The sequence below is a fragment of the Mus caroli genome, unplaced genomic scaffold (genome assembly GCF_978045245.1).
Source record: "Mus caroli unplaced genomic scaffold, Mus_caroli_1 scaffold_3, whole genome shotgun sequence".
Lineage (NCBI taxonomy): Eukaryota > Metazoa > Chordata > Mammalia > Rodentia > Muridae > Mus > Mus caroli.
The window spans coordinates 53,438,362-53,580,000 of record NW_028227258.1 but is presented as its reverse complement, the minus strand read 5'-3'; the positions used below and the strand labels follow the sequence as shown (position 1 = coordinate 53,580,000).

General features: G+C 39.7%; 3 protein-coding genes and 1 long non-coding RNA gene across 12 annotated transcripts; 2 read left to right on the top strand and 2 right to left on the bottom strand.

Annotated features, from left to right (window-relative positions):
* Positions 1–25,753: 25,753 nt before the first annotated feature.
* On the bottom strand, positions 25,754–31,833 carry LOC147005477 (uncharacterized). Its single transcript, XR_015046686.1, has 3 exons — positions 31,742–31,833; positions 27,387–27,674; positions 25,754–26,683 (listed from the first exon to the last, which is right to left on the bottom strand). It is a non-coding gene; the product is annotated as an uncharacterized LOC147005477 (long non-coding RNA).
* On the top strand, positions 26,763–45,299 carry Dennd2d (DENN domain containing 2D). Of its 2 annotated transcripts, none has more exons than XM_021158265.3 (12): positions 26,763–26,957; positions 31,105–31,280; positions 32,079–32,191; positions 32,812–32,881; positions 34,662–34,739; positions 35,554–35,694; positions 36,766–36,914; positions 39,154–39,331; positions 43,080–43,121; positions 43,485–43,569; positions 43,996–44,235; positions 44,786–45,299. In XM_021158265.3, exons 1-12 carry the CDS (start codon positions 26,900–26,902, stop codon positions 44,881–44,883), a joined length of 1,428 nt encoding a protein of 475 aa, XP_021013924.1. In that variant the 5' UTR covers positions 26,763–26,899; the 3' UTR covers positions 44,884–45,299. The 2 variants fall into 2 exon arrangements, with proteins under 2 accessions (XP_021013924.1, XP_029331185.1); XM_029475325.2 differs by lacking the exon at positions 26,763–26,957 and adding an exon at positions 29,719–30,554.
* A 1,910-nt stretch (positions 45,300–47,209) lies between these two features.
* Cept1 (choline/ethanolamine phosphotransferase 1) lies at positions 47,210–92,008 on the bottom strand. Of its 4 annotated transcripts, none has more exons than XM_021158267.3 (9): positions 91,885–92,008; positions 83,089–83,502; positions 77,465–77,612; positions 75,250–75,391; positions 64,079–64,163; positions 49,903–50,034; positions 49,338–49,496; positions 48,738–48,863; positions 47,210–47,972 (listed from the first exon to the last, which is right to left on the bottom strand). In XM_021158267.3, the coding sequence occupies exons 2-9, from the start codon at positions 83,425–83,427 to the stop codon at positions 47,853–47,855; spliced, it is 1,251 nt and encodes a 416-aa protein (XP_021013926.1). In that variant the 5' UTR covers positions 83,428–83,502; positions 91,885–92,008; the 3' UTR covers positions 47,210–47,852. The 4 variants fall into 4 exon arrangements, with proteins under 4 accessions (XP_021013926.1, XP_021013928.1, XP_029331189.1 ...); XM_021158269.3 differs by lacking the exon at positions 64,079–64,163 and adding an exon at positions 56,824–56,908; XM_029475329.2 differs by lacking the exon at positions 91,885–92,008 and adding an exon at positions 91,628–91,650.
* Dram2 (DNA damage regulated autophagy modulator 2) lies at positions 91,989–119,404 on the top strand. Of its 5 annotated transcripts, none has more exons than XM_021158271.3 (9): positions 91,989–92,125; positions 96,432–96,556; positions 99,475–99,616; positions 105,996–106,063; positions 110,607–110,746; positions 115,362–115,539; positions 116,265–116,347; positions 117,539–117,631; positions 118,152–119,404. In XM_021158271.3, the coding sequence occupies exons 3-9, from the start codon at positions 99,486–99,488 to the stop codon at positions 118,260–118,262; spliced, it is 804 nt and encodes a 267-aa protein (XP_021013930.1). In that variant the 5' UTR covers positions 91,989–92,125; positions 96,432–96,556; positions 99,475–99,485; the 3' UTR covers positions 118,263–119,404. The 5 variants fall into 5 exon arrangements, with proteins under 5 accessions (XP_021013930.1, XP_021013932.1, XP_021013929.1 ...); XM_021158273.3 differs by having other exon boundaries at positions 99,472–99,616; positions 115,464–115,539; XM_021158270.3 differs by having other exon boundaries at positions 99,472–99,616.
* Positions 119,405–141,639: the final 22,235 nt, after the last annotated feature.

Sequence of the window (141,639 nt, the reverse complement as noted above, 5' to 3'; positions counted from 1 at the left end):
TATACAAAGAACTTAAGAAGTCAGACTCCAGAGAAACAAATAACAGTATTAAAAAATGGGGTACAAAATATAAAAAAAGAACTAAATAGATAGAAATAAATATTAGATATCAAAAAAAAATGACAAGCTCATGCTCTGATGCAAAGTTCCACTTTGGTGACAAATGTACCTTACTGCAACAGATAAAATTATGTTTGTCAGCATATACCTAACTTGTTACAAAATGATCTAGCTGTTGAAAAACTTATCATAACACATTCATAAACCTTTTTAAAAAAAAATGGGGTACAGAGTTAAACAAAGAATTCTCAACTGTGGAATACCAAATGAATGAAAAGCACCTAAAGAAATGTTCAACATTCTTAGTCATCAGGAAAATGCAAATCAAAAGAACCCTGAGATTCTACCTCACACCAGTCAGAATAGCTAAGATCAAAAATTCAGGTGACAGCAGATACTAGCTAGGGTGTGGTGAAAGAGGAACACTTCTCCATTGCTGGTGGGATTGCAAGCTGTTACAACCACTGTGGAAATAAGCTTGGTGTTTCCTCAGAAAATTGGACATAATACTACCTGAGGACCCACTAATACTACTCCTGGGCATATACCCTGAAGATGTTCCAACATGTATAAAGGACACATGCTCCACTATGTTCATAGCAGCCTTATTTATAATAGCCAGAAACTTGAAAGAACTCAGATGTCCCTCAACAGAGGAATGGATACAGAAAATGTGGGACATTTACACAATGGAGTACTACTCAGCTATTAAAAGGAATGAATTTATGAAATTCCTAGGCAAATGGATGGATCTGGAGGGCATCATTCTGAGTGAGGTAACATATTCACAAAGGAACTCACACAATATGTACTCACTGATAAGTGGATATTAGCCCCAAAACTTAGGATACCCAAGATATAAGATACAATTTGTTAAACGCATGAAACTCAAGAAGAACGAAGACCAAAGTGTGGACACTGTGCCCCTTCTTGGAATTGGGAACAAAACACCCATGGAAAGAGCTACAGAGATAAAGTTTGGAGCTATGAAGAAAGGATGGACCATCTAAAGACTGCCATATCCAGGGATCCATCCCATAATCAGCTTCCAAACGCTGACACCATTGCATACACTAGCAAGATTTTGCTGAAAGGACCCAGATATAGCTGTCTCTTGTGAGACAATGCCGGGGCCTAGCAAACACAGAAGTGGATGCTCACAGTCAGCTATTGGATGGATCATAGGGCCCCCAATGGAGGAGCTAGAGAAAGTACCCAAGGAGCTAAAGGGAACTGCAACCCCATAGGTGGATCATTATTATGGACTAACCAGTACCCCAGAGCTCTTGACTCTAGCTGCATTTGTATCAAAAGATGGCCTAGTAGGCCATCACTGGAAAGAGAGGCCCATTGGACTTGCCAACTTTATATGCCCCAGTACAGGGGAATGCCAGGGCCAAGGGGTGGGGGTGGATGGGTGGGGGACTGGGGGGGGGAGGGTATTGGGGACTTTTTGGATAGCATTGGAAATGTAATTGAGGAAATTACCTAATAAAAAAAATAAAATAAAATAAAACCCTCAAAAAAAAAAACAATAAAACAATGACTTCATTAAATTCTTAGGCAAATGGGTGGAACTAGAAAATATCATCCTGAGTGAGGTAACCCAATCATAAAAGAGCACACATGGTATACACTCAATGAAAAGTGGATATTAGCCCAGAAGTTCGGAATATCCAAGATACAATTCACAGACCAAATGAACCTCAAGAAGAAGGAAGACCAAAGTATGGATACTATGGTCCTTCTTACATGAGGGAACAAAATACCAATGGGAGGAGATACAGAGATAAAATATGTAACAGAGACTGAAAGAAAGACCATCCAGAGACTGGCCCACCTGGGGATCTATCCTATATACAGTCACCAAACCCAGACACTATTGTGCCTGCTGACAGAAGCCTGATATAGCTGTCTTCTGAGAGGTGCTGACAGTGCCTGTCAAATACAGAGGTACATGGTCTCAGTTATCCATTGGACTGAGCACAGGGTCCCCAATGGAGGACCTAGAGAAAGGACACCAGGAGCTGAAGGGGTTTGCAGCCCCATAGGAGGAACAACAATATGAACCAACCAGTACCCCCCCCCAGAACTCCCAGGCACTAAACCACCAACCAAAGAGTACACATGGAGGAACCCATGGCTCCAGCTGCATGTGTAGAAGAGGATGGCCTTGTCGGTCATCAGTAGGAAGAGAGGCCCTTGGTCCTGTGAAGGCTTGATGCCCCAGTCTAGGAGAATGCCAGGACCAGGAAGTGGGAGTGGGTGGGTTGGTAAGCAGGGGGAGGGGGAAGAGCGGGGGGGGGGTCTGAGGGAAAACCAGGCAAAGGGATAACATTTGAAATGTAAATAAAAAAAAATATCTTAAAAAAAAAAACAAAAAAAAAAGATTGTGGAACCAATGACATGACCAGTTGGGCATTAAAGGGTATGCTTATTCTTGACCAGCAATAGAAAGAGAAAAACTCACAAATCAACTTCACCACCCTTTGTAGTGTGAGAGGTTAGCACATGAAAGAAATGTAGAAGAAAATGTGTTGGTAAAGGAAAGGAATATTGTTTTTTGGTGGGGAGGATGGTAGAGTTGGATCAGACCTCAGGCCAGGCTTGAACTGCTGTATAGCTGAGATTAACCTTGACATCTTGCTCTCTGTGTCCCTACCAGGATGATCTCCTACCTGGCTACATTCCTGTCTTTTCTAGGAATGGGTGAATATTTTCCAGGGACTGGGACACATTCTCTTTTCATTCGTTTTATATTTTTTTCCAGACATTGTTATGTTGTCTACTGCCATGACCATGGGGGAAGAGATATCACTTAGCAGACAACTGGTATTCCAATGAAATTATAAGCTTCAGTAGCTTCTCTGGCAGCCTGTTACAGTCTCTAGTTTGTGCCAGCCAACCTGAAGAGGAATTTCTGGTTAACATGTAGAGCCAAGCTTGGTAGCACTTACTTCAGCACTTAAGAGATAGAAACAAGAGAATCAGGGATTCAGATTAAGCCTCTGAGACATAACTAATTTTGAGTCACCCTGAACTACATGAATCCTGTCTTGAAAAATATATATATATATGTATACACACACACACACACACACACACACACATATATATATAGGCATTCTGTCCTTAAAGACAAATAAGATCATGACATAAGATACAATTGTAACAAGGTTACCTGAGCAATAAAAGCCTGAGGAAGGGCAACAGAACAACTGATAGCCTTCAGAGTCATCTTATCTCAGAGTAAATCCTGAGCCTTTATAGCACCCCCACCTCATTCAGTCATCAGAAATGTGCTGGATAGTGAAGATATGGCTTTGGGCAAGGGCATCACCTGCTCCTATGACAGCTCTGAAAACTCTGGCAACAGAAGTTGTTGATAACTATATATAGCCTTTCTCTTCACAGAAAGTCCCTAGAAGACTGCTCCTAAGAAGTGATGTCTACATTGGTGAATTCCAGCCTCTTGTCAGAGCCAGACATAGAAAGACAGATAGTTACCCTTTCTTACGATCTTTCTGGAAGAATGTCATTTTCTTAAGTGATGCTGACTGCAGTATGTGCTCATAGCTAGTTTTCTCGTTGACTGTTGGTAGAGATGTAGGGCAATGAGAATCAGATGTCTAAATAGAGAGAATTAGAACATTTACAACTTGAGTACATAATGAAACAGGTGGTTTTAAGGTCTTCTGGGTGGTCTATAAACTTGGTTGTTTAAGACCCTTCCCAGTTAGCATGAATGGGGTCTAGAGAGGTACTAGCTGGAGACTTGCTGGTTGAGAACACCAAATCTTGGTAGAGGGCAGAGACTGAAGCGACAGTAACTGAAAGGATGGATGCTCACAGCAGCCAAGCTGGGGGAGGGATGGTGTGGATTAAGGGGAAGAAAAGCCTTCAGTGTAAAATACCTACAGTCTACACCTTGCTCTGAAAACTTCCCTGCTTGAATTTCACTTCCTCTACTACAAGAACTTGAGTCCCCCAAAAAGCTTCACCTATGTTAAAGATTCTGTGAACTGATTTATTGATTGGAATTCATTGTGGAGAGCTAAAATTTTGCAGACCCAAAATTGTCTTGAGCTATTTTTAGTTCTTTTAATCGCCTTTTATCACTGAGCTCTGTATCTTATTTAAGACTTCCTATCAAGAAAGACGTTTGAAATATGCTCTCAGCAGGAACTAATATTCACCAAGCCAAGAGCTAAGAATGTCATCAGATATGCTCTATGCAAGGCAGAGATTTCCCTCACTTTGCTGTAACATGTTTGTTTACCTAATATGCCTGCCAATGTATTTGGTACGTGCATTGGTCTTTGACGTCTGACTTTTATTTGTTTTGTGACTAACAAAAGCTCATGTAACCACTTACAGATTTATAAGAAAAAGAAACTGATCTACTTGTTTCTGGCCCATGATCTCTCATATTTGCTCAAAGTAAACACTTTTATTCCCTTTGAAGCAAGAATTGTGTTCTCACTGAAGACCTCATGCCAGTGTACTCTGACCTAGGTAACTAGATTAGAGGCTAAATGTTACACATATCTGATAAGTGCTTGTAGTTGCCTGTAGTCATAAAGAAAGAAGTTTTACACCATAAAACTAGGGAACTAGATAGACATGTATTGCCATTATTGTTTAGCTTTTGGTACTTGGTCCCAAAGAAGAGAATAATGAATGAGATAAGTCCTACTGCTACTTCAGCTTACTGCTAAGGTCAGTGCAAAAAAAAAAAAAAAAGGTTGAAGTAGCCATAAAGAGCATAGACATCCTAGTGAACAGAAGGAGACAAGGATTCAAGTATAAAGAGGCTGAGATGTCTGGAAATGGTACTGCAGAACACTAGAGAGAAGAAATAATATCAAAAGGGAGATTCAGCAGCCTGTACTGTGCTGCTGTGGATATTTTTTTCCCTTTGAGACATTTATTGAGAAAGGGTGTCATGAAGCCCATGATCTCCTGAAACCCAATATAAGGAAAAGGATTAGTTTGAGCTTCTCATTATCCTATCTCTTCATCCCAAATGCTGGAACTACAGGTGTGAGACACCACAAAATAGATAAAAAAGAGAATATTGCGTTTTTGTAGGTGACAGACATAGTGCCTTAGACTAGGTTAGTAGCAGCTAACAGTTAACAGTGAAAAGTTAGAGGTCATGGATGGTGAAAAAAATCTGAGATGATAAATGAAGAGAATATGTGTATGTTTTGGATTTAAAGTGAAAAGTGCTTCCTATGTCTGTATACATATCTTTCAGCTACTTCTTAGGGCCAAAACCTAGGTGCCAATTAGTACAGAATTTTATATACTGCAGAACTGCATGGGTTTATATGTCTTGTGTATCTAGTTAGACCAAGGCCTATCAGTTTCTCATCATTCAACAAGACACCTCATGAAAAGCAACTTCAGGGATGAAGGATTTGGTTTGCTCATGTTTCATGGAGATGAGTGACATCTGAGGTGCCATCAGTGGTGACAGGACCTTGCTGCTTGATGTGTACATCTCAACCTATCAGGCATCAGACATGCAGAGAGGAGCCAGAAGTGGCTTATAGCTCTCTAACCCTGAGTCTCTGTGGCCTTACATCTGAAGGCCTCGTGTCCAAAAGTTTGCACAACATCCAAAATCAGTGTCATCACTGAGTACTAAATAAGCACAAGAGTCTATGAACATTCAAACTACCTCATGACCTTTCACAAACTATCTCTTTCCCCCTTTTCCTTGTGTTTCCTAGTCTCAAGCTTGATGCTATACTTCCACATGCAATGTCAGTTCCCAAGTCAGCAGAAACAGCAAAGAGACAAAATAAGTCAAGCCAGTTAACTGTGTTCCTTTTTACCCAGAAAACAAAAAGTTTTCTGAAAGCTACAACCAGTAAAGTGCCATTATATCACACCAACAAACTCAGAAGAAAGATGTTAACATGTTTATTTGAAATTACAGTATTCTAGAAAAGGGTGGTGGTACACACATTTACTCCCAGCACTTAGCAAGCAGAGGCAGGTGGATCTCTCTGAGTTAAAAGCCAGCCTGTTCTTCATAGTGAGTTCTAGGTCAACCAAGGTTAGATAGTGATGTCCTTTCTCAAAACACACAAATATACAAATAGATAAATAAAATTACAGTATTCCATAGATTCAACTAACTACACTAGGCCCCAATAAAACAGTCTAAAAATCAAAATGGAATCACTCATAATAAAATTCCAAAGGAACCTGAGCTTTTTACCAACCTTCTAAGAAATCAGGGGGGAAAGTCATGGTGTGCAAATCCTTTAAATCATTAGCTTCCTTTTGCACAGCAATAAAGTCTCTCTGCCTTAAGCCTTACATAAAATGACAGTTGAAGTCACTAATGGTAATACAATCAGTTATATTGGTACTATTATGTCTCGTTGACTCTGTCTTGTAAGGAAAATAATACTGAAATGGCCAATTCACTTTTTTGTTCTTTTTCTGCTTTCTTATGTTTCTGCTAGCCCTTTCTGTTTAATGAAATGAAGTACTTCTGGACTCTAAACTGAAAATGAAGCCAACTAGGATCTATCCACATAAACTATCAGTAATGCTTTACAAGAAATAAGACTATTATTCTGTGCCAATATAACTGGCCCAGAAACTACCATAAAGATCAGCATTCTGTTGTAAAGGAGATGATGTAAATTGTTGAAATCACAAAGCAAAATAAAGTCATGAATGCATTTATTTACAGAATACATCAGGAGAGTCACAAGGTGGATAAACTACAATCTAAGATAATCTCTCCTATCAGAAACAGTTGTTTATAGCATTCTTAGTTTTAGGCATCATGGAATCTGGACGTCTTTCGGGCTTAGCTGTGCATTCTAAGTGTTTTTATCTAGTAGGTCAGATATAGAGGTCAAATGTAAATGGCAGTTAGAAGGAACTAAGGTATGTTTGGAGAGATTTTATGAGCCTGAGGCAGTGGACAATTACTACGAAATAGTGTTTTCCACCTACAACAGAGCAGTCCCAAAGATGAGTTCTCTGCAATTAGGATAGTATCAACAAGACCTTTGCAAATGCAAGATCAAGCAGATAATATCCCAGCATGGAGAGAGTGATTTCTATCATTGGTTAACTTCCTTGGTCTATTATAAAGTATCTCCTCCACACCACATGTTCACAGGTATGTTGATTGGATATTGACATAATGGCATCTTTGTAATTGTCCTAATGTTGTGAATTAGGTTTGCTCAACATGCCTCCTAAAGTCTACGCATGTCCCAGGGCAGCTATAAATGTAGCCCAACACATTTCAAGATGGAACATCAGGTGGCAGAGTAAAAGAAAAAAAAATCCCTGTAAAGAGACAGTCGTGACCCTCCATTTGGCTATCACATTAATGAAACAATAGACCTCAAGGAATTGGAATTTCCCCAGGAATTTTTTGGTTCAAGAAGGGAAAAACTAAAGCCCTGGTGCCAGCCAGAAAAAAAAAAAAAAAAAGAATTTGTGTTCCAGGAAAAACATTTCACATGTTTCTGCAATTTGCCAGACTACCTCTTAGGAGACTGGAGCTGAGAAACAATGAGGGGTCACTAATAGGTGGGACCAAACTTGGACCACATTTGCTTAGCTATGCATGCCTCTGGCCTTCTCTTTAAACCTAAGCTTCATTGATGACTTGGAAGAAGAGAGACAGTCATCAGACTTCTCTGTTCCCCCCTCCAATGTGTCCACAGTGACTAAATCTCCTTTTTTACTTGCAGTATTACTTACTATTCTCTTTAATTGACCCATTTAGGACAGGTGGCTGAATCTAGGTTGTGAGAGCTGCCGGGACCCAGGATCATACCCTAAAATCTCTAATAACTCTTTAAGTCTGGAAGATTTCATAAATAAGCTGATAGACCTTGAGAGGGACATAGAGAGGTATACCATTTCAAATTATAATGCAGTGGCCTATGAAAAGGTCAGTCTGCTGCCTCTACCACTCACTGATCCACGTAGAAGATGGTAGGCCAGTTTAGTCGTTCAAAGAGACAAGAAAAATATCAAGTGAATAATGTATATAGCCAGGAGGGATATGGTATGTATTTCAAAGCTGAAAGCAGTAATTGCATCCCCCCCCCACTCTGTGTGTGTGTGTGTGTGTGTGTGTGTGTGTGTGTGTGTGTGTGTGTGTGTGTGTGTGTGATTTGGGAAAACATTTGAATGGTCACTTAAATTGAAAAAGATTAGGTATCAGAATTTGATCTTTAGAAGAAAAAAAAAATAAGAAACAATCAGAATTTAAGTTTTGTTTGGAAACAGGAATACAGGAAGAAGGCTAAAGCAATCCTGGAAACTGGATTTGGCAGAAGTTAAAATGAGAATGTTATGACATCCTCACAGTCAATAGGCATCACATTCTTCTCATTTCGCAGGGAAGGAGTTTCCCAAGAAGCTTTCAAATGGCAGGCCAGGATTTAGCTTCAGCAGTTCTTTTTTGTTTTGGTTTGGTTTGATTTTTGGTTTTTGTTTTGTTTTTTTGTTTTGTTTTGTTTCTCGAGACAGGGTTTCTCTGTATAGCCCTGGCTGTCCTGGAACTCACTTTGTAGACCAGGCTGGCCTCAAACTCAGAAATCCGCCTGCCTTTGCCTCCTGAGTGCTGGGATTAAAGGTGTGTTGCCACCACGCCCGGAGCTTCTTGACCGAACAGTTTGTGTTCTATCTTCTTTTTGCAAAGCTGGCTCTCCCCTCCACCCCCCAGTCAGCATGCAGCTCAAAGGCAGCATGGGAGGCAGTTGGTTGATCATTCACAGTCCTTCTCACCTCTCCATCTCTGTCTTCAGAAAGATTCAAGTGAGGACTCACTTCTGGCACAAACTGTTCCATCAGATGCAAAGACCGGAAGTCTCAAAAAGACCTTGAGGAGCGGACAACTTCCTCTGGTTAGTGCTGTGGTGAGCATTCCACCTCCTTCTCTAAAGCAAGCTACTAAATAACCTTGGCCCCTACTTGGTGCTCAGCCTCTTGCAGCGAGTCTCTACTTTCTTGACGAAAGGAGACTGGAAACTAAGACCTCTACAAAACATAGCAATTTGCATTTGGTTTCCTCTGAGCACGGCAGACCAACACTGCACACCCACTCCCTATGCCTTTTTGTAAAAGCTGCATGTTCACAAACACCCTGGGAACTTGGTGCTCGTGTTTTCTCACACTGCCTGCAGCTTGATTGCTACTCAGATCTCACATCCTTCATGTGGTCCAACAGCTGCTGACTACTACGATATCCTGCTTCCTCTCACATGCAAGGACACTCGTGAGCTCTGTTGTGCAAACTAATATTTGTACTGGGATTATTTGGCAATAATATTAGCTCCAATAATCTTATTTAAGCCCTGCTCTTATCAACTATTTCCCTTGGCCTTTGTGATATCCGAGAGAGTCGTGTTGGGTATGAAAACCCCTTGGAGGGATGAGTTCAGACAGGTTCATATGGTTCAGCCCCCTCCACCCATCATCAAGGCACCCAGAAAATAACAAGCAGTGACATGAAGATGTCTCAGAATGAGATGTAAAGATGTAAAGATAAAATATGGGGAAGGTTGACTGTTAAAAAATCGTGGATGCTCACAGTCAGCTATTGGATGGATCACAGAGCCCCCAATGGAGGAGCTAGAGAAAGCGCCCAAGGAGCTAAAGGGATCTGCAACCCTATAGGTGGAACAACAATATCAACTAACCAGTACCCCCCCCCCCGCGCCCAGCTCGTGTCTCTAGCTGCATATGTATCAGAAGATGGCCTAGTCGGCCATCAGTGGAAAGAGAGGCCCATTGGTCGTGCAAACTTTATATGCCTCAGTACAGAGGAATGCCAGGGCCAAGAAGTGGGAGTGGGTAGTTGGGGGAGTGGGTGGGGGAGCATGTGGGGGACTTTAGGGATAGCATTGGAAATATAAATGAAATAAATACCTAATAAAAAAAATCAGGCTGGGCATGGTGGTGCACGCCTTTAATCCCAGCACTTGGGAGGCAGAGGCAGGTGGATTTATGAGTTCGAGGCCAGCCTGGTCTACAGAGTGAGTTCCAGGACAGCCAGGGCTACACAGAGAAACCCTGTATCGAAAATCGTGGAGCTGGAGAGATGGCTCAGTAGGTGAAGGTATTTATCACCAAACCTGACAGTCTTCGCTCAATCTCCAACCACTTGGTGGGAGGAAACAAAGAACTGAAAATTGTCCTCTGACCATCACATATGTACCTGTCATACATACATCCATATTCACCCATAAATAGCAATGGTAATTTTAAATTGTTAAAGTTTGTTGAGGAGGCTACAAGAGGAGATTAGGGGTAGGGAAAGGTGGAGAAGATGGTTGGGGAGAATCTGCTAAAGCACACTTTGAGAATACTAAAGTGACATCTAATATTTTGTATGCGAATTTAAAATTACATTTTAAAAGGCTGAAATAAGTTAATTTTTTAAAGTCTGATCAGAACAGCACTTAATGCTGAGGCTGTCCTTTATACATATCTTATTAGGATGTGTATTTTCAAGAGTTCAGCTTACTCAGAACGGTGTTCTCTGTCTCTGTCTCTGTCTCTGTTTCTCTCTGTCTCTGTTTCTGTTTCTCTCTGTCTCTCTGTCTCTCTCTGTCTCTCTCTCTGTCTCTCTCTCTGTCTCTCTCTGTCTCTCTCTGTCTCTCTCTCTCTCTGTCTCTCTGTCTCTGTCTCTGTCTCTCTCTCTCTCTCTCTCTCTCTCTCTCTCTCTCTCTCTCTCTCTCTCTCTCTGTCTCTCTCTCTCCCTCTCTCTCCCCTGTGTGTGTGTGCATGTGTGTCTGTGTTTAGAACAGAGGACATATTTTGGTAGTTGGTACTTATTTCCATCTTGTTGAGGGTCTTTCAAGAATTCTAGTCTCTAAGCTAGCTGGCCCTGGTTTCTGCCTCTCATCTTGCCATGTGAGTGCTACATCTTAATATTTTTTGTTTACGTGGGTTCCAGGGATCAAATTCAGGTTTTCATGTTTGTACAGCTAGAACTTTTAACTGTCTCTGGCCCCCGAGTTTGGGGACAGGTATTGGTATTGGTAGACTACCATCAATGTGCTGTGCATCCTGAGAAGAGCTCAGGCTGGTCTCAAGCTCACTATGGAGAGGGGAGTGGTGTCTGAACTCCTGACTCTTCTCTCTTTACTTCCCAAGTGTTTGAATTAGTCATGTACTACCATAGCCTGCTCTTTCTTGTTTGTTTTTATTAATATGTGCTTAGGTGTGCCTGTGTGGAGGTATGCACTCATGACTGGGGTGTCCATTGAATCAAGAAGTGGTCATCAGATCCCCTAAATCTGGAGTAACACATGGTTGAAAAGTGCCCAGTATGGTTGCTTGGAACTGAACTCAGATTCTCTTCAAGAGGAACAAACATTCCTAACCATTCCACTGAGCTCTGACCACTATTTCTTCTTTGTCAAGATAAGGTCTCATTTCATAGCCCAGGCTATCCTGGAACTCACTATCAAGAGCAGGCTAACCTCAAACTCATAACAATCCTCCTTTCTCAACCCCAAAAATGCTGGAATTACAAGTGTGAGCCACCACACCCATCACAGTCAATTGGCTTGACTTATGCTGCAGTGAAGAACTTCAGGACAAGTCACTATGAAGCAAAGTTGAAGTCTATTATGCAAAGTAAAGTGTATACTCAGAGAAATGGGCTTGACTCCAGTTGTTAAGAGAAACGCATACTGTTAGAATTTGGATGATAAGTTTTATTAACACATCTTAACATAGGGAAGGATTATTCATGTATTTGGAAAGGGTCAAGCATGAAACTCAAGACATGGGTTGATATTTTCTCAGAATAGCTCTTATCATCCCTTTCTGTCCTTAAATAGTGTTTTCTAGACATATCATAATGTCAGATGCATAATAATAGTGGGAAGTTTTGCAGGTTTGATGATATGGAGATGTCATTATAATTAATCAGGGAATAAGTAATAATCCTCTTGGTTAGACATGTTGGTCTAAGACAGTTATAGGAACTCTGTATGTTTACTGTTGTGGTGATTATATTATGACCTACTGAAACACAGCTCTGCCATAACAACAGACTTCAGCCAATATGGAGTTCACCTCTTGTTTTCCCATGCCTATTAAGCACAGCTTATTTGCTTAGGACATGCACCTAATAGACATAGGGGCACACACACCACACACACACACACACACACACACACACACACACACACACACACACACACTGTACATACTCATGTTTATCTTTTTACATTAGATGACTTTAAATTCTCAAATTAAAATGAAACAATCCTCTAAGTGACCACCAAAAGGGAAGGAAGAGAGAACAGTTTCTGAGGCCCAAACAGGTGACACAGCTGCAATCCAGTCTTGCCCTAGACCTTCACACCCAAATACCTGCCCTCAGTGACCTTTCCTCCTTCTTCCTGTGGTTACATTTCAGGGTCTTTCATCATTTCCTTGGCTTCCTCTACACTCTGTGCTCACTTAGCAACAGCTTTTTTGTATGACCCAGTTGTTCTTTCAGATACTTCTAGGGTTGGGCAGGGGCAAGAAGGTGAGAGAAAGAAAATTGCAGGAACATATCTTTAATCCTTTCTTGAGTTTTGCCCTAAGAGTGAACACAGAGATGTTGGAATCAGGTATGAATCAAATAACACAAACAAACCAATATCTGTGTTCTAGGACTGAATTGGGCATTCACTGTTCAATGCTGTTTAATTTTTCAATATGAAAAAACGGGGAAGTAAAAGGGAGTTATCTATTAGTTACTTTTCTTGCATTCAAGACAAGGGCTTATAAAAGAGAGATCTGCTAGGTTTGGGTCCTGGCAGCTTCTAGTTGCCTGTCTATGGAGAAGGCTTCAGCCCAACAAGGAGACCAGTGCTGGCAGAAGAATTATATAGAGATTTTTCTCACTCCTAAAACTGTCTATTTGACTTCCTTATGCAGTGGCAATATCAGCCTGGGACATATGTGTGACTTTGAAATTGTCTCTTTTAGTTAGATGTTCTACAAGTACAGATTCTTCCTGTTAATAAAGGGCAAGGGAATGGATTATTAATTAGGTACGTAAGGTACAGATTAATGAATAGAATGTGGAAAGCAAGTATGCAATGAAGAGATTTCATGAAAATTCAAATAGGAAAGAATTTTAATTTATGTTTGACAATTAAAATTCATAGGTAAGGGACTACAGAGATAAAACAGTGGTTAATAGTACATGCTACTCTTGCATATGACCAAATTCAGTTCCCAGTATCAGGAAGTTCACAACCACCTGTAATTCCAGCTGTATGGTGATGCATATTTATGAAAATATCTCTTACATTCAAAAAGATGAAATTTTTTGTGGGACTCACAACAAAGTTAATATGACTTGAGGTTATGTAAGACGTAAGATGGATACCCTACTGTGTATCCAGCCTCTTTGTTTAGCCTATCTTTAACAATGTAACAACCAACTGCATTTGCCTTGGGTTTCCCATGTAATTATCTTTTACAATCTAAACTAATGCATAACATCAATCTTGTTACCTTTGCATGCCGTTGGCCCAAAGAGCAAAGCATGTGTGTATATGTACATATGATATAATAGTCAGTTGTTAAATGAAACTAGTAGGTGAAAAAGAAATCTTATTAAAACAAATATTCACAATAAATGCTAAAAGCAGCATTTACATACTGTGTGATAGTAATTGTTTATTATCTGGGTCAGTTCAGGTCAGTTGAAGTCATTACAGTTTCATCCCTTGTAAAATTCTTTTAAAGATGACAGACTAAATTATCTGTCTGACTTAGGGTTACTATTGCTGTGATGAATCACCATGAGCAAAGCAACTTGTGGAAGAAAGAATTGATATGGCTTATGCTTTCAGAACATTTATCATCAAAGGAATTTAGAACAGAAACTCAAACAGGGCAGGAACCTGGAAGCAGGAGCTGATATAGAGGTCATGAAAGGATGCCTCTTACTGGCTTGCTCTCCATACCTTGCTCCACCTGCTTTCTTATAGAACTTGAGACATCATCTCAGGGATGGTAACACCCACAATGGGCTAGGATCTCCCTCATCAATCGCTAATAAGAAAATGCCTTAAGCTGGATCTTTTTGCAACGTTTTATCAATTGAGATTTCCTCCTTTCAGATGAATCTAGCTTGTATCTGTTGACACAAAACTACCCAAGACTATATCCTTCATTTTTTGACCCATGTGATGTACTCTCTGCTGTTCGATAAATACAGACAAAATCCTTTGTTAGGAACAGACACAAACACAAGGACAGGCAGGACAGTATTTAGGCAGGCACAGATTAATAGTCATCCAACTGACAAATTACAGGCAGGAGAGATGATGAAGCCACAAGAAAAAAAGAAGTAGGGAATTCAAATCTAAGCTAAATCTTGGTAAAATTACTTCAAGAGAAGGTGCTTTTGATTTCTTTTCCTTAATACATCACTGATGCATTTGGGGTACTCTGAAGTCATTATTAATATTTTTAAACCTATAAACCACTCCTGGGACCTAATGGCATCTTCCTGCCTCTACACACACACACACACACACGCATGCACACTCTAAAACATAAAATTAAAAATAATATAAATCACCTCTATAATCACATATGCTTATGTTTCAGCACATGGAAGGCTTAGGTATGAGGATTCTGAGTTCCAAGCCAGTCTGGGTTGCATGTTAGAGTGCTATAAATGAAGAAAAAGAAAGGGAAGAGAAAGAAGAGGAGGATGAAAAGAAGAAAACCTTACTAAGAGGGTTATAAAATATTGTCTTAAATATATAAAAAAAATAACTATAAAAACCTAAAAAGACTATAAATATATAAGAGGCACTACATTGTATGAAAGGGTTTAGGGTTAACAAATCTTATTACTGTATGTGTTCACTTAATTGGTTTATATTGCTTGTTCCAACGTGGGGTGTAGCTAAGTTGGTAGAAAGCATGCCTCCCATGCACAAAGTCTTAGTCCATTGATCCTCAGTTCCAATTAACCTAGGAATGTTCTGCACATCTATAATCCCAGCATTTAGGGGTTGGAGACAAGACGATAGAAGGTCAAGTTGTCCTTAGCTATATAGCAAGGTTTAAGCAGCCTGGGCTATGCAAAACTCTGTCTTAAAAGAAAAAAAAAACTTTACTGCTTGATTTGGACTATTTTAGAATTCTCGAACCTAATTTCCCTATTGCATTTCTGACCAAATCCTGAATCTTGATATTTCAGCTCCTGTAATGATGAAATTAATTGATGTTTGAGTTTCCTTTTCTCAAATGTTGAGAAATTTACAATTCTAGGAAATTGTACAACTAAGTAGAAAGTTGATAAGGTGTGTGTGTGTGTGTGTGTGTGTGTGTGTGTGTGTGTGTGTGTGTGTGTGATGTGTTTTGCTGGGTATAATAGTCTTGGCACTTAGGTGATAGGTCTAGGTATTAAGTTCTGAATTTGTCTTTGTTGGGTGGGCGTTTTGTTCCTTAAGTTTTGGTTCCTCTTTGGATTTTATGAGAGTGTAATGGTGGTGTGCTGTCTGCTTTCCTAGCCTGCTTAGCTGGTGTGTTCATAGAGAATGCATGCAGGGGTTGCAGACTGGGATACTAGGGCAAGTTGTAGGGAGAAAGGTCTGAAAAGAAGTTCTTTGTGATCCCCTTGGGATCAAGTCAATGAAGAAGGTTAGACACCAGCAGGTTTCTGGCTAGAGAAATACAGATGACATAGGGGATTGGCTCTCAGGAGCAGTAGAAGGGGTGTGGGTGTGTCTTCAGCCTACTTGTTGCTCTGAGTGGCACAGTTCTTAAGTTAGCCAGAGATGCCTACTGGAGTTGGTGTCTGAGATACAGCAATGACTGGCAGGAGGCAGGTTAGGAGGGGATAGTCTGTGTGATGTACGGAAGATGTGGGCAGGATGGAGGGAAGGCTAGAGCTCGTTTCTGTTGCAATGCTAGGGGTAAAAGTGTGGATTGGGTCTGGGATACCAAACAGATGGGAGGTCTGTGGGCAGCATGCCTGTTTTCTGACAGGCATGGAAGCATGTTTTTAATAACAGCACTCAGAAGAGTAAGGCAGGGAATTGCTGCAAATTACATGTCAGCTTGTTCTACACAGCAAGACCCTGTCCAAAAAAAACAAAAAAACAAAAAAAACAAAGAACAAAAACAAACAAAACAAAAGAAAGAAAGAAAAAAGAGATGGAAGGAAGGAAGGAAGGAAAGGAAGGAGGGGAGGGGAGGGGAGGGGAGGGGAGGGGAGGGGAGGGGAGGGGAGGGGAGGGGAGGGGAGGGGAGGAGAGGAGAGGAGAGGAGAGGAGAGGAGAGGAGAGGAGAGGAGAGGAGAGGAGAGAAGAGAAGAGAAGAGAACTGGATATCTGTCTTGTTTCTAGAGTGGCCCTCCATCTCTGAGACTTTCAGGAATTGTGATATGTGTCAAGAGGAACAAAACAACCTCTATAATTCTTGAGGAATTCTTTGGTGTTGAAATAAAAATGCGCAAGGCCAGGTTGTGGTGGTTGAATGCCTTTAATTCCAGCACTTGGGAGGCAGAGGTAGGCAGAGCTCTGAATTTCAGCCTGGCCTGGTTTACAGCATGAGTTCCAGGATAGTCAAGCCTTAAAAAAGAAACCCTATCTTGAGAAAAAAGAAAAAAGAAAAGAAAGAGTAAAAAGAGAGAATGGAAGAAAATAAGAATTGGGCAAGACAATGAGATGAGGGAGAGAGAGAGAGAGAGAGAGAGAGAGAGAGAGAGAGAGAGAGAGAGAGAGGAAGAAGAAGAAGAAGAAGAAGAAGAAGGAGGAGGAGGAGGAGGAGGAGGAGGAGGAGGAGGAGGAGGAGGAGGAGGAGGAGGAGGAGGAAGAAATGGGCAAGACAATGAGACTTGCCTACTGCCACACAGAATGTTTGTATGAGAATACTATGGCAGTGTGGAAGACTGCTCCACTAATCAACCACATGAGAATCCATCAGAAAGCTCCAAGAAACTGGAGATAAGGCTTCTATCTGATCATTGTTTTGTTTTGTTTCTCAAAGAAGGCCTTATTATGAAGCCCAGGCTGGGCCGCAATTCACTATACATCCAAGTCTGACCTTGAACTCTCAATAATTATCTTGCCTCAGTTTCTTGAGTGCTGGGATTACAGATGTGACCTATGATGCCCAGACTGGGTGTGATTTTACAGTTCACATCACATGCTACAGAAATTTGGACAAGTTTCTCAACCTTGCTGCATCTGTTTCTTCTTCTGTTGTTGGGAAAAATCGTAAATATGTGCTCAAAGGATCTTTAGCAACAGTGATTTGAGATAATATTTGTAAAATACTTAGCATAATCCTCAGAGCACATGAAGTGATTAAGCCCTGCGAACTATCTCTTCTCAAGTGAATGGTCAAGGAGATCCACCAGCTCCCTAACTTTAACAGAGATAGTAAGACTACAGTTTAATTTAAGTGTGCACTGATCATTTGCTAATGCTGGTCTCATAGTTTTGGCTTTACCTATTTCTTCAACAAATATTTACAATACTGATTCATGTAAAGGAACTTGTTTATATCTGCAAATTGCTAAAAACCTCAAATATATTCTCCAGTCCTTTCTTTATGAATTCATCCTGTATCCAGGGAGGCTTTTTAAAAGCTAAATAGATATCCCCAAGTGGAAGGAGCCAGTCTGAAAATGCTAGATACGATTGACTCGAATTCTATGACAGTTTGGAAAAGCAAACATGGAGACAGTACAAAGAGCAGTAATTGAGATGGGAAGGAATGAAAATAAGGATGGAGGAGGATTTTAGTGCAGTAGAAATAGTCTATATGACACTGTAGCTAGGAGAAAATTCATCATACATTTATCAAAACTTGTAGACTGTACTGATGAATAGTTAACACTGATGTAAGAACTTCAGTTAAAAAAAAAAAAAGTGAATCAGGATTAGACCATCATCTGAAACAAACATACCACACTAAAGCAAACTCATTACAATCCAAGTACCTCATTCCCACCAAAATGTCAGCTCTATTAGGATAAAGACAATTCTCTTCCTCCTCTTCCTCCTCTTCCTCTACCCCTCCTTTTCCTCTTCCTCATTGTTTTCTTCTGGTTCTACCTCCTCATTATTTTGCTTTGAGACAGAATTTCAGTTTGAAGTGCAGGATAGCCTAGATGTCACAACATAACAGAGACTAGCCTTGAACTTACATGAATCCTCCCCCTTCAGCCCTAGTGTTGGGATTACAGGTGTGTGTCACCACATAGAGTTGCTTCCCTGTTCATTTCTTTTCTTCTTTCTTTCTTTCTTTCTTTCTTTCTTTCTTTCTTTCTTTCTTTCTTTCTTTCTTCTTTCTTTCTTTCTTTTTTCGAGAAAAGGTTTCTCTGTATAGCCCTGGCTGTCCTGGAACTAACTTTGTAGACCAGGCTGACCTCAAACTCAGAAATCTGCCTGCCTCTGCCTCCTGAGTGCTGAGATTAAAGGCATTTGCCACCATGCCCAGCTCCCTGTTCATTTCTGCAGGATTAATTTGGTCCTCTGTGTATATATCTCAGTTACTTTAATATTACAAATGTCTTCACTCCAATCACAACAGTTAACATCACAAAAACCAACAACAGCAAATTCTGATAAGGATGTACAGAAAGAGAAATATTTATAGATGGCTGGTGATGATGCAAATTAGTATATCCACTATGGAAATCTCTATGGTAGTTCCTCAAAAAATCTATTATATGATCCAGCTATTTCACACTTGGGTATATATCCACAGAGATCTAAGTCTTTATATCATAGAGGTATTTGTACATCCATGTTTAATGATACATTATTCAAAATAACTAAGATACGGAGTCAGTCAGTCTATGTGTCCATCAATAGTTGAACAGACAAGGGAAGTATGAGAGTGAGTATTTTTGCATAGATCCCCTCATCATGGACTGTATTTACACCAAAACTGTGAAGAAAGTGGCCCAGATAGTCACTGAGAAGTGGCATGCATTCTGGATATTTGCACAAGTGTATGTGTGAACAGATGGCAGCTCTCTTCAGCAAGAAGCTCCCCAGCAAGACAGCAGGTGTGTCACACACTCATAACAAGATTTCAGGTGTATCACACATCCAGTGGAGAAGCCTATGAGTGATACACCACATTAAAATAGTAAGATCCCACTATGTAGTCTTGCTTCAACAAGCTGAAATAGGGAGGAGAAAAAGAAGGGATAATTATATTCCTGGGGTTATAGTCTAGGATCCAGTCATGGAGGTAGATCCTTTGAGAAAATACTGAAGCTTTTGCATTTCAGCAGTCTCTCAAACACATCATACATGTAGATATTCATGTGGGATAAATTTTCAAACATACTGTATAGCCATGTGAATCTATCCTGTCATGTTGTAGTATTTTCTGTAAACTTGGGAGGAGGAGGAGAAGGATGACATAGCCCTCTGGAAATGATACCAGGAAAGTCGAGAGTGATTGAATAAGCAACCTCAGGATTATGTGTGTAATAATTAAAATAGTCTTGAAAAACAATGGAAATTGTGTGATTTGGAGTTGTAACAAGAAGCTCTGGTTTAAATTGAGAGAAAAGTTGGGGTGATCATTTTGTGCACTCTGTAAAGATTTTGTATTACTCAAATGCTGATTTTTATAAGGGCAAAGATCTGATTACATGCTCTTCGGGTATTGTTATTTTTATGGCTGTATTATATTTTGTAAACACTCCCTCCAACCCCTTCTGAATGGTTTAATAAGGAGCTAATGGCCTGTAGAAAAGCAGGCTAGTCAGGACATCCAGCAGAGGTAGGAACTCTGGGAAAGAGTATGAGGCTGGAATGTTCATCAGTCAGACACAGAGGATAGAAACTCACAAGCAAAATGCTGAAGAAGTCAGATGTATAAAACTGAGACTCAGCAATAAGCCATATGACAGAACATAGATGAATATAAATGGGTTAAATTATAAAAACTATTTGGGAACAAGAGTAAGCTAAATCCTAAAGTTTTCATTAAACATATATGGATTCATGAACTGGCACCTTGGAGAATATCCAGTTATAGAAAGTCAAAGAAATCTCAGAAAAAGTCATTTAAGCAGCATATAATGACCAAATCAAGTCACACATGGTCCTATGTGCTATGTACTAGTACTCTGGAAACAGAAGGAGGTAGATCAAGAGTCCAAGGCTGGCCTTGATTATATATTGTGTTTGAAGTCAACTTTGTGCTACATGATATCCTATTTAAAAAAAAAATAATTTAAAAAAAGCAAAGTAAATAAACAGAGCAAAAAGAAAGAGGGCAATTGGGGGAATGAGGGAGGGAATGAGGGATGGAAAGAGGAAGGGAAAAGGAGAGGAAGGAAGAAAGGAAGGAAGAAGGGAAGGAAAAAAGAAAGAAAGAAAGAAATCATTTGCAGTAGAGGGAAATATGAGGAATAGATGAAGAATAGTGTAAGGAGTGACAACATGCCCCAGAATGAGACCAGGTCAGAGAATAAACAGAGAGTAAACCAATTACAGGAGATATTCATTCAAGAAGAGACTTCTCCAAAACTAGAAAGGAGCAACCTAGCAGGTATGGGGCAGATACCTTTGTCTGGGACAACAATTTGCAAAGCTGGATTCAGGTGTTCTCTGTCTCAAAGATTATCTTTGTTTAATGTGCTTAGGCAGATATGTGCTTAGGTAGAGCATGGCTCAAATTATTTGTCACAGAACAGAAGCCAAGAATTTAGAAGGCTGTTCAACTTGAACTTCTGCTTATCTCATTGGGACGAGAATATTTTAAGATGATAAGAAGTTAAGATGGTATTATTGAGCCCTGACAGGTCTATTATGGGGGTAAGGCACATTGCTTTCATGATTCTGTTTGCTTCTTTGCCAAAGGACTGGATGAGAGCCTATGTATGGAGTTGAAGGTAGAGTCCTATCTTCAACCGAGTAAACATTGCTGTGAGTCATTCTGGAATATGTGATATGTGGCACATTGGTCAGGGCATTTCCACTAGAGTAGGTCAGCTGACCCCTGCCATGTGCAACTAGGTCAAGAGGTAAGAAGGGAAGCATTCAGGAGGGGGATATCCGTGTACCCCTCAACAGCTGCAGTACTTCCTCTTTAGGTTCAGCTTTCTGCCAGGTTCTCTTATCACAAAACAGAGACTTACATTCTCAGCAAATTCTACATAAAATGTAATTGCTGTTCTCAGCTATCATGGTGTAAAATTGAAGGCAAGGTCAATGACCAAGTTAAGCAATGCGACACAGAGACAAGTAGCAGTCCATCTCAGGACAGATGTGCCAAATTGCAGGAAGAAAAATAGCTTGGATCCCTATGGATTCTTAATGACAACTTCCAGAGCTAGAATTTGGTGCTTCTTAGGGTTTCTGAGAGATGGCCAGAAACAGGAGTCTTATCCTACCTTCTGTTTTTAAACTGTATTGAGACTACAATGAGTTGAGGGTTAAAAGGTGAGTAAAGAAAAGAACCTGGATTGCATATACATTCAAGTGTGTTCTTTCTACTCTTCACAACAGCCCTGCAAGGTGGTTTTATGCTCTCAGGAAAATGAGGCCATGAGCTTGCCTAAACCAAGAATGAAGTGTGAGCAGAAGTGGGGCTAAAGTTCACATTTGTGAATATCAGATGCCTAAGTTCATTCGTTATCAGTGAATTTATCATGTTTACATCTATTTCTTTTGTTCCTTTCCAGTTCAATTTCCTTCCGATTAAAGCAGAATTTTAAACTTTGGGGATAAGATGTGCCATACCACCTCCAGTAGGATCTGTGTGACAAGTTCCACAAACTGAGATGATTGACCTCATAAGGGGGAGGGGGAGGCCTCCTGGAACAAGTTGTGAAACTCTTCGCTGGAGAAAAAATATTGAGCTTTAGTTCTCATGGCAATCTATCTGTTTTGTTTTCTCTTATTCCTTTCCTTATTTACATGTTCCTGGTAGCCTAGGCCAAGATCTTAAGCGAGAATAATGGGTAAGAAACCATCCCTGGAGATGGCCAGATGGCCACTAACATGAACTTATCCCCAAGGAAACCAACACTTTACTTTCTAAATCATTTACAAAACTATGATGATAAAAAACTTTCCCAACAATAAAATTTCATATGGCTACACATGTGTCATCGGAGGTGGATTTTGGTATATGGTAAAGAAAGCCTTAATTAGAAAGAATTTAAATAGTTTAAATTTATACATTGAAGATTATAAAAATTCAGGCACTAGATGTTAAATAATAGTTGACCATGGGGCTGGAAAGTTAGTTTATTGGTTAAGAGCACTGATCGTTAAAGATGTACTAACCTGCTCCTGGAAATATGCCACTAGCCTTGGACAACAACCCCCACAGAATACATCCTTTTAGAATTGTTATATTTTGATGATTTATAATGATGTTACCTGTTCTATTTGTCATTCACATAGTTTGTCATACATAGTTTCAGAGTTGTAATGCTTGGATGATTTTTGTGCTTTACTGTTCCAAATGATTTTTGTTGGTATCTGTGATTGTTTCATTGGATAGTTTCTAAGAGATGTAATGGTTTTTTATTTGTTTGTTTGTTTGTTTGTTTTTTGTTTTTGTTTTTTAATGTGTAAAACCTCCTGCTTGAGAGCTGCAGCATACACTCAGATTCAAACTGCCTCTGTGTTTGTTTCTGTTTGTCACTGCCGAATCCTTACCCACCTAGCTTCAAAGACTCTCATTCTAGGGACCCCCATACCTGACTGGGGTGGTCCGTGGCAAAGATGGCTGATTAGAAGCTTCGTATGTGTGATCAGTCAAGATAACAAAGCACAGACCCTATCATGGAAAAAGAGAAGAGCATAGGAGTTGATGATAACGTCCCTACAAAACATGGAGAAACAGAAAGGCTACACAGAAAAGGGAGGAAACACCTTTGCCTACAGCTCTGACTCCCTGGGAAGGGGCAATAGGACTGAATGAGTTTTGCACTATGAGACTGCCATTAGCCTCTGAGTACCTGGGGCAAAATGCTGTGCTTTGAGTCTGAAATTTTCTAAAGAGCTCATATGTTTAAACATCTGGTGCTCAACTTTATGTGGAGAGCCTGGTTAATAGAAATGGGTCACCAAGGGTGGGTCTTTAAAGATGTGTAGTTCAGATATAGCAGTGGTCTAGCTTTTGTTGGTGCTTGTCTATTATCTTTTGAGGCAGGGATTCATGTAGCCCAAGCTGGCTTCTAACTCCTTGTGTAGTTATGACTTTGAAATTCTTATCCTCCTGACTCTGCCTCCCAAGTTTTGAAATTATTGCCAGTGTTGATCACCACATCTATCTATTAGTTCTCACAAGAAGAAATATAGATCGACAAGGAATATATTTTTAAATGTTCAAACATTCTTAGTCATAAAGAAAATTCTAATCAAAATTATACTGAGATTATATCTCACTTCAGTCAAAATCATCATCAAGAAGACAAAAGTAAAGAAAGAAAAGAATGTAGGAGAAAAAACAATTCTAATAGAAATGTAAACTAGTACAACCACTATGGAAATCACAGTAGAGATCTCTCAGAAAACCAAAACTAGAATTACCACATAATTTTCTTAAGTCACTCTTGGGTGTATACCTGAAGGAGCAGAAGTCAACATATAAAAGGGATGTCAGTGGTGACAGTCCCACATTGCTACCCTCACCAGCTTCAGTTCTCCTAGACTTTCAAGTACCTCGGCTTAGGCCAAATTAGAGGTGAGGGCCTTGACATGGAAGAGAATTTTGAGACTGGTCAGTATAGTGAAGAAGAGATAAAATCTGTTAAATGATGATTTTAATATAGGCCTAAGCATTATTATGAGAATGAGAAATACTCAGAAGAAATGCTACATGCCCAGGTTGGAGTATGTGCTACCCAAGGGAGAAGAAGGGGAGGTAAGAGGCACCTATGCGCATGCTCGCCTCAAGGGAGAATAAGCAATTGTCTTACACACACACACACACACACAGAGAGAGAGAGAGAGAGAGAGAGAGAGAGAGAGAGAGAGACAGAGACAGAGACAGAGACAGAGAGAGAGACAGAGACAGACAGACAGACAGACAGACAGACAGAGACAGACAGAGACAGACAGAGAGACAGAGAGAGAAACTTGTTGACTCTTAAGCTACTTCTCAAAAGGTTACTTAGACTCCTCCTTTTTTCTCCTAGAAAATCATCAGGATTATGGCTTGGAGGGAGATGGCCTTAGGCACTTGGTACTTGGGCTGAAATTCTTGCTTGCCTACTGGCAAAAGCTTCCACAGAGTTCCCAGCTGACAGGTTTCTTCTTTTCCACTTCTCATGACATGAAGCTCTGGGGATGTCTATACACCCATGCCCATTGTTTGGCTGTATAAAATAGTCACGTTATGGAATCAGCCTAGGTACCCATCCATAGCATGAATGGATAAAAAGTGTGGTTTATACACATTGAAGTATTGTACAACCGTGAAGAAGAGAAAAATTATGACATATTCAAGAAGATAAATGCACTGGATATCACCATAATAAGTAAAATAACCGGACTTAGAAAGATAAATCAGCATTTTTTCTCACATGCAAAACCTAACTTTAAAAAATTCCATGAAAGTAGAAACAGAAATATATGGGGAGAAGTGGACTTGCTACAAGGGGGAGAGACATTCCTGAGTTCGAGGCCAGCCTGGTCTACAAAGTGAGTTCCAGGACAGCCAGGGATATACAGAGAAAGCCTGTCTCAAAAAACCAAAAAAAAAAGAGAGAGAGAGAGAGAGAGAGAGAGACATTCCTATCTGCCCACAAATGCTTTCTTGTCTTTCTCAAAGAACCCACCATGTTAAACACAAATATCCATTCACTTCTAGAACAATGAATTCTTCTGCTGTTATTCATATTTCTCAAAAATACAGGTTTTACTTCCTCATATTTCAATAATATTTCATTTCATTCTTGGCCCTTTTCCACCTCCATTTCACTGCTGTCATTAACTGTCATCCTGACATTACTCTAAGTGAAAGTCTCATACAACTATGCAAAGTTCCTAAATCTTTAGTGCAAAGAATGACCACCTAGTGAATATCCTTACCCTCAGGTTAGGCATAGACATGGTCATCCCCAAAATCCCACCAGAGGTCTCATAGTATTCACCCACCATTATTTCCTCTTCCTCCCTAAAAGATGTACTATCCTGACTGCCCATCCAGTGGGTTAACTTTGTTTTAAGCTTTATATAAACTGAAGCATATTTCTTTTGTGTCTGGTATTTCTTGCTCATACTTGTAAGTATGGACATAATACTGCATGCACTGAGGGATTATTTAATTTTGTTGCTGCATAAATACACACACGCGCGCGCATGTGTGTGTGTGTTAGTCACAATTCACCTATTTTGTATTAATGAACCTGTGAGGTTGTTTCCATATAAAGACTTGTTCAACAGTTTCCATTAATCTTCTTGTTCTTGTCTTCTTGATGCACATATATTCATAATCATCTGGTTTTTCTTTTTAAGAAAGAAAGCTCTGTTTGGGAACACTGTAAATTGGATTGGACCAATTAAGACACAAGAGCACACGAGCATCAACAAGTTAGACAAGGTTTTCTTGAGCAGCCCCTTCTCTTATGAGAGATAGAGAAGCTGCAGATCTCCTAAGACAAGGCACTTGGAGACAGCCACGTCCTTTCATGTTATTTCATGCAAGAATCCAGAGAATGGGAAACAAAACTAAGCTATATGATTAAAATTAGATGCAAGCTGCTTGCACCTAGAGTAAAGGCAACTCATAGTGGTCAGTTCAATGCAAGGGCTGCTTGCCCAGTTCCCTCTGAACTATAGAGCCGAGGACTGTGGAACCACCTGGGAATGAGGCATGGACAGGCTGAAGAGGACTGTGAATCACAGTCATCTTGTGGGATTTTGCTTTGGTTTGTGTCTCACTCCTGAAGTCAAGGTTAAGACCTTAGAAGAACATGGAGGGTTTAAGCTGGCTCTGCTTATCCCTCTCTTACAGATAACCTATCCTGCCCTGGGAGGAAGAAAGGATGTACCACAGAACCCCCAGCAGGTGCTTATCACAGTGCCATAGTTAATAACTGCAGTTTAAAATCTGAGCCTAATTAGAATTCAGTGGAGGTGGGCAGAGAACAGCTGCATTGCAGTGCTGACCATAGGAATGCTTTACATTTATATCATATAACAGTTTACAGAAAGTTTTTTTAATCCCACTCTCTGACATTGAGAAATCTTTATGGCAGCCAGGCAGATATTATCCTGGCTGGTATTATGTTCATCTGTGGACTAACAAAATCGATTGGAAGGCAGGGTCACTACCTTCATCCACTTCTTCAGTCCCTTTTCTGGCGTGCCTAAGTAGAAAAGACAAAAAGGTCTGGAAGTAGCCAGCGACTCTGCATAGTTGTGAGAGCAGGCGTGGAGGAGTTGGTTGGAAGGTCATGAGGGCTGAGAGTTCTACTCCTCCGGATAGTTTGGAAACACCGGGGAGGTGCTTCTTCCAGTCCTTGCCCTGGAGGTAGGGGTCTCTCTCTTTAGGCACCTACCAGAGTGTTTCAGAAGGTGAAGTTTCACAAAGGGTGACAGTGAGATGGTACCGCCCCTCCCGGATGGACGCGCGGGCGCCCTCTGGCACCCCGAGCCTAGAGGAGCAGAGGGGTAGGGTGAGGACCCGAGAAGAGCAGCCAGCCCAGGTGCGCCAGGGGTTGGGCAGGAGCCCGGAAGGTGCGCTGTCCCGCCCCACCCCCTCCTTGCGCCTCCCGCGTGAAAGTGAAAGTTCCAGGGCCCCAAGAAGGTCAAGGATTTGGGGGGCGGGGCTGGCGCGGACGCGGGAGCAGGCGCTGGGCACTGGAGGGGCCATGGATGGGCTCGGCCGCCGCCTCCGAGCCAGCCTGAGACTGAAACGCGGCCAGCGGGGTTAGTGCGGGCCACAGCGCGCGGGGGGAAAGAGGGCGTGGGGACCTCCGAACTATAGGCTCAGTGCGGTACTGGAGTCAGGAACGTGGATCAGTTTGGGCGGGATCTGTGAGGGCTGGGCAGGAGACAGGTGAGCTCAAGGGAACAGGTAGAGGTCAACAAGGGGTCAAATCTGCTGGGTCAAGGGGGAACCTGGTGGCCAGAAACCTACAAAGGTTGTGGGGCCCCAAGGGCCACGTGTCCTTATATCCAGGAAGCTTGTGGTGCAGCCACTTTGTGGCTAAAGAGCTTAGGCCGTCAAGCCCTCCGGGAGGCGCTTCCCTTCCTTACTTAACTGGCATTTTTTCTCAGTTCCCGAGAGCCAGCTTGTCCCTGCCTTGCAGATAACCCTGCCACAAAAACTAGTCTCTCCAAGCCCTTAGCACTGACCTCGGTAGGGCAGCCAGGTAGATCAGCTCAGCTGTTTCCTCAATCTGGATCTTGAGTTCTGACCTGTAAAATTGGAATCTTTTCCCTGTCCAGGGTGGATTATAGGGATGAAATTAGATGTGCCATCCATTTCCTTTCTCCTTATCTGGAGCACTGGGACTTGGAAGAAGGGCAGTTAGGATTCATTAATGTATCCATTCATTCAACAAACATCTGTTGCTGTTTATGTCTGGGCAGTGCTATGGCTGAGCTGTCACCCTCCGGTTTGTTCAGACAGAGCCCATGCTTCTGGAAAAAAAAAAAAAAAAACATTTTGTAAGAGTCATTCCCAGAGAGCTCGCCTCTTCCTGAATTTGCAAGTGAAGATATCAGTGGCCCCCTCTCATAAGAGGCCTCAGAGCTGAGGTCGGTACTTCCTTCTCGGAACTGCAGGGACTTGTGACTGCTCTGCTCTTTGTACCTTCTCGATTCTACCACACTCCTCCAGCATGGTCGTTATGGCATATGCCTCTTCCACCTGCATGCCAGGGAGAGGGCAGCAATGGCTGGAGCAGTATGTTGGGAGGAGATAAGTCGTCTTTTTGCTACAGAGTTCTGGCTTGGTTTTCTTGGGCTTCCTGGACCTGAGTAATCTGCTACTGAATGGCTAGGGTCTGCTTCCTGGGGCTCAGAGCACACGTTTCAGTTGTTCTCCACCTCACCCCCACAGCAACGTATGGCTAGCAATGGTACCTGGAGGACCTTCCTTGTGGTGGAGGAACAGGAAGGCAGGCAGTCTGTATGTACCTGGTCACAAGTTTAGCACCTGTCAGGTCATATGGGTGTGACTCTTTCATCTTTTTCATTGTCCTCCTGCTTCCTGGGGGATTTCCCCTTCTTGTTCACTGGCTCAGGCAGTTTTGTCTTAGAGGGGTGTGTGTGTGTGTGTGTGTGTGTGTGTGTGTGTGTGTGTAAAACACTGGTAGGGAAGACTGTTATGGTGATTCTGGATTGCTGGCAGTTCAGCAAAGAACACACAACAGCTTTTCAAATCAAGGTTCCCTATAGTCCCCTCTCTTCCTTCAGGTGGTTGTGGGAGGGGCTTCCTGTCGGAGGAACAAGTGTAACCAGACACCTGACTTCCCTAGAGGTGTGGCTCCTCCCACAAGTAAAATTGAGGATAATAATCCATTCCAGGGCATCCAGGTCAAGTGAGGTGCCTTCTACTAGAGAGGAGTTTGATGCATATTGGTCCTTCTCATGCTTTTCTGTGAGAACCTCTTTTGAAGGGGGGAGAAGGAGAAAACACTCTGCTGGATCTTGAGCCTCAGCCCAAAGGTCTAGTTCCTTTTCATAGGTCTGGGATTTCTGACATTGCTGGTCCCTTGTTTCTCCTGATAAAGCAGGAGGAAATGGAGTGAAAAGCCAGCCCCAAGGTCTGAGGAAAAGACATTTCCTGAGCTTCTGAGATGACCAGGAAGATGACTCTGGCCCTCCAAGCCATTTGCTCGCCACCCATCCCACCCCACCCACTACCTCTTCCTACCGGGAGATGTTTACTGTGTAATACACCAGAAGGCCTGAGCCTGGATTTGGAACTTTTTTTATGACGTTCACTTTGTGCAGATCCTGTTCATTTTCAATTGCCTCCGAGTGACTTAATGCCTCGGTTTTCCCTTCTGTACTAGACATGTTCTTGCTCCGTAAGGCAGCCAGTAAAGATTATGCAACATGTCTATACAGGCTACAAGCAAGACACAAGGACTCTCTGGGGTGTCTTGCTTCCCCGTTCTCAAGATCCCAACTCTCATCATCTGTACTATGATTGCCGCTTCCCCCACAAGTCAATGTTGGGTTTCTGAGTCCTGCATTTTACTGGTGCCACAGTTTCAGTGCTCTTAGGAGTAGGGTGACAGCCTTCCTTCTTACCATAGCAACACACTCCCTCCCAGAGGGCTGCTACTTCTTTGCAGGAGCGGCAGACACAGGCACCAGATCCTTTTCCTTCTTCCCTCCCCATTAAGTTACTTCTGGGCAAAGTCTCCTTCCTCTTATCCTATACATTTCCTTATTCAGGACTTTCTGTTTAATAACCCAGGTTATCAGCGACTACTTTTCTCCTCTTCCTCAATCTCTAGACACAGTACTGGGTCTGCTGTTTAGCTTGTCCTGGCCCAACCAGAGGAAAGGCTGAGCAGGGGTAGGGGAGGGGTGAAGATGCTCTGTACCCCTACAGCTGCTGATGCAACCAGGCTCCTACTTTAAGGTGGGGACGATTTCCCAGGTCATTGCTTCCTTTTAGTAAAGATGATGAGAGAAAGGATTCTTCTGGAACCCTGGAATAGTGAGAGAGGTTTATGCCTTAGATCAGGAAAGATTACCAGGGAGGAGTGGGTGAAGGAATCACCTTCACAGCTATTCTGTATATCTGGGCCTCTCCGAGGTGGGCCTCTCTTGTTACAAGTTATTAGTACATTTAGAGAATGAGTGGGCAAGTCTACTTATCTGAATCAGGGCAATCTGGCATCTTGGCTACAAGAAGTGTTCAGTCCTGGGTTCCTGGAGATCCATGATGTTTTAGATTCGCCAGTTGGCCTGGTGGGACTTTGCAGCTTCCGACGATTGCTTGAAAAGGTGATCGTGAACAGTGGAGGACGAGGGATGTAAAATACCTGTGCTGTGCCCCACGAGGCACTGGAGTCCATGGTCTGATCTTCACAGGCATCCCTCGCTGCTTGGGGTTGTAAATAAACCTACCACATGGTCTGCAAGCACTGGAATTGAAAGCCCTTGGCCCAGAAGCAGCTGTGCCTTGAGATGTTTGCTCATGACCTTTTCTGTTACCACACCCTGGGGCTCTTGGGAGGAGCCAAGAGCTGAGTTGTAGTGCCAGGATGCTGCTTCTGTCAGTGCCCACACTAAGCTGCCTCGTGGGTCCTTTCACATCCTTCTTGCTCAATTACGGAGTACACAGGATGGAAACTGCTCTCTGCCTTTGGGAGACAGCGTGTGGCTCAGCTCAATAAAGCTGTGATTGGAGAACAAGGCAGAAGGCACTTTCTCAGGCTTTCTGTGGCCAGCCTGAAGGAGAAAGAACATTCATGCCCCCAAAGCTCAGAATGATGGAAGGACAAGGGGTAGGCCGAACCCTCAGGCTGCTCCGAAATCGCTTGCCACGACTTCGAGCAGGTCAGAACTGGATTGCCTACTTCCTTTTTCGGATGATCTTTTTATGGGCTGATTCCTGCTGTAGTGATCCTCTTTTTCCTTTATATGCTCAAACCCACATGGCCCCCATGTGATCAAGCCAGGAGGATTACCTTATCAGTTTGCAGAGCTAGTCCTGTCTGTTGCAGAGGTCTTGCTATAGTTACCAAAAAATGCCCTATGGGTCTACTCTGATTATTTAGTGCAAATTTACTCAGGGCTCACAAAATACCCAGAACTGCTGCATCAGGCAGACTATACAGTGTCAGGCATCAGGCCTCCAAGAACCTCCACAGCATGGCTCCTCGGTTCTACATCAGTGTTTTCTTTTCTTCCTGTGCCACTCCACGGTTTCAAGTTTCCCAGGGCAGGTATGGAAATTGCCCCCTTGGCTCTGGTCCTGCCTGATGGTGCCTGGTCAGGCTTGGCACTGTATAGCCTTGAGGCATGGTTGTTGCCCAGATTTCTCGCTCGCACTACAGAATGGAGGAGTGGAAAGAATACTCAAGGGACCCTTGCATCTCCATTTTAGGACAATCCCAGAACAATCCTGGGGAAGCTGTCACAGATCCAGAAAGGATCCAGGAGCATTCTCCATCTAACTTTGCTGGAGGCCAGCACTTCTTTGAATACCTCCTTGTTGTTTCTTTAAAGAAAAAGAATTTAGGGGATGACTATGAACCCACGATCACTTACCAGTTTCCCAAGGTAAGGATGGAGGGAGAAGTGGGGCCTGAGGATGGAGGTGGGAGGAAGAAGGTGTGTTTAAAAGGTAATAGAGGAGTTCTATGTCTTACCACGCTGCCTGGGCTCTAGCCCTGAGCTCACTGCTCTAGTTTCCTTTGTAGCCCAGCCCTAGTTTTCTGTAATCACCCAGAGAATCTAGGTCTGACTCCTTTGTGAGGGACTGACTGAACCTCTGGAGCAGGGAAACAATGCTCTTGCCCCCGTGGGAACCTTCAGTTCTTCCAAATTCCACCTCAGTCACCTTTTCCTACAGAAAAACTCAGCTTCTGCTGGAACTACTAAGAAGGGATGGCCTTCCTGGTTGTGTGGTAGAGAATCAAGCAGGCCCCAGACTCAAGCACAGCCTAAGATCAGACTCCCAAAGTATTAGAGCTCTTCTTGCCTGATCATGCACTGGGTGAGGCGTAATGTCCCCTTCTTACCAGCCTTTCTTGTTAGCAGGTTTAGCAACTGGAAGGGTTGCTTCTTTTCTATGATGTGGTTTCTCTCTGATGCCACCCTCTCAGGAGGTTGGTCCAGCTGACCTTTCTAATCTTTTTGAATATGTAAATCCTCAGGATACTGAATTCCAACCCAAGGTTACATTGATGTGGTCCAGGACAAATTGCTTTCTCTTTGAGGTTCTTCCAGCTAGACTTAGAGTTCAGACTGTATGGTGCCAACCAAAGGCACCTTTGTACCCCATGCTGGTCAGAAAGAAGGCTGACAGGCTTCTGACCTCTGCTTCTCTGCCTAAATTCCACTGTCTTTTTCTGACAGAGGGAGAACCTGCTCCGAGGTCAGCAGGAGGAGGAGAACCGGTTGCTCCGTGCCATCCCTTTGTTCTGCTTCCCTGATGGGAATGAATGGGCACCACTCACGGAGTATCCCAGGTAACCATTCAGCCTGCAGGCAAGGGTATCAGATTTGGATAGAAGGGCAAATGTGTGGCTCTTGTCCCCTCACCTGGTATGAATGCTGAGGTTTTACCAGGGAAATATTTTGCCTGGGATCCTTTAGACAAATGATTGAAGCTGTGACTTGACTTCTCTCTGAAGACTTTAAAGAGTTTCTTACCTCTTCCGAGAAGAAGAAATAACCTTTTAAAAATGTTTTTGTTTTTATTTCTTTTTTTTCTACTCTGGACTGGAGAGAAAGACTTTGGCTTCTACAATAAGGAAATGGTTCTTGCTTGCATCATGAACACTGGAAGCAGACCAGGACTTCTGGTTGGCACAATTTTTAGATAAGAAGTAACCTCAGAGCCTTACTTACCTGGTGCTTAAAGTGGTGATAATAATTGAACCTTCTTCAAAAAGGTTCAGCTGAGTCTCAAATGAGGTGATGCATTAGAGCTTGACACCGTCAAGTGCTTAGTAAGTGACTGCTGTGATTATCCCCATGATTAATCAGCAGCTCCCCTTTGTCTTCCTCTCCCCTCCTCTGAAGCTGACTTCACTCTGGTTTTAGAATCCAGTGAGCAAATGCACACCATTGGTCTGCTCTCTCTTAGGGAGACCTTCTCATTCGTCCTGACCAATGTGGATGGGAGCAGGAAGATCGGATACTGCAGGCGCCTCCTGGTTGGTGCAATTCAGAACCGCCCCTTCCTCTCCAAGGCTGGGCTTGCCGAAGCCTCAGCTACAACAGCTTAGGCTTGGTGGGAATGGTGCATGTAGGGAGAATACACATCAGCATGTGCTGCCATGTTAGTGTCCCTTCAGGAATCCCACAAGAACAAGGACGTGCTGCCCCTCTCCTCTGCTACCACGAGGCTCTGGCCTGTGTCCTCCCAGCTCAACAATTCTACACACAGGAAGAGGCTCCAGTTGGACCCTCTTGTAGTCTTCTGCACCCAGGCCTGCTTGTCTTGTTCCATGGAGCCTCCCAGACACTCTGAGATTTGAATGATGAGGCTTAATTCTTGGCTTTCAGGACAAGGACTCTCTGGACACCTTTATAGCCCTTTCCTCTCTAGACATTTCCTCATGGCTAAGACAAACTTGGTTTTGTTCTCACTGAACTTAAGCTCATGTTGGCCATGAGTCAGTGTTTACCGTTGGGTTACTAGCCCCAGAAGGCTGCCATTATCACCTTCTTCCTGCTTCTCCTCCCCCCTCTTCTCTCTCTTCCTCCTCTTCTCAGCACATACCCATTGTATAAACAAATAGGCTTCATAGTTTGTTTGGTTTTTTTTTTTTTTTTTTTTTTTTATGTGTGATCATGTATTTTATGTGTGACCATGCCCACCACACCAGTTCCTTTTCTCTTCCCAAACACTCATCTCTCTAATTTCATGTTTTTAATCCTTTTCCTTTATTATTTTAAAAGTATATGAGTGTTTGACTGCATGTATGTAAGTGCACTGTGTGCATGCCTGTTGCCCATGGAGGACAGAATAGGGAGCTAGAGTCTCTGGAACTGAGTTAGTTACAAAAGGTGGTGAGCTGCAGTGTAGGTTCTGAGACCCAAGCTTGGGTCTTCTGCAAATGCCGCAAATGGTCTTAACCATTGAGTCATCTCTCTAACCTCTCTCTCTCTCTCTCTCTCTCTCTCTCTCTCTCTCTCTCTCTCTCTCTCTCTCTCTCTCTCTTTCTCTCTCTCTCTCTCTTGAGACAGAGTTTCTCTGTATAGCCCTGGCTGTCCTGGAACTCACTTTGTAGACCAGGATGGCCTCGAACTCAGAAATCCGCCTGCCTCTGCCTCCTGAGTGCTGGAATTAAAGGCGTGTGCCACCACCGCCCGGCCCTGTCTCTCTTTTTCTCTTTTATAAAGACTTATTTTATTTTTAATTATGTGTGTGTGTGTGTGTGTGGTATATGTGTAAATGTGTGTGCATACCTTATGAGGCCAAAGAAGGGACATCCCCTTTGCTGGAATAAAAGACTTCAGTGAGCCATCCATGTGGGTGCTGGGAGCTGAATTTGGATCCTATGGGAGAGCAATATGTGCCCATCACCACTGAGGCATATCTCCAGCCTCTCATGTCTTTTGTTTATGTCTTATTTTCCTAAAATCCAAATCCTGCATATGAGATTGAAAATACATTCTGTGCCTAGTTTCTTTTGCCAACTGTATCCACTTGTCATAATTTCATTCTTCTTATTAGCTGAATAATACTCCATTTTGTTTATACACCATCCTTTTCTTTTCACTTGTTGAAAGACACTTGGACTGGTTGCACAATGTGGCAGGTGTAAACTAACCATCATCTTTTGACTTGGGTGGCTGTTTTAACCTTTCTGCTGTTCGTTCCACCAACTAATCCCATTTGTAGCACTCTACCTTTTGTACCATTAGTCTCAAGTGGGAGAAACCCTTGTGGAGGGTGCAGCCCTAAAGGAAATTTTTGTCCCTTCCCAGCCTGCTGGTCCTGGTCCTCAACTTCCCAAAGTGTACTGCATCATCAGCTGCATCGGCTGCTTCGGCTTGTTCTCCAAGGTAGGGCTAGGACAAAATTCCTTGGAGCCTGTTAGGCAGGCCTGTTCAGCTCTCTGGCTTGCCTGGCAGCTTGCCTTGCAACTTGAGCTCTTGGTAGAGTGCCTTCCCGATAGCCCAGCCAGCATCAAGGATATTGGGTAAAACGGAGACAGGAGGAACCTGGGCTCAACCCTATTTCAAGGAAATCTAGAAGGCTGTTTCTCCTGAAGAAAGAGCTATTGTCCATCCTTCCTCTTATCTTCCTGATTGCTATGAGGCTCAGATGAGGTATAACATGTGGACATTTTTCACACAAGAGAATGAAACCTACAAGTCTGAAGGCAAATAATAGACAGTACCCTAACGCGGATGAGGTTAGAAGAGAAACCGATGATTAGTATTGCTGGGGCTATGATCAAGGCAGTCTCCCCAAATGAACTTGACCTATCTTGGTGACCAGAAGAATGCTGGGTGTGGAGAGGAACACCAGTGGCTTCGGCTTGGGTGGATCTTACTTCTGTGAATTACACTGAGGGCTGATGGTAGCCTCACCCTGATGACAGTCCAGAGGAAATGGGACAGTGATACCCAGAAAGTTAGGCCAACATGGGAAATGACTTGCTAGGCTTAGTAGTTTCATGTCGGTGTTAGGAGAGAAAGGAATATGAGAGAAAAATCAAAAGAAGTCTTTGAAAAGTTGGTTTTGTCCAGGAGATGGAAGCCAGTTAGTAGAGGGGCCTAGAAAATACTAGAGAACTGACAGGCCTAGCGTGAGAGTCTTGAGTACTCAGTAGAATCCCTCTAAGCCTTCCTTCCTGTGGTCCTTCCCCTGCAGATACTAGATGAAGTAGAGAAGAGGCATCAGATCTCCATGGCTGTCATCTACCCATTCATGCAAGGTCTCCGAGAGGCAGCCTTTCCTGCACCTGGAAAGACAGTCACCCTTAAGAGCTTCATTCCTGACTCAGGCACAGAGGTGGGTTAATAAATGTGCAGTCCTCTTCCTGGCTGGTTCCTCTCACCTTGACTCTTTTATTCATCAGGTTCAAGTATAGGGAAGCTGAGCCAGGCATTAGAATTATTGGCAGAGCTAAAAAAAAAAAAAAAATCACCCAAATGTACTGTACCTGATGCCCACCAGCAACTACTTACTTTGCAGTCTGCTAAATTTTTATCTGTGCTCACGTATGGTGCTAAGTTTGTTCCTAGTCTCCAAATGTCCAGTTGCTCCTACACTGTAACTCACTTAACTATTCTCTGTGTGTGTCCTGTAGTGCTCTCCCGTAGTTTCCGTTTTACTTCTTATCATTTATCCCCACCCCTAAGTCCACACCCATGTCATGAAGTACTGTTGGTCTAAGTCACTAAAGAGCTCAAGGCAGCAAGTAGAATTCCATTCCGAATCTCTGAGACCGGAAATTCCACATGCACCTTTGAATCTGGTCATTCCCACGGAAGAATCAGGGAGTCCCTAGGAATTGTCAGCTGCTGGAAAAATACTGAAGGAAAAATGAGTACTTATGTACTCTGTGTCAAGTTATGCATTTTCTGGGTAAAGAGTGGTAAGCAAATGGCTTCTAACCTCGTGTAGCTAAAGGTCTCATAAAGAAGGCGCACCAGGAAGTGTGGAAATGAGTAAACACACTGGTGAACACACAGTTAAAGATTAGACAGCCACCAAGAAAGGAAAAGCAGTGTACAACGAGAAAAAGATGAAGTCTGAAGATGACCAAGGTGGGCCTCTGGATCTGAGGGGTAATAATGAAGAAAGGAAGGCAATGCATGAGAGGCCTGACCCAGGCCAGGCTCTAGGCAGAAGAGCTCTGCTTTAGAGCCTGCACACAGTGAAGCCTATGGATAGGCATGTTCCCCAGGCTGGAACTCATGAGCCACAGGGAAGACTCTACCCAGCTGTCCTCAGAGCAGAAGGAAGCCACTGATGAGTGAGCTAGGATCAGATCTGTCCTGTGGAAAGAATGCGATAGGCCTGGCTTGGGTCTGTGATTTCTTTTATTACCTGGACCTTTTCTCTCTGGTTTTCCTATAGTTCATCTCACTGACACGGCCCCTAGACTCCCACCTTGAACATGTGGACTTCAGTGTTCTGCTGCACTGTCTCCATTTGGAGCAGATTATTCAGATCTTTGCCTCTGCAGTGCTGGAAAGAAAAATCATCTTTTTGGCAGAGGGTCTCAGGTAAGCTCAGCCACTGACTGGCCACACTAAGCTGCATCCCTGGGATCAAGGGAATATACTGGGACTTCGTGAAGGCAGTCAGAATCTAGGGCCCATGTGTGTACTTTCCAGTTTCCAGTTCCTAGATTGCATTTTAGGCCTAGAGAAACAGGTAGTTCAACTTGTCCATCCATCTCCAGACTTGAACTTGATTGCTGCCTGACTATCTAAGAAGGACATAGCACGTTCCTGGTATAACACAGGCTCAGCCAACCACAGTAAATGCAGACATGATTCTGTCCTTTCAAGATTAGGCTGAGCGAGGAACAAAAGACAGGAAGTTGTATAATGGCACAGAGCATATGCTAATCTATCCATTTGTAAACTCACTCAGCAAGTATTTATTGCATGTCAGCTGTTTGCCAGATGCCAAGCATTGAGGAGATAGCAAGAAGACTGTGTTTACCCGTAAGTAGATTAAGGTTTATGTATTGGTTTTCAGCATATGTATTGAAACCAGCAGAATGACTTTCAAATCTTGTTCTTCCACCTTTAGCTATGGTTCCCCTTAGATCAGCTTCTTAACTTTTCGAAGCCAAGATCACATATTTATTTATTTATTTATTTATTTATTTATTTATAGAATAGAAATGATGTGGACAGTGCCTTATAGGGTTGTGATGGGGACTAAAGTTGATAATGCACAGTGGTAGACATCCAGGACTCCAACAGATGCAGACTGGTGAGGACTAGCTACTACTCTCCACCAGTTCTCAGTTGAGCATATACCCGTGTGTAAGAGAAACAGGAAGTTGTAATGTGTTGGTTGCTGCTTTTGAGAAGATTTGAGTCTGAGAAAGGATGTGGAGAGACATGTAGCAGGCAGAGAAGAGAAATTGATAAAACCAGTAAAGGATTGACTATGAAGTCCTGGCTGGCTTGGAACTCACAGATATCTGCTTGCCAATGAGCAGATCTACCTACTGAGTGCTGGGAGGTTTGAGCAACGTCAGCAAGAAGCAATAATTTTGAGCTAAGCCCTGGTACTCAGAAACAAAAACGGAAGTTGACAAACAACAAAGGATCAAGGGAATGACATGAGTTCCCAAAGAAAGGAAGCTTGGCCAGGGTTCAGGGGTCGATGTGTTAAAGAATAATGCCATCATCAATAACCAAGAAGGAAACTATCATAGGCTAAATCTTGTAGGAAGGGGTATCATTTTTGTTTTGGAGGTGGTTCTTCTACTCTGGGGCCTGTGTGAAGGAAGTTTTTGTGGTAACTGGGACTCAGCTTTCAACTAGGTACTTCTGATCAGTATTTAGGAAGTTTCAGGAACAAACTTTCTCCGGGAAATATTACAACTTCCTACTTTCTTCCCGCACAGTTTTCAGATCCTAGAGGCTGGAGCTGGGAAGGGGACTTCCGACCAACCAAGTTTGTTAGGGAGGCACTCAGAGACTTTCTAACTCAGGAAGTGCTAGCTTGATACCAAGGTTTCCGCATCTGTGTTTTTATTGGCCTTGGGTGTGGGGTAATTTGGCTGGAGAAGAGCTTGAGAGCTAGTGGAGCATAGCAAAGCCAGAGACTGAGGCTGGGTACAGTTCGGGTAAGGAAGGCAACTGAGTTGTAACTGGGATAGTAATGACAAGAGGAATCCATGTAGCAAAGTCTTGAGGTGTCACCTCGATGGGACTTTCCAGAATCTCTGAATCTCGGTTCCTGGAACTGAGGAATTTCCCAAGCTAACTCAAGGACTAACCTGGCCGCATTCAAATGGCTTCAGAGAGGCATGGTAGGACATGGCTGTGCACGGAGACCCTGCCTCTTCACCAGAGCCTGGTGTTAAGTGGCTTGTCTCTTCACTGCATTGTGAGTTCTTCAAAGAAGGGCCAGTGTTATTCTTCTAGTTTGCCCAGTCCTTTGCAGAGCAGAGGCTCAATCATATCCCAGTTTAAATGCAGGCCTGTCTTCCTCCCTCCCCTCTTCTGAGCCACCTTTATTTTTAGCCAGTAATGACTTGAGAGAACTAGCTGGGAATAGAGATTAAAGGGGACCCCACCCTGGTTAGTGGAGGCTTGCCTATCCTGATTTCCACCCTACTCTTAGCAACAAGTAGCTGCAAGCTCTGTGATCAGTGTGGCTTCCAGACTTGAATTATTTCCAGTACAGGAGCATTGCCAATAGCTACTGTAGGTGTGGGGCTCTGAGCCAGTGGATAGGAACAGAAGCCTTGCTGATCATCTCTGTTCTGTGTTCCAGTACCCTGTCTCAGTGTATCCATGCTGCAGCAGCTCTACTTTACCCATTTAGTTGGGCACACACATACATCCCTGTGGTCCCCGAGAGCCTTCTGGCCACTGTCTGCTGCCCTACCCCCTTCATGGTTGGGGTACAGATGCGATTCCTGCAGGAGGTTATGGATAGTCCCATGGAAGAGGTAAGCTGCGTCAAAGAGAGTACATGATTTAGAGACTGGTGGGCTTGGATTTATATTCCAGCTCTGCTGTCAGTAACTGTGTGATTTGGGGCTCATTACATTTCTTTAAAGCTGAATTTCCTTTATCAGGAAAATGGAGATAAGTGTCTTCAGTTGCTAGAGATTAGGGGAAAAGACATGGCTATGCTGCTAGCTTGGCACCTGACACACATCCATGTTGAGTCAGAGTTAGCACTCTTCTCTTGAATGAACGGTCTTTGGGTTTAGAAAGCAAGTTGTTAAGTGAAGGGGAAAAGAAGAAGAAGAAGAAGAAGAAGAAGAAGAAGAAGAAGAAGAAGAAGAAGAAGAAGAAGAAGAAGAAGAAGAAGAAGGAAAGCAAGCAAGTTGTTGCTTATTCTGAGCTCACGAGATGGTCTTATTAGCCAATTATTTCTATTGAACAGTCACTTGGGTGAGCTCTCAGTTAAATGAATGACCACAGCTGGCTTGTACAATGCACACACCACTAGTATTCAAATTCCTTGGAAACGAGCCCTTTTGTAAACTGCTTAGTCTTGAAAATGAAGATATTTGCAACAAGTACCATCTTTCTGAGTAGCTTATAGCTCAGTTAAATCAGTTGTTTCTTGTTTCTTGGCAATCACCCTGACATAGAAGAGGGTTCAGTTGTGTAAATGGGCAGTAATCACATACATCTACCCCCAAAGTTGGAACAATTCGAAACATATATTCTGATCTAAGGATAGTATATCACTATAGCTGAACACAGGACAGATTGGAAAGCTCAGCCCTGGTTAACCATTGACTCACACTGCAGAAACAAGTTACTTGGTGAGGTATCTTGATGCAAGCACTAAAGCAGTGGGAGGAGTAGCCCCAGAAGGAGGATTTCCCCTTTTACAAAAGAGGTTGGTAAGTTCTAGCAAACCTTCTGCTTAGAGAAGGCCACAGTAGAACTCAGAGAAAGGCCCTTTTTTAGCTGTTGCTACTGGCCAGGAAAGAAGGATGTTTCCTTTGGTTTTTCCAGCTCTTGGGCTGAGTACACATGCCCTGTGAACAACCCTTAGCCTCGTGACTAACTAGAGCAGGGTATCAGCCCCACTTTAGCAATAAAAGGTAAAATGTCTCAACCCCAGAAGTTATGTAACTTCTCTCCTCCAGAGCTGGGGCTCCTCCCCTGATAGCCAGGCAGGAAGACAAACAGGGCCAGTAAGGCTCTGGCTCTTGCTAGTTAAGAGCTTTTTCTTTTTCTTTGCAGCTGCTCTAAGAAATGGGCAAGACTGATAAAGGAAGAAGTCCATATGGTGTGTGTGTGTTGTGGAGTGGGGGTGGGGATGCAAGGTTTTCTGATTCTCCACATGAGCTCCCTGAAAGGACAATACTCTATAGACAATATGACCAGAATTCTGAAAAGGCTTCTGGGAACAACTTCAAAAAATATTTATGCAAACATTTCTCCCCACCCCCTAACGAATAGCTTTCCTTGCATCAAAGCATTCAAACATATGGATACATGTGGCTTCAGGCCTGGACTAGTTCAGCTCTTCTCCTCTGATGATGGATAATTACAGTGCAGGCTATGTTTTGGCAAATTTTCCAGTTTCTCTTTCCTTACATTTGGAAGTAGGAACATGTAGAGATCCTTCATTCTATTATCAAGACTCAGGTTAGAAACTGAAAATAGGAACCCAAAATAGACATTAAATGCCAACACAGAATCTGGAGAACTATGGTTCCTTGGTGAGCAAATCTGTGTCTATTGGTATTCTTCTGATAGTGTCATTGTTGCTGTTTTTGAGTGTTAGTTTTAAAATTAATTCAGGGTGGTTGTGGTATCTCTTGCTTAAAATCGCAGAACTCAGGAGGTGAAAGTAGGAAGATCAGGGTTCAAAACCACCCTAGGTTACATAAGATCCTGTCTCAAAGCAGAACCAAGGAATAATGTCCAAGTTTATGAGTTTTCAGATGTCAAAATCTAATCCTACTTAAAAGATTTCAATTCAAATATTGGAAGTGGTCCAATTAGCTAACAATACTCGGAGGAATCAGCAACATGACTGTCTCCTGGTCTAAACTGCACAATTCTCAGGCTGTGTGGTGATGATCCAGGAACATAGTCTTGTGTGTCTCATTTGCAGCCTATACATGAACAGTCCCCTTGCTTCGTTTCCTGTCCTCTTCCTGTTGACACTGGGCTCATGTTCCTCCCTTGCTGAGTTTCTAGATAGAAGTTTCAAGGCTGTCAGTTGTTATTTGTATTTAGGCATGGTATGCTAAGCATGTACACTACCTCCACTCTCAGCCAATTTGAGGGAGCTTCTAATAGACCCCTAGGCAATTGTACATATGGTAGTTACAAGTGTCAAAAGATGAAAACATGACTTCCTCTGTCCTTGATCTGGCCATAGGACAGGCTGAGGACACATTGAAGGAGAGCTAGAGAGAGGAGTGTGATCCCAAAGACCACAATTTAGGCTTGGAAGCCAGTCTGCTATTTCTCAGCAGCATGGCCTCTGGGAATTGTATGCCAGAGGCACACTAAAAAAATTGCTAACATGACCGTTTCATGATATGGATAAGGTTTTTAATTATAGATATGAAAGAACTGCCAGAGGCATCTGGAAGATACTCAAGCAGAGATAGAAAGAAATAGACTGAACAGAGCCAGCAGATTGGACATGGCCAGGGCAAGAGAAGTAGGAGAGAATAGTGGAGTGAGATAGCAAGCAATAGATAATGGAGCATAGCAAGAGAGAGAACAGTAAGAATTGGGGTAGGAGAGAAGGGTGAGAATAGCAAGAGCAGAGAATGGCTGGGTTATAGGAAGGATGAGTAGATGGAAGCTTAGAGCAGAGGTGAGAAGGGCTAGTATGTTAGTGAGGACTTTGAAATGTATAACAGATACCCATGATACTGAGGGAGCCTGGAGGCCAGCAGTGGCTTTGATTTGATAGGATGGATGATAGGTACTATAGGTAGCCATATGTCCCTTCTGTGAGAAGTAATGGAAATGACTGCTTTCCAAGGATGGGAATAGGTTTCACTATTTTCTGAGGAGTGCTGGCTTTTATCTAACTACCCAAAATCCACCTATAGTCTAGGATGAACTCATGTCTGGATATTTGGACTGCCTTTTGGAGTTGGGGAATTGGAGTTTCCTTTGGATCTAAGAGGAACTTCTCTAGGTTTATCCCATCTGCAAAATGAAGTAGTGCTTGTTTTACAGAGAACCATGGCTACAATTAAGTAAAACATGCCCAGTAAATATTGTGTGTGCACCATGGGCATGCTCTGAATTAGGAAGTAATTTCTACAAATCCTATGAGTTGTGGTTTCCTGTTTTACTTATTTATTGATGATGATCATGTCTGTGTAGCGGATTCTAGGTTTGGAACTTAAGTCAATCTTCCTGTTTGCCTCAGGATCCCAGAGTACTAGGGTTCAAGGCACGCAGCATCACGGCTGGCACGCTCACTACTTTGAGTGAATGACTATACCTTCTTTATATTTACTTCCCTTTCACCTTGGGTCATTTCTCAGCTCCCTTTGCGCGCACACACACACAGACTTCCTACCTGCGGACTCCGGTTTCTAGGAAAAAAAAGGGATGAAAATGCAAGGCAGGAAATGCTAATTGTACGGGCTTATGTTGCTACTACCTGGGCTTCAGGTATAGTCATGAGCAGAAAAGGTGTTGATAGTTGAGATTTATGAAGAGATGAAGTCATTCTGTGTTTGTTTGTTTCAGGTCCTGTTAGTGAATCTTTGTGAAGGAACCTTCTTATTGTCGGTAAGTGTCTGCATTCAGGCCATCAACACAGCATTTTAAGTCACATGATGTCTCACTGATCTCAACAGACACTTTGAGAAAGTCTTGTGCTGTCTTCCCCTCATGAGGCCTCAGCAAAGATCCAGAGGCCTCTATCCTCTATGAGGCAATCAGGGACAGTGTCTTTTGAGCAAGTAATATACAGATAGTGACCTCTTTGCTCATGCTTGGGTTGAAACGGGGGTGGGGGGGTGGGGGGGACAAAGAACTGGCTTCTGTTCATCTCCGTGGAGCAGTCATTTCATACTCCTCACATTCTCCTCCTCCTCTTCCTGTCCTCATGAGCAGACGGCTTGACATTGATCTAGCTCTATTCTCTCCTAGGTTGGTGATGAGAAAGATATTCTACCACCAAAACTTCAGGATGACATCTTGGACTCTCTTGGTCAAGGGATAAATGAGTTAAAGAGTAAGTTCTAGGCTCCTCTTTTAAAGATTTTATGCTTTTCCAGGGAGCTTGAGGAAATTATTCTCAACTTGTCTAGTAGCTTGTGTGAGGGACCTAGATATTGAATATGAGATTTTGTCTTTTTAGAGACCATAGAGGATCCATACCCAGGTTCCTAGGCTCCTATTTCTCTCTCTTCTTCCCTCTTCTCTTTTTCTCTCTCCCTCCCTCCCCCACCTGCCCTGTCTGAGGGTGTCTCAGACTTGTAGCAGTCCATCAGGATTGTAGGCATGAGCCATCCCAGGCTCACATTCCTATAAAATCACTTATTTACTCTGATTGTATGCCTCTCCTAGGACAGCAATGAAAACCAAATTTAGATGTGAATCTGGGTAATTTCACCCTTCTATTGATCATTATTTTTTTTTTTTGTCTTGTCTCCTATAGCTTCAGAACAAATCAATGAGCATGTTTCAGGCCCTTTTGTACAGTTCTTTGTCAAGACTGTGGGCCACTATGCCTCCTATATAAAACGGGAGGCCAGTGGACAAGGTCATTTCCAAGAACGATCCTTCTGTAAGGCTGTTACCTCCAAGACCAAGCGCCGATTTGTGAAGAAGTTTGTGAAGACACAGCTTTTCTCCCTATTCATCCAGGAAGCAGAGAAGAGCAGGAACCCTCCTGCAGGTACACAGAGCCTCCAGAATCAAGGGCAAATGTCTCCCTTAAGAGGAGTCCCAGAAGGATATCTCTACAGTGGCAGACAGACTAGAAGGGGAGAGGGGGAGGGGCAAAACATTAAAAACATCCCTATTAAAAGTAGGTTTTACAATACCCAAGCCTACTGATGTAACAACTTCCATCAGTGAGGGTAAACAGCAATAACCTGAGGAAATGCTTTCGGGGCTGGTATTTTGTAGGGATTTCTGTTTATCGCCCAGCAGCCTGGACTCTCCTTTATTATTATTCTGGAGCTAATTACTATTTGTAGGCCCCCTTCTGACTGCTGGGAGGGCCTAGATATCCTGGAGCTCGTGGGGCCTTTCTGGTTTTTTGCTTGTTTGCTTTTTGTTTGGTTTTTTTTGAGACCAAGTCTCATTATGTAGCCTCAGATTCCTAATAGCTAGGATTATGGACATGCAATTTCACAGATTAGACTTCAGAACTGCATTCACTCTGAGCTCATAGGCATCAGTCTAACAAACAAGATCCCTCTAACACATGTTTGAACCCACAGGCTACTTCCAAAAGAAAATACTTGAGTATGAGGAACAGAAGAAACAGAAGAAATCAAGAGACTGTGAAGTCAAAGCTGTGGTGAGCAGGAGTGTTTAGAGATACAGCCAGAACCACAGGCCAATCTGGACTTTGGCCCTTCTAGTGGGGCAGAATCAGTGAGGTCTTCAGCCCTGGAATCCATGGCCTTCTTCCAACTGATAATGCAGTCTTACTTCAAAGTGGTGTCTGAATCTGGGAGCCTTGGTGTCAGGGCTTCTCAGAACTTTGAAAGCTCACATCCAAACTCAGAACTGTACTCAAAGCTGCATTTTTGGCAGAGTGGACATAGTGGGAGATAGTAGTACAGGTGTACAGCTATTGTGGGTGCTTAATTACAAGTTGCTAACACTGCTGTCTCCTATGAACCTCTGTTATAAAATCCTCAATACAGAACACTGGCCCAATGACCCATGTACAAAATAGTGGTCTGACGTGAGGATGAGAATAAAGATGAAAACTTTGTTATTTGTCAATCTAGGAGGCACTGTGTGGGAGAAGAAACTGAACTAGACATGAAGGATGACCTGGTCATGATAGGCTACGTGGAATCACAAAATCGGGGGTCAGCAGTTCCTCTTCCCATAAGAGTAAGAAATCTTGATCAGAATGGCCTCAGCAGAGAGTTTGTGTTTCTATCTGGTGTGTTTCCCAGAATTCTGAGCAGCTGGGGCCTAGGACTGTTTAATAGAATTCCTGATCAACAGAAGTCCTTGCAGGCTACTATTCCAAGACTTCCATCAACAGGTCACACTGCCCATAACCTAGCCAGGGCCAGTCCTTTAACTTCAGTTTTGGTCATCTCATCAAGTGTTTATTAAGACTTTAGATCCATTCTCTAGCTAAAGGTCGAACAATCCCTGCACTGCCAGTTTTTCACCATTATGGTATTTAGTAGTTTACCTAGGCCTTCTTTTTTCTATACCTTTGTTTAAACCCTGCAGGAGATGGCGAACATCTTTAAAAGCATCTTCTCTTTAAGAATTCTTTTTAATGTTTTGCCTATCTTTTAATGTGGCTCTTACAAGTTTCAGAATTCCAAACAAAGAATGCAGATGATATGGGGGTTGGAATAAAGTTACAAAAGGGAAGGTTACACTCTGATTTGGAGATCACAAACTCCTACTGCAGGTGGGAAATTTCCACACGCCACGCCCAACTACTACTTCTGCAACTTCTAGGAATCATTACATCTTTCTAGATGGTTTGTAGATGTGGTTGCTAAACCTACTTAGGTCTTGAAAAGTTTCAGCCTGAGGACCAGAATCCTGTTAGGGCTGTGAAAATAATGAGGTTCCAATATAATCTACCAAATTCTCTATAGAGATTGAACCTGAACATGTTGTGATGGCACAGTCTACAATCCTAACATTCAGGAGGCTAAGGCAGGGGAACTGAAAGTTCAAGGCCAGCCTGAGCTACTGTGGGACCCTGTTCAGACCACACCACACCCCCACACCCCCCAAAAAAGGCCTGGGAATATGTTTTGCAGAAATATCCACAATGTTGAATGATTCTGATACTTCATTAAGTATGTGAATTCAACAACCAGGGCCAGCTGTGTCTTTCTACAAAGAAACCATTGGCTGATGCTTGTAGTATCTTTGACCAAAACCACACAGTGCTTTTCAGATTCCCTCTGTGATGAAAACAAATCTAGAACACATGTATTTATTTCAGTTAGTCTCTAGTACCTCAGTTTATAGCTTTGGAGTGATACAGAAAACAGCTAGAATGACAGCCTAAACTCCATTCTCAAATGTAGCAATACTGTGTGACAACTGGTAGCCAATTGAGGTCTCAATTTCCACTAGGTATAAACACCTGTTAAGTCTGCTGAAATAATCAAATAAAACAATAGATATAACTGTACTAATGGAGGATTACCTCTTCTTTCCCCTGCCTTCCCCTGCTTTGTCAGAGATTATCTTTATATCCTGACCCCTCCGATTTTCTGTGTCTTATATAGCCCAGACTGGCCTACAACTCCAGTCAAGGATAACCTTGAACTTCTGCTCCTCTTCCTGCTTCTACCTCTGAGTGCTGGGATTCACTATCCTTTGTACTAAAGAAACAGAAAATATGTATACAATGAAAGCAAATGTGATTCACAGAGAAACCTGGCTCCTATCTTAAAGTGCAGTCTAAATACCAAAATGGAGAGTACAAAGTGACAACCCACCTCCACCCCATCTGAACAATTACTGAAATAATGGGGTAATAACTGCAAAATAAAGACCCATAGGTTGAAAAAATGAACACACCATGATGACACGGCTGACCATATTTCCTTAATTGTTAAAGAAGAGAAATAAAGTTTGTTTAACTTTTAAAAAACATTGAAAACTTAGTTTATAGTTCCCCTGAATAAAATTGAGAAAAAAGCTGGTTCTGAGATCATATATTTATTTAAAAAAATAAAATGGATTGACAAAGTTACCACATTATCTGCATGCTATCAAGATTTCCCAAGCCCGTGAGAAACACCATTTCTTGATTGATAATAAAATCACTTCCTCAACAATATACAGACAGGAAACCTTCCATCTAAATTTAAGGTCCTTATCACTGCTCTCACCTCACAAGCTAGTAAGATGTATGTGCCACAAGCTGAGCTCCTTACAAAAGAACATCTGAGAAGACAATAAACAAGGTGTTACGAAAAGATGATGATTTGTTAAAATCATAAAGCAACAATCTTTTGGCCTGCAAAATTTTTACATTAGATTTACCACCAGTGGGGATGTGCTCCTATGATAGTGATATTCTGAATAATCACAAACACTCGGTATTTTCCCTGCATGCTTTCTGGAGCCAAATCCTGTTTGACAACATATTCAGTTTACAGGATGGGGCCTGAAATTCCCATTCTAAACAGGAGTTAGGGAGTGTTACCAGTAACAAAGAATGAAAGTTATATGACATTGATTATTATAAATTATATTTGTTCTTATCCACCCCTGTTGTCCTTAATATGTTCGAATTCCTTCTTGCAGGAACCATGAGCTTAGTAGAACCCAGACACATCCTTAGTGATGATTAGAGTGAGCTGTAGAGGCTTTAATTCTGAAGACATGTATATGCAGGTGAGATGCAATCTGATTGCAAACACTGACACAGTAACGAATCAAATCAAAGAAAGAGAAGACCTGCAAAGAGAAGAGATTTTGGTTATTCTCAACATGTGCACAGGTCACACTCTGCTTCCTGGAAGGAAAGAAGGTGGCTTCTGACTTTCTTCTCTCCAAAGTCACCTTTCCATTTCATACAGTTGAGTAAATCAATTGCCTCCTGGTGTCTCCTTTATTAACTAAGGGTTAACAAATCCTTCCTTATAAAGACAGCAATTATGTCACGCATTTTATTATTTACTTTAGCTTTTTGAGACAGAGGCTTCTATAGTCAGTATGTAGCCAAGGAAGATCTTCAATTCCTGATCCCCTCCCTGTCTTCCACTTCCCAAGTACTGGTCTCTCAGGCATTGCCACCATGATTGACTTTAAAAACGGTGCTGGGGATCAAACATGAGGCTTCATGTGCACTAGCCAAGCACCTGACTGCTAAGTTATAAACTCAGCACGATAGTTCAAGCTTTCTGAGATGTAGTCTCTACCACAGCTGCTCAGCCCTGCCAGTGCAGCATGAAAGCAGGGGGCAGACAATTTATAAATGAGTGATGATGGCTGATCCTAGTCTGAACTTCTGTTTTACATACAACCAGAAATTTGGAATTTTTAAGTCTAGTAAGAATAACACACATGCTGGCTAACACTGATGTCAAAAAGAACTCTCAACACATTACAAATGTAGTTTCTGGCATTTCTAGTCATCATTATCATTCTATGATTTCTTAGGACTGTCTCACTCAAACAAGAAAACAAGTAGCTTACAAAATAAGAGAGTACAATACATACCAGGGCAATCCAAAGTACTATATATTCATCAATGAAGCTGTTAAAATACTGGTCCAGAAACAAAAGTGCTGGACCTATGAATGCTGTGTCATGCAAATGCATTTCACTTTTCGTCATGTGAGCAACCTGAGAGTAGAACAAAATCAATGAACTAGGCACTTCCATTCTAGAACTGCCAGCAAAGTAGTAAATCAGTATGATGCTATTATGCACAAATACCGAGTTTCAAGAATGAATTAGCAATAGCTGTTGAGTTTGTAAAATTAAAGCCATAATAATGTTAATATTATATGAGAAAGAGAATGATCATGCAAACTATGCTGGTGAAAAGACTTCTGTACAAAGAGGTTCAATGTGTGTCCTTGATGAGACCAAAGAATGTGCATAAACTGAATGACCAAATTAAAGAGTCAATAGGACACTGAAAAGATATAGTGCTTGCGCAGTATGGAGTGTCAGGAGGGTGAAAAGAGCTCCTGCATTGATATTAAGAGATTTTATTGCAAACTCTTGGACTACTTAGGAAGCCACAGAATGAAATTCGGGTTAACAAAACCAACATAAGATCAATATTAAAAGAGTAAAAACTGAGGCACTTACCACAAGCTTATTAGTGATTTTAGCCGACACAAAACCAAATGTCAGTATATAAAGACATGGATGCTTTTCAAAAAGCTGAACTGCTGATTTCTTGTAGATCATAACAGCTAATGTGATCACTGATCCAATATGCAGAAAAGGAGAAAGGACACTTGTTCCCTGTACAGAGTGGAGTTAAGAGCATTTAGTGCTGTCAGACACTACATGGATCCACGACAAAACACTTTTACCCCAATTTCCCAAAGCCTCACAGTGGCTGCTAGTGAACTGCAAATGAAAAAAAAAAAAAAAAAATCCTGCAATGAACCACTAAGACACAAAGAGTTCTGCGCTTGGCAGGTGTCACTTATTTTTACAAAGCATAACTTCTAAAGTCATGTGTGTTGTGCCCATAGACACAAAACATGTACACTTATGAGCATATAAAAGTATTCATAAATATATACTTTGAAGGCTTAATAGAAGTCCTAAGTTGATGAGTGATTACCTATATTTTAAATGAAAAACAAAGTAATGGTAAGAAGTAGTTTTGGTTAGAAATCTGTAAATCTTAAGGTATACTCACTGCTATGGTTGATCCATTTTTGCCAACACCACCTGTGAAGATTACACGGAAGTAATTTGTACAGGAAAATATGGTCCCTGCCACAGTACAAAGTGCAGGAAGAAGTTTCATTTGAATATTCAACACAGGAATCTTCAATGGGTAGAGAGAAAAGACAATTAAAATATATACACATTCAACTAAGAAAATAGCACAATCAAGTACTTATTCATACTTTCAAATATTCTCTACTCCTTATAGTTAATACTAATGTAATGACAATTTCCCTCTCTTCTCATTATGAGCAATATAACAAGTCTTAAAAGACAAGACTCACTTCTAACACAAAATCCCAATGTTATTAATTTGCACTGTAAGTTCAGTAAAGCTCTATGAATGGATCTAAGTTCTGGCAACAGTGAATGAAGAAGCTGTCTTGTGAAACTGTTCATTCTTTTCTTTCTTATCTTTTTCTTTCTCTCTCTCTCTTAGAGGAGTGCCTTTACATTCTTTTGCATATTTTCTAAATTCCACTTATAAATATGTAGTACCTTCATAGTTGTTAGACAGTATAGAGCATAAGTAATAGAGATATTTGTAAATTATACTTGTAATTAGTACAGTACAGAATGAAAAAGGAGAAAAGTTCTATGCAGAAAAATTCCAACTCTGACCTTTGGGATATAACCCACTAGTGAAAGCTGAGGGCAACTGAAGTAGCATTTACAGATAAAAGAAAAAAGTCATGTATTCCTAAACTAGTGCAGCAGCTTTGCATGTATACCTCCAACCATAATATGTAAAGCTTACTTTTCAGTAAATAATACATTGCTATATGACTGTATACTAAAAATGTGATTCACTAAAGTAAGGTGGGGGATTCAACTGAGTGAATTTATAATATATATTTAATCTTGCAATATTCATTATTTAAAATGGAAGACATATTAAATGTTTGAGGTCACCAAAGTGTTTCCTCTTTTTTATTCCTTTGCTTTTCTGGTTTCAAAATTTGTCCAAATGTAAGATGAACTAAGATATACTGAAGTAATTATAAGAATAAGATTAGAAAAGCTTGCAAGGCTTTGATAGGTAATGTGGTTTTACAATGAAAACATTTAAAGCAGGTCTATTTATACTATTTAAAACAGTTATTTGTCTATATTTTAAAACAAAATAGGATACAAGATGTTTCTCTTTGTAATATAAAACTCCAATAAAATTGGGAAAACAAATCTAAAATGTCTGGATGGGGTCCATTTCTTTAAAACTCTCAAGATCTCATTTTGTTTATACAACTCTATCCCCTCTTGTAAAACTGCAGCTCTAAAAAGAAAGTGGAAATTACAATTTGAATCTCAAGTCACACTAAGCAGGGGTTTAGTCATCTAAATGAAATAGCTCCACTTAAAATGAAGTCCAGAAATTTGTACAACACCTCAAATTCTCCTCCTCTTTGCCTAATTCCTACATTACTATTCTATAGCCCAATAAAATTCAAGCTTTTCAAGAGAGGAGATAATAAGTAGTAATGGGCTTTGAACTACTGTAGATTTTTTGTTCTAGTTCAGAAAACTAGGGACATTCCTATCTAAATCTGATGCACCTGCCTGTAACTCAATATTCTGCTCCTTTCCTACCATAGTCCAGTCTTCTGCCACCCCGCTCCGGCCCCCCTTCTCCCTCTACAGAGACAATGGGTGTTTCTGGCAAAGGAAGAAATATGACACTCGCCTATAGAGAGTAATACAGGGGGTATCCATATTAGGACAAGTGTATCAGTACCCTGTTTGTAACTGTCACTCATGACACTACTAACCTGACCAAACACCATTACTTATATTTACAACTTGGGGACACTGCTTTAGGATCATACATGTTTGTGTCCTTTTGGAAGAACAAATAAACACAAACACTAGAAGAGCCAGGACAATTAATACAAGGCTTGGATTACAGAGTAAGCCAGAAACTTAAGACTCTGGAGCAAGGTATCCAAAATACTTCAGGGCTATCATCAATTCTGTCATATTAGCTACATCCAGTAAAATGCAAGTTCAAGTGCAGGGTTTACTTTGAATTGATTTTTAAAATTATCAGTATTTATTGGGGGAAGACAGGAGTCATGTGGAAATCAGAGGATAACTTGTGGAAGTTGTTCCATCATGAGCATCGTTGAACTAGGTAATCAGCCTTTAGTGGCAAGTGTCCGTACTGTCTGAGTCATCTCTCTCACTGGTCATGGATGGTGGTATGTATTTTGGAATGAAGATTCAGATCTTGCTCCTTTCTCTGTGTGTGTTAAATTCATGTTTTGTGACAATACAAAGAACTATCTTTCTTCAACCTTAAACACATTAACATGGAAAAGGTAACGCACACAGGAAAATGTGAGGCAAAGTACAATGACGACTCAGGTGACCCCTGCAAACTGGTACCACTGGTCTACTTAAAAACAAAACAAAGCCATTTCAAGTACGTTTATGTTTACCTCACACTCAGGATCAAGGAAGGTGTGCGCATTTTGTCTGTTATAACCCTTTTTTCCTCTACCATCTCACACATCATTATCATCCCTCAAACAGTACTTACTCTATAGAAATAGCCAAGGAACTATCTGAAAACTCCCTTACCTCAAGCCTGTCTACAATCTCAGTAGTCTTCCAAACTTGGGAAAATTAAGCATTCCCTTAAGTTCTGATGTCTTTTCTATTGTCAGGGGAAAATCATCTGGCCTTGTGACAGGCAGTGCATGTATGCACTCAAATATCAATATATTACAACTGACCTTAAAAAGGTTAGAGTGGAAGAAGTTTTAAATTCTCAGCTCTTCTACCAAATACAATGTTTTCATTTTGTTAGATTTTGGAGATACACAGTAACTGAATAAGTTTTGTGAATATAAAACAATGATTTTAAGAGTAGATATTTTATGCAAAGAATGTAGAAATTATAGTAATGATTTCTAAATTTATTTTAATAATGCATGCATATGTATTGGTACATGTGAATTCAGTGCCTGTGGGGGCCAAAAGAGGGTGGCAGACCCTGAGGCTGGAATTACAGGTGGTTATCAGCCACCTGCTGTGGGTGCTGGGGACTAAATTTGGGTCCTTACAAGAGCAGCACTTGCACTTAATTACTGAACCATTTTTCTAGCCTCATTTAAATTATTTTAAGTGAATTCTATGAAAATAATTAAAAATGTTAACATAATTACAACATCCAAAATTTAAGAAAAAATACTTAAGGGTAAAGGAACTCTGTTTTAAAAGTCTCCCATTTTATGGTTGGGGTTGCAGCTCAGTGGTAGAGTACTTGGCTAGCAAACCTGAAGTACTTAATCCCCAGCATAGAGAAAAAAATGCCTTGTAGTTCAAAAAGATAAATACAATATACTACAGAAAATATTCATTCCTTCAAAAAACCTCAAATAATTTAGCTATAGCAGCATTTACCTAATTGCTTTAGATAAATTCTAAAAGGAAGAAAAATATTTAATTAATGGCTGCAGTTAAAAGAGTCAAAAGTAGGCACACCTTTAATCCCAGCACTGGGGAGGTAGAGGCAGGCAGATCTGAATTCAAGACCAGCCTAGTCCAGAAAGTGAATCCAGAGTTATACAGAGAGACCCTATCTTGAAAAACCTAGCAACAAACCAACCACCCAACCAATCAATCAAACAAACTCAACTGTAAATAACCATGAGTAAATTGCATGATTAATTTATTTACATATTCATATCCAGACCCCTACTCCTTTTCTAAGATAGTTCCAAAGGATAGATGTTTTAGGAAGAAGCAATAAACAAAACTTTATTTCTTGAAATGTGAATTAAACTTTTGTGATTTAAAGCATTCCTTTCACAACAAAACAAACCCCAGGAAATAGCAATAAAATCACGTATAACCTTTAGTTAAAAACTCCATCTCTTTGGGAAAAAAAATGTAGCAAAGAATGGGTCATGCAAATGAAGTAGCTGTCAATCACTCACCTCTGCAAAACAATGATCTTTTGTAAAATTAAACTTATGAAGACATTTGTAATGTTTTTGTTTACTTTTACAATAAATACGATAGCTAAATTTATGGTAAAATTCTTATAATTTAACAAAGATTTGGAAAATAAAGCCTATTTTATGGGCAGAGATTTTAAAAAAGGATGTAAAATTCCTATGTGAGCTCTAAATAAACACATTTTGTCCATTTTGACACAAATGATGGGATCACTACATGCAGTCACAGTTTCTGAACCAAAGATAATAATAATGAATATATATATATATGCATATGTGTATATGTGTGTGTATATGTGTGTATATATATATATATATATATATATATATATATTCATTCATTCAATAGTAAACTTTTTAGCCAAATAAAAAGAAAAATGAGTTTGGACACTACTAATCCTAAAATTAAAAAATGCTGCAAAATTCAAAACTTGATGCTTAAAATCAGATTTTGGAACATTTCTAATTTCAGATTTTCAGACTAGGAATTAAATGATGGTATATATTCACCCACAATTTGAAACACTTCTGGCCTTAAGCTTTTAGGATAAGGAATAATAATAATCTGTATAGTATTTGAGATTTTTGAGAAAAAAATAATTTCACGGTCTCCAATTATTATAAGAAGTTAGGTTCTTCCTTTTAGTTTAATGATGCAAACATCACAATATAGAGATATTAATAGATCATGAGATCTCTTTTCCTGACACATTCTAATCATAGTAACCATATTAATTTTGAATTTGGACTGCATGGTCTAGAAATCAAATTTCAAAATATACTAAGTCTGTTTCGCAACTTTAGAAAATATCTTGATAAAGGCAGGCAAGGTCCTAAACTGATCTAATTCCAGAACCTTAGAGCTGAGGCAAGGGGATCATGAGCCTGGGGAACATAAATAGTTAAGACTTAGCCTTAATAAACAATCAAACAGATGACAGTAAGAAAAATGCCACCCTCCAGTGTGATTAAAACACATTATATTATCTTAATTATAAGAAAAGATAGGATAAACATTTGATATTTTGTTGCTATTGTGAGTCTGGCCTAAAGAGCCCAGTCTGACACAGTTCACTATGTAGCTGAGGACTTTCAACTTTTGACCCATTGCCTCTACCTGACAAGTGCTATGATTCTTTGAGCTTTGGAAAAAGCTGTTTACATAACTTACTTGTACAAATTCTACTAAGGAAGGTAAAATTATATGAATTAATTTACTGCTAGGCACTCCCTAAGAAATAAAATATGAGTATAACATTTCATTTTGATATATAGACTATATTTAAAATATATGTATATGTAATATAATACCATATTTAATGTTTAGTTCTATAAGGCAGGTGTTAAAATGGTTTTCAAAACTTCAAGCAGAATTCTTATTTTATGGATATTAAAATACTTTTAAAAATTTAGGCATTTCATCTATTTTTAAGATATTCCAGAGAAAAAAAATTTAGGGTCACAAGAGAAAGTTGAGTAGAATTTAGACTTTATGATGTAGATTTAGGAAAACAAATTTACTTTTCCTTCCTAAAAGGCTAAACATTTTTTTAAAGGATGAACAAAAGCAGCTCATCTATCAAAGGACAAAGGTAGTAAAATTTCTCTGTATTTCAGTCACAAAAAAAACCAAGAGATGTCTACAGTGACATCTATGGCACACAAATGGTATTGTGTCCTGAAGAATGGTTTCAGAATTTTCTTGGCTGACTGCAAATTGTTTTTATTCCTTTATCTCTTTCTTTAAAAGCTCATTTCCTGAACAAAAGGCAATTAATGTTTGGCAATAAATACAGAGGGAAGTACCTAATTTACCATTAGGAAGTGAATTGGGTAAAGGGAAAGTCTTAGAAAATTTCTTTTATATTTTGAAATTAATCTGACTTTTAAGAATTATATTAATCTTGGATTACTAACCATTTTTAGTACAACCACATCAAGTAACTACTAAAGGGTGATAGTGAACAGCAGCTAACTGATAACTAGGGAGTACTAATTACCCTGCCCAATCTTGAACAATACTTCAACAAACTGTGAAGTGGAGGTGCTCTCCTTAATCACAGAAGTTGGGAAACTAAGGCAGAGGATAATTTATATAAGGCCAGTCTGATCCCTCTTCCCAGACAGAACAAAGCAAAGCAAAACAACCTCAAATCAAAACGAAGCTATCACACCAGGAGCATCTGCTTTCACTGGGGAGCTTTTCACCTGACTGGCACTGCACATAGGAACTCATTCATGCAGTAGGTCCTCTCATTACCCCACACTGCAGAAGAGGAAACTAAGCCGGACAGCTATCTAACTTCTAACAGGCAGAAGTTAGAGTGAGGGGCAACGGAGCCTGGATCAAACAGGCAGTCTGGTTTCAGAGCTTGTGTCTCTGGGCTTGTGTCTCTCAGAGGCTCAGGGCAGGTTAAAAGGGGTGGGGTATATATAGAGTAATATATTTCAGGGCAGGAAGAAAAGGTCCTAACATTTAAAATAATCCATAACACTGAAATAATTTGGCAATATTTATACCTTTTTTCCTGTGCCAGAGTAATTTAAAATAATAAATCCTAAATTTGTTATTCAGCATTAAGCACATGACAGAGACCTAATAAAGTCATAGAGAGGAGAAAAAAGTATTTAATTATGTCACTACTTAACTTACTTGTCACATTACCTGTTGTTTCCTTGAACGTAAAATAGGATGTCACTAAGGACTCAGAATCTCAATGGCCTTCAAAGCACCTTAGTGTACATAGAACTCCAAAGAGTATAATTCTCATGTTCTAAAAAGAAACTTCCTACTCTTTGCAGTAACTTTCATTCTCAGAATACAGTAACAATGACTTTGAACATTACCCTTTAACTGGATTACCCTAGATTAGAAACACAAGCAGAAGATTACATGCATTATGTAGGATACACGATGTGAACGGAATTACCATAGATTGCCAAAAAGGTGGTCCTCCAATCACTGCCAGCAAATGCATGATTATTATGAAGATTTGCACTTCAGTCACATCAATTCTGATTAGGTACAAAAAAGCCAAAAGAGCAGAATTACTCAAAACACAATTCCCAGTTAATTACTCCCAAGCAAAGCAGCATCCCTCTATCATGCACAACAGAAGATAAATTTCACATATGGAGCAAAGGGGGAAGAGGAGGCATCCAAATTTTGATATCAACAAAATCACATAAAATCTAGAGCCTTTTAAATTCAATTTGATAAATTTCAGAGCAATAAAAACCCCCCTCTCCAAAGCAAATTTTCTATAACTTAACCTTTTCCACCAAAAAAGAAAAGGTATATGTATGTATTAAATTTTGAGTATCAAGCAGAGAATTACATTGCATAGCTACACAGTATGAATTAAGCTCTCTTCAGTAGCAACTGAAATGGTGAATTTTAACTGAAAGAAAATAAATGTATTGCCCCCTAGATATATTCATTTACTGTTCACTGTGCTACTGGTGTGGAAAAAAAAAATTAACCAATTCTGAATCAGATTCTTACTCTCACTCGGTTAACTACCCTCACATTCAGGAAAGATGGTTGAAAGTAGCTGAGTACGAGCTTTGAGGTTATTGGAAATGACCGGATGGTCAAGAAGAGACAGTGCAAAGGGAGGTAGGTGTGGGGAGCGGGCAAGAGAAATTAGGAGCCTGAAAGTTTGAAGAAGAAAAAAATAAATAAAGGAAAAAAAAACAAAAACAACAAAAAAAACCCAACCTGGGCAAAAAGCCTGAGGAACAGCACCTGTGTGGGGACTCCTTCCCTTAAGCAGACTACAGGCCCCATAAGCTTGGGAGTGACGTTCTGTCCTTACATCATGGAATCCAAACACTTTAGGGGAAAGAATTTATTCTACGGGTACACTTTTTAGAAGATTATTCATTACAGAAGTAGGAAAAATTTAAATTCCTTAATGAATGTGTGGTTACCTAAGCTCTACAGTGTGTAGCTTTTCTGAGGTGGCACAGCCGCACCCTGAGTACTGAAATGGCAAAGTATCAAATATTAAGTGAAAAACAAGTTCCACAATGTGCACAGCCTATGTTTTGTGGAGGAAAAAAAAGACTATTATAAACTAATAGTTGATCCCTTTTGTTTTTACCAGTAATTGCACAATGTATTTCTAGAAGTACATCAGAAACTAAGGAAAGTGTTGGCTATTTGGGAAGGGCAGTGTGTGGACTGCGAGGCAACTGGGGAGTAAGGGTATTTCCCACTCTACACTTTTTTTATGGTGTTAGTTTTCTAACAAGGTGGATACTTTATTAACTATAAGAAAATAAATCTAAGAAAAGCCAAGTATCAACAGCAAGGAGGTTCAGTTTGTACAGAACAGAGCCTCACTTAAACAACTGATAGTTAAAGCAGGCCGTCCACACAACTTTAGGATATGTAAGTTCTCACACACAGAATTGGCTTGAGATCAGTTCTTTCAAAATCTACTGACCTTTATTTGCTGGTAAATGGTTTTTAAAATAAATGCATAGTTGGCAGCAAATAGTAATGTAATCATTTTGATATATACATTTATTGAAAAAAAAAAAGCTGTACTGAAGTTAGCTAAAAAGAGTCTGTAGAGCTGACCTGTGAGTGGTGACGCCAATAGGGGAATTACACTCAGTAGCAGACTCAGAGGACTAAGCAGGTAGGTGTGTCAGAGATGATCGGTTCTGTCCTGGGTGGAGGGTAGACATCTTACATTTTGCTGGATATATGAAGTTGCCTTTTGGAAGGGGAAGGGCCAGAAGTATAGAATTACAAAATTAAAATGGAGAAACCTCACACACTTAGTCTTTGTACAGTGGATGAGTTTGAGAGCAAAAGGAAACAGGAAAGCTCTTTAACATCTCAAAGTAGGGAGTCTTAAGACAAATTCTGGAAGATTTTCCAAACTATTCAGATACTGCCCCTGTATGTGGGAGAAAGGGCCAAGGAAAACTTAGGAGTTGGAAGATGGGTGTATTTTTTTCTTTTTTAATAATTGCTTACTGGATTTAGAACAAATGTGTGAACTCCCTTCATAAAAATTGTCCATCATTGCTCCTGGAAGAATTAGACACAATTCAGTGCAAAGCAATCCACAGGGTTGTGAACTACAGGAAGCAGGCTCAGATGATAGCAATAAACAACAGCTACTGATGGTGTTAAGGAGATTGCCACTTACATGGCAGCCTACTCTGCTACCTTCCCAGCAATCCTCTCAGTGTGGGCAGAGTTTACAGAAACACTCAACAGGGCGGCCTCAACTTCCTACACTGACCATGCAGGAAAGACCACTTTCTAGAAGGGGTATTTGTCTAAGTAGCAATCTGAGATCTCTGCAATCAGTTTTTGTTTGTTTTTTTAAAGATTTGTCCTATTTGTGTATATCTTTCTGTGTGATTGGGTAATGTGTGCACATCCGAAGCCAGTTGTTTGTACAAAGGTCAAAAACGGCTTTAGATTCTGTTACACACTGAGTCACAGGACTGCTTTTCCTGCCTGGGTTATCACATGGGTGCCAAGATTGAGGGGCAAGTGCTCTTAACTACTGAGTCACTGCTCTATTATTTTCAAAATGGAAACAAAACGTGGTAATGTTGCCGAATTAATGACTAGTCTTCAAAATCAAGGGACAATAACCATCACTTAAGAAAAAACATCCTTGAAGATAGTAATCTATAGTATAATTGCACCTAAAACAAAGATCTATTAATATAAAATTAAGTTTCTGTTGTATTAGTTTGCTAGAACCTGAAGCTTCAGAGGGAAAAAATAAAATTTTCTTTATCTTTGAAAATGGTTTGATATCTTTACTAAAATCAATACCTTATCTATATTTATTTAAAACAACTTATTATTTCTACCTACTTTTAACACATTGTTAAAGGACAAGAATTTTCTCAGGGACTGTGAGCAATACAAAATGTAAACTCTTGTCAGACTATATCTAAACTACTACAAACCAGAGACACAAACACTATTCAGACGGCTACCATTGAAAAAGGATGGGAAGGAAAAACAAAAAACAAAAACTATAGATTATGGAGTCTAAACTTTCCTAGACTGTGGATGCAGTGACTATGAGGGTGGCAGTCCAAGGTCAAAATCAGGTCAAAGTTCACACTAAGCCCATGGATCAATCACTTCTTCAATATTCTGCCATTATTTTATTTTGTAAGTATGGGTGTTTTGGCTGCATATATGTTTACGCTTGTGTGTGTGTGTGTGTGTGTGTGTGTGTGTGTGTGTGTGTGTGTGTGTTTGGTGTCTGCAGAAGCTAGAAGAGAGTGTTAGGTCCTCTGAAACTAGAGTTACAGACAGTCGTGGACCAAAATGCCAGTGCTGGGAACTGACCTTGGCAAGATCAGCCAGTGTTCTCAACTGCTAAGCCATAGCAAATTGTTTCTAACAACACGATTCTAAGATATAGCCAGGAGAATGAACCAAGCATGGTGGCAGTGGCCTGTACTCTGTAGGCATAAGCATTAGAACTGCAAGTTCAAAGCCAGCCAGCACGGGTTACATAGTCAGACATTGATATAAAGAGAACACAATGTCCTTAAATGAATATGAGCCATTTTAACCTCTAAAGAAGGGAACAGAGAATTCTCTAGCTGACATAAAAATCTCAGGAGCCACCAAACACTACAGGTTGACAGCTTAGAAATCTCCATATCAGGACAGTTATTACATCAGAGAAAGAAAACTGCCTTTACAAGTAATAAAGTGTAATAACCCAAGCTAAACTATGAGGAAATTTCCTGAGCTCTTCCTACAGTGCTGGGATAAATTCAGGGCCTAACACAGGGGGACAAGCACTCCACCACTAAGTGACAACCTAGTCCCTGACTATTTTCCAAGTTTCATTTGTAGTCTCATCTTCCAGAGAAATAGTAAATGCACAAATGCATTTGGTTTGAGTTCTAATTCAATTTGTAATGAGGGATCCCATTGAATCCACAAGACATGATAACAATAATCATCATCTTCTCTTAACACAGCTTTCCCCTCCCAGATAAGATAATTTCATCTATCTTTCTTTTACAGGTGTCATAAGTACTTTTAAAGATAGATAATGTTGGCAGCTAATTTGTAGGTATAACTATTTCTATTACAGGTAAATATTAAATATAACTGTTTTGTAACTTGGGCTTACTATTAGCATGTTTAACATAGAATATACAGTAGGTATAAATTCACACACAAAACAAAAACTACCTTAGTTTGTACAATCTGACTGATGAGTTTACATTAACAAAAACAAGCTTTTCCCTTAAAAATTATCAACTTGACAGACTCATATTCATATGAATCACATTCAGTGATTAGGGTATTATTAACTACAGAATTGTTTGTAAATGAATGTGGCAGTCAAATGCTATGGGTGAGATGCAGTGTTAAGGACTGAAAAGATCAGCCAAGGTAATTTACTTTCTACTCTCAAGAAGAGGCAAATGGTACATGACAAGCTTTTATTAATAGTAGCTAATGTTTACTACACTGCTCAATGATAACTAAAGTATTTTTAATTCAAACACTATATACAGAGAAAACAAATCTGTTCAGTTTTTAAATAAGGAGAAATATTAAAATCAGGATTACCTACCATAGAACTATGGATCCTCAGAATTTTTCAGAAAATTAAAAAGAGAAAGCCCACTAAAAACTATCAACAGAGACAAATATACCCCAAGTCCTCTGAAGCAGGAACCAGAGTAGGCCCAGACTTAAGGGGCAGCCTTAAAAACAGAAGCACCTAGGGTCTTCTTATTTAGCATCATCAGTATGCAGTTAAAGAATTGCTTTCTTACTGACAAAATCTGTATAGAACTGGAAGTTGCTAAGGCTTTAAAATAAAGATTCTCTCTCTATATGTCAGGTAGATTGCCATGAGTGCGTTACATGCTCTTAATACTTCTATCTTTACAGCTACCCTAGGAGGTAAAACCATCACTTTCCATAAGTTACAGAGAACATAAGTGTGAACTTGATAGGTAAAGGGAGTGCTGCTCTTATGCCATTCTGAAACCCTAATTTTTCAATCCATCAGTCAGTTGAGATAAATGTTTGTCCTATGTTTATATTCTTTAGTATCACTTCAGGGTGATGGTTCTGTAGTACAATTTTAGCAAACACTGCTAGTATACAGTACACAATAGAGTATAGTTTAAAGGTTAGTAAATTCATTTAGAAAAAAATTAATAATTTTTCTAAAGTGTTTTTCCTCCACTTTGAAAAAACTAAATGAACATACTTGGTGATTTAATTCCAGTTATTAAAATCACTGACCACTAAATGAATGATCAAGTATGACAAACTAAGGAGGAGACGAAATCTTTAAAGGTTAGTACCTATAAAAGTAAAAGCAGCATATCTGGAGAAAATAGAGCACAATTAAAAAATTTTAATCATATTTAAATGTATTAGTTTCCAAAACATTTTAGCATAGCACACAGAGCTCTGGTGCTGGGGATCAAAGTCATGGCTTTGGGTATGCTAGGCAAGTACTCAACCACTAAGTTAAATCCTGAACCAAATGTCTGTTATTTTTATTTGTATAAAAATGAAAACTACATGGAAGTAAATAATGCTGCCCCTTTTCTGATTGTTAGTCTCATTGATACTATAGGTAAAGATATGTGGTTAGCTGTAAGCAATAATAATTGAACCATCAAAAACAATTTGTCACCGGGCAGTGGTGGTGCACCCCTTTAATCCCAGCACTTGGGAGGCAGAGGCAGGCGGATTTCTGAGTTTGAGGCCAGCCTGGTCTACAGAGTGAGTTCCAGGACAGCCAGGGCTATACAGAGAAACCCTGTCTTGAAAAACCCAAAAACACCCCCCCCCAAAAAAAACGCCTCCCCCCCAATTTTCTAGACAATTATAATGGCATAAAGATAAGGTCTGTGGTGAGAAAAAGGTGAAAAGGGGTAGAGTGAGGTCTAAATAATTATGCAAACACATTGTAAACTCAAGTCAAATATGGCTTTTGTTTTGCTCCTAGAACCTACTAATATATGTTTCAGAATTCTCCATGTCCCAAGGATATTTTGTCTCCAGAGTATCCTTGCCGTTGCTGAGTAACTGGGTTTAGAATGCTGTAATGTGCTTTTCAGAAAATACTCTGCTGACAAAGTGGAAGAAAGGTAATGCAGCCTTGACAGTCAGAGTGACTTGTCAGCTTTTCATATGAACAAATGAAACATTCTTGAATGACAAAATAAGATGAATGTAAGTTCTAGTCCTGCTTGTAAACTTTCCTGTTATAGTTTAAGGGATTCTGGATTATCTGACCAGGTTAACACTTCCTAAAAGTCACAATGTCAAAACTACAATTCTAATGTGAGAGGGGGGAAAAAAACTCGTATATTAGCAGTTAGAACTTCATTAGGGAAATATACATCTATTGGAGAAAAAAGGAGAAAGTGAAGACATTCAAAGGATGGCTATAGTAACAAAAGGGCTAAGGGGAATTTCAAAAATCACAAGTAAGAGAGGAAAACGTTAGAAGAAACAGAATTGAGACTATAAGAGTCTAGCTTCTATCTGTGGAGTTATTTTGTTTGTTTTGCTTTGTTTACACTAAGATTATTGTGAATCCAAGCAGAACTACAGTAGTGAAAGGACATGCTAAGACGTTAAGAAAGTAAGCAGAATGTTTCCTAAATGGAGGTTACTCAATTATGTGAAAAACAAAACTCTGCTTGCTGTTCCCAAATAGCAATATATGTATATATAAACAATCAATCAATGCATATATACTTCTTTTATATATATGAAAGAAAAGATAAATATGATAAAAGATAAAAATGGTGGAAGGTGTTTGTTTTAAAAATATCACATAGATTCCCAACAATGTTAAGTACTACAGGTAAGTGGAGATAATATTGCTATCCACATCAGAGATAGTGTATTTTTGAAAAGTTTTGTTATATATATAATATATATACACATACATATATATGCATATATAAATATAGATATAGATAGATAGATAGATAGATAGATAGATAGATAGGGTGGATTTTTATTGCCCTATTATTTTAAAATCATTTATTTTCTAATAACACTTATCTGTAAAATAACACCAGACACATTTGAATTTTCATTTTTTCAATTATTCTGTGCATGACAAAGGTGCTGTCTTAATTGAATTCACGCCATTGTTCATTAAACTGCATTAATATTCTAGCAGTTACCGTGAAGTTCCAGAACCAAGGCCCCACGGTTCCTGAGAGAAGCTGGAATAATATAATTAGGATCTGGGACTCTGTAACATCGAATCTATGTATAAGGAAACAAACATTTCAAAATAACTTTACTCAGATATTTTTCTAATGAGCCCTATTAAAACAGGTAGCAAAAACTAGACTTCAAAGGAAGCATTCCATTTAAAAAGACATTCAGACTAAATGACACAATTTGTGTGTTCTGATATCCTTGTGCATACACAAATATTTCTTATTCAAATCACATTAGTAGTTTAAAAGATTGAACTATAACACAATAAAACAACTTGTGAGTAGGCACTTGGAAATATTAGTACTAAGGATATAGTCAATTACTGATGAGTGGCAAATGTTACTTGCTATGCAATTTAATTACATCAAAAGTCCCTCTAATAATAAAAACCATGCAGACTGTCTTGTAGACAGCTACATTCTTAGTCCCTAACTTCTGAAAGTTTCATTTTTATTTCTAAGTTGAAATAGAGATACCTAAAAAATACATTTGATTTAAATCTACTACATTATTTTATAAGATATAAAGGGATTTAAATAACAATTTGTGATATGCAAGTTATTCACCTTTCCCCAGAGTAATTTATCATGCCCAGTTTTGGGGATCAAACCAACATCCTTTCTTGTGCATGTTAGGTAGCACTTTACCATGGTACATCTTAAGTTCCTTTGCCTAGGAATTATTTCTTTATTTTAGAGCTAGAGTCTATATAGCTTATAGCAGCTTAGAAATCTCTATATACCATAGGTGACCTTGATCTACCTACCTCTACTTACCCAGTGTTGTAATGCTATGCCTATAGCACCATGGAAAACACTTTAAAAAAAGAAGAAAAACTCAAGGTCCCTATCTCAGCTGGTCTCAAAATCTGTATTTATCCAAGGAAGACTTTAACTTTTTGTTCTTCCAAGCCTTACCCTCTAGAGTGCTAAGATTATAACCAAGTCCCATTAATCCTATTTCTTTAGGTGGGAAATGCAACCCAGGTTAGAGATGGAACCCAGGTTTTTGTCAATGCTTAGGCAAGCTTTACACCAACTGAATTACATTCTACCCCACTGGCACCCAATTTTTAAAACATGTCTTTTACCTATAAGATTGGAAGATAATCTTTCTTTCTTTCTAGTGGCTGCAATGAACATTTTGAAAAGTCACAATCTTGTGCTAATTTTCCTACCTCTTCTATCTCAAACTATTAGGTGGGTCTATGTGGAGATAAGTATGATCAGAACTTCACGTCTCTGAAGAAAGAAACTATTAGGTGGGTCTATGTGGAGATAAGTATGATCAGAACTTCACGTCTCTGAAGAAAGAAACTATTAGGTGGGTCTATGTGGAGATAAGTATGATAAGAACTTCACGTCTCTGAAGAAAGAAATCGAAGAAGATCTCAGAAGATGGAAAGATCTCCCATGCTCATAGATTGGCAGGATTAATATAGTCAAAATGGCTATCCTGCTGAAAGCAATCTACAGATTCAATGAAACCCCCATAAAAATTCCAACTCAATTCTCTGAATTAGAAAGGGCAATTTGGCCGGGCGTGGTGGCGCACGCCTTTAATCCCAGCACTCGGGAGGCTGAGGCCAGCCTGGTCTACAAAGTGAGCTCCAGGACAGCCAGAGCTATACAGAGAAACCCTGTCTTGAAAAACAAAAACAAAAAACAAAACAAAAACAAAAACAAAAAAACCAACCAACCAACCAAACAAACAAACAAAAGGGCAATTTGCAAATTCTTCTGGAATAACAAAAAAACCTAGGATACCAAAAACTATTCTCAACAATAAAAGAACCTCTGGTGGAATCACCATGCCATGCCTGATCTCAAGCTGTACTACAGAGCAATTGTGATAAAAACTGCATGGTACTGGTACAGCAACAGACATGTAGACCAATGGAATAGAATTGAAGACCCAGAAATGAACCCACACACCTATGGTCACTTTATCTTTGACAAGGGAGCTAAAACCATCCAGTGGAAAAAAGACAGCAATTTCAACAAATGGTGCTGGTACAACTGGCAGCTATCATGTAGAAGAATGTGAATTGATCCATTCTTATCTCCTTGTACAAGGCTCAAGTCTAAGTGGATCAAAGAACTCCACATAAAACCAGAGACACTGAAATTTATAGAGGAGAAAGTGAGGAAAAGCCTCGAAGATATGGGCATTGGGGAAATTCCTAAACAGAACAGCAATGGCTTGTGTTGTAAGATCAAGAATTGACAAATGGGACCTCATGAAAATGCAAAGCTTCTATAAGGCAAATGACACTGTCAATAAGACAAAAAGGCCACCAACATATTTGGAAAGGAATTTTACAGATCCTAAATCTGATAGGGGACTAATATCCAATATATACAAAGAGCTCAAAAAGCTGGACTCCAGAAATTCAAATAACTCTATTAAAAAATGGGGTACAGAGCTAAACAAAGAATTCTCAAGTGAGGAATACTGAAGGGCTGAGAAAGACCTGAAAAAATGTTCAACATATTTAATCATCAGGGAAATGCAAATCAAAACAATCTTGAGATTCCACCTCACTCCAGTCAGAATGGCTAAGATCAAAAATTCAGGTGACAGCAGATGCTGGCAAGGATGTGGAGAAAGAGGAACACACCTCCATTGCTAGTTTGACTGCAAGCTTGTACAACCACTCTGGAAATCAGTCTGGTGGTTCCTCAGAAAATTGGACATAGTACTACTGGAAGATCCAGCAATATCTCTCCTGGGCATATACCCAGAAGATGTTCCAACTGGTAATAAGGACACATGCTCCACTATGTCCATAGCAGCCCTATTTATAATAGCCAGAAGCTGGAAAGAATCCAGATGTCCCTCAACAGAGGAATGGATACAGAAAATGTGGTACATTTACACAATGGAGTACTACTCAGCTATTAAAAACAATGAATTTTTGAAATTCTTGGTCAAATGGATGTATCTGGAGGATATCATCCTTATTAAGGTAACCCAATCACAAGAAAAAAAATCCCTTGATATGCACTCACTGATAAGTGGATATTAGCCCAGAAACTTATAATACCCAAGATACAATTTGCAAAACACAAGAAAATCAAGAAGAAAAAAGACCAAAGTGTAGATACTTCATTCCTCCTTAGAAAAGGGAACAAAACACCCATGGAAGGAGTTATAGAGACAAAGTTTGGGGCTAAGAGGAAAGAATGAACCAGCCAGAGACTACCCCACCCAAGGATCTATCCCATAATCAGCCATCAAACCCAGACACTATTGCATACGCCAGCAAGATTTTGCTGAAGGAACCCTGATATAGCTGTCTCGTGTGAGGCTATGCCAGTGCCTGGCAAATACAGAAGTGAATGCTCACAGTCATCTATAAGATGGAACACAGAGCCCCCAATGGAGGAGCTAGAGAAAGTACCCAAGGAGCTGAAGGGGTCTGCAACCCTATAGGTGGAACAACAATATGAACTAATCAGTACCCCCAGAGCTCTTATCTCTAGCTGTATATGTAGCAGAAGATGGCCTAGTCAGCCATCATTGGGAAGAGAGGCCCCTTGGTCTTGCAAACTTTATATGCTCCAGTACAGGGGAATGCCAGGACCAAGAAGTAGAAGTGGGTGGGTAGGGGAGCAGGACGGGGGGAGGGTATAGGGAACTTTTGGGATAGCATTTGAAATGTAAATAAAGAAAATATCTAAATTTAAAAAAAAGAAGTGAGAAACAATACTATAATGAAGACCATTTTCTCATCTATTCTGGATGGAGAAAAAAAATCAAGTAGAAAAGCTGGATCTAAGTGCCTGGCAGGTATAGGCAGGACAATCAGGAATTCTAGGCCACCTATACCTACTCAGTTTGAGATTACTGTCTCAAAAACCAAATCAAATTCGCCATCTTGTTCTACTGCCTGATAATTTCTACTCTACAATCTTCTTTTTCCACCCTTTTCTCCCCAATTCTACACCAATATCCTAATTCCCAAGAAACAAGCAGAAGTTGCCATTATCAAATAAAACAGACTTTCAACCTTATTAAGCAAGATAGGGAAGGACACTTCATATTCAAAGGAAAAATTCACCAAGAGAAAGTCTCAATTCTGAACATCTATGCCCCAAATGCAAGGACACCCACATTCATAAAAGAAACTTAACTAAAGCTCAAAACACACATTGAACCCCACACAATAATAGTGGGAGACTTCAACTCCTCACTCTCACCAATGGACAGGTCATGGAAACAGAAACTAAACAGAGACATAGTGAAACTAATAAAGATTATGAACCAAACAGATCTGACAGATATCTACAGAACATTTCACCCCAAAACAAGAGACTACTCTTTTATCTCAGCACCTCATGGAACCTTCTCCAAAATTGACTATATAATTGGTCATAAAATAAGCCTCAACAGATACAAGAAGATTGAAATAATCCCATGCATCTTATCTTATCACCATGGACTAAGGCTAGACTTTAATAATAACAAAAACAACAGAAAACTCGCATACCCTTGTAAACTAAACAATCCTACTCAATGATAACTTGGTCAGAGAAGAAATAAAGAAAGACATTAAAGACTTCTTGGAATTCAATGACAATGATGACACAGCATACCCAAACTTATAGGATGCAATGACAACAGTGCTAAGAGGATAATTCATAGCACTAAGTGCCCTGGTAAAGAAATTAGAGAGATTCTACACTAGCAACTTAGCAACACACCGGAAATCTCTAGAGCAAAAATAAGCAAACACACTCAAGAGGTGTAGAAGGTAGGAAATAGTCAAATGCTGGGCTGAAATCAACCAAAAAGAAACAAAGAGAATGATACAAATAATCACCAAAAGCAAAAACTGCTTCTGTGAGAGAATCAACAAGACAGATAAACCCCTAGCCAAACTAACTAAAGGGCAGAGATAGTATCCAGATTAACAAAATCAGAAATGAAAAGGGAGACATAACAAAAGAAACTGAGAAAAATTAAAAAAAAAAACAAAAACATCAGATCCTACTACAAACGCCTATACTCAACAAAATTGGAAAATCTAGATGAAATGGATGATTTTCTAGACAGATACCACATACCAAAGTTAAATCAAGAGCAGGTAAACTATCTAAACAGACCCATATTCCCTAAGGAACTAGAAGTCACTGAAAACCTCCCAATCAAAAAAAGCCCAGGGTCAGATGTCTTTAGTGCAGAATTCTACCAGACCTTGGTGGGGAGGACTGAAGCCCTAAGGGCCAGCAGAAAGAATGGAAACAGACAATCTCTCCTGGTAGGAAGACCCTCCAGAATGTACCAGAGACCTAGGAGGTGAGAGACTCTCAGGACTCAAAGGAAGGGACCATAGATGAAATGCCCTACAGTGGGGAGATGGAACTTGTAGAGCCCACCTCCAGCAGAAAGGCATTGAGTGAGGGATGGGGTTGCTAGCCCACAGTCAAAACTCTGACTCATAATTGTTCCTGTCTGAAAGAACCGCAGGGATGGAAATGCAGAGGAGCCTAAGGACAAGGTCCAGCAACAGGTCCAAAGTGGGATCCAGCTCAAGGGGAGGCCCCAAGGCCTGACACTATTACTGAGGCTATGGAGCACTCACAAAAAGGGACCTATTGTGAATGCCCTCTGAAAGAAACAACAAGCAGCTGAAAGAGTCAGATGCAGATATTTGCACCCAACCAATGGAGAGAAGCTACTGACCCCCGTGGTTGAATTAGGGAAAAGCTGGTAGAAGCTGAGGAGGAGAGCAACCCTATAGAAGGACCAGCAGTCTCAATTAACCTGGACCAATGAGATCTCTTAGACACTGGATCACTAACCAGGCAGCACACACCAGCTGATATGAGGCCCCCAACACATACATATACAGCAGAGGACTGCTGGGTCTGGGTTCAGTCAGAGAAGATGCATGTAATCCTCAAGAGACTGGAGGCCCCAGAGAGTTTAGAGGTCTGCTGGGGAGGGAACATCTCATGGAGTCAGGGGAACGGGGAGTAGGTATGGGATGTGGTACAGTCAGAGAGTGGATTGGGAGGGGAATAAAATCTGGAGTTTAATAAATAAATAAATAAATAAATAAATAAGAATAAAAAATAAAAAAAGAGCTAATACCAACATTCCTCAAACTACTCCAAAAAATAGAAACAAGGAACACTACAGAATTCATTCTATGAAGCCACAGTTTATTCTGATACATAAACTACACAAAGAACCAACAAAGAAAGAAAACTTCAGACCAATTTCTCTTATGAATATCAATTCAAAAATACTCAATAAACTTCTAGCAAACTGAATCCAAGAACACATAAAAATCTTTTTTTTTTTTTTTGTCAACTTGATACGTTTAGTGTCATCTGAGAATAGAGAGGCTCAATTGACAAATGCCTCCATCAGATTGGCCTGCCTAAACAAGCCTATGTAGCATTTTCTTGATTAGTGATTGATGCAGTACAGCCCACAGGTAAAGTACTGCCCCTGGCTAAGGTAGTCCTGAACTGTATAAGAAAGCAGGCTGAACAAGCCTAAGAGAGCATGTCAGTAAGAATGCTCCTTGATTGCTTCTGCTTCAGTCACTGCCTCCAGGTTCCTGTCTGGCCTTGCCTTCATAATGGACTGATCTACAAAATGAAAAAAACCCATTTTTCCACAAGTTGTTTTAGTTACGACAGCAATAGAAAAAAAAAAAAAAATCATGGCCTGAGTTCAACTTATAACCCCTCCTCATAACTTGAAAATTTTGCTTCTTTCTTTGTCCCCTCAAAAAAATTTAGCAAATGCCCCACCAAGTGTGGTAATGCAGTTCTGTAATCCCAGCACTTGGGATGCTGAAGCAGAAGGATGGCCATGAGTTTAAGGTCTGCCTATTCACAGTAAGTTCTAGGTCAGCCTGGGCTAGAAAGAGACCTTATCTCCAAACAAGAAACAAACAAACAAACAAAAGAGTTCTGCTTGTACAATGTGGGAGATATTTTAAGGTCAGTGTTTTGTATAAATATAGTTTTAATTAAAAGATAAAGACAAATTATTTATAAGCATATTTCATTTAAAAAAATGATTTTGCTGGGCATGATAGCATACATCTTTAATCCCAGCAATCAGGAAGGACAAGTGAATCTCAGATTTGAGTCCAGCCTGGTCTACACTGTGAGTTCCAGTGTAGTAAGAGCTTATCTCAATAACTAAATAAAATTATACATATATATATATATGCCTATACGATATCAATCTAAAAACACCTAGATATAGAGGATTTAAGACTTAAGAGCAGAAATAAGAACTTTCATATAATCTAAACTATAGTCATTTAAAGATGATTGATTACAATTGTGAGTTTCAAATCACAATAGTTCTCTTTTAAAAAAACAACGCTGTGGTAAATGGGAGAGGAATACAATATATCTCACAGCACATAATACTCCTTTGTTTCAGGGTACAGAATGAATTCTATTCACTTTCAGCACTTCTGTTGCATCTGGCACTACCCAACTCCAGGTCATTGGAAGGGACTTTGTATTTCTATACTTCTGTGTCAACTCCTAACATTTTTCTTCTTTCACTAGCCCAGCTTTTCTATTGAGTTCTCTGACTTTATGTCTTTCCTCAATCCTTCCTATCAAGGCCAGTAAAATGTACAGGGCTAGAGCAACACTGACTCAGTCTACCAGGATGTGAGACAAGGGTCTGCAGAGATGTCATAGTCACTACCATTTTCTGTGAAAGGAGGTTTTTAGCTCCACAGCAGCTCATAAACTTGAGAAATATGTATCCAAAGCATGTTTGTTTTCTCAAAATGCTAGATTTTAAATGGAAAGTATTTAGCCACAGATGAATTAAAATCCATTTAAAAAATGATTTATTATATTTAGAGGCCAGAAGGTGTCAGATCTCATGGAGATGAAATAAAAGGTGGCTGTGAGCTGCCAGGCAGGAGTGCTGGGAACCAAAACTTGGTCCTCTGAAAGAACAGCAGACACTTTTAACCACTGAGCCATCTCTTTAGCCTTTATGAATTAAATGTTTTCTCTATTTGTTCAAGATACTATGAACTTAAAATAGGAACTAAAAATGAGACTAAGAAGAACAAAAATGTCTTTTTCTTAATTTTTTGTTCAGTTTTTTGAAAGAGTCTCCCTATGTAGCCCAGGCTAGCTCTGATCTTCCACTATTCTTCCCTCAGCTACCAAAGCTCTGGCATGCACCACCATGTCCATCTCCCCAAGCTTCTTATTTGGAAAACATTCTACTTTATAAAGTACTGAGAACATAAACATCTGAATTTATTAGATGCAAAAGAGACATGTTAAGGATTCCTTTCACCCATGTATAAATGACACTAAAACAACTCAAAGTATTCAAAAGTAGTATTTCTCAAGTTAAGGTGGCTTTTATTTTCCCAATGAAAAACTATAAAGAAGCCATATATAAAAATGTCTTTAGTTAAACCATAGCTGAGAATTGACCTTGTTCTTTGTTAGTCAAAAAGAATATTTTCACTTTCATGTATACAAAATTGACTGAATTTAATCTATCCTATACTTAACTATATATGGTACTGAGAAAATCGTGTGAACTCCAGTAGTACTGGGGAGGGGGGATTTATGTATTTTCTATCCTCTATTATACTGTTCTGTTTTATTTTGTTCTGTTTTGATGAGTAGCTAGTTAGGTGTAAAGTACTAATGGCACTTTCCCATGCATGCTGTAGTAGCTCATTTTTACTTTAAAAAGGCATTTCATTATTACTTCAAAATATACTTGTATAGTTTTCCTTTATGGTATCTAATTTAAATTTAGGTGTTTGCTTTGGCCTTGATACTACAAGTTATTTTACTAAATTAAATTAATTATTAACAATATTAGGGATTGAACCTGGGACTTCAGGTATACTAGACAAGCTTTCTACCACTCAGTTATATATATATATATATGCCTATCCTAGAATACTTACAGCCTTACATCTCAATCTATCTTGCTCCACAAATCATTCTTATTTTCTCCGTTTCTTGGTAATTTCTAGTAATTTCTATGGAATGTGTAATTTGTGTGTGTGTCCTTTGTACTCTCCTCTATGTATTTTATGAGTAATGTGATGGAGATTGTAATGAAACATTAACTTATTTATCCTGCTACAATCTAGCCCTTACTTCACCACTACACAGAAACTACTATGGATCATTCATATTGCCAAATTCAGAATACATTTTTCTACTCTCGTTGTGAATCCTGGCAGCTCCAAGCATCATTTGTTCTTAAAGTTCATGAATCTCCTGGCTTTTCATTCCAACAAGAATCCTCCCATTTTGGTTGCTCAAAGGTTATTCACAGCCTTCTTTCCAAGCCCACTTCCTAAGTTTTCTGCCATTCTTATGTCTGCCATCCCATACAGACATTTTTTCCTGGATAGAATTTGTCACTTAAGTAGGTTTCTTCTCCTGAAGTGCCTTTCTCCACTTTCCATATAACCTCCCAATGAAGGGAAGTTGTGGAGACATCAGTGTAGTATCTGTACTTTTATTCATTCCATATAACTAGATAAATAGTGTCTAGCTCTGAAGTCTTTGACCATCAACCCCTTTCCATACAAGAACATTGCTCCTGTGTTAATATAGGCTTGGCAGCACCTCAGGTTAATTGTGCTGATGTTTACTAGGGGCTCTTTTTGCTTTTGTTACAGTTAACCCTAGTTCTATTTTTAAAAATTAGCAAAAAACATATAAACGGAGTTTGCGGTAAGCAAGTGAATTTCTAAGTAGTCTAGCCTTTTTGAGGTCTATTAAAACAATTCTTGCTGGTGCTCTAAGTAAGTAAGGAAATAAATAAGACCATTAGGGATTTAGGGACTATTAAATTTTTTTTTTTTTTTTTTTGGTTTTTCGGAACAGGGTTTCTCTGTATAGCCCTGGCTGTCCTGGAACTCACTTTGTAGACCAGGCTGTCCTCGAACTCAGAAATCCGCCTGCCTCTGCCTCCTGAGTGCTGGGATTAAAGGCGTGCGCCACCACGCCCGGCTTTATTAAAATGTTAAAATGTGTTGTAGTCAGACATTTTTATTTTGACATTTCTTGAATAAAGCCTTTTCTTTTTTAAAAAATTATATTTATTCCAAACCAAACGGAAAGAATAAATAGGTTCTATAATAATTAATTAAAAACCAGATGGTGGGGGCTGGAGAGACAGCTCACCTAGCACCCACAGATGTCTCACAACTATCTCTAACTACAGTTCCAAGGGACCTGATTTCCACTCCTGTTTCTAAAAAAAATGAATGCATGTGATACACAGATATATATGCAGGTAAAACATCCATACAAATCAAATAAAAATAAATCTAACAAAACAGAACAAATGAAAAACAAAGCCTGGATAGTGAAAAGCATCCTTAGTCACATTCTAAGACTGGGTTACATTAATCATACATCATTAATCATCATGAAAAGGACTGATCGGCAGGTGCAAGCTCTCCATTCAGGTCAAAAATGTTTATACGTATTTCATTTGTAAATTCTCAGATATTTTGCTGGCAGGAAAAAATATTGCAGTATCAAACATATTATTAGATTATTCTTTTGTAGAATTGTAAATAAAACAGTATAAAACACTAAAATGTAATTAAGCCACAGTATTTAAACTCTCCCATTTCTACAAACAAAGCCCCAAACTATTTTTAATTATGTGATGATTTAGAAAACGGGTTCAGATATGATGGAGCTGCACTTATGGGTGAGTGCTAGGAACTGAACTTAGGGTCTCTGTAAGAGCAGCCATGCTCTTAACCACTGAGCCCATCGCTCCAGTTCAGAAACTCTTTCTTGAAAATAAGTTTTATATCACAAAATAAGATATGGAATTAAGGTAAAAAGACAGTCAGATAAAAAAGTAAATTTGGAAAGACCTGTGAAGATGAGTGAGGGCCTACTGCTTTTTATTATCCTTCCAAAATGCTTACTGTATGATTCTGGCACTTCATTCCCAAAGGAATACAGAGAGGCATATGACAAAAAAAAAAAAAAAAAAAAAAGTTTTAAATAGTTTACTTTAAAAACAGGTTAGTTTAGTGATTTGATCAATTCCTAATACTTAAATCTATAAGCAATATTCTCCATATTAGAAAGCAACAAAATCACCATTAAGTATTACTTACATTCCAAATCGCAATGTTCCAGAAACATATGTTTGCCAGTGTGCACAATAGAACATGAATGTCCCAGCAAAACAACAAAAAAACATCCAGTCAGGATTTGTCCCAAGTTGCACTGCAATACAAGTTCCAAGAACCACAAAAACTGCAGAAGAAAATGAGAATGAAAACTAAAGGGCATCAATAGAGCTGAAAATTACCTTAGGTAGATACAGATAATCTCTTTTCAGTTATGTGATATTTCTTTATCTTTTACACCATAATTTCAATGACTTATTTTATTTCTTTTTTTTTTAAATGATTTTTAGATCATTTAGCTGAAGCAAAGTTTTTCAAAGCAACTAAAACACTTGAACATGTTTTGAGAATTCTCCTTACTTAGGGATAGCATTGCTAACTGAGTAGTAAAAGGTGTCAGGGTGCTTGCTGCAGGTGCTACCAAGCACATACCTATCTCAGCACTCAGGATGCTGAGGCAGGAAGAGTTCAAAGCCAGTCTTAGTTACACTGGGAGACCATGTCTCAAAAATATAAAATAAAGTACAAACAGGAACTTGAGAGATGGTTCAGTGGTCACAACGTAGCAACAGGGGTCTAATTTCCTCTCCTGGCATCTAAAAGCAGCTATACTGGGTTCTCATGCACATACACACTTGATTTAGAGAACAAAACAGGCAAAGACCACCTCCTGAGAAAAGCACAAGCCATTTAAGCAGAGAGAGTCAAAAACAAAACAAAAAATGAAAAGACTAGGGAGCTTTAACAAGCATCAAAGCGGCCTACTTGCTTCAGAGTAGAAAACTGTCTTTTCTTATTTAGCAGGTATCACTATGTCTCATATATAAGAAAATGATTTCCTATTAATTTGAAACTCAAACTACATGACTATCATTTCAATTTTTAAAAATAAGATGCTTGTCATCCTGCAGTTTCCTCATTAAACTCTAATAGTCTTTCAAGTTAACCAACTAGTTTTCACTCAATGAAAAGTTGGAGTTTTCCTTAATCTGATTTATTTGTTGTTTTTCTTCTTTTAACAAGCAAGCTACCATTAGAACACAATAAAGTAATGATTTTGATATGTAAATCTGGACCCAAGACATAAAACATGCAAGACATAAAAAATATTTTAAACGCCATGTCAACTGGTAGAACAACTGAAGAATAAAACTAAAATAAGGAGGGAAACACTTCTGTTAGAATTTCATCTAACACTAGTTAGAAATTCATTTCTTGTTTGTGATTTTGAAAGAGGATCTTATTACCTAGCCCAGGCAGGTAACGCTTGCCACACAGCTCAGGCTGACCTTGGACTTATGAAGTCTCTACTGTAGCTTCTCAGGCGATAGGACTGTTACGGGTACACGACAATACCTACCTCAATTTCATTTATAATTTTTTTTTTCTAAAAATGCACTCAAGTATTATTTGAAAAACTCACAACATACTACAAATACAGACATTTCACCTACATGTCAACTATGCTAACAAAAACCATTGTCAGCAATTTTTCTTGTAGCTTTTTTTTTTTTTAAATTTGTACAACAGGGTATTTTAATATGTGTACTGACTGTGAATAAAAAATTAATCTATGCATCACTGTTGTGGTGGAACACCTAAAATCTATCCTTAGTAAATTAGCAACACCCAACACAGTATTAATTATTAGCTATAATCGTCAGGTTGTAGGCCACTTCTCCAGGCTTGATGCCATCAGTCTTCATCCAGGCCCTTACTGCACATTTATAATTCACGCATATAATGTACTCCTAACTATCTATACTGAAGATTCACTTAAATACAAGGACATGAACTACCAGTCATCCACTATTGTACTTTTATCCAGAACTATGGGATTTGTGAAAATGACAGTTATACTCTGATATTTTAAAAAGAAAAGGTCCTGGAATGGAGATGGTAGTAAAAGTAGCAAGCTTGCCTAGCCAAGCATATGCAAGGCCCTGGGTATGAATCCCAAGTACTAGAAAATAAATAAATAAATAAAATAAATAAATAAAAATAAAACAAACCAAGTAATTAAGTTTCCCAATAATGCCAGCAATGAACAAGTACTAACCAGAACCACAAGTCTCAAAAAAACCCCACTAAAATTTAATATAAATATCATCTGCTTGAGAACTAAATTTATTTATTGCAATATTGATTATCATGTTGTTTCTATCAGTTAATAATTCTCAGCATTAAAAAGCAACAATACCTGTCGATAGTGAGTCACAGCCATGATCAAAAAGTTCTCCCAGAGGAGAGCTACTGTTAGTTCTTCTGGCCTGTTTTCCATCTATGGCATCCAGAGACTGGTAAATGAAAAGGCCACAAGCACAGGCAATGTAAGCCCACAGAGGTGCCTGCGAAAAAAGGTAACAGCAACAACATTCGGATAGTTTCATTATTAGATTTGGCCAAATGTTTCTTTAACATCAGATATTTAGTCTTCATTCCAATTACATTTACTTGGTGTGTATGAGTGTGTGCATGCTCCTATGGGCATGCACAGAAAACATGTGGAGGTCAAAGGTTCTCTTCCTCCATTATGTGAGTCCAGGAATTAACTCAGGTCTTCAGGCCAAGAGGCAACTGCTTTTACCCAATAAGCCCATCTTGCCAGCCTGATTGTCTCCTCATTCTCTATAAGTATTCTTGGTTGAAAGCTGTGGAAGAGATGACTGAAATACTAAATAACAAAGAACTTACTGATGCCTGAAGTAACTGGGATTGTTAGCAGACATAAATTCCCTGTTTTTAAGGGTGCTCAGGAAGGTCTCCTTTAAGTACAAAATATCCCCTGTGTCTCTGAGTTCCCTTATGTCTCTGGGTTCCCTAACCAGAAATATAAATTTCTAAAGTACAAAAATCTGCATCTGTACCAAATACAGACAGACATTTTTTCTTACTTTTTAAAATAATACCACACATAGCTACTTAGCAGTATGTACACTGTATTCAACATTACAAGTAATCCAGAGATTCTTTACAGAATATAGAAGGGTACACGTGGATTATATGACTACTAGACAATTTTAGAAAAACTACTTAAGTATCTGCAGACTTTGATTTCTGTGTGGAAGCTATAGAATCAACCCTTTACAAGTATCAAAGGATGACTGTACTTAGCAGGAATTTTTCAGAACTCTCATGAGAGACTACACTGTCTCCTCTAAATTTCTCCCAGCATGTAATCAGCATACTAGTCCTGCATGGTTAAGACTACTTAGAATTCTAGCATTTGGGAGGTGAAAGGAGGATCAGACATTCAAGGCCAACCTTGGCTACCCAACTATCATGGCCGGCCTGGGCTTCTTAAGTGTCTGTTTCATCTTTCTTGTTTTAAAATAGGGAATCACATAGCCTAGTCTATCCCCAAACTCTATATAGCTAAGTGTGGCCTTCAAATCCTTCTGGGTCTGCCTTCCAAATTTTGGGAATACAGACCTATAATACATGCCTAACCAAAAACTTTCTTATTTTATGAGTAAGGGTCTGAGATAGTTCAGGCTGCTAGAATCAAACCTATAGGTAGCCTAGGCTGAGGCTAGCCTAGAATTCCTGATTCTCCTGCCTATACCTCCCTCCTAAGACTTGGGATTACAGGAGTGAGTCACCACACCTGGAAATGCTGCCTAAATAATCAAAACCAACAAAACAAAACAAAACAACAAAAATCTACCTTCCTTTCATTTTATTAGGGAAGTACTAGTCTATACAGCATTAAATACATTTCTCACTTCTTCACTGCAGGACTTCTGGTGCCCAATATGGTGAATGCATTCTGAGAATGTTTGAGAATAGCCAACAATAGAAATATCTTTCCCACTTTCTATATATCAAGAAACTTGTTTTTAACATGCTTTTACAAGGGTAAAATGATGACAAATCAGGACAATAATGCTCTGGTTTACAGAGGCCATGAACATAAGTTTTCAAATATTTATTTAGATACATCATTAAAAAATACTTTGTCTTTTCTTAAAAAATAAACCCCTAATAATGATTTAAATATTATATATTTTCCTTTCTAGACTATGAATAAAATGTTATTATCACAGGATTTTCTTAGATGGTAATTTTCAAGTTTCATGATATTAATATTCAAGAGTTATAAAATATTCAGTATATGCTATGCTAGAAAGAGATTTTTTTTCTGTTAGAAATCTATTTATAACTTAGTTTTTAAACAAGAATGATCTTCCCTTAAACATTTTCTTGGTGCTCCAGACTTAACACTGAGGCTATAAAAAGGACATACCTCTCTGAAGCCAGAGTTACAAATCCTAAAGTCAATATGCTGTATATTACATGATGTAAGCAGATCGAAATGGTCAAGGAGCCCTTTGGACTAAGGAGCCTCTCTTTTGAACTGAGTTCTATTATTCTTTCTTCCTAAACGACTCAGCATCCTCTAGCTGCTATTGTCCCAACATCGTAGCCACTAGTCATGTGTAAATATTTTAGTTTAAATTAAGTAACATCAGATTTAAAAAAAATCATTTCTTTAGTTATATTTTTAAATGCTCAAATCAAATAGCTACATACTACCTTACCCATACAAAGAACACTCCCAGTACCACAAAAATGCTACTGAATTGTTCTGCTCTAGAGAGCTAAATAAAACACAGGGCCTTCTTGGGCCTACTTAGGATTTTAATGAGTGTTACTATGAAAACAGATGACTTCAACTATTAGTGTGTACACACTGTCAGGAAAAAGCAAAATAACAATTATAAGCACAAAAAATAGAGATTAAGGTTTTCTTGGTTCTATCTTTTCCTTCCTTTTGTAAATCTGTAAAAACACTTAATATTTAATTACTTTTTCCTCATTCTCATTATTTTACAACTCTCAGTTTTTGTTTTTGTTTTTAATTCTCAAAATAAACCTCCTACTCCAAGTGTGGTCTCCGCTTAGTTAAACGCCTGGCAAAGGAAGGAACACATGTATCAGTCAGGTTCTATAAACTCTGATAGGCAGGTAAGAAAGCCAATTTGCCAATCCTGTAGAAAAGCAAGGACAGTAAGGAAAGGTGTGTGTGATGGTTAATCTTCACTGTCAAAGTGACTGGATTTAGAATCATCCTAGAAACACATTCCTGGGTATATCTATGAAGCTGTTTCCAAAAAGATTAACTGCGGAGAGTAGACCAGCTCCACCCTCAGTATGGGTGGCACCATCCCAAGCACAAGGATCCTAGACTGAGAAGGGAAAATGGAAGAAGGTGATTGAGAAACAACATCCATCTCTCTCTGCTTCCTGTCTGAAGATACGACATGACCAGCTGCCTCCTGTACCTGCCACCACTGTCTTTCCTGCTACCTTACAAGCTTCCCAGAAACTGGCAACTCACTAGTGACTGGACAACTCAGTTTTAATGTTCATGTACATAAAACATGCAATACGACTGGAGAGATGGCTCAGAGGTTAAGAGCATTTGCTCCTCTTCCAGAAGACCCAATTTCCACTCCCAGCACCTACATTACAGCTCAAACTGCCTCCAGGATCTGGCACCCTTGTACAGACATGCAGAATACCAGCACACATTTGTGAAAGAAATGTTACTAAAGCTCAAAGCACACATTGAACCCCACACAATAACAGTAGGAGACTTCAACACCCCACTCTCACCAATGGACAGATCATGGAAACAGAAACTAAATAGAGACACAGTAAAAAAAAAAGACACAGTGAATTATGTGTATGTAAATGTGTCTATGTGTGGGTATATGCATGTTATACAGATGCCCATGGAAGACAGAAGACAATGTTAGATCCCCTGGAGCTGGAGTCACAGGTGGTTATAAGCCACCAGATTTGAGTCCTAAAAGCCTAACTCTGCAAGGGTATATCTTTACCACTGAGTTATCTCTCTGGACCATAAAATGTAAAACTAAATAAAAGCAATAAAACAAAAGCCTAGTAGGCATGGTAGCACATGCTTGTAATCATAGTCATAGAAGATTCTGTCTCAACAAACAACAAAACCCAAAACCAACAACAAAAAAAACAAACAAAATCTAAGCTACTAAGCTGGTAAAATTTAAATATTTTAGTAACAAACATATCAAAGGAATATTTTGGTACTCTCTTTTTAAACAAGGTCACCATTTCTATATGGAGATTTTGATTAATTTTTTTTTCAACCCATCTACCACCTTTTTTTTCCTAACAAAAACAAAGCCAGTTAAAGCCATTCAAATAATGACCATCATTTCTATTAGTATGACTGGTATCTAGATGCAGGGTTTGGAAGGAGGAAGAAAGAAAAATGATGTGATTATATATAATCTAAAAAATATTTAAAAAACCAAAAAGCTTAAAAAATCTTTAGCATAAAAATATATAGAATATTCATAACACATGCACATAGATCTTTGCCACCATTTCTGGTAAAATACAGAAAAGAATCAGATATAATGAACTGAATCTCTTTGGGGTGCTAAATTTATAGAATTTTGATTTTAAAATATGGATAAAGAAAATACAAAAAAACTCAAGGGGGACTTAGCTGTTTGTTCTACATTGTATATATCATCAATGAAATCAGGCATGGGAGGGAGCTATAGGGAAGAAGTTATATACTTAATCTCTGACCAAATTAAACAATAATCAGCTTCTATCTACTGAGTACTGTATGCTAGACATCCTGACTACATTAATTCTCATAACACAAATAAGACTTTAATAAAGGGTTAGACTTAGATATCTTACTGCCATCACAGAGATGACAGACTTACCACAGAAGAAAGCTGTAAGCTAAGTCTAACAAGTATTTCTACCATGCAGCGTTGAAGGACATTATCCCTTCCATGCAGAGCATGGAAAGAGTGCTGAAGTCATTTTTCACCTTGATGCTTCCTCATAGCAATTTTTAAAACTTCCCTGTGATCAGAGCATTTTCTACTCTGTACTCAAGTAAATCCAAATCACTTTAAAAAAACTGCAAGAAAAGTATCACAGGGAACCAGGGTTACCTAGTGCATTCTGTAGTGTTCAATAAATTATTAATGTTTTGGGTCACCCTTAAACCCTCTCTTACTCCCTGATCCTCTTTCTAGGTGTGGCTTAGGATTATTAGAATCCTTCCATTTCAATCAACCACCTCCTTGCTGCTCCCTTTTAAAAATACATAAACCTAGACCCAATCCATTGGAATCAGGAGTCCAGGCTTCAGAAAACCTCATGAGAATCGGCTCAAAGGACATGTGATGTCATTATACAACTGTATTGGTTTTTGCCATGTAAATATCCTGACTGAAGTATAGCAAGCTATTTGGGAAAATAAGCCAGACATGGTAGTGTAGTATGTTTGTAATCTCATCACAAGATTAGAAGTTATGAAATCTGAAGCCAGCCTGACGTTTAGAGAAAATTCTGTCTACAAAAAAGAAGAAACTAGAAATGTATCCACACTCTTTATCAACCATGTTTGCATACTAAAAGAGGAATTAAAAGAAAAAAGCTGTGTAAGATGTATGTGGAACAAATGATCAGGTAAGATTTGTCTTAAACTTGCTATGAGGCACCACTTGCTTCCAACACATCATCTTTCTCTCTTGGCCTCCATAGTGACACCACACCTGGCTGAGGAAGCACTTTTGAGAAGACTTGCTTATAGACATGCCATCTCAAATACCCCTTTCTTGTGTTTCTGTTAAGCAATAGTTATATATAAAGTAGGAAGGGCTTATATGCAATTCATTGAAGTCTTTATAGGATATTTAAAATAGTTAACAAATAGCTATGAGAATATTTTGTCTTACATAAAATGACCTAAGAATCCCAATTACATTGTTTCTGGACTATAAGAAACATTCATATTGTTACTCTTACCTGCTCTGTAGCTGTAGGGCAGTAGAAGACTAACAAAATAGTTGTACAGATATTTATTGATAGTCCAATGATGGTGATGAGATTTGGGGCAATCCATGAGGGTACTCTTCCAACTAGCCATTCCCAGTATCCTTGCATTAAGGGCTCGAGAAGGGACCGTCCAGCACTCTGATACCTGTGTTCTTCTAGCCGTTTTAACTGGTGTCTTGACAGTGGTGGTGTTGGTAACTGAAACAATTTATTTAATACACACCCTGTAGTACTCATATGCCCAAAGCCCACAGGGGACTCTGGGTGAGAATCTCCACATCGTTTCCTTGTTGACCGATGCCCGCTCATGGAGCTTGGTTTTCTTCTACTTGGAGACAATTATTTATCTTGTTTGGTAGCCTTCTGTGGCTGTCTACCTGGGGGCTGGAAGGAGATACATTACCAGTAAATTAAAATGAAAAAGTCAGCCTAACAGAACTAACATCAAACAGGATGCTAGTGTAGGATCTAATTTTATTCTAGCTCTTACTAAGAAATTTATAAACTTCCTTTAAGTGAAGTTATAGGACTTTAATAGTCATACACTTCCATAACACAACTTGCCTGATTCTGCAGCTCACATTTCCTCTTACACTGCTTCTAGTTAACAATGAGATCAAATGTTGGAAACAAGCTAGTCACTTTATACACAAGGGCTAACACATGTATACATGTGTATAAAAAATGAGGTGATAACTTAGTAAATTAATATTAAATGAATAACTTAGTTACAATGATCTTACATGCATCTGCACCTGTGTGTGTTTATGAGGATTAGACCCAGGGTCTTGTACTTGTAAGCAAGTGTTGTAAATACCACCAAGTTACAACATCGTCCTCTTAAACTACATTTTTCTTTGATCAATATAGATAATATTTATTAAGCACCTATAACGTGCAAACTAAGAACCCTTTATAAATTAGTTAATTTTATCCTCATAATAATTCTAGAAGTATGATGCGAGTATGTATGCTAATTATCCTAATTTTACAGAAAAAAAGGAAACTAAGGCAGAGACTAGTTACATTTTCAAATCAATAGATGTTAAGTGATTGTCAAACAAACATAAGAATTTCCATTAAAGCTAAATCCAAAGAAAAAACCTGTATTGGTGGCAAGGGCTATGGATGGTATTCCAGGTGATACTGTACACAAAAAGAAAAAGTTAGAACAGCACTACACACATGTATCAGCAGGTGACCTGATGCCGTCAAATAATAAGAAAACAAAGGGACGGAGACTGAGTGACAGCCGTAAGGACCTTGGAGTACTTATTCCCTGAAGTGCTGCACTTGAATCAGAAAAGGCTAGAGACAACATAATTATTATAATTAAGCACACAAGAAAATAATTGTGAGTCTTTTTAATATAAATAAGGACAGTTATATATTTATTAATTATAATGGACAAAATAGAAAACAATTACAAATTAGCTCATGATCTCAATGGTTTTAAGTTATGAGGTGTGGCCTCCCTTCCCCCAGCCTGGAACCTGCCTGCTCAAGGGTGGAGCTACCGGCTCATTCGTCCTGCCACGCCCACTGCTGGAACCTGCCTTTGCTGCCTGGAGTCACACACGTTTTCGTCCTGCTACTGGACCCTGAGTTACTTGGCGGGAAATTGGGTTCCCTCCCCCTTCCTTTATTAACTGAGTGTCTGGAATTAATAAAATTGAGTCTTGATCAGGATTTGTCTTGACTCCATTGTTTCTTCCGCCCCGTCTAGTTTCCTCTCTTTTCAGCCTGAACTGCCATTTTCAGTTGAACCGTTCGTGTTGTGGACCGCGGGCGGGCCGCAACAATGAGGGCTTATATTAGGAACAAAAAATGTTAGTACAAATGACAGTCAAGTCAACTAGTAATTTCTATTTAGAAGGAATAATCAACAGAAAATTCTTAGAGATTGAATGTAAGAGGTGGAAGAGAAGAAAACAGCAGCTAGACCACTTATGTCTAAAGAAGTAGCTGGGAAATTTCTAATTTGTCATCTTTTGGGGTGAGGGATGGAAGGGGAACTAGGGACAATGTTGGCAAAGGAAGGGCTACATGCAACCTTCCTTTTGGAAGTGCTGGGCACTAAACCGAGGGCCTCCTATTCCATAAACAACCTTTCCACTACTCAGAATAGGTATGCCCTTAGCCTAAGAGGTTTTGTTTTGCTTTGTTTTTTAAATGTTATTTCATTATTCTGGTGCAACAGTGGCACAAATGTTTTAGTAGTAATCAACCACTCTTACTAAATTTAAGGTCCACTCCATGAGATGCTTGCTTGACATTGCTAGGGTGGCCAAAAACCTAAGACTAGATAGGCCATAGGCACTAGGAAAAACAAAATACTATTTTTCTGATAAAGCAGTGGTTTTGGTCTATGGGTCTCAACCCCTTTGGGGTTGAATGACCCTTATACAGAGGTCACCAAAGACTATCAAAAACCACAGATATTTATTTATAATTCACAAAAGAAAAAAATTAGTTATGAAATAGCAACAAGGATAATTTTATGTTTGGGGGTCACTACAACTTGAGAAACTGTATTGAAGCATTGCAGCATCAGGAAGGTTGAGAATTACTGTGCTACAGGAACATATCAATAAACTGACTCCTAATGACATTCTGCTATACTCCTACATCAGTGCCTTGCTCAGCCATCATTGAGGAAGCTTCTTTTTGCAGTAGATGGGAACTAATACAGAAACCCACACTGGGCAACATGCAGAGGCTGAGATCATGCGGAGCACTCTGTCCTAAAGGGTCCAAGGAAAACAATGTCCTCCAAATACAACAGAACTGATGTATATATGAATTCACAGTGACCATGAAAGCACATACAGGCCTGCACAGATTCAAGGCAGATAGGGTCCACTGCTTAAAGGTGGGCATGAAGGCCATCCCTAACCAAGAAGCTATCTGTAACTGACACCCACTTGCAAAGGAAAAATTAGTTTTCTCTGATGGCATCTATCCTTCATTGGTCAAGACAAAATGAACCATATTTCTGTAGACTTTCTTTCTCGTTAAGCTTTGTTTGGACATGTTTTGTCAAACTGGCCTTTTACTTGCATATTTTGGTTTCTGATTTAGTGATTTTATGGATTTATTTATTTTTTTGTTTGTGTTTGTGAGTTTCTTGAGTTTTTGTGTTTCTTAAACAGAGAAAGAAAGGCCCGGGAGCTGGGTGAATGAAGAGGATCTGGGAGGAGTTGGGGAGGAGAAAGTGTTGTATGAAAAGTATATTGTATGAAAAAAAAATTTCAACTAAGATTGTATCTTGTTATGTTTATGTAGGTCAGTTGGTCTTGAATACTTGCACACATACTTTCTTTCCTCAGCCTCTAAAATAGCTGAGACCACAGGTGTATGCCATCATGCTCAGTTGATACATATGGTGTTTAGTGTGAGGTGCTTTCAGTGAAATCAAAAGACTAGTTCAGGAGAGAGATGTAATTTCACTTAAAGCATAGTCTGAAACTAGAAAATATAAGGTATTTAAAAGGAGTAAATATGAAGAGTAAAAGAAAAGAATAAAGACTCTCCTGAGGAAGCCATCATTACTGAATAAGAGGACTGTAACACAAGAAGATTTACAACAAAACAAAACAAAACAAAACAAAGATAATCTTGCTTGATGGAACTACAGTCACAGTGGCCACAAACCAACCATACCAAGAGGCATACTGTGGTCTTCGGGGTTAAAACTATCCGGAAAGCAATATGAAGTTCCCAGAAACAGTGTGCTATGGGGATTTATAATGTGATCTGGGATCTCGGGTATCTTAACAATCGAACTAGTCAATTGCCCTCCCCATTCCCTTTTTGTTGACAAGATCCAGTTTATTCTGCCTTGGCAGGGTAGTCCTGAGAGCAGTAGGGTCTGCCTTATAATGGGGAAATATGGCATAAAGCCTTATAATAAAGGAAGGGACTAAGGCAAAAGGTGAAAAAAGTTGAAAGAACACCTTTGCACTGAGTACAATGTTAATGTCACATATAGAGCAGGGTCTCTCTCCTCCCTCCCTCCCTCCCTCTCTCTCTCCATATATGTATATATGCATATATATACATGTAAATATATATGTGTATTATAGATTTATATATATATAATATAGATTTACATATAACAAATATTAACAATAGTTATGTTAACTGCTTGCAATTTTTTATGTGGAGTCAGGCCTATGTCTAACAATGTATGCAGAAAATCTTTCCATACTACAGAAGAAATTATATATATTACTTAATTCCAAAAATTTAATGTCATTTTTATGTCTAAAATCTCTGCCAATCATGTATCTCCATCTTTGGTTTTTAAAAAAAAAATGTTTAAATAATGTTTAAAAGCAAACAACTATGTTATCACTTTAGATTGAAAGACAGACCAACAATCACCAAAACACCTACCTGTATAGTAGTTAATTTCTTTATTCTCAGTCCAAGCTGACCTGGAACTTTCAATGCTCCAGTCTCAGCCTCCTAAGTACTAGGATTATAGTATGTGTCATCATGTATGGCTATAGTGGCCAATTTCTCTATAACTAAACTAGATGATACTTTTTTAAATATTTGACATTCTATAATCAGCTCTTATGGAATTCCTCTTGAAAGAGAAATAAAAGTTTAGCTGGTTCCATTTTTATTTTGTTGGCTCAGTCTGTTTCATTCTCACATTGTTTGTTATTTTGTTAAAGGCAATACACAGAAGGTACCAGCCTATTTTAGCTCTGAGAGCTACAAGCAACTGACCCTAATGGTTTTAAGTTTAAGTATTTGGCAGGACTAGCTGACAAACTGATACTTTCCTTTTAAGTTTTTTCCCCTCATGACCTAATTTCTCTTAACCTTTTATGGGTTCATTAGAAAAATACATTGTTGAGAATTTGTTTCTGACCTAGCCATTATGTCAACCATACATTTTAAAAAGGTAATGAGTTTTTGAACATTTCAATCTAGCAACTTTGTCTCCCTGTACAGCTTCCAGTAACAGCACTGTAAATGTGAATTCAGGCACAAGTATCCCGGGCACACTGATGACTGCTTTACTTTCAACCCATGCCAACAGTCAGAGAAGTTGCTGACACTGTTCCAGGTCATCTCCACCTTTCCTTCTTCAATCCCATGGGAGAGCACCCAGTGCTAATGGGAAAACAACTACAGACCATGGGTATCTGAATTTTACCAAACGAAAAGCTAACGCACACCAAAGGAGCAGACAGCAGCAAATGGAAGTTTAGAAGAGGAAGAATAAAGAGTGTGAGAATGGAAGTTTGGAAGACATTACAAATATTATGTGTGAAATCAGGCCTATGTCCAACAAGGTAGGCAGAAAATCTTTCCTTACTACAGAAGAAATTAAAATCATAACAAAATAAAAGTTAAAAATAACCCAGCAAAGTAAAAGTTATTGCTGATAGCCTAGAAACACACCAGTCAAGGTAGTGTTTATGAAAGGGAAGTTCTAAGTTTCAAATGTGCCTACTATACAAGACAGGCATGGTCAGGTTCCCACACCCAGCAGGTACTAAAACCCAGTAAGCAAGCAGTAACATCACACCATGGCATGACACACACTATATAGAAAATAAAGTGCTGAGACAGAAGAGAGTTGAAAGAACGCATTTTAAATAGGGGTGGAAGTCATCAAACTTTTCTACCCATCTCAGAAGAAAAGAGGGAAGGTGGTAGTAAGAGCAGGATAAAGAATAGTCCAAGAAGCAGAGAATGGGACAGTAAAGTGTGCCTTATTCGGGTACCTAGGAAATCACAAAGGTAGAACAAAAGTACATCAGATAGGAAAAGAAGTGTGAAGCATCACTGAATGCAGGGGTTCACAGGCTGTGGTTAAGCATTGAGATTTTACTTAGATTGAATGGAAAATTCCCAATGAGCTTGTAACAAAGCCTACAATTTTAGAGTACAGCCTGTTAACTGAGAACAGGCTTTCATAATTATGAAAGTAATTTTAAACTGAAAAAAAAATTGGCTGCCTGTGGAAATTCAGTTTACAATATTGACCGCTGTGGTAGCCTTTCCACTTGTTCTCAGTAAACACCCTCCCTCCTGCTACAACCTGACCCTAGTGCTCTACTTTCCTGTAGCCCTTATCTGACTTTGAAGGTTTTGTTTGTAGAGCTTTATTTTGTCTTTACCCTCAACAGTGCTCCTTAAGTTCCGTGACCGTGGGTCCATTTCTGTCTTGTTAACATTCTTTTCCCCACAGTCTCATACCACAGTTGACATGAAAAAGAAAATCAGTATTTATTTTTGTTTGGTTGGTTTTTTTGTTTTTTGAGACAGGGTTTCTCTGTGTAACCCTGGCTGTCCTGGAACTCACTTTGTAGACCAGGCTGGCCTCGAACTCAGAAATCCACCTGCCTCTGCTTCCCAAGTGCTGGGATCAAAGGCGTGTGCCACCACGCCCGGCGAAAATCAGTATTTATTGAGTATGATTCGTCTAGTATTTAATGAGCACTTGGTTATTCTAGACCTAGAAAGATATCCCAGTCTACGTTCTCAGGAAATGCAAAAGGGTGTGTGAGTGGGGGTGAATGAATCTTGTCCTCAACTAAGTTATAGTATAAATAACTTTTTGGAGGCATAGAGGGGCCATTATCTGATAAAAGCATTTTTCCATTAGGCATGGATATATATGTTTGACAAAGAAACAATGGTTAATGGATACATTTACTAAAATCTACCAATTTGTAAGTTTTCAAGTCTCCCATGAAGAACACAGGGTAACAGTGTCTGACCCACCTTAGTCCTGTCATGGATGGGGAGGGAGGGGACATCTGATAAGTATCACATTTAAAACAAAAACAGAAACAGAAAACTCAACTGCTGAGCAGACCATAAAGTAAACTTACACAATATCCAACTTGTGTGAAATTCTAGAACTTCCCTTCTGCCCCACCCCCATGATCCCCACCCATGTACAAGGGTTCCAGGTTTTTATCAGCACTGATTCAACAGTATGTTTACAAGCTTTTCAGTGGGATTCAGTGGTATACAGCTTTCTGACCTCTGCCACTACTAAAGTAAAATACTAATGGCTGAGACTATTAGGGAAGGGATCATATAAGAAAAGAGAAAGAAAAACAAGAGAAAGAAAAAAATAGAAAATTAATAGGATATAGGAATAAGTTCAGCATTATTTAACAAATGATACATAAAACATGTTTGTCTGGGGGGCAAGAGGGCTTTTCTGTACTTAGAAGCAGACAGTACTGAGTAACAGAGCTTAGATCTGGTGTTTTGCTGAAGTGAAATTGTGTGTTCCTTAAAGGGGGAAATAACTTCAGAGGAGGAAGGACCAAAAGCCTAGAGCTGTATTCTTTTTTATATTCTTTTAAAAACAGCACTGCATGGCCCTCAAAAATGAGCACCACCTGCATTTCTAGCCAGTTTAAAGAGCAAAATATGGCTGGGTGGTGGTGCACACCTTTGATTCCAGCACTAAGAAGGTAGAGAGAAGCAGGGGGATCCCTGAGTTGGCACGGATCTGGTCTACACAGCAAGTACCAGAACAGCCAAGGATACATAGTGAAACTTTGTCTAGAAAAAAAAAAACCCAACCAACCATAAAGAAGAAGAAGGAGGAGGAGGAGGAGGAAGAGGAGGAGGAGGAGGAGGAGAAAAAGAAAAGAAAAAAGTAAAATGTAGTTTAGAAAAGAAAGTGCTATGCAATAAAATGTAATTGGTAATGTGAGAGTCAAATTTACCTACTTCGTTTCTTAAAAGGAAGGGTTGTGTTGTTATGACCAGCTGTACAGGGACTTCAGTTATTCTCAGCATAGACTAAATATGTAGCAAAACGCTTTTTAAGCTTCAAATCTCATCGAATGCCAATAGTTTTAAATTGGTAATGCTCCAAATGTCTTATACAGTTTCCTTGTGTTTGAGCCAGTCAATTCAACACACACATTCTGAACACATTCCTGACTGTTGTAAAGTAGAAAGGAAATATTCTAACAACTTACAAAGTCCCTATACGCGTTGAAAACTGACTATGGATTTGCCTACTGCTGCAATAGACGTTGCCTGGTGAGTTCGAGTTTTAGTAAAGCCATATATTCAACAGCAATGATACAACATTGGTAAAAACTGGTATCAAAATGCCAAGCATCAAACTGGAAAACTCAAACTCGGTAAAATGTAAAGCTTGAGGTTCAGCCAAGCATTCCTGGGAACACAGGCAAAACACAGCAATCTCCTTCTAAGAACGGGACTGAAATAAAACTCTAGCTGGCAATCTCTGAGCCTGTCAATATGGGTTGAAATTTCTAGAAAAGTTGCCCAACAAGAAGCGTGGCCCGAGCCAGGAAACATCACTACCGCCTCCCAAAAGGACAGCAAAGACCGCACAGGATGCTGCATGGTTCTTGGACTTGGCAACACCGGGCCAGGAGGGTGTGGACCCGCCAGACAAGGTCGGTTCCGCGAAGCCAGCGCCCCAGCCCTCGGCTCACCGGGGGTTAGCCTGGGGTGCTCCCTCCCACGACCACGGCTCGCATACCGCGCAGGCGCCCCTCCACCTCCGACTCCGGAGCCTTCGGGACTGGCCGTCGCCCCTCGCGGTGCCCACAACCCCGCGCGCGAGGCCACCCAGCGCCAGCAAGGACGGCGTTCCCCTTCAGCTAGTCCGTCCGCAGCTACCCAGTTCTGTCTAGCCCAGAGCCTCCGGCCCTCGCTCCGCTCCTCCCGGGACAAAACCGCCCCGCCACGTCCGCGACATCCCCGCCCCTTCCCTAGGCCGGGCCCCCGCAGCCTTACCCCGAACCCAACAAGCAGAAGCCTAGAAATAGCAACTCCGACTCCAGGCGACTGAGTGACTGATAGGCGGCAGCACGTTCACGACACTTTCACGATTGCCGTAAAGAGGGGGGACTCAGAAAAGGTTGAGGCGCGCCTCCGAGCTACTCGGGAGCGCGCCCCGGGGCTCCGCCCAGACTCCTAGGGTGGGCCTGTTCTGCACTTTGAGGCTGGAGCTGGCTGGTCGGGGACAGGAAAGAAGGTGAGTGGGAGGGGGGAAAGTGTCTGGCCTGGTGCTCAGCGGGTTTCCTACTTGGGTGCTGTGTCGAAGGGTGGTTCGCAAGCCAAGAGCGAGGGCACAACGCAAGCCCCCTTGGTCCCACGGTCGCGCGAGCCACGCGAACCACGGCAGCTTCACCTGGTTCCGTGAACTTCGTGACACTCACGACCAGAGTCGCGAGCCAGCTCCGGGAACCCACGGATCACGGGAGAAGACAACTAGGCTGAGGTCTCCGCGTCCTACTTTTTCTCTTCTTTAGTACCTCTATCACCACTTCATCCCAAGCGATGTGTCGTGCCAAGCTTGGTGACCCTTATATTTTTCTGGTGCCAGGGACAGTGAAACTCTTGTACTACAAGATTTAGGAGTGTGTGTGCAAGGGATTGCTTTTGTTGAATCAGCTAAGGAAACCTTTGCCCTAATACCCTTTGTCATCCCTGTGCCCTTATTTCTACTTGGTTGGGGCTGGGGAAGTTCAAAACTGAGACCAGTGGTGACCTTGTGTTTACACAGAGCTCTGTCTCCACCCCATGATTGTGTTTCAGGGAGTGGTCCCTAGTTGAAAGGAAATCACAAATCCTGGGAATCCTAACAGCTGCATTCCTTTGAAAAGCACTGAGACAGGAATAAGTTCTCCAGCCTTCCCAATTTTAACTTACAAAGAAGTACCAAATGCAACAATTTTTAATTTATCGGGGCTGCGTTATCAAATTTTAATATATTGGCAGTGAAACTAGATGCTTTGAGATTAGCCATTGGAAAATGTTACATTTGTCAAGAGGCCATATTAGAATTTAGGAAAATAGTCATTGTTATGCTTTGTTTGTGGCCTGATGTTTCTATTCGCCTCTGAAAAAAAACTGGGGCCACCTGTTCATTCACTTGGAACATCCAGAGTTTACACTTTTATTATTCTTTAGTTATTACCACTTAGAAGAGAAAACATTAAAAACGTTCTTTTTATTATCAGTGGCTTTAAAATGCTTATGAAAATAAAAAATGTAACTGGATTTCTGACTCCTGGATCTTCAAAGTAAGCAGAGGAGATGGGTGAGAGATGCAAAAGGATTTGTTAAACATCCTTACTGTTGTGTGAAGTTTTCTTATATATTTTTAAGTCATCTTAAAGCTTTCCTTTTTGGTTCTGGAAATTGAATTTAAGGCCTCTTGCTTGCTATGCAAACACTCTTTAAAAGGGTTCTTGAATGCTTTGACCCATAAAATAGTTAAACATTACACTCATAATCCTGTTGGTCTGAGATTGCTCTCACACTTTCCTTTTTGGAGGGGAAGGCGCTGGACAGTTGTTAGTCTTCCATGTTATACTCATCCTGTCTACTTTGGTTTCTCACTTGTCTCTGAAAGACTCTTAACAATATTTTAAGCCCTGCCTTGCTTCTAAGCAGTCAGTTTAAACAGCTAGAATCTTCAAAGCCTAAACACATACAAGTATTTAAGACCTCAAAAAAATTATACGCAGCCATGTATGGGTAGTTATGACTGCAATTTATGAATTGTTATAGTATTTTATACTTATATTGCACATAGAATACTATATCTCAGAAATTTGATATTTGCCTGAAACCCAATAATTAAAAAGTGTTAATTATGGAATTTTTTAAAAAATGATAATGTCCAGGAGTTAGGGAAATGTGTCTGCTGTGCCAAACAATAAGAAAATTGACTTCCTACAATTAAAGCTTTTTAAAAAAATTACCACTGATAGATCACTATTATAAAAGATCTCAAGCATTAGGTCCTTAAAGGAAACATTTTTGCTCACAGTGCTGCATTCTAGTGTTCCGGCCACAGATACTGTTGGTTCATTGGCTAATATTTGTGTGCTGCTTAAAATCATGTGTTTGAAATGATAACATATCATCTTTGTATATAGATTTCAGGATTTGAAAATGGGAACCGGTTTGGGCAGTTGTGAAGATTGACATTTTGAGAACTCATAGCACAGGTAGTTTCTCTTTCACCTTTGAAAAGACCACCTTAGGAAGGAACCTAACATGTTATCTCAGTATTTGAAAAAAACCTCACTGGAACAGCTATTCTTTTAGATGGCTTAAAAAATGTGAGATGGCTCAGCATGTGAGATATTTACTAGCAATGCTGATGACCTGAGTTCATTTCCTGGGACACATGTAGTGGAAAGAGAAAACTGATTCCTGGGCATATATACACCCACCTCTAACTCCACCCCAACCCCCATTCTACCCCTACCCCTATCCTTACCTCCCATACATATAAAACAAACAAAAAAAATGAATGTAATCTAAAAATATTAGATAATATTAAAGGGTACTATTAACTGTATATCACCAGTATGTTAGGGTCTTTCCTTGCTGTCACTATAACTTCTATAACAACTCTCTAGCAGAGTCTACTCTGCTAGATAAAACATGATAAAACATGATAAAAACAGGTCCCGTACTTTGTCTAGTTGCTAGCCACTAGACTGGGTCTGAGCATTTGGATAGTGGTGACTACAATATAGGACTGAAATTTTAAATTTTATTATATATTAATTTAAATAACTGTACCTTTCTAGTAACTACTGTATGGTACAATCTTTTGACAATATTTGCATTTTTCAAAGGAAGGACTAGCTCAGATAAATTCTGAAGCTTGCCCAAGATCACGCAGCTTTACTTTTAAGAAGATTTTGCGGAGGGGAATACTTGTTAATTTGGAAATGCAGATTGAATGGATGGAGGGGAAGAAAGCAGTTCAACCAGGAATGGAGAATCTAAACAAGAATGGTTACATATACAGTGAGTAGAAGGGAGGAAGGAATGGCTTACAGAAATAGGATTGCCATCATTTGGTGGTAGCGTGTGAGCATTTTGGGTAGAGAGCCTGCTCTGCAAGAGTTACTGTGATGTCCAAGAATCTGAGGAAAATGATAACACCACTTACTGAAATAGACAATCCAATCCATTACTGGAGTTAAGATGATTTGGTGTCAGCTTTTCGTTTACTCAATAATTACTGAGTGAAGATGGGTGAGTCCTTGTGTTTGCAGGTGGTGAAGTAGCATCTCTCTCATTCAGTTCACTTGCCTTCCTAAATGTTCATACTATAGAAGTGAAGAGATGTGCAAATCCAGTTTTCTCAGGAACTGCTTACTTCTTCATGCAAAGAGCTTAGGAGTATGGAGAAGAGAGTCTTTCTGCTGTGTGTCTGTCTGTCTGTGTGCACATGTCTGTGTGTCTGTGTCTGAGTGTCTTTCTGTAAGTGCTGGTGTATATGTATGCCTGTGGTTGTTGAGAACAGAGGAAATTATGTGTCATGTACCTTTCCAAAAGATAGAATGCCTCAGTGGCCTGGAATTTTCAAAGTAGAGGAGGCTGACTGGTGAACCTCAGGAATGTTCCTGTCTCTTCCTTCTCAGGGTTAGGGTTACAGGCACTCTGTCCCACCTGACTTTTATTTACATAGGCTCTGGGTTACACTGAACTATCCTTCCAGCCCTCTGCTGCATTTTGGATATTAAGGATTTAGAAGTAAAAAACAGTAAAATGGAGAGGAGGTTCTCCTACTAGTAGTGAGATGAGCAGAATGTTTCAAGCATACCTTTTACCTAAACACCTAAATGCTGAATAGGTCATGTTAGCTTTTTAAATGCCAAACACATTTTCTATGAAAGAAAGGGAAGTTCCTCACCCAGGCATGGTGGCTCATGCCTGTAATCTAAGAATGTGGAGATAAGAGATGAGGATTTTAAGTTTGAGATACCTTAGACAGTAATATATTCTAGGCCAGCCATAACTGAATGGTAAACCATATCTCAACCTTTCCTAGCCTCCCAAAATAAAGAGAGTGAAGTTCTCAAAGCTGAAGTCAGACAAGGAATGAAAGCAAGAGGGATAGCCTCGCTGTTACCTTACCTTCTTTGGAAGCATTTGGCTTATAGCAAAAAAAAAAAAAAAAAAAAAAAAAAAAACAGTGAAGGAGGAGGAGTGGAACTCTGCCTCCTACTAGAACAGGAAGGGAGGATTCATACCTTGATCTCCTGGTTATATCTCCTGGTTATGTGTTCAAGATAGTGTTTTTACGGTTTATGCAAAAAAGGATCACAATTTCAGTGAGTAATATTTTCAAAAGTTAAAAAGCAAACATTTCCTCTTAATTATATAGCTCATTTCCTCTGAACTACCTTTTCTCAAAATGTCAGGATCTCAAGACTCTGTACACACTCTATGAATGGAGGGCCAGAAAAATCTCTCCCTCTTAGCCAAGAGAGACTACTTAAATATGTCTGTTTTCTCCACCCGTCCAGGTGGTGGAAGATACCATCAGGAACTGGAATCTGTATGAAGTCTTCCATCACTGATTCAAGGTTCACACTCACAGTCTACATGCTCTGAGAAACTAAAAACCCGAATTAACCCGAAGTTGGCCCAGGTTAGTAAGTCAGTCATATTCTCTCCATCCACCCCACCTCCCACCCCCCTATATGTATGGATGCACATGCAGGTTCCTGGTCAAATGTATCATGGTGCACATGTGAAGGTCAGAGAACTACTTGGGGAAGTCAGTTCTTTCTTTCGCCATGTTAGGATAAAACAGTTCTTTGGCATGCATATGGTTTTGCCATTTATGAAAGATCATAGCAAATTTGAATGCCAATAAGGGAAATGTACTTTTCTAGTTATCCATTAAAGTTTAAACCACTGAATATTTGAAACTCTGGGGTAGTGGTTCTCATCTTGAGTCTCAACCCTTTTGGGGTAAAAACACTCTTTCACAGGAGTCACCTAAGGTCATTGGAAAACACAGATATTTACAGTATGATTCATAACAGTAGCAAAATTACAGTCATGAAGTAGCAATGAAAATAATTTTATGGATGGGGTCACCACAACATGAGGAACTGTATTAAAGGGTCGCAGCATTAGGAAGGTTGAGAACTGCTGCTCTAGGGCAAGGAGCATCCTCTATGTTTCTCAGTGTTGATACATTGTATTTTATCCTTTTTATGCTGCATTGCATAAATATGTAGTATAAAGGGGAGAAGGTACATTTAAGACCATTTCATTTCCTAACTTTTTTTCCTAGTCCCAAATGATTAAATTGAAATCATTTAATGAGGTGTGTGTGTGTCTGTGTGATCAAATATTCTAACAATTCAATCAAGATATACTACTCTGATTCTTAATTAAACCATTATGCTTCTTAAAGAACAGAAAACATTGTATTAACACTAAAAATTGATTCCTACACACAATAGCTGGGAATCTGAGCTGAGGTGTTTCAGGCAGTGTTCAATGATGCATGGTACAAAGTATACCTTGTATAATCAAAGCTAAGGTTGTACAGAAATTATGCAAACACCCTCACATATGTTTGGATTTGTTACACTGTTGAGTTTGGATTACTTTCTGATTGTATGTCCAGAAATAATTTTCTCTTACTTTTATTCCTATTATTTTTCATAAACTCACATTCAGTTACATGACCCACAGTTTTAAAAGCTAGATTTTAGAATACTTTCAAATTTAATGATAAACAAATACAAGCTCATATTTGGAAGCCATAAAACACATTCAAGGGGTCTGGGAGGGTAGTTCAGTTTGTAGAGTGCCTAGTGTGCCGATAGTCATGTTCTTCTGACACTTTCAGTTCACTGAGGATCTTGGGGCCTAGACTGCTCCATTTTGTACCGTCCTTGTACGTATTACTCACAGGCTGGTCCAACAAGAAGTTCTTTTCTCTGTGTGAGGAAGTAAAGCAAAGTTTCTTGAAATAGCAGAGCAGCTACGCCTCAGTCATGAGAACTCTGGTATCATGCAAATATTCCTCTACTTCCCCTTTGCTTTCAACATTGCCTTTTACAAGCTATCTATCTATCTATCTATCTATCTATCTATCTATCTATCTATCTATCTATCATCTATCATCTATCAACTCTCCATTGCTCTCACGCTACCATAGATTACACAGAGGAAGCCAGTGTAGTTGACCTTCAGCAGCATGCTGTGCTTGTCAGTCATCCTGCTCCTGACTACAGTGCTCCCAGTCATTGGTCCGGATAAAGGAACTTAAACTGTGATCAGGGTTGACCCTGTGGTAGTCTCATTATGGTGATTTTCCTGCAGTTTTGCATTTTGAAGCCCTACATCTTTTGCTGTCTTTTCCCTACCATCTATAGTCACAACTCAAACCCTGTGGGTCCTGTCTTCTTGAAATGCTGATATGGCTTAGTTGGTAGATGGCTTATCTAATATACCAGAAGCCCTGGGTTTCATCTCAAAACCACATTAATCAGGTCTGGTGTGGTACACACCTGGAACCCCAACAGTTAAGGTGGCCAGCCTGGAATGCTTGAGACTTTGTTTCAAAGACTGACAGGAGAAAAACAGAGGGTGTGTGTGTGTGGGGTGGGGGGGACGGGGGGAGGATAGGGAGGGACAAAGGCAGGCCAGCTGAGATTGGGTTGGAAGAGTCACTGACCTCAGGATTTCAAGGTTTTAGGATCATCTTGGCAGACAGAGTTAAAAAAAAAAAAGAATCTGGTTCCAAACACCATGTTTCTTGTCTGCCATGAAAATTACTGCTCTGCTGCTGAGTACACCACAAACTGACATACCTACTTGCCCACCGTAGCTCAAAGGCCTCCCATTCCCCATCTAGACATCTCAATGCTGGCACTGATGCCAAGGATTACAGGTATCCTCCACCACATCTGTTGATCATCTGATTTGTGTCTTTTGAATTTTGAAGAAACTGCATTACAAAGACATGAAAATGTCAATCCTTTCATCATGTCTCAGTCTTTCCTTCTAAGGATGGCTAGAAGTTACACTGCCCAGCCAGCTCATCAGCATGTAAGATACTTGCCAGTCCAGAGAGTACAAAGATTGTGGTAGCTCCCCTTCCCCACCAGGAAACAGAAAACCACATTCACTAATCTGACAAATTGTAGATTGGGAATATTAGGGGCAAAAATCAGCTGTATTGGAACTATACGGATATTTTTATTAACTGAATGGTTAAACCGAATCAGCTGTCCCATTGATTGACATTATTGTAATATAGACATGACTTAACTGGTATGAGTGTGTGTGTGTGTGTGTGTGTGTGTGTGTGTGTGTGTGTGTGTGTGTGTATGAAATGATAAGATAGAAAGCAAGTTTCTGGCCATGGCCTCTAAATGAGTCTTAGTTCTAAAAAGTGAAGCGATGATACAGGTGATACAAGGGTAGTGTGGGAAGGATGCTCAGAGGGGTAAGATTACAAGTGCCGGCTGGAAGTGGGTGCCTAACACAGAGTGGAAAAACTTACCCATTGTTGTTTCTCATTTGCTTTCTCTGCTTCAGAAGACCTGTCTGAAATGTGGTGGTTTCAGCAAGGGCTCAGTTTCCTTCCATCGGCCCTTGTAATTTGGACATTTGCTACCTTCATATTCTCATATATCACTGCAATAACACTCCACCATGTTGACCCTGCATTGCCTTATATCAGGTCAGTGAAGTATATTGATCATATAGACGTAACCCCCACCTTCAGTGCTGGGGACTGAACACAGGCCCAGGTAAGTGCTACTTTCCCTGGTTAGTCTTCAGGACTGATTCATTGTTTACATTGACTCTGACATTTCAATTTTCATTTGAAAATTCAAGCTTTTAGACTGCTAATATAGCAAAGGAAATATAAAATAGAACTTGCAGTTGATTCCTTCAATGAACTAGAAAAATCTGGGGACTGTCAGGTAAGAGTCAGTCAGTTAGTAGGTTCTAACCTCTTAGTGTCTTGTCTTCTAAATAAGTGCTTGAGCTTGCCTCAGAACCTGGAATTAGAATTACTTTTCTTGTAAATTAAAAAAAAAAAATGCTGCAAACAATAGTAATGTTAGAAAAATATAGTAGTATTGGCAAATGTTATTAATGTATTATGTAACAAGGTAATGTTCTAAGTTTTCCTCATGCCTTAGGTAATTAAATCCTTGCAACATCCATGTGTAGAGAAATTTAGCCTCATTTAAGAAGACAGGATCTGTAGTAATCTTTCTGTTGCTGTGATATATATCTAAAATGTATATATCCTTATACATTGGCTGTTCTGGCTCACACTTGTAGTGGTTTCCGATCCTGATTACTTGACCCTATTGCTTTGAGCCCGGGATGAAGCATACATGATGGCAGAAGTACATAGAGAACAAAGCATTCACCTCATGACCTGAAAGCAAAAGCAAGCAAGGAGGAGGCCAGAGATTTGTAATTCCCTTTAAGTGTACTTACCCAATAACTTGAAGACCTCTTCCAGGCCTCACATCTTAAAGAGCCCACAACTACCTCTAATGCTTCCCTATAGGCTAAACATTCAATACATTCAGTATCTAAATCACAGAAGGAGTAAGGTCCTGGAACACGATGTTATTTGCTCAGTGGTACAATTCAGTAAGTAGTGAACCAAGATTTGTACCTGTAGTTTTTCTCTAGGGACTGTGTTCTTACTCTCAATGACCTACTGGCTAGATATTTCTGACAAAACAAGTATCAACAGTTATATTTTTGAACTTTCAAAACTACCAACAATTTAATTATGGGTAATCAGTCACATGTACTGTGTTCATAACCACTTTTAAACTTTATTTTTCTGAGTGTTTAGCCTGCACTGTATATGAACCACATGCATGTTTGGTCTCCTTGGAGAACGGATAAGAGCATCCAAGCCCCTGGAACTGGAGTTACAGAGGGTTGTAAGCTGCTGTCAGGTCCTTTGTAAGAGCATCAGGTGCTGTAACTGCCGAGCCATCTTTCCAACTTCCCCAACCCCATCTCTTTCAATTATAGAAGCAGGAGTAATTATTCCAACAAACTTTGAACAAAACAATACTGCTTACAAATAGGAAGTATTAGGGCTGACTCAGCCGTTGAGAATTTGAATCCAACCAATGGACAGAAGCTGCTGACTCCTGTGGTTGAATTAGGGGAAAGCTGGAAAAAGCTGAGGAAAAGAGCAACCCTGTAGGAGGACCAGCAGCCTCAATTAACCTGGACCCCCAAGATCTCTCAGACATTGGACCACCAATAAGGCAGCATACACCAGCTGATATGAGGCCCCCAACACATATACAACAGAGGACTGTCCGGTCTAGATTCAGCCAGAGAAGATACACCTAAAACTCAAGAGACTTGAGGCCCCAGGGAGTTTAAAGGTGGGGTGGGGTGGGGTTGGGGTGGGGACATCCTCATGGAGGAGGGGAGGAGGTATGAGATGTGGGACAGTCGGAGGGTGGACTGGGAGGAAAATAAAATCTAAAGTTTAAAATAATTAATTAATTAATTTAAAAATTGCTTCCTGTTGCAGAGGACCTATGTTTGGTTCCCAGTGTCCACAGAATGGCTCTCAACTCCCTGTAACTCCAGATCCAGGAGACTTGATGCCTTCTTCTAGCCCACAGAGGCACACACACATAGTCATATGTTAAAATTGAGCATATCTTTAAAAATAAAGTAGAAGTCCCTTCTTCACTCCTGAAGTTCATTCCTGCCTCTGAAGGGGATAGGCAATTTAATGGCTTTCTTTTTAAGGAATTGTTTTGTCATCTATGGTTTTAAAGGATTCTTTCTCCCTTTGTTTTTGTCACAGTTAATATATTTTACTTAGTAATTTTAAGTTTTAAACATAATGAGTAATGCCCTCCTCCCCTCTGGCTATTAGAAATAAGGTGATAATAAAGACCACATCGTATAATTTTACATACTGTACTGGAATGTCAGTATATTTCTCTATGTGGTATTGCAGAATAGACAACAAGGTAAGACTTTTAATTTGATACTGCCAGATATGTTTATGCATTCACAAAGAGAATATGAAAAAACTAATAATTATGAATGGATTCTAAGATACTCAGATTTAAAAACATTTTTATAATGAAAGGGAAGTAAATAGAGAGAGGAAAGTTAGAAGAGCTATATAGGGCTAGGTAGGGCTACAGGTAGTGAAGACACCATCACTGAGCACAACGCAGCTGTCATTCCCTGTGTTCTCATCTAAATGATTCTACCTAGAATAGAGCTGAAGCCTTTGAAGCACCGTCCTAGAGAGGGTGACCCAATTGCTTTTTTACTTTTGTCCTTGTCTAAATATAGCATCTTTTATTTTGTTTGTTGCAATTGTTCCATTTCCTCATTTAGGATCCTTCTGATAGATAACCTTTCTAACACAGAAAATGGCAAACTTTTAAAAAGTGATAAACCAGAAGGTTTAGTTGAGCCATTAAAACTGTCAGATGACACTCTGACAAGTAAGTGTACTTCAGAAAGGGTATCATGTGACTGTGGTTTCTATAATGGAGATACCACACAGAAGTCATGCACAAATAGGGGGCACTAAGAGATGTTTAAAACCCCCCCCCAATTTTCTATGATTTTAAGTGTTCACTTCTGGCAATAATTTGACAAATGATCACCCACGTATTAGAGAAATACATAGCTCAAGGAGCCAGACAATTCCTTGTGTCTCTATAAGAAGGTGCATATTTAAGATTGATGTGAGCTGTCAGCATTTTTATTTCCCCTCTGACAACGTGTCTTCTTGCATTGCAGAACTTTCTGTAACTTAGGAGTTACTAAGTGTCTTTTGAGTGTTTCAGTTCTCTGCTGGTCTCATCTGTGGTCTTTCCTGGCACTCTGGACACTTCCCCCCAACCCATCTCCTTCTGCTTTTATTTTTCTAATGATGAGCTTTTCTAATGATAACCCTGAGGATATTTAAATTGTAGTATTATACTTCTCTTAGGCTCATTTTCTTGATGTTCAAGATATATAAGTAGCTTCAACTAACTATTCTGCCAAAGGATTTTTCTTTTAGTTTGTAGGTGCTGTGCTATCTAAAACGTTACAGTCTCAAAGGATATAAAGAAATGTAAAATTCACTTCAAAACTGAATTTATAAGTAGTAGTGCTTCAGATGGGGTACAAGCTATTGAGCTATAAGAACATGCTCTGAACAAAAAAGTAAACAGTAAGTCCAGTGACAAGGAACCCACACAGTGGGAGAAAGTCTTTGCCAGCTATATATATGATAGAGGATTAATATCCAAAATATGTAAAGAACTCCCAAAATAAACAGCCAAGAATGATCCAATAAAAATAGGAAGTGGATCTGAACAGAATTCAAAAGCAGATGAAAAAGTGGCTAAAAAACATTTCAAAAAGTACTTAACATCCTTAGCAATTAGAAAATTGAAATTAAAACTCCTTTATGATTTCAACATATACCAGTCAGATCAACTGACAGCAAATGCTAGCAGCATCTGGAGAAAGGAGAACCCTCATCTACTGTTGATAGGCTTGCAAGAGAGTGCAGCTACTCTGGAAATCGGTGTCTATAATTCTTACGAAGCTAAAATACATCTATGTGACCCAGCTGTGCATTTCCATGGAGTATTTTTCAAAAGTCTTGACATCCTCCTCAATGTATATTTGCTTAACTATATTCACTGATTAGACTATTCACAATAACTAGGAAATTGAACGAACCTAATCTCCTTCAATTGAGGAATGGATAACAAGATAATAATACAAATATTCTATAGAATATAATGTAATGAGATTATGAAATGTTTAAGTAAATGGATCAATCTGGAAAAGATTATATTGAGTTTGGTAACCCAGACCTTAAAAACATGCTGCATGTTCTCTCTCATTTGCAGTCCCTACCTCCAAACACTAAGGATGTTTGAAAAAGCCATACAGAATTATACTATTTCATGTTTACCTGAACTTACATATAATATATGCAAGTGTATGTATATACCAATATATAGTTTAAATGAAAATTTGACACTTGGGGTGATAGAATTCTCCCTGCAACAGGCATAGAGAAACTATCAAAAACCCAAGTTTTAGACATGAGAATGTTCTTTTGTTAGGTGAGGCTAAATGTACTAAAGGGAATGGTAACCTCTTGGCAAGATCCCACCCAGCTAAATTTCCAATTTATGAAAAGGAATTAAAAGTTTAAGACAGAATGTAGTAATACATGCCTGTACTGGCTAGTTTTGTGTCAACTTGACACAGCTGGAGTTATCACAGAAAAAGGAGCTTCAGTTGAGGAAATGCCTCCATGAGATCCAACTGTAAAGCATTTTCTCAATTAGTGATCAAAGGGGAAAGGCTCCTTGTGGGTGGGACCATCGCTGGGCTGGTAGTCTTGGGTTCTATAAGAGAGCAGGCTGAGCAAGCCAGGGGAAGTAAGCCAGTAAAGAACATCCATCCCTCCATGGCCTCTGCATCAGCTCCTGCTTCCTGACCTGCTCGAGTTCCAGTCCTGACTTCCTTGGTGATAAACAGCAATATGGAAGTTTAAGCCGAATAAACCCTTTCCTCCCCAACTTGCTTCTTGGTCATGATGTTTGTGCAGGAATAGAAACCCTGACTCTCAGAATGCAGAAGCTGGCAGATCTTTGAGATTGAGGTCAGCCCGATCTACAGAGGGACTTCCAGGACAGCCAAGCTTAGGCAGGGCAGGAAATCATCAGAACCAGGAAGCTGATGAAAATGTATTTGAAAAAGTAGAACAATATTTCAGCCCCAAAAAGCAGCAGAATTGGGCAGCTTTGGCCATGTGGTTCAAGCTTTAGAGTCAAGGATACAAGAAAGGAGCTATGGAACCTTCCTCCTTGATGTAGGAAAGCCACTGAGGCCAGGTGTACGTTAGGGTTGTCCCTGCATGGAGCCCCAGAAGCCATGGTATGAAGCTTTGAAGGTGAAGACCGAATTGGCTTGGAGACCCTAAGATGTTGGAGATGCCAGAGCTGTTAACAGGGAGTGAAACTAGCCCAAGAGAAAACTTCCAGTCAACAAAGCTGAAAGGAGTTATGGAGTCACAGTGTGTGGAGTTTGCCCAGCTGGATTTCAGTCTCCTTTCAGGCTATTATGTCGTCATTATGTTCCTTTTCTTCCTTTGGAAAGGTATATCATGTGCTGTTGTATGTGGGAATCCTGTGTTCTACTTTTTGATTTTGCAAGGGATTATAGTTAAGAGATTGGAGAGATCTCAGAAGAGACTTTGAACTTTGGACTTTTAAACAATTTTGATACAGTAAAGATTATAGGGACATTTATAGTTGGATCAAATGCACTTTTCAATATGATATAATACAAGCTTATGAGGCCCAGGGAGTGGAATGTGGTGGTTTGAATGAAAATGGCCACCTTAGATTCAGGGAGTGGCATTGGTGGTCTTGTTAGAGGAAGTATGTCACTGGGAGTGAGCATTAAGACTTCAGAAGCTCAAGCCAGCCCAGTATCATTCTTTCTTCCTGCTGCCTGCCCATTCCAGATGTAGAACTCTCAGCTCCTACTGTTAATGATAATGGACTAAAACTCTGAACTGTAAGTCAACCCCAATTAAATGTTTTCCTTTGTAAGAGTTGCCTTGGTAATGATATTTCTTCACAGCAATAGAAACCCTAAGACAATAACTGATGAATGGTGTTTGATACATATTTTTAATTGAAGTTCAGGCAGTCACAGCGGGTACAAAGACACAAGAGCTATGAATGGGCCAGTGCTGCTTACAGAATATTCTGGTGAAGTTGATACACTGATATTATAATGGACTTAATTTTGGGTAAATGCACAGCATACTGTTAACAAATCAAGGATAATGTCTTTTAAGTTAGCTTTTGTTGATTTCTGAGGAAATGAAAAGATCTGATAAGAGGTAAGCAAATATGTATAAACTCAAATTATGTTCTCTTGCTCTCTCTCTCTCTCTCTCTCTCTCTCTCTCTCTCTCTCTCTCTCAAAGAATAAAGGGTTTAAAATAATTCCTGTTATGATAGGGTATCTGGTGTAAGAACCCTACATACTTTCTCTTTGTCTTTCAGTGACACAGGGACAATACCTCCTGAAAGATGCCTCTTTGGAGTAATGCTAAGTATTGCTGCAGTTTTAGGTAAGTAATAGAATGAAGAGTCAAATTGCTGATTTCTTCTTTAAATACTGTATCACTACTTATTTTCTAGTTAAACTTGAGAATATGTTGTTACTAAATTATCGGTTATAATATGTTCCTAAAAGAAGAAAAGGAAAAAGAAAGAAAGAAAACACTTGGTTATATTGCTGCCTTCCAAGGAGCCACAGTGGGGAGAAGCTCAAGTAGAAATGCCAATTTATGGAAATACACTTTGAAGAAATATTTATATGGCTATAATAGACTTCTTATCTAAACCTAAGTTGCAAGGTCAACCAAACATTCCTTGAAACCTTAGGTAGATTTCTTAAGCTATTAATATGATATCTCAACTTGAAGTTAAAACTGACTACAACTAGCCGGGCGTGGTGGCGCACGCCTTTAATCCCAGCACTCGGGAGGCAGAGGCAGGCGGATTTCTGAGTTCGAGGCCAGCCTGGTCTACAAAGTGAGTGCCAGGACTACACAGAGAAACCCTGTCTCGAAAAACCAAAAAAAAAAAAAAAAAAAAAAAAAAAAAAAAAAAAAACTGACTACAACTAAATTCTTTCATTATGAATAGTTTAAAAGTTTAAGAGTAGAAATGGAATTGTGTTTTCATTTTTGCTTAATAATCTCATGCTGCAGAACTTACCATACTGTATTATATTCAAGTTCCTGTCTTGTGTGTGAGCCTGACTTTTGTTAGTTTAATAAAATATTTAATAAAAAATTAAATATGATCCCTTAAAATAGTTTCATTCATCAATTCAATACAAACTATTTGCTTGCATGAAAAGAGAAACTGGGGCTAGCAAGATGGCTCCAGAAGTAATAATTCTTGCTTACTGAGCCAGAAGACCTTGAATTTAATCCCCAAAAACCATACTGGGAAGAGAACCATCTGCCAAAGGCTGGTTAGTGACTTACACACACTCTCCTCTCTCTCTCTTTCTCTCTTTCTCTCCCTCCCTCCCTCCCTCTCTGTCTCTCTCTCTTCTCTCTGTCTCTCTGTCTCTCTGTCTCTCTCTCTCTCTCTCTCTCTCTCTCTCTCTCACACACACACACACACACACACACACACACACACACATGCATAAATAATTCATGGTGAATGTAAAATGTAAAAGAACATTGAAAACCTACATATTAGAAAAAATAATTTATAAACTTGTTTGCTATTTACACTCTTCAACACATCTCTACAAAACAGAAATTTGTCATCTTTATTGTACTTCTAAGTTGTCTGGTCGTAATGCTACAGTAGAAAGTTTGAATTGGTCCTTCCTTGAAAGATGAGTCTGTAAAGCAGGATCTGGTTTCTTTTTTTTTTTTTTAATTATTTTTTATTAGATATTTTCTTTCTATACATTTCAAATTTCAAATGCTATCCCAAAAATTCCCCATACCCTCCCCCACTCCCCTACCCACCCACTCCCACTTCTTGGCCCTGACGTTCCCCTGTACTGAGGCCTATAAAGTTTGCAAGACCAATGGGCCTCTCTTCCCAGTGATGGCCGACTAGGCCATCTTCTGATATATATGCAGCTAGAGAGAGACACGAGCTCTGGGGTACTGGTTAGTTCATATTCTTGTTCCACCTATAGGGTTGCAGATCCCTTGAGCTCCTTGGGTACTTTCTCTAGCTCTTCCATTGGAGGCCCTGTGATCCATCCAGTAGCTGACTGTGAGTGTCCACTTCTGTGTTTGCTAGGCCCTGGCATAGTCTCACAAGAGACAGCTATATCAGGGTCCTTTCAGCAAAATCTTGCTAGTGTATGCAATGGTGTCAGCGTTTGAAGGCTGATTATGGTATGGATCCCTGGATATGGCAGTCTCTAGATGGTCCATCCTTTCCTCTCAGCTCCAAACTTTCTCTCTGTAACTCCTTCCATGGGTGTTTTGTTTCCAATCTAAGAAGGGGCAAAGTGTCCACACTTTGATCTTCGTTCTTCTTGAGTTTCATGTGTTTTGCAAATTGTATCTTATATCTTGCATATTCTAAGTTTCTGGGCTAATATTCAACTTATCAGTGAGTACATATCGTGTGAGTTCTTTTATGATTGGGTTCCCTCACTCAGGATGATGCCCTCCAGGTCCATCCATTTGCCTAGGAATTTCATAAATTCATTCTTTTTAATAGCTGAGTAGTACTCCATTGTGGAAATGTACCACATTTTCTGTATCCATTCCTCTGTTGAGGGGCATCTGGGTTCTTTCCAGCTTCTGGCTATTATAAATAAGGCTGCTGTGAACATACTGGAGCATGTGTCCTTCTTACCTGTTGGAACATCTTCTGGATATATGCCCAGGAGAGGTATTGCGGGATCCTCTGGTCGTACTATGTCCAATTTTCTGGGGAACCACTAGACTAATTTCCAGAGTGGTTGTACAAGCTTGCAATCCCACCAACAATGGAGGAGTGTTCCTCTTTCTCCACATCCTGCCCAGCATCTGCTGTTACCTGAATTTTTGATCTTAGCCATTCTGACTGGTGTGAGATGGAATCTCAGGGTTGTTTTGATTTGCATTTCCCTGATGATTAAGGATGCTGAACATTTTTTCAGGTGCTTCTCAGCCATTCAGTATTCCTCAGGTGAGAATTCTTTGTTTAGCTCTGAGCCCCTTTTTTTAATGGGGTTATTTGATATTCTGGAGTCCACCTTTGACAAAATCCAACACCCATTCATGATAAAAGTCTTGGAAAGATCAGGAATCCGAGGTCCATACATAAACATGATAAAAGCAATCTACAGCAAACCAGTAGCCAACATGAAATTGAATGGTGAGAAGCTGGAAGCAATCCCACTAAAATCAGGGACTAGACAAAGGCTGCCCACTTTCTCCCTACCTATTCAACATAGTACTTGAAGTCCTAGCCAGAGCAATTCGACAACAAAAGGACAGCAAGGGGATACAAATTGGAAAGGAAGAAGTCAAAATATCACTTTTTGCAGATGATATAATAGTATATATAAATGACCCTAAAAATTCCACAGAGAACTCCTAAACCTGATAAACAGCTTCAGTGAAGTAGCTGGATATAAAATTAACTCAAACAAGTCAATGGCCTTTCTATACACAAAGGATAAACAGGCTGAGAAAGAAATTAGGGAAATAACACCCTTTACAATAGTCACAAATATAAAATACCTTGGCATGACTCTAACTAAGGAAGTGAAAGATGTATGTGATAAGTACTTCAAGTCTCTGAAGAAAAAAATTAAAGAAGATCTCAGAAGATGGAGAGATCTCCCATGCTCATGGATTGGCAGGATCAACATTGTAAAAATGGCTATGTTTCCAAACCAATCTACAGGTTCAATGCAATCCCCATCAAAATTCCAACTCAATTCTTCAAAGAATTAGAAAGGGAAATCTGCAAATTCATCTGGAATAACAAAAAACCTAGGATAGCAAAAAATCTTCTCAAGGTTAAAAGAACCTCTGGTGGAATCACCATGCCTGACCTAAAGCTGTACTACAGAGCAATTGTGATAAAAACTGCATGGTACTGGAATAGCGACAGACAGGTTGATCAATGGAATAGAATTGAAGATCCAGAAATGCTCCCACACACCTATGGTCACTTGATCTTTGACAAGGGAGCTAAAACCATCCAGTGTTAAAAAGACAGCATTTTCAACAAATGGTGCTGGCCCAACTGGCGATTATCATGTAGAAGAATGTGAATTGATCCATTCCTATCTCCTTGTACTAAGGTCAAATCTAAGTGGATCAAGGAACTCCACATAAAACGAGAGACACTGAAACTTAGAGAGGAGAAGGTGGGGAAAAGCCTTGAAGATATGGGTACAGGGGAAAAATCCCTGAATAGAACAGTAGTGGCTTGTGCTGTAAGATTGAGAATCGACAAATGGGACCTCATAAAATTGCAAAGCTTCTGTAAGGCAAAAGACACTGTCAATAAGACCAAAAGGCCACCAACTGATTGGGAAAGTATCTTTGACAATCCTAAATCAGATAGGGGACTAATATCCAATATATATAAGGATCTGGTTTCTTTTGTAATTGACTGCTGTATGTGCTAGCCTACTGTGGTAACATGAAATAAAACAATACAAGAACGAGGAGAGGAGATTTTGTTGGTCTTTCCTATTTTGTTGGCCCATCCAGATTCTACTGTTGACTTTGATGCTGATCCTAAAAATATTGTGGGTTTATTCTAATAAAAGTATCATGAGAGCTTTCTTCAGAAGACATCAAAATTATTTTATAAGTTTTATACTAAGTAGTTGTAGAAATGAGAATCATGAAAGTAAGTGTCTTACTCTGCCAAACAGGGATTCAAGTAGTTCTGTGGTGTGACCGTAAAACAATTCTTTAAAAGCTATAGGTTTTTTTTGTTGTTGTTGTTGTTCTTTTTTTTTTTTTTTTTTTTTTTTTTTTTTTTTTGCATTCAACATTAATGTTAAAAAGACAGTTTGTGTTTCTGGGTAGGGACTGACCTTTGTCAACACTTCACAGACAGGTTATTCTCGTGGTTACTCATTACTTGTTGTTTTTTCAAATTCTCTCTTCCCAGGCATTGCTACCATATATGTTCGTTACAAGCAAGTTCAGGCACTGAACCCTGAAGAGAACCTCATCATCAAATTAAACAAGGCTGGCCTTGTACTTGGGATACTGAGTTGTTTAGGACTTTCCCTTGTGGCAAATTTCCAGGTTTGTTTTTTAACCCAGTGAGGGTATCTGTCTAAGTAATTAGAAAGCTGGCGTCCCCAGTCACATGCTGACCCTGTCTCTGCAGCCTGCAGAACTCAGCTGTATCATCTGAGCCATATAGAAACAGCTGCTTTCACTATGAGAAAAATTCATATTTGGTGATCTAAATAAACATAAATCATAAGAACTATTTCTCAGGTACTCAGAACAGGTACTTACAGACTTCATTATATACTTAATTGGAGGTTACGTCAAGATCAGACGGAACTGATATACAGAATAAGTAATAGATTGTAGATCTAAACTTTGTTTGTGATATGCCTGATGAATCATAATTATTTATGTTGTGTTCTTGTTTGTAATAAGGGATTCCTGTACCTGTGGTAGGATGGGAGGATCTGCTCCTTTTCCAGCTCTTTCTTTAAAAACCATGAAGGCCGGCCACCATCTATCTCTATCATGCTTTAGGGCACAACTGTCTTCTTGATCCTGCTGGCTAACACAGCAAAAAAGATACAAAAATCACACCTCTTTCTTAAAATTGTAACCTATTTGAAAATTATTATTAAGTAGCATTTATTAAAGAATGGTTAGAAAAACTTTCTTGAAGACAGTCTTTATAGCTAAAGGGATGCCTGCTACAGGATTATTTTAGTAAGAAAGAGAAATTGTTCTCAACTTTGAAAAAGTAGGGAAAAAAGATTATCTATAGCCAAAAAACAGAGTGGGGCTCAGTGGATGAAAAACTCCTAATAGAAAACAGGACAGATATGAAGTTATACTGGCTGTTATCTAAGATATTTAGGTTGGTTTAGGCAGGATTCTTTCTGAAGTTAGACAATGTGGAGATGAACCTTGAACCCCAGAAATCAGGCCCCATTGGCAAGAGCTCAGAGAAACCTAAGTAGAGTTTGGTCAAGGAGAATGCCTTGCTCACCCAGCAGTGAATTATCATTGAACAAATTTTTATTTGCTAGAAGTGTGCAATGGGAGTTGTCAGGATGGCTGAAAGAAAAAAAAAAAAAAGGTAGTTTTGCTGGGCACTCATGTCAAGAAACTCCATGACCTTTTGCCATGGAGAAAGAACAAAAATTGTGCAAGGCACCTAATTAGCTGTGATTATTATAAATTGAACTCTGCTTTCTCTGGTCAGTTTCTATAGTTCAGTATTAAAAATGTTACAGATAATTTTAGGGGCTAGATAAAGATTCTTTGCTATATTGCATACTACTTAGTGCATGCAAGCTCTCATTTATTTAGGAATTTTTGAGAGACATTGAAGGTGCTAAAAAGGTTGGAAAATAACTCTTAATATGGTCCTTATTTTCAAGGGAAAGCCAAATAGTTATAATTATATGTTATTTGAAACTTTAATTTAATGTACACTGAATACCTTTGTACAGTGGGTATGTAATAGTCAACAAAATGAGTAATGGGAAATAAGGGTCCTCAGTGCCACTTAGAAAAACGTTTCCCATGTGGGAGAGTTATCCTGCAGGAGGTTTGGAAGGGTTAGTAAGTAGGGAGATATGGGTTGCCTTTCTAGGGTTGCCATTTGAAGATATCAGTAATTGGATAGCTTCAAGAAGAAACAATCTTTCAAAGGCAAAAGTATTCTCTTCCATGCTCGCCTACACTGCTGGCTGGTCCAGACCTTTTGTAAATCATCCTAAGGGTCCTTAGTAACCTTAAGCTTTTTTCCTAGTATCTAAAATTATGAAACAAGATATAATAATAAGCTGCAGATTTGTTTTAATATCTAGTTTATTTGTAAAAAAAATAAAACTGATAGCTACACATGTATATTGTTAACTTTTTAAATTGAAAATAGTTTTCTGATGACACTTTCCCCTCCCTCATCTCTTCCTAGGTCTTCCCCACTCCTCCACCCTTCCAGCTATCTAACTCTACACCTTCTTTCTCTCTTTAGAAAACAAACAGGCCAATAATAATTTTTTAAAAACTAAAAAAGAACAAAGGAACCAAAATAAAACCACCAACAAACAGAAAGAACAAACAAAAAGTAGGAAAAACACAAAACATATATACACACAAATTAAACACAGAAAAACCATTTAAACACAAATTTGGGAACAAAAGGTTAAAAATGCCCAAACAAAGCATTATGGGACAAAAAAAAAAAAATCACCAAAAATACCATTGAGTATGTTTTGTGTTGCTTATCTGTTGCTGAATTAAAAAAAGGTCTGTTCTTAAGTGTGCTTTGTATACTCTGAAGAAATTCCATTGTAGAAACGTTTTCCTTTGTGAGAAGTTGTTAAGTTCAGATAGCTTTTTGGTTAGGGATGGGTGCTCATGTCCACTTCCACTCTCAGTGCTGGAACCTCATCTGGCTTGGACCTGGGCAGGTCCTAGGATTTCTGCCAGTTTCTATGAGTTCATACGTGTGTCAGTTCAGTTGTGTCTAGAAAGCACTGTTTTCTTGATGTCTTCAGCTCCTCTGGTTCTTACACTCTTTTCTTCCTCTTTGACCTAACTCCCTGAACCCTGAGGGAAGGAGTTTGATGAAGTCATCCCATTTAGGACTTAGTGTTCCAAGGTTTCTTACTCTCTGCATAATAGTTTCCATCTCCTGCAGGAGGAAGCTTCTTTGATTATAACTGAGTGAGACCCTAACCTAAAATATAGCCCAATGTCATTAAAAGTCATTTTACTGCTCTGTCCCTTTGGTAGAACAATAGTATTTGGTTTTCCCCTAGGTCTATGACCTATCTAGTCCCAGGTTCTTGGCCACTCCAGCAAGGTCAGGCATGGGCTCCACCTCGTAATCAGTTAGTGGTTGGTTACTCCTACAACTTTTGAACCACTGTTGAACCAGCATATCTTGCAGGCAGATGACCATTGTAGAATGAATAGTTTGCAATTGGGTTAGTGAACTGCAGAATACACCCTCCTGTTCCATGAACACTAGTCAGTGGGGAAAAAGGCTCTAGTTAGGCAACAGCATGGCTTCTCCATGTTCAGTGAGCTTTGTAGGTGTTGTCTTCAGCAAAAGGGCCTTACCATCAGTTTGTAGAGAGCAAACAGTAGCTTTGACAAGATCCTGAGTTGCTTAGAGGTTCTCAATTAGATGTAACCTGTTCCTGGCACTGTACATTTTGCTTGATGATAACAGATGTCTTCTTGTGGCTTTCTATCCCCCTGTTACTTGATTCCGTTTAACTTATTTAATAAGTGTATATAGTTTAAGAAGCTTCTACTCCCATAGGTTTCCATAAGACCCCTCAAATAACTGTGAGTGATACCTGTCTATCCTTACCCTCCTCTTTTCCTTCCCATTTCCATTTAATTTTATAGGCCTCTATTTCAAGTCTCAATATTTTCCCTCTGCTCTTTATTTTATACTTTTACTACAAGAGTTTTGCTAAGGAACTCTATAGTGGCATTGATTGGGCTATGCCTATATTTAGTTTTATCGAATTCAAGCAACTAGCCTACCTTCTCCCCTCTCCCCATCTCCTTCTCTCCCTCTCCTCTCTCCCTCCCTCCCTCTTTCCCTCTCCTCTCTCTCTCCCTCTCCCTCTCTCCCTCTCTCCCTTCCTCTTTCCCTCTCCCTCTGTCCCCCTTTCTCCCTCTCTCCCTCCCTTTCTCCCTCTCTCCCCCTCTCTCCCTCTCTCCCTCCCCTCTCCCCTGTCCTCTCTCCCCTCTCCTCCCCTCTCTCCTATCCCCCTCCCCTCCCTCTTCTCTCTCTCTGAAAAGGGAAACTGGTACCTCTGAAAAATCAAAATCTCTGATTTCTGTACATTGAGAATCAACTGTTGCAGTTAACTAAGAGATAGCAAATCAACTGGGTTTGTAGATTATTCAGCTGATTCAAAATGAGAAAACTGAACCCTGCCTTTCCTTTGTTCTCTTAGTCATTATGATCCTCCTGTGCCAAGTATTCCTTTTCTACCAAAGGAAATTCAAACACCCCCAAAAAACAAAACAAACAAAAAACAGTGATTCAACCAAAATTTGGTTTTAAACATTGATTGTAGAAATTTGAGATTACAGGTTGTCTCTTTTAATCAGATGTAACATTATAATATTAGAAATGAAATGTAAGTAAATAAGGAAAACATCATAACTTATAATAATGTCTGTGGATCAATGCAACCTATTAATGATCCCTATGGCATAATTAGTACCTAGATAGCGCCATGAAGACCTTAAATTACATTTAAACTATCTTCTGGTTCCAGATCTCTGCTCGTTAACCTTCTTCCTCGTATTTATTATTACCACTATTAATATGGGATGTCCTTATTTCTGAGGTTTATTATTTATTTTTGTGTACCTTTACTAGATTATAAACTGTGAGACCTAAGTGTCTATTTCATTCATTCACATATTAATGACTTTAAAAACTGCCTGACACCTAACAGAACCCAATCAAACTGTTAAATAAATGAAACTGTATTGACACTTGTTAGTATTTTTATTGTTGGCAAATGAAGTCATCTGGTTTCACTGTAATCTTCCTGTGCTTTGGGGAAGTAATTTGTGCAATCTCCACTTAGCCCTAATGAATTATCTGGCTTGTGCTTTTAAATGATATACTGTCAATGTGTTCTTTGTTTTTCTCATTGACTGACTTTTTTCTGCTTCTCAGAAATCAACACTATTTATTGTACATGTATGTGGAGCTGTCCTTGCCTTTAGTATGGGCTCATTTTACATGTTTGTTCAGACCATTCTTTCCTACCAAATGCAGCCCAAAATTCACAGCAAACAAGTCTTCTGGGTCCGACTACTGTTGGTTATCTGGTGTGGAGTAAGTGCACTTACCAGTATCCTTTGTTGTAACGTGTTGTTTACTATTGAAAAAAAATAGAATAACAAAACAAGTGAGTGCAGTTTGGGGCAATGTAAGAACCATTTTTTTATTGTTATATACATATACACACATACACACACACACACATATTTTATCTACACTTATGTAAATGTACCATGTGCATACCTGGTGGCCACTGCTATCAGGAGAGGGTATCAGATACCATGGAATTGAACGTGGGTGCTGGGAACTAAATCTAGGTCGTCTGCAAGAGCAACATGTGCTCTTAACTGCAGAGGCACTGCTTCAGCTCCCCTAGTCTCTTTAAAGTCACCCTCGATTAAAGGACACTGTTCATAAAATTCAGACTGCAATTAAGTAACTGAGCTAGGAACAAATATACCTTTGGCATAGTCATACTTCAGAGAAAGCAAGGAAGAATTATTATGCTCACTACAGAAAATTATTCTGTGGAAATTTATGGTAGAGCAACTAATTTTTAAGTAAAGAGGAAAGGACATGATGTAAACCATTTCCTGGTTACTCTGGATAGATCTTTAATTTTAGGACTGCCCAGGACATTAATTCTTAGAAAAAAAAAAAAAAAAAAAAAGGATTGGACCATAGTAATAAAAGCTAGCCTTTAAAGTTAGCCTTTAAAATGTTTTGTTGTTGTTGTTGCAAAGTACAAGTTTAAACCTTCAGATCTCTAAGAGTCTTCCTTGACTTTTTTTATAGTGATGACTTGCTCATCGATTTTGTACAGTAGTGATTTTGGTCCTGATGTAGTACAGAAACTACACTGGAACCGGGAGGACAAAGTAAGAGCTTGAGGTCTACAAAATATATAAGCGTGTGTGTGTGTGTGTGTATAATTATTTTAAAGGTTTATTTTCATTTTAAATGTATCATCACTGTGTGTGTCAGTGTCATGTGTACATGGATGCCTGCAAAAGCCAGAAGAGTGCATTGAATCCCTTGGAGCTATATCAACAGGTAGAAACAAACTGCCCAACATGGAAACTGGGAACTAAACCTGGTTCCTCTGGAAAAGCAGCAAACACTCTTAACTATTTAACCATCTCTTCATACCCTACATAATTAATGTTGTGAATTAGTATACAAACTCTAAAAATAGCTGTAGAGAGAATATCTTGTGTACTGTATGGATGTATCATCTGTCAATTAAAAAGCCTATGGCCTGTGGCTTAGGTAGGAAATAGAGGTGGGATATCAGGGGAGGGAAAGGATTATGAGATAGAGCCAGAAATGATATGAGAAGACAGACACATGGAACCTGAGCACAGGTAACCAGCCACATGGCAGAATGGAGGTTAAAATAAGCAGGTTATGATCAAGTCAGAGTACACCATAGCTGTATGGCGAAGGCATTTGTAAATATATTTTGAATCCTAGTCTTATTCTTTGAGCATGGGGCTAGGAGAAAGAACCAGGGCGTAACTTCAACAAATAGCCATTATGAAAGTTTATTAAGAGTATTCTTGAGCTTCCTAGTGTCATTTTATGAATTTTATTCAGATGTATGTGTGTGTGTGTGTGTGTGTGTGTGTGTGTATGTGTGTATGTATGTATGTATGTGTGTGTGTAGGTAGGTGGGAGTATTTTTTTATTTCACTCAGTGGTCTAACTGACCGTAAATTTGTGATCTTCCTTCAGCCTCCTAAGTAAGGATGACAGATGTTGGTTTATGAATCTTATGGCTGGAGCAAGGTGGTGGTGCTGTGACTTCTTGGTTGTAGAATGCAAGTTCTATTTTGTCTTGGTTATTTAGTGGAAATTATATTTGTTGTAAGTGAAACAAAGACATCTACTATGGGTCAGGAGGGACTCCTAGTAGCTACTGCAATTCTCAAGACATGTTCAAAATTCAAGGAATAATTTCAGAAGGAAGATTAGCCTATAAGAATTTGATGTTGCTAATTTAAGAACTAACATCTATTATTTGACTTGGATGTAACCCAGTGGCCTTTGTTTTTTCTCTTGGACTCCAGGGCTATGTGCTTCACCTGGTTACTACAGCAGCAGAATGGTCCATGTCATTTTCCTTTTTTGGATTTTTCCTTACTTATATTCGTGATTTTCAGGTAATAATTTTAATTCTGTTCAGTAGAACTTCCTTCATATAGAATAACAGAATATTTCATTGACAGTCTCCCTGTTCATTTTGAAAATTAGCATTTTAAAATCTGGCACCAAAGAAAGTGATATAAGAGTAACTAATTTCTGGTAAAATTGTTCCTGGGTTTGAGGAAGTTGTGTGCTGCAAGTAAGCTTCCCCCTTGATAATGGAGTTATCAATGCAAAGCATATCTGAAGAAATTCTGTAATTTATGTTTATTCACCTAGACCCAGCCCTAACACATGGCTTTACGGGGGAAAAAAAAAAAAAAAGAACTACAAAAGAAAAATAGGAAACTTAATGAGGCAAGAACATGTTTTTTCCATTTCCCTGGATGCTCAGGATGGTGCCTGTGGCAGAGACTTCCTGTTCCCCATCTGATCATTTTGTTTCTCTGACTACATAAGGGGTCCTGTGATACACAGTGAAGAGATAGTCTCTCAGAAGGGCAAAACTTCTCTATATAATTTTCTTTTCTGTTCTAGAAAATTACTTTGCGGGTGGAAGCCAATTTACATGGATTAACCCTCTATGACACTGTTCCTTGCCCTGTTACCAATGAAAGATCACCACTGCTTTCCAGAGATTTTCAGTGAATGGATATAAGTCTTCTGTGATGATTGTGATTCTCAGGGACTGAGAAAAGATGCACAAAATTTGCTTATTATACTGTGAAAATTTGAATCAATTAATCAAGGCTGACAGTGACATTAATGAAACATGATATCAGGAAAAATGTAATAAGCCATCTGGTGAGTTTTCTTAAAGGATGTTGTTAAAAAGTCCATCTAAAAACATGTCTAGACTTTTTTATATCCAGAAAATAAAACCAAAGGATAATATCATTGTAGTGTTTGCTACTTTATCAATGAAACCTGAAGTACACCGAGTAGTCTCCATACTTGGCCTTAAACGTATTATTTTAAAAGCATCTTTTGTTAGGAGTACTTTTATGAGAGACATTTTCCATGGCACACAGTAATCAGCATTGGTAACCAAATCATTTGGAATCAGGGCTTAAAACTGAAGTTTTATTAATACATTTCTTACAGTACTTAAAAATGTGGTGTTGTTGTTGTTGTTGAATCTTTTCTGTAAATAGGAGCCTGCCTGAAATAATCTGAGTTCTTTGATGGCTTAAATTTTGCCTCCCTGCACCCCCAAACAAACACAAAATCAATGGGTATTTATTTTATTCTGGCCACATGAATATTAACAGATCTATCATATATGCTTATAATAATTTCATCAAGTCTGGTCTCTGAGATTAGAATTTTTAATTACCAGTAAAAGAGAGAGACTATTTGCAAATTTGCTACCATTTTGTTCTTTATAAAATAAAGGTTACGGCTGATGACATTGCTCAGTAGTGTAAATTACTTGCTGCTAACCCTGACTATCTGAGTTCAATATGTAGGATCCACATAGTCAAAAGAAAGAAAAGTTATCCTTTGGCTTTGACCTCCATATGCAAATACACATACACAATAAGTAAATGTGATAATAGAAATAAACATTAATGTTCCTAAATAAGATTGCAAAGTCTGTAAACAAAAGGAGATATGATTAACATAAAAATTATATTATAGTTATGATCTTTGATTTTTCATTTAGAGAAATTTCTAATTAGTAGTAAGATTAGTTTTGATCATATATTTAGTCTTTTTATTGGAATATGATCCTTTTAAAACCTAAATCTGAAGAAGAGACTGAAATCCAAAATAAAATTCTGAATCTTTTTCTCTTGTCATACAAATGATTGTAAAGTTTCAATTTAGATCTCTGTGTAGATAAAGGATGGTTATACAGGATGGTTTCTAGATGCCTACTAGGATTAAAAAGAAGGAACTGGCCAGGCATTGGTGGCCCACGCCTTTAATCCCAGCACTTGGGAGGCAGAGGCAGGCAGATTTCTGAGTTCGAGGCCAGCCTGGTCTACAGAGTGAGCTCCAGGACAGCCAGGGCTATACAGAGTGACCTAAATAATACCCAGGGTCAAATTAGTTTGTAAAATAATCCTTGATGAATACTAACATAATTTATATTTTTAGAAGAAATAGGGCTGAAACCAGAAGAAAAGATGGTGAGGAAAAGTTTAAAATATATCAAAAAGGAATTTAAGGAAAACTGTTTAAATGGTGGAGATGTAGACTTCAATTATAAGTTGTTGAATCTCAAATTCTGTAACAGTATTTGAAGAAATAACTTAGATTAATAGAGAAATAGAGTATTTACCTATGGGAAGCTACAGTCAATAAGGGAGACATTTTAGTAAATATTGATTGATTGATTGATTGATATTGTTACTAGAAAAAAATTGCATATAGATCATGATTAATCCTTTAAAAAGTCATGATGTAACCACATATGGAAAATATCTTTTTCTGTAGTTTTCTCTCTACCAATAAGTTAAGTTATGAAGCATCAATGGGATTATGAGAAGTGAATAATACTAAGTAATAATTCATAGAGTGGAAATTCTTGAAAGTAAATCCCTTGCCTTGTCTGCCAAAGACAGGTATGGAATAACAGATGAAAATGTTTGTTTGTTTGTTTGTTTGTTTTTTAATTTTCAGAGTTCATTGGAGAATTCTTCCAAGTATTTAGGTTATATGTAAAACTAAACCATACATAGACACTTTAAAAAATAAAACACGCACTCAACTGTGGTCTAAAAATATTAAATGAATAATACTAGAACTCCACAATTCGTAAGTTTTTTTGTTTTTTGTTTTGTTTTGTTTTGTTGTTTTTAAAATATTTTTATTAGGTATTTTCATCATTTACATTTCCAATGCTATACCAAAAGTCCCCCATACCCTCACCTCCACTCCCCTACCCACCCACTCCCACTTTTTGGCCCTGGCGTTCCCCTGTATTGGGGCATATAAAGTTTGCAAGTCCAATGGGCCTCTCTTTCCAGTGATGGCCGAGTAGGCCATCTTTTGATACATATGCAGCTAGAGTCAAGAGTTCCGGGGTACTGGTTAGTTCATAATGTTGTTCCACCTATAGGGTTGCAGATCCCTTTAGCTCCTTGGGTACTTTCTCTAGCTCCTCCATTGGGAGCCCTGTGATACATCCAATAGCTGACTGTGAGCATCCACTTCTGTGTTTGCTAGGCCCCGGCATAGTCTCACAAGAGACAGCTATATCAGGGTCCTGTCAGCAAAATCTTGCTAGTGTATGCAATGGTGTCAGCCTTTGGAGGCTGATTATGGGATGGATCCCTGGATATGGCAGTCTCTAGATGGTCCATCCTTTTGTCTCAGCTCCAAACTTTGTCTCTATAACTCCTTCCATGGGTGTTTTGTTCCCAATTCTAAGAAGGGGCAAAGTGTCCACACTTTAGTCTTCGTTCTTCAAATCAAATAACCCCATTAAAAAATGGGGCTCAGAGCTAAACAAAGAATTCTCACCTGAGGAATACCAAATGGCTGAGAAGCACCTGAAAAACTGTTCAGCATCCTTAATCATCAGGGAAATGCAAATCAAAACAACCCTGAGATTCCATCTCACACCAGTCAGAATGGCTAAGATCAAAAATTCAGGTGACAGCAGATGCTGGGCAGGATGTGGAGAAAGAGGAACACTCCTCCATTGTTGGTGGGATTGCAAGCTTGTACAACCACTCTGGAAATTAGTCTGGTGGTTCCCAGAAAATTGGACATTGTACTACTGGAGGATCCCACAATACCTCTCCTGGGCATATATCCAGAAGATGTTCCAACTGGTAAGAAGGACACATGCTCCAGTATGTTCACAGCAGCCTTATTTATAATAGCCAGAAGCTGGAAAGAACCCAGATGCCCCTCAACAGAGGAATGGATACAAAAATTGTGGTACATTTACACAATGGAGTACTACTCAGCTATTAAAAAGAATGAATTTATGAAATTCCTAGGGAAATGGTTGGACCTGGAGGGCATCATCCTGAGTGAGGTAACCCAATTACAAAAGAACTCAAATGATATGTACTCACTGGTAAGTGGATATTAGCCCAGAAACTTAGAGTACACAAGATATAAGATACAATTTGCAAAACACATGAAACTCAAGAAGAACGAATTGGTAAGTTTTAGTTGAGTCTTTTAATGAAATCTTGTATCATGTCACCTGGTTCGTGAATCATTCCTTTGTCCCTAAGTCATACTATGTATTCTACCTTCAGAGGCTTCCCACTTGTCAAATACAGTGCTTGTGATTGAGAAACTCATTTTCTTTTTCTTTTATTAGATATTTTCTTTGTATACATTTCAAATGCTATCCCGAAAGTTCCCTATACCCTTCCCCCGCCCTGCTCCCCTACCCACCTACTCCCACTTTTTGGCTTTGGCATTCCCCTGTATTGGGCCATATAAAGTTTTCAATACCAAGGGGCCTCTCTTCCCAGTGATGGCCAAATAGGCCATCTTCTGCTACATATGCAGCTAGAGACACGAGCTCTGGGGGTACTGATTAGTTCATATTGTTGTTCCACGTATATTGTTGCAGCAAGCAGGTGGCACATGCCTTTAATCCCAGCACTAGGGAGACAGAAGCAGGCAGATTTCTGAGTTCGAGGCCAGCCTGGTGTACAAAGTGAGTTCCAGGACAGCCAGGGCTATACAGAGAAATCCTGTCTCAAAACAACAAAAACAAAACAAAAACAAAAAAAAACCAAAAAACTCTTTTTCTTTACTGAGATGGCTCAGAGGTTAAGAGCATTGACTGCTCTTCTGAAGGTCCCGAGTTCAAATCCCAGCAACCACATGGTGGCTCACAACCATCCATAATGATATATGATACCCACTTCTGGTATGTCTGAAGACAGCTACAGTGTACTTATATGTAATAAATAAATAAATCTTTAAACAAAAAACTATAACTGCAGTAATGCTGGCAATTTAGATATGTTAGAGAGAAGCCATAAATTAAATCTTTCATATAAAACCTTATGTAAAAGTTCATGAATTAATGATGAAGGAAAAAAATACCATATGCTGAAGTTGGGAGGGATAAGTTTCTTCATGATACTGTGAAAAAGAAAAAAATTCATCCTAGTTTTGTTTTTAATTCAAACTAATAGTTATAGCTACATTACATGGCTTTAAGTAAAAGAAGCTGGAAATTTGTCTACATATATGTATACATATGTATACACACACACGGTTTAGTTATACAGTTTTCAGTTGTGTAATGGAAATCTTGGAATGTATCCCTAAAGAATGAGGAGTGTTACTAATTAAAAAATGAAAGTGGCCTTTACTTTGTTCTTTGCATTTTTCTTTATTTTAAACTTTTTCTTTGAAATAATTATGTACACTGTAGGAAGTTGCCAAAATCATATGAATCCCATTCACTTTTCACCTGTTTTCCCCAATTGTAATACTTAATGTAACTATGGTAAAATGTTGGAATTAGGAAATTGCCAATGGGACTGCATTAGTTATGAAAGCAGAAAACTGGCCTGAGTAGGACCACAGGCCTCTTCTGGCCGGACCAGCACCGGAGTAGCTAGAGCTCAGGGTTGGCTGACACCCGCCAGCTACCCACGACCCCCGCCACAGGATTTTGAGACTGCTGGTGAGTGGAACACAGCTTCTGCTCCAGTCCAATCACGCGGGACCTGAGACTGCTTTGGTTGGGGAGGCAGAAATCCGGCCTGAATAGGGCCACAAGCCTCTCCGGTCAGAAAAGCGCTGGGGTAGCTAGGGCGCAGGGTCGGCTGACACTCGCCAGCTACCCACAACACCCGCCACAGGATCTTTTTTTTTTTTTTTTAAAGATTATTTATTATTTATTACACTTTAGCTGTCTTCAGACACTCCAGAAGAGGGACCCAGATCTCATTACAGATGGTTGTGAGCCACCATGTGGTTGCTGGGATTTGAACTCCGGACCTTTGGAAGAGCAGTCGGGTGCTCTTACCCACTGACCCATCTCACCAGCCCTCCGCCACAGGATCTTAAGACTTCTGGTGAGTGGAACACAGCTTCTGCTCCAATCCAATTGCGCGCTGGGCCTGAGACTGCATTAGTTAGGAAAGCAGAAAACTGGCCTGAGTAGGACCACAGGCCTCTTCCGGCCGGACTAGCACCAGGGTAGCTAGAGCGCAGGGTCGGCTGACACCCGCCAGCTACCCACAACCCCCGCCACAGGATTTTGAGACTGCTGGTGAGTGGAACACAGCTTCTGCTCCAGTCCAATCATGCGGGACCTGAGACTGCTTTGGTTGGGGAGGCAGAAATCCGGCCTGAATAGGGCTACAAGCCTCTCCAGTCAGAAAAGCGCCGGGGTAGCTAGGGCGCAGGGTCTGCTGACACTTGCCAGCTACCCACAACACCCGCCACAGGATCTTAAGACTTCTGGTGAGTGGAACACAGCTTTTGCTCCAATCCAATTGCGCGTGGGACCTGAGACTGCATTAGTTAGGGAAGCAGAAAACCGGCCTGAGTAGGACCACAGGCCTCTTCTGGCCGGACCAGCACCAGGGTAGCTAGAGCTCAGGGTTGGCTGACACCCGCCAGCTACCCACGACCCCCGCCACAGGATTTTGAGACTGCTGGTGAGTGGAACACAGCTTCTGCTCCAATCTTTAAACAGTGACAATGACAACAACTAACCCCAGAGATTACCAGATGGCGAAAGGTAAACGTAATAATCTAACTAACAGAAACCAAGACCACTCACAATCATCAGAACCCAACACTCCCACTTCGCCCAGTCCAGGGCACTCCAACACACCGGAAAAGCTAGACACGGATCTAAAAGCATATCTCATGATGATGGTAGAGGACTTCAAGAAGGACTTTAATAACACACTTAAAGAAATACAAAGGAACACTGGTAAACAGGTAGAAGACAGTAAAGAGGAAGCACAAAAATCCCTTAAAGAATTGCAGGAGAACACTGCTAAAGAGTTACAAATCCTTAAAGAAAAACAGGATAACATAATCAAACAGGTAGAAGTCCTTACAGAAAAACAGGAAAACACATCCAAACAGATGATGGAAATGAACAAAACCATACTAGACCTAAAAAGGGAGGTAGACACAATAAAGAAAACCCAAAATGAGGCAACACTGGAGATAGAAACCCTAGGAAAGAAATCTGGAACCATAGATACGAGCATCAGCAACAGAATACAAGAGATGGAAGGGAGAATCTTAGGTGCAGAAGATTCCATAGAGAACATCGGCACAACAATCAAGGAAAATGTAAAATGCAAAAAGATCCTAACTCAAAACATCCAAGAAATACAGGACACAATGAGAAGACCAAACCTACGGATAATAGGAGTGGATGAGAATGAAGATTTTCAACTCAAAGGACCAGCAAACATCTTCAACAAAATTATAGAAGAAAACTTCCCAAATCTAAAGAAAGAGATGCCCATGAACATACAAGAAGCCTACAGAACTCCAAATAGACTGGACCAGAAAAGAAATACCTCCCGACACATAATAATCAGAACAACAAATGCTCTAAATAAAGATAGAATACTAAAAGCAGTAAGAGAAAAAGGCCAAGTAACATATAAAGGCAAGCCTATCAGAATTACACCAGATTTTTCACCAGAGACTATGAAAGCCAGAAGATCCTGGATGGATGTTATACAGACACTAAAAGAACACAAACTCCAGCCCAGGCTACTATACCCAGCCAAACTCTCAATTAACATAGATGGAGAAACCAAAGTATTCCACGACAAAACCAAATTCACATTATCTCTCCACAAATCCAGCCCTTCAAAGGATTAATAACAGAAAAAAACCAATACAAGGACAGGAACCACGCCCTAGAAACAACAAGAAGGTAATCCCTCAACAAACCTAAAAGAAGACAGCCACAAGAACAGAATGCCAAATTTAACAACAAAAATAACAGGAAACAACAATTACTTTTCCTTAATATCTCTTAATATCAATGGACTCAACTCCCCGATAAAAAGACATAGACTAACAAACTGGCTACACAAACAAGACCTAACATTTTGCTGCTTATAGGAAACTCATCTCAGAGAAAAAGATAGACACTACCTCAGAATGAAAGGCTGGAAAACAATTTTCCAAGCAAATGGTATGAAGAAACAAGCTGGAGTAGCCATTCTAATATCTGATAAGATTGACTTCCAACCCAAAGTCATTAAAAAAGACAGAGAGGGACACTTCATACTCATCAAAGGTAAAATCTTCCAAGAGGAACTATCAATCCTGAATATCTATGCTCCAAATACAAAGGCAGCCACATTCATTAAAGAAACTTTAGTAAATCTCAAAGCACACATTGCACCTCATACAATAATAGTGGGAGACTTCAACACACCACTTTCACCAATGGACAGATCATGGAAACAGAAACTAAACAGGGACACAGTGAAACTAACAGAAATTATGAATCAAATGGATCTGGCAGATATCTACAGAACATTCTATCCTAAAACAAAAGGATATACCTTCTTTTCAGCACCTCATGGTACCTTCTCCAAAATTGACCACAAAACAGGCCTCAACAGATAAAAAAATATTGAAATTGTCCCATGCATCCTATCAGATCACCATGGACTAAGGCTGATCTTCAATAACAAAATAAATAATAGAAAGCCAACCTTCACGTGAAAACTGAACAACACTCTTCTCAATGATACCTTGGTCAAGGAAGGAATAAAGAAAGAAATTAAGGACTTTTTAGAGTTCAATGAAAATGAAGCCACAACATACCCAAACTTATGGGATGCAATGAAAGCATTTCTAAGAGGAAAACTCATAGCTCTGAGTGCCTCCAAAAGGAAACTAGAGAGAGCACACATTAGCAGCTTGACAACATACCTAAAAGCACTAGAACAAAAGGAAGCAAATTCACCCAAGAGGAGTAGACGGCAGGAAATAATCAAACTCAGGGGTGAAATCAACCAAGTGGAAACAAGAAAAACTATTCAAAGAATCAACCAATAAAGGAGCTGGTTCTTTGAGAAAATCAACAAGATAGATAAACCCTTAGCCAGACTCACTAGAGGGCACAGGGAAAGCATCCTAATTAACAAAATCAGAAATGAAAAAGGAGACATAACAACAGATCCTGAAGACATCCAAAACACCATCAGATCCTTCTACCAAAGGCTATACTCAACAAAACTGGAGAACCTGGATGAAATGGAGAAGTTCCTAGACAGATACCAGGTACCAAAGTTGAATCAAGATCAGGTTAATGATCTAAACAGCCCTATATCCCCCAAAGAAATAGAAGCAGTCATTAATAGTCTCCCAACTAAAAAAAGCCCAGGACCAGATGGGTTTAATGCAGAGTTCTATCAGACCTTCAAAGAAGATCTAATCCCAGTTCTTCACAAACTATTCCACAAAAGAGAAACAGAAGGTACTCTACCCAACTCATTCTATGAAGCCACAATTACTCTGATACCTAAACCGCAAAAAGACCCAACAAAGATAGAAAACTTCAGACCAATATCCCTTATGAATATTGATGCAAAAATCCTCAATAAAGTTCTTGCTAACCGAATCCAAGAACACATCAAAACAATCATCCATCCTGACCAAGTAGGTTTCATCCCAGGGATGCAGGGATGGTTCAATATACGGAAATCCATCAACGTAATCCAGTATATAAACAAACTCAAAGACAAAAACCACATGGTCATCTCCTTAGATGCGGAAAAAGCATTTGACAAGATCCAACACCCATTCATGATAAAAGTCTTGGAAAGATCAGGAATTCAAGGCCCATACCTAAACATGATAAAAGCAATCTACAGAAAACCAGTAGCCAACATCAAAGTAAATGATGAGAAGCTTGAAGCAATCCCTCTAAAATCAGGGACTAGACAAGGCTGTCCACTCTCTCCATACCTATTAAACATTGTACTTGAAGTCCTAGCCAGAGCAATTCGACAACAAAAGGAGATCAAAGGGATACAAATTGGAAAAGATGAAGTCAAAATATCACTTTTTGCAGATGATATGATAGTATATATAAGTGACCCTAAAAATTCCACCAGAGAACTCCTAAGCCTGATAAACAGCTTCGGTGAAGTAGCTGGATATAAAATTAACTCAAACAAATCAATGGCCTTTCTCTACACAAAGAATAAACAGGCTGAGAAAGAAATTAGGGAAACAACACCCTTCTCAATAGTCACAAATAATATAAAATATCTTGGCGTGACTCTAACTAAGGAAGTGAAAGATCTGTGTAATAAAAACTTCAAGTCTCTGAAGTAAGAAATTATAGAAGATCTCAGAAGATGGAAAGATCTCCCATGCTCATGGATTGGCAGGATCAACATTGTAAAAATGGCTATCTTGCCAAAAGCAATCTACAGATTCAATGCAATCCCCATCAAAATTCCAAATCAATTCTTCAACGAATTAGAAAGTGCAATCTGCAAATTCATCTGGAATAACAAAAAACCTAGGATAGCAAAAACTCTTCTCAAGGATAAAAGAACCTCTGGGGGAATCACCATGCCGGACCTAAAGCTTTACTACAGAGCAATTGTGATAAAAACTGCATGGTACTGGTATAGTGACAGAAAAATAGACCAATGGAATAGAATTGAAGACCCAGAAATGAACCCACACACCTACGGTCACTTGTTCTTCGACAAGGGAGCTAAAAACATCCAGTGGAAGAAAGACAGCATTTTCAACAAATGGTGCTGGCACAACTGGTTGTTAACATGTAGAAGAATGCGAATCGATCTATTCCTATCTCCTTGTACTAAGGTCAAGTCTAAGTGGATCAAGGAACTTCACATAAAACCAGAGACACTGAAACTTATAGAGGAGAAAGTGGAGAAAAGCCTTGAAGATATGGGCACAGGGGAAAAATTCTTGAATAGAACAGTAATGGCTTGTGCTGTAAGATCGAGAATTGACAAGTGGGACCTCATGAAACTGCAAAGCTTCTGCAAGGCTAAAGACACCATCAATAAGACAAAAAAACCACCAACAGATTGGGAAAGGATCTTCACCTATCCTAAATCAGATAAGGGACTAATATCCAATATATATAAAGAACTCAAGAAGGTGGACTCCAGAAAGTCAAATAACCCCATTAAAAAATGGGGCTCAGAACTGAACAAAGAATTCTCACCTGAGGAATACCGAATGGCAGAGAAGCACCTGAAAAAATGTTCAACATCCTTAATCATCAGGGAAATGCAAATCAAAACAACCCTGAGATTCCACCTCACACCAGTCAGAATGGCTAAGATCAAAAATTCAGGTGACAGCAGATGCTGGCTAGGATGTGGAGAAAGAGGACCACTCCTCCAATGTTGGTGGGATTGCAAGCTTGTACAACCACTCTGAAAATCAGTCTGGCAGTTCCTTAGAAAATTGGACAAAGTACTACCGGAGGATCCAGCAATACCTCTTCTAGGCATATATCCAGAAGATGTCCCAACCGGTAAGAAGGACACATGCTCCACTATGTTCATAGCAGCCCTATTTATAATAGCCAGAAGCTGGAAAGAACCCAGATGTCCCTCAACAGAGGAATGGATACAAAAATTGTGGTACATTTACACAATGGAGTACTACTCAGCTATTAAAAAGAATGAATTTATGAAATTCCTAGCCAAATGGATGGACCTCGAGGGCATCATCTTGAGAGAAGTAACACAATCACAAAAGAACTCACACAATATGTATTCACTGATAAGTGGATATTAGCCCAAAACTTAAGATACCCACGATATAAGATACAATTTGCCTAATGCATGAAACTCAAGAAGAATGAAGACCGAAGTGTGGACACTGTGCCCCTTCTTAGAATTGGGAACAAAACACCCAGGGAAGGAGTTACAGAGGCAAAGTTCGTAGCTGTGATGAAAGGATGGACCATTTAGAGACTGCCGTATCCAGGGATCAATCCCATAAGCAGCTTCTAAACGCTGACACCATTGCATACACTAGCAAGATTTTGCTGAAAGGACCCAAATATAGCTGTCTCTTGTGAGACGATGCCGGGGCCTAGCAAACACAGGAGTGGATGTTCACAGTCAGCTATTGGATGTATCACAGGGCTCCCAATGGAGAAGCTAGAGAAAGTACCCAAGGAGCTAAAGGGATCTGCAACCCTATTGTTGGAACAACATGATGTACTAACCAGAACCCTGGAGCTCTTGTCTCTAGCTGCATATGTATCGAAAGATGGCCTAGTCGGCCATCACTGGAAAGAGAGGCCCATTGGACTTGCAAACTTTATATGCCCCAATATAGGGGAATGCCAGGGCCAAAAGAATGGGAATGGGTGGGTAGGGAAGTGGGGGCGCTATGGGGGACTTTTGGGATAGCATTGGAAATGTAACTGAGGAAAATATGTAATAAAAATATTAAAAATTAAAAAAAACAAATAAAAAAAAACAAAAAAGAAATCAAGATGAAAAAAAAAAAAGGAAATTGCCAATGACAATATAATCTTATCTAGGTTACATAATCCCATGTTTACCATGTATGTGTGTTTATAGTTTTGTGACAGTTTATTTCATTTTTATAATGTATGACCACATTTATGATACAGAACTTTGTATTGTCACAAAGAAAATCCTTCACACTAACCCTTTTTAATCCATTCATACAGTCTCATATCTACGTACTTGAAAACACTAATCTCAGGCTGGAGAGATGGCTCAGTGGTTAAGAGCACCGACTGCTCTTCTGAAGGCCCTGAGTTCAAATCCAGTAACTACATGGTGGCTCACAACCATCTGTAATGATAACTGAATTTCTTCTGAGGTGTCTGAAGACTGCTACGGTGTACTTACATATAATAAATAAAGAAAGAAATCTTTAAAAAAAAAAAAACTAAAGAAAACACTAATCTCTTCACGTCCGTAGTTTTTCCATTTCAGGAATATATTATAGAATTATATGTCATATAATCCTCTGAAATTGACTCTACATTACACATAGTGCCTTTTGATTCATTAACCAGTTAATGTAGCATTGGTTCCTGTTTTATTTACAAAAGAAATTCTATTGTATAGAGTGTGCCAGACTATTTAATAGTCATCCATTGGAGCATATTTGGGTTACTCTCAATTTTCAATTCTTATTGGTACAAGGTTTTGTGTCAATGTCAACTTTAATTTCTTTAATAAGAAACACCCAAAACTGAGCATTAGAATACATAACAAGTATACATTTAGTTATTTTTTAAATTGCTGGAGTGTTTTCTTGAGTACTAATATGATACCAATTTACATCTCATAGCTACCAAGTATCTCTATCTTCCTTTGATGACAGTGACACTTTTTAATTTTAGGTATTTTGAATAATTCTAAAGTATTATCTTGAATTTAACTGGCATTTCCTCATAGATAAAGATGTAATTATTTTCCATTCTAGTGTTCATTTTTTTAATTGTTGTTGCTTATTATCTATTTGGATTATATTAGTTCTACTGAGATTTACACATGTTAAAAATGTGTATTCCTCATTATTTACAATGGCAGGATATATTTATATTGTCTGTTTTTTTAATTATCAGTCACATTGCCTTTCTTTGTGTATCATATAAATATTCCTATTGGAGATGGCAGACAGATCTCTTGTGTGTTCCAGGCCAGCCTGGTCTACATAGCAAAACCTTGTTTGGAAAAAAAAAAAAAAAGAACACTATAGCTAAAAACCAAATTAAAAAAGCATAAATAATGGGCTGCACGTGGTGTCCCAGATGGAGGAGTTGGAGAAGAGACTGAAGGAGCTGAGGGGGCTTTCAACCCCATGGGGGAAGCAACAGTGTCAACTGGCCAGACCCCTTGAGTTCCCGGGGTCTGGACCACCAACCAAAGAGTTGACCCATGGCTCTGGCTACATATGTGGCAGAGGATGGCCTGCTGTACATCAGTAGAAGGAGCAGCCCTTGGGCCTAAGACGGTTCGATGCCCAGTATAAGGAAATGCTGGGGTGGGAAGGTGGGAGTTGGTGGGTATGTGGGTGGGGGGAGCACCCTCATGGAGGCAGGGGAAGGGGGATAGGGGGTTTCCAGAGGGGAGACCTGGAAAGAGGATAACATTTGAAATGTAAATAAAGAAAATATCCAATAAAAATTTTTAAAAGTTAAAAAGCATAAACAACAAGAAGAGCTAGAATTGGCCGGGCGTGGTGGCACACGCCTTTAATCCCAGCACTTGGGAGGCAGAAGCAGGTGGATTTCTGAATTCGAGGTCAGCCTGGTCTACAGAGTGAGTTCCAGGACAGCCAGGGCTATACAGAGAAACCCTGTCTCGATAAAGAAAAAGAAAAAAAAAAAAAAAAAAAACATGACCATGCCCAGCTTTTACATAACTGCCAGGGATTCTCATGCTTTTACATCGGGCACTTTATCAAATTAGCCAACTCCCCAGCCCCTGAAATGTGTGAACTTAATATACTTAATATTTTCTCAATTGTTCTAAATTTGTGCCTTGATAGGCACTTTAGGGATTTGATAATTTAGAAAATGAATCATTTCATCCAACCTCTTCACCTAGTCAGAGTCCCCAATTTTGGGGTCTAGACCTGTGTGTCTCCATGATACTCCCCCTCTATGTCCTCTCCCCAGCCCAACAGATCTAGCCTTGGTCTTACATCTGGTGCCTGGTCCTAGTCTTGCCACCACTTGCCTGCACAACATACTTCTAGGTAGGTGTCTTAGTTAGAATTTTATTGCTGTGAAGAGATACCATGACCACAATAACTCTTAAAAAGAAAAACATTTAATTGGGTCAGGCTTATAGTTCTAGAGGTTTAGTCCATTATCATTATGGCAGAAAACATCACCATGTAGGGGTGGACATAATGCTGTTGATGGAGCTGAAAGTTCTATATCTTGATCTGCAGGCAGCAGAAAGAAACTGCCACCTTTCTACCCAGCCAAATTCACCCCCACACTAGAGGCTTTGACCAGAAGGTACATCCTTTATACCAGCCCGTCCCCTCAGTCTACCTAACTCCATTGCATACAAGCCTTGCCTAGCCTCTAGGAACTTACCCATGCAATCAAAAGAAGTCCGAATTCCCAGATTTTATCACAATAATACAAATACTAACAATATGAAAGATTAATACTAATAAAGTCTATTAGTCCTGTAGAAATATTTAATAAAGAGAATTGCCTAGACACTAGGCACACATGAACACTAGGACACAGACTTTGAGATAACAATCATAAACTTCACCAAAGAATCCAAGGAGTTTGAAGAAAACACAAAGAAACAGTTCAGTAAATTAAGGAGAATATATGCCTGAGTGCCCCCCCCCACTTCCCCAATAAGTCTGATAGAAATGAGAAAGACAGTCTAGGACTAAAATATAGTGATGGCTCTGTATCAGTACTTTTAGCTAATAAATTGGATTCTACTTTACCACACTTCTCTACTCTTCCAACCCCGCAATACTAGGCAGGAGAGGAAGAAGTTCAGAAGGGAAAAGGATTGTCAAACTCATTAGACTCCTGCTGATTAAGGGCATCAAGTTCCTTGGGCAAGTCCAAACTTCATTATCAGGATATCTCTAAAGAGCAGCAGTACTCACAGCAACTGCCTCAGGCTTTCATGCTCTGGCATTTTTATACCCTGTCAAGAGTTCCCAGAGTTCCAAAGGTAAGCTTTCTTCAGGTGGCAAAGTCATGCCCCTACCAGGGCTTAAGGCAAATCAGAGTGAGGTGCTGTGGACAGTTTAAAGCAGCCCCATATCCTATACCTGAGAAGAAAACAGTTCAAGGCATGAAACTGGAAATTGATTCAATTAAGAAAAATTTAAAAGCCAACTGAGGGAAATCTGGAAATGAAAAATTTAGGAACCTCACTGGCAAGCCTCACTAAGAGAATACAAGAGATGGAAGAGAGAGTATCAGGTATTGGAGACACGATAGAAGAAATGGATACTTTGGTCAAAGAAAGTGTTAAATCTAAAATATCCAGGCACAAAACAGTCAGAAAATCTGAGACACTGAAAAGAGCAAAACTATGAAAAGTAGGAATAAAAGAAGAAACCCAGGTCAAAGGCACAGAAAATGTTTTCAAAATCATAGAAACAAATTCCTAATCTAAAGAAGTTGTCTATCAGTGTTGCGGCCTGCCCGCAGTCCACAACACGAACGGTTCAACTGAGAATGGCAGTTCACTGAAAAGAGAGGAATCTAGACGGGGCGGAAGAAAAGAATGGAGCCAAGACAACATACATTCTGTTCAAGGCTCAATTTTACTATTTTGAGACACTCAGTTATAAAGGAAGGGGGAGGGAACCCAACTTCCCGCCAAGTAACTCAGGGTCCAGTAGCAGGACGAACACGTGTGTGCCTCCAGGCAGCAAAGGCAGGTTCCAGCAGTGGGCGTGGCAGGACGAATGAGCCGGTAGCTCCACCCTTGAGCAGGCAGGTTCCAGGCTGGGGGAAGGGAGGCCACATATCAGGGTACAGGAAGCATACAGGACTACAAACAGACTGGATCAGGAAAGAAATTCTCCACAGCACATAAATGTATAGTGGACAAAAGCATTAAAAGTTACAAGGGAAGAAATCCAAACAACATATAAAGGCAGACCTGTTGGAATAAAACCTCACTTTTCAATGGAGATGCAAAAAGCTAGATGGAACTGGATAGATGTTGTATAAACTCTTAAGAGTATAGGCACTTGCCATTCCAGACTACTATAGCCAGCAAAACTTTTGGTCAAAATGGAGAAAAACGTTTATAATAAAACCAAATTCTAGCATTATCCACCTACAAATTAAGGCCTATGAGAGGCACTAGAAGGAAAATTTCAGCCAGAAGTTAACCACACCCAAGAATATACAGTAATAAAAATTCCAGACTAGTAAACCAAAAGAGCATTTGTGCTGATGCCTATCTAGTTCCTTCTAGTAAACTAGAGTTCATGGTACTAGATAATAATCTAGATACTATCAAAGGAGAAAGGGAAGGCAGAGATGATGTAATTGTAGTATAATCTCAAAAATAAAGAGAAAATGAAAATTAATGGCAATATGTATTTCTCAAACGAAGAAAAATAATAGAATGTAATAATAGGTATCATTTTAAATTTAATTTAACTTAATTTTTTTACTTACTAACTTTATATTCTATTCACTGCCCCCTTCCTGGTCACCTCCTCCCCAATCCTTCCCTGATCCCCCCCTTCTCCTCTGAGTGGTTAGGGGTCCCCCAGGTTATACCCCACTCCCTGGCACTTAAGAGTCTCTGTGAGGTTAGGCAGTTCCTCTCCCACTGAGAGCAGACAAGACAGCCCAGCTAGTAAAACATCCCATGTACAGGCTACAGCTTTTGGGATAGCCCGCATTCTAGTTGTTTTGGACCTACATGAAGGTCAAACTGCATATCTGTTACATTTGTGCGTGGAGGCCTAGGTCATGTATGTTCTTTGGTTAGTAGTTCAGATTCTGAGAGCCCCAATGATCCAGCTGAGTAGACTGATGGTCTTCCTGTGGAGTTCTGTAGCCTCCCCTCCCCCAGCCTTAAGATTCCACTGTTTACATCAGGATGGAGCTTGCCACTGAATTGTTCTGCCACGACCACTGCTGGAACCTGCCGCCTTGCTGTTCCGGAGCCATACATGTGGTCACCCTGCTACTGGACCCCAGGATTATTTGGCAGGAATCGGCCCCCCTCCCCCCTTCATAAACTGCGTGTTGGAATAGTAAAATTGAGCTTTGATCAGAGTCTACTTTGGCTTGGCTCCGTTCTTTCTTCTGTCCGTCTAGTTCCTCTCTTTCAGCTCGAGCTGCCATCTCAGTTGTACCGTTCCTCGAGAGCTGCTGGTCGACCCACAAGAGTTTGGGTCCCTGAACAGGGACCTGAAGAATGGCAAAAGGACGCTGAGAGAACGCTGTCTGTGTGGAGCTCCATGGGAAAGGCAAAGGGTCTTCGTATCGGGCACCGGAGCAACGAACAGGTACATTTGCTAGTGCTAGCTTAAAATTTCATTTTTGTAAAGTGTTAGTGAGGGTGCAGTAGGATACGAACTAAGCTTGAATTGGTGCTAACCCCCAACGCTGGTTCTGCTTTGGTCAACAGCGTGTTAATCGGAACTAGAAACTGGAATCAGGTGGTCGTCCACAGCTTTTAGAAGCTGTTTCAGGCGAGACAAGGTAGAGTTTAAAGTTATGGATCAGGCGGTTGTCAGGAGCTGTAGTTTTCAGGAGCTGTTTCAGGCCAGAGGAGTAAGGCTTAAAGTACAGTTGGTAAGAAATTTTTTAGGTAGGATAGATAGCTGTTGCCCATGGTTCAAGGAAGAAGAAACAGTAGATTGTGGAACCTGGGAGAAAGTTGGGGAGGCCTTAAAAATCATTCAGGCAGATAATTTTACCTTAGCGCTCTGGGCACTCATAAATGATGCTATAAAAGATGCCACTTCTTCAGGGTTAAATTGTACCCAGGCAGAGCTTGTGGAATCTCAGGAGGGGTGCCTATCAGAGAGGGCTCCCTCAGAAAAGGGTCCTCTTACCTCAAAAATTGATAAATGTGGAAACTCTGATAATGAACTGATTTCTAACAAAAACCACTCAGATAGAGGAGCTGCCCATTATTTTGATGAGAATTGGTTCTCTTTTGAATCTCCCGCTCCACCTATGGTCCCCACCTCGGGAGGTGCTACTCATAGGGACACGCGACTAAGCAAATTAGAGTTTGAAGTTAAACTCCAGAGGTTGACTAATGAGCTCCGAGAGCTAAAAAAGATGCCAGAAGCAGAGAGGAGTAACTCTTCTGAAGTTCACCAGGTGCCGCTAGAAAGAGCTGTGAGTCAGGCTCGTGGGAGAGGACAGAATAAGTCTAATACGCTAGCCTTTCCTGTGGTCGAGGTAGTTGATCAGCAAGATACTAGGGCCAGATATTACCAGGCTTTATATTTCAAGTTGATAAAAGAGTTAAAAATGGCTGTTGTACAATATGGCCCTTCAGCTCCATTCACTCAAGCATTACTGGACACAGTCGTGGAGTCACACTTAACTCCCTTAGATTGGAAGACTCTTTGTAAGGCTACCCTGTCAGGAGGAGATTTTTTTGCTTTGGGATTCTGAATGGCGAGATGCCAGTAAGAAAACTGCCGCTTTAAATGCTCAGGCTGGTAATTTAGACTGGGATAGCAACATGCTTTTAGGAGAGGGTCCATATGAGGGACAGACAAATCAGATTGATTTTTCCTATTGCAGTGTACACGCAAATTGTGATAGCTGCACACCGTGTTTGGGGACGGTTGCCAGTCAAAGGGGATATTGGTAAAAGTTTAGCTAGCATTTGGCAGAGTTCTGATGAGCCATATCAGGACTTTGTGGACAGGCTATTGATTTCAGCTAGTAGAATCCTTAGAAGTTCGGACACAGGAAGTCCTTTCGTTATGCAATTGGCTTATGAGAATGCTAAAGCAATGTGCCGAGCTGCGATTCAACCATGTAAGGGACAGACAGACTTGGCGGGATATGTCTGTCTTTGCGCAGACATCTGGCCATCCTGCACAATTTCGCAGGGGACCCACCTACAAGCAATGTTCTCATGGAAATGAGGGAATAATGCATGTTTTAAATGTGGAAGTTTAGATCATTTTAAAAGTAATTGTCCTAAGAACAAAGGTGTCAAAGTTAGACAAACAGGCCGTGCCCCAGGAATTTGTCCCTGGTGCGGGAAGGGCCGCCACTGGGTGAGAGAATGTAAGTCTAAACCAGGCGTTTTGAGCCGCCCGGTGCCAGAAAAACGAGGAAAGGGGTCAGCCCCAGACCCCGACTTACTCAAAGAAAACAGCTTATGGGGCTATAAATCTGCTGCCCACCCAACAAGATCAGTTCTTGAGCTTGTCAGGTCAAACCCAGGAAATCCAAGACTGGACCTCTGTTTCACCATCCACGCAGTATTAACCCCAGAAATGGGAGTCCAAACTCTGCCTACAGGAGTCTTTGGACCGCTACCAGTAGAAACCTGTGGCTTTCTTTTAGGACGAAGCAGTTCTATTGTAAAAGGCCTGCAGATTTATCCAGGTGTTATAAATAATGATTATGAGGGAGAAATTAAAATCATAGTTGCTTCCCCTCATGGTGTTATAACTGTACCCGGTAATCAGAGAATTGCTCAACTTACTTTGATCCCTTTACGTCAGTCACTGTATAAATTCTTTAAAAATGAGAGAGGACAAAATAACTTTGACTCCTCTAGTAAATTGGGTGCAATCTATCCCTAATCAGAGACCTAACCTAAAACTGACGTTTGATGGAAAAAGCTTTGAAGGATTAATAGATACCGGGGCCGATGTAACAATTATAAGAGGGCAGAACTGGCCCTCAAACTGGCCCTTGACTGATTCCTTAACTCACCTTCAAGGAATTGGGTACACTACTAACCCAAAACGTAGTTCCAAATTGCTAACCTGAAGAGATGAGGATGAGAAATCAGGAAAAATCCAGCCGTATGTTATGTCAAATTTGCCCGTAACTTTGTGGGGAAGAGATCTGTTGTCACAGATGGGTGTTATTATGTACAGTTCTAAGGAGATGGTGACTGAGCAGACATTCAGGCATGGATCCATGCCTGGTCATAGACTAATAAAGAAGAGACAGAGAATTAAGACTTTTGAGGATCCTAAACCTCACTCTAACACAAGAGGTTTAAAGTATTGTCAGTAGCGGCCACTATCTTACCTGCATCCCACGCAGAAAAAATCCAATGGCTTAATGACATTCTGGTGTGGGTAGATCAGTGGTCTTTACCTAAATAGAAAATAGAGGCCACTTCTTTGCTAGTGCAGGAGCAATTAGAAGTAGGACATTTGGTGGAGTCTCATTCTCCTTGGAATACACCAATTTTCATTATCAGGAAGAAATCGGGTAAATTGGAGACTGTTACAAGATTTAAGAAAAGTTAATGAAACCATGGTACTTATGGGAACTTTACAACCAGGACTTACCTCCCCATTAGCCATTTCTAAGGGATATCATAAGATTGTTATAGATTTGAAAGATTGTTTTTTTACCATCCCTTTGCATCCAAAGGATTGTGAAAGATTTGCTTTTAGTGTTCCTTCTATAAATTTCAAGTAACCCATGAAAAGATATCAATGGACAGTTCTCCAGCAGGGGATGGCTAATAGTCCCACCTTATGCCAAAGGTATTTTGGCCATTCAGCCGGTTAGGCAACAATGGCCAAATATTTACATCGTTTACTTCACAGATGATGTCTTGATGGCGGGAAAGGACCCCCAAGATTTGCTTTTGTGTTACAAAGTCTTACAAAAAGCCTTAGCTGATAAGGGATTGCAAATTGCGTCTGAAAAGATACAAACTCAGGATCCTTACAATTATTTGGGTTTTAGACTCACTGATCAAGCTGTTTTTCCCCAGAAGATTGTTATTTGTAGAGATAACTTAAGGACCTTAAATGATTTTCAAAAATTGTTAGGTGATATTAATTGGCTTCGTCCTATTTAAAGCTTACTACAGGGGAGTTGAAACCTTTATTTGATATTCTTAAAGGGAGTTCTGATCCCACTTCCCCTAGATCCCTAACCTCAGAAGGATTGCTGGCCTTACAGCTAGTGGAACAAACTATTGAAGAGCAATTTGTCACTTATATAGATTACTCCTTGCCACTGCATCTGTTAATTTTTAATACAACTCATGTGCCTACGGGACTGCTATGGCAAAAATGTCCTATAATGTGGATACATTCGAGGATTTCTCCCAAACGTAATATCTTGCCATATCACGAAGCAGTGGCACAGATGATTATCACTGGAAGAAGGCAGGCATTAACTTATTTCGGCAAAGAGCCAGATATTGTTCAGCCTTAGAGCATAAGTCAGGACACTTGGCTAAAACAGCATAGTACAGATTGGTTGCTTGCACAAATAGGGTTTAACGGAACTATAGACAGCCACTACCCCAAGATAGGTTGATAAAAGTTTTAAATGTACATGATGTGATATTTCCTTACAGCCTTTATATAATGCTCTATTGATTTTTACTGATGGCTCCTCTAAAGGGTGAGTTAGATATCTTATTAATAATCAACAAGTTATCATAGAAATTCCTGGCCTTTCAGCTCAGTTAGCCGAATTAACAGCAGTACTAAAGGTCTTTCAGTCTGTGCATGAGGCTTTTAATATCTTTACTGACAGTTTATATGTTGCACAATCAGTACCCTTATTGGAGACCTGTGGTACGTCTAACTTCAATATGCCGTCAGGATCTTTATTTTCAGAATTGCAAAACATCATTCTTGCCTGGAAAAATCCGTTTTATATTGGCCACATACGGTCTCACTCTGGTCTTCCTGGGCCTCTAGCTAAAGGCAATGATTGCATTGACAGAGCTCTAATAGGAGAAGCCTTAATTTCGGATCCTGTTGCTTTGGCCAAATGTGATCATGAAAAGTTTCATCTCTCTAGCCATCCTAAGACTCTGACATAAGATCACTAAAGAACAAGCGAGAATGATTGTAAAACAATGTCCTAAATGTATTACATTATCTCCAGTGCCACATTTAAGAGTCAATCCTAGAGGCCTTATGCCTAATCATATTTGACAAATGGATATAACCCATTATGCAGAATTTAGAAAACTAAAATATATACATGTTTGTATCGATACCTGTTCAGGATTTCTTTTTGCTTCTCTGCAGACAGGAGAGGCTTCTAAAAACGTAATTGACCATTGCCTGCAAGCCTTTAATGCCATGGGATTGCCTAAACTTATTAAGACAGATAACGGGCCACCCTATTCTAGTAAAAATTTTATTTCATTCTGTAATGAATTCGGTATCAAACATAAAAGTGGAATTCCTTATAACCCCATGGGACAAGGAATAGTTGGACGTGCTCATCACACCAATAAAAATTGGCTTTTTTAGACAAAAAAAGGCGCAGTTATATCCCCCAAGTCACCAAAGGCTCGTCTTGCCTTTATTTGTTCTAAATTTTTTGCAAACTGATATTAAAGGTCAGTCTGCAGCGGATCACCACTGGCATCCAGTTACTTCTAATTCTTATGCATTGGTAAAATGGAAGGACCCGCTGACTAACGAATGAAAGGGTCCAGATCCGGTTCTAATCTGGGGAAGGGGCTTGGTTGTTTTTTTTTTTTTTTTTTTTTTTTCACGAGATGAAGATGGAGCGTGGTGGCTGCCCGAGAGATTAATTTGTCAGATGAACACAGATGCTGAATCTTCTTGTAAGTATCACTCTGAGGACTAAAATTCCTCTTTTGCTTAGAATTCAGCTGGGAACTCAGGCTCCCAGAAAAGCTGTTTTCCTGCTACTCTCTGAGCCAGCTCCCCCACAGGAAGCTGGAGACTAGCCTTAGCTTTACAATTTGCAACTGAATAAAGTACCTGGACTTCCCCAAAAGAAGATTTGCATTGCTACTTTCTCTTTGTCTAAATCTTGTTTTTCAAGCAGGTCAATCAACATCCTCCAGCTCAACCGCAGCAGGCGTGCATCCCTACCCCCAAGAGCGCACAGGTGGCAACTGCTATCTTCATTTCAAGGACATTCCAGCAAGTCTCATTGCTTTGGGTCTGATTTGAGATTTAGGTTTAGCTAGAAAGGCAGATATTTCTAATACTAAAAGAGATTGGTTTTTATTCTGATAGATGGGCTTAGTCCCTTAGCTGACCTCTGGTTTTCCACCCTTAGTTCCTCAGGCTGTGGGAATAACAGAGATGAGGAGGATGACTTCCAGCTCCTATTTTAGCCACAAATCATGGTGTTAGTAATGACATAATTCTTGTCTAGGCCTTGCTAAATCTGAGGTTGACAATTCTCCTTTAGGAACTGCACAATACTCAGAATTGTGCATACTGGTTCATGATCATATGAATACAGTATGGGTATCTCTTGGTGCAGAGATTTACTGCAGGGGAAGGTCCAGCTTGATCATTTCTGAGTTCCCTGTGAGATACACCCAGTTTGGATGGAGGTTGGTATCTATTTCCAGTTACAACCAAAAATATCTTTCTAAGGCTCTGCCTCCCCTCCCCAAAA

Excerpts from the sequence above, each read along its gene's own strand:
- Dennd2d (XM_029475325.2), top strand. The coding sequence starts at position 30,467 with ATGCCCCCAAAGCTCAGAATGATGGAAGGACAAGGGGTAGGCCGAACC. Across the intron at positions 32,192-32,811 it reads CCACTCACGGAGTATCCCAG|GGAGACCTTCTCATTCGTCC; the intron begins GTAACCATTCAG and ends GCTCTCTCTTAG. Across the intron at positions 43,122-43,484 it reads AAGGAACCTTCTTATTGTCG|GTTGGTGATGAGAAAGATAT; the intron begins GTAAGTGTCTGC and ends ATTCTCTCCTAG.
- Cept1 (XM_021158267.3), bottom strand. The coding sequence starts at position 83,427 with ATGAGCGGGCATCGGTCAACAAGGAAACGATGTGGAGATTCTCACCCA. Across the intron at positions 77,613-83,088 it reads GCCCTACAGCTACAGAGCAG|GCACCTCTGTGGGCTTACAT; the intron begins GTAAGAGTAACA and ends CTTTTTTCGCAG. Across the intron at positions 49,497-49,902 it reads AAAATGGATCAACCATAGCA|GGAACAAGTGTCCTTTCTCC; the intron begins GTGAGTATACCT and ends CACTCTGTACAG.
- Dram2 (XM_021158271.3), top strand. The coding sequence starts at position 99,486 with ATGTGGTGGTTTCAGCAAGGGCTCAGTTTCCTTCCATCGGCCCTTGTA. Across the intron at positions 99,617-105,995 it reads CCTGCATTGCCTTATATCAG|TGACACAGGGACAATACCTC; the intron begins GTCAGTGAAGTA and ends TTTGTCTTTCAG. Across the intron at positions 117,632-118,151 it reads CTTATATTCGTGATTTTCAG|AAAATTACTTTGCGGGTGGA; the intron begins GTAATAATTTTA and ends TTTCTGTTCTAG.